Below are 121,896 nucleotides of genomic sequence, written 5' to 3' on the forward strand. Positions count from 1 at the left end.
GATTTCTGTGGGACCTCCGTGTTCAAATATTCAGGGAAAGGGAAGAACAGACTTTCCTGAGAAACAGGAGAAGGCCTCACAGGGAAGGTAAGCTTTCATGAGTGCCCTAATCTCTCTCTTCCTCCTCTACCCTTCCAGTGCCAATGCGTCCTCACCTTTGAAGGCCTCAAGACTCTGGAAATTACCTCCCTCCCCTTTCAATATCAGTGAGGGGCCAAAGCTACAGGCTGGGAAAATCCAGGCAGAACCCAACTAAGTGTTTATTTGGTTTCATTTTGCTGGTTTGTTTTTGAAACTCTAGAAGTCTGGGTTGCCCTTGCCAATATTTCCACCTTCCACGCCCGGACGTTGCTGATGGATTATGGGACCCTTTCCCATTGATCCCAGATGTAAGTTCAGAATTTTTTTCCCCATTTTTTTTTTATTGTGGTAAAACACACATACCATAGAATTTTTTAAAGTATACAGTTTAATGGTATTAAGTACATCCATACTGTTAGGCAGCCGTCACCTCCAAGCACCTCCAGAATGCTTCATCTTGCAAAATGGAAACTCTATACTCATTAAACAATAACTCCCCATTTCTCCCTCCCAAGAATCCTTCTTAAGACAACTTTTTATAAGCACTGCCAATCTGTTCAAGTTGGCCCAAGAAATGAAGGCTGGCTGCTAGATCCAGCATCAAATGATGATGAAAGGAGCAGGAAACCAACAGGGAGAGGGCTGGCAGGGAGAGTGGTGTGTAGGGGGGTAATTCCCTGCTGTTTGCTTGGAAGCTGGGCTAAATGTCCTGTATGGAGCTGTGGTGTGGGTGTGTCACCTCTCTGCCTCTCTTCCAGGCTGAGGCACCAGGTTGGGTGACTCAGATCACAGCACTGATCCATTTTCCCCAGCCTCCTAGGCCTGAGGGCAAGTAGAGTTTAAGTGGAAATAGATTCTGTGTGAAAGCTGCCTGCAGATTCTGGAGCTACAGCTGGTGTGTGGTTGAGAGTATTTGGCCTTATCTGATTTTACATGAATGTTTTTAGGTATTGTAGGCTTTGCAAATGACCATGGGAGGTCACTACTCTTTTCTGGACTCTGAATTTCTGGAATTTCACCTCTGAGATCACTGTTGCGCAATGTGGAAAGAAGAATGTATTAGGAGGAGATTATTCTTAGAAAAGGGCAGTACTTTGGTTGGAAGAGAACCTAGTCCACACTATTCATAGCTCTGTGAGCTTGTGGAGTGGTTGGTGGAGGCCTCAGCTAAGTCTCAGTGTCAGATTTGCTGGCCTCATCATGGTGACTGAGCGATATTTTGTGATGGTTGTTCAGGAGGGTGAAAGGACTAAGAAATGGTGATCCGTTTAAAAGTAGAAATTGGTAGCTGTGTTTTCTCTTTTGTAATTTTGAGTGTTTTTCACACCTGTTGCCCCAGATGCTCTTCAAAACCAAAGAAGAAGAATATTGTAGGGTGTTTTGGGCGAAGGAATTTGGCTGTTACTTCCTCTGTTACACCTACAGTTCCCAGAATTATGTGAAATTAAGCCTGACCTTAAGAAACAAGCAGCTGCAAAGCCTTAGTCGTGTGATCCAAACTCCTATAACAGCACGGTTTTCTAGTCAGTGAAGCTTTCTGCTTAAGTTCCACAGATTTATAACAAGGTTTCTACCAGTTTTTTACAACTATCAAATAAATATATTCCTTATTTAAACAGTTGAGCGCTGCTACTTATAAAGCAAATGATTCTCTCAGGGCAAAGTTTTAAGAGAAAAATCTGTGCCTAAGGTGTGATTTCAGGACCTAGCATAGGCGGAAGGAACTAGAAGGCGCCTGAGAAGGTGAGAAAATAGAGGCACGAGGAGGTGAAGAGGTTTGCCTGAGGCCACCAGCCTGATTCATGGCAGAGCTGTGACTGTCTCTGTCTTCTATAGATACCCTGGCTGCCAGGATGGTCTTTCCTTACTCCTTTCTGCTGTCAGCAGTTTCTTCACGCATCGCTAACATGTTTCTTTACCAGTTGATTCCAACTCCAACTCTTCTGCGGACCCTTCAGTGACAATGGCATCCGTATTGGGACTCGCTCTTTGCCTTAGGCGAGCTTGGTACCAAAAGCCCTTGCACTTGACCGTGTAGCTGCTTGCTCTGTAAACCTCGGCTCTGGAAATCGTTCCTCCCTCAACTTTCTTTCCAGTGAACCAAAGAGAAGGTTTCTCTTTCTCCTCACCTCAGCTTTCCAGCCTCTCCATTCCATTATTTCATTTGACAAGAAAGCCAAGTAAAGCTACAGAGCCCCAACACAACAGCATTTGGAAGGTTATTTTTATAGTTTTATACATTTCTACTAAAAGAAGGTAAATTTCACTCTTTGATGCTTATGTCTCATACTTCGGGTTCATGAAGTATTGTACATATAGCTTTCAACAGTTATGTTGTTTAATACATGTTTATTAATAAACACGACATTTTTGCAAATCATTTCTCCATCCCAGAGGAGACTTACCGCCACTGGTTAACGTTTGGTCTTTCCTTCTGACCGTCCTCCATGTTTCTCTCACCAGAGGAACCTGCGATCCCACCAAGAGCAGGTAATTTTGGCGCCGTCCCTGGCTAGGGTTGACATGGAGATGACTCAGCTCACCTAGGAGAACGCAGACTTCGCCACCCGGGATCGCTATCACCACTCCTCCCTCGTGAGCCGGGAACAGCTGATGATGCCTCTGTACTAGAGTTCTGAGTCGTCAGTACTAGGCAGCCTGGGACCCTCCCCTCGTGTAGCTGTCCAGGGTACAGTGGACCCAAATCCCAGAACCTTTGTGAAGCTGGTTCTCCTTGGTAAGAAACTCAAAGACCTGTCCTCCCCCTGTCATTTTGGATGATGGAAATGTGCATTCTGGTCTGGAGCACCACGGCTAACCAGGGGACCCACTGCAATGGCGGTGGCCCCTGAAACACGCCTCCAGTCTGAAGGGCTCCATGTGGACCCCAAGACTTGCAGGTGTCCAGACCAGATTGCTTGTTCTGAGTGCCACAATAAATGGTTATTTTAAATTTTATTTTATTATTTATTCCTTGAATAAATAATATGCTTACATGGTTCCAAACCCCAAAGTAGAATCGTATATGTAGTGAAAAGTCTCCCTCCCATCCTGGTTTGTCATCTGCTCAGTTCCTACCCCCTACCCCAGAGATAACCACTCTTCTTAGATAACGCTCCCCACATTTCGTTACGAATGTACAAGCAAATAGGAATGTGGATTTTTATTACTCCCATTTCATCCACAAAAGGTAGCATATCATACATGTGTTCTGTACCTTGCCTTTCCTCTTAACAATCTATCTTGGAGACATTTCCATATCAATACATATGCCGTTTCCTCCTTCTTTTTCATTATATGAATGTGCTATAATTTATTTCATCAGTTCCACAATGATGGCGTTTGGATTGTTTCCAGTCTTTTACTATTATAGTCAGTTCTGCAGTGAATAATCGTGTTCATATGTACAAGCATGACGAATATCTCTAGGATAAACTCCCGAAAGTGGAATTGCAAGATCAAAAGGTACATGCATTTGTAAGCTATTATTGTTTAGTGAAGGTCTTTTTAATTAAAAAGTTAAGTTACCATGAATTACTTAATGGTGACTCAACATTCTCAAAAGCACGTGTGGTGCCCCGCGCTCTGGACACCTTTGCAGCTGTTTTGCAGTATGAACACATGAGGGGACAGGACAATTTTGGTTCCTCTATGAGCTCAGTGTGGCATTCATCACAGGCATCCAGTCTGGGGGCCAGGGCCCTGGCTGTGCCTACATGAGTTCAGCCCTGGCCCAGAGTTGGTGGTTTCACCACTGAACCATGGAGGGATCAGTTCTGACCTCTTTCTTCTGTAATAGAGCTTCTCAAAGTCAGTGTGCTAAGAAACCTGGGAGGCTTGTTAAAAGTGCACATTTCTGCAGCTCAATACTGGAGGTGAAGCTTGGGGGTGAGTCATGGACTTTACTTTTTTCTTTTCTTTTTTTTTTTTTTTGCGGTACGCAGGCCTCTCACTGTTGTGGCCTCTCCCGTTGCGGAGCACAGGCTCCGGACGCGCAGGCTCAGCGGCCATGGCTCACGGGCCCAGCCGCTCCGCGGCATGTGGGATCTTCCCGGACCGGGGCACGAACCCGTGTCCCCTGCATCGGCAGGCGGACTCTCAACCACTGCGCCACCAGGGAAGCCCCATGGACTTTACATTTTTAATGAGTGCCTCAGGTGACTCAACATAGGTGACCCTTGGACACCGTTTTGAAAAATGTTGACCTGTTGGATGAAACGGGCTTAAAGTAAGTTGGGGGTGGGAGTGTCATGATTAGGGGCCAGTTAGGTCTCAACCTTCTCTCTTAGAAAGTGAGATCTGTTGATAGTTTACGCTTACTGTTCACAGTGAGATCTAGTTTATAATTACTGTTCATGCACCTTTGGGGTTAAATACCAGACTTCCAAACATCATTAGAAACAATGTAAAGAAAGCAAACCCTGAGTTAACTATAGGCATGTGGGAAATCATTAAAGACAATATTCATGAAGGGCTGAGTTAGTGTTCTCTGAAGGCCCTTTTTAAGAAGAAGCCACACTAGTTTCCTGTAGCTGCTGTAACAAATTACACAAACTGAGTAGCTTAAATCAACAGAAACTTATTCTCTCACAGTTCTGGAGACCAGATGTCCAAAATCGGTATCACTGAGCTGAAATCAAGGTGTTAGCAGGACTCTGCTCCCTCCAGAGGCTCTAGGGGAGAATTTGATCCTTGCGTGTTCCAGCTTCTGGTGGCTGCTGGCATTCTGTGACTCATGGCCACATCACGCCCATCTTTAAGACCAGCACCTTCAAATCTCTCTCAGTGTGACCACACTGCCTTCTCCTGTGTGCACCTGACGTGGGCCTCTGCCTCCCTCTTATAAGGATACATGTGATTGCATTTAGGGTCCACCCAGATAATCCAGGATGATCTCCTCCTCTCAAGGGTCTTAACTTCATCACACCTGCAAAGGACTTGGCAAATGAGGAAACATCCCCAGGTAACAGAGACTGGGCGGTGGCTATATTGGGGGGAGTCATTTTTCAGCCAGCCACAGAAGGCTTTACTGATTCAGCTTTTTGCTCTTCTGAATCCTGGATAACAAGCTAAAAAAGTATCCCCTCTGAAAAAGATGGTCCTGGGTTTGAAAACCATATACAGCAGAAGATTCAAGTATCCAAGATGAGAACTTTCCCAATGTGATTAACTTTATGGAAAAGAGTAAGAGAAGAATGGGTATGAGAGAGAATTCCAGCATTTGACTCGGTGTTGGGGGTACCGAAATGGCAGAGGCTAAACACTCGAACCTCTACTTAGGTCCAAATATCTTGTATTTAAACAAAACTATATTGTATAAATAGTAATAGTAATCAGTAAAGCAGTAACGGAGTCTTAGCCTGGGCTCCCCAGAAAGCAGAAGTTTATGTGCTATTGCTTTACTGGGGGGTACATTCAGGGAAGGAGTGAGAGAAAAGAGTGGAACAGGTGAGGAGGCATGACATTGGGTTAGTGGCCCTTTAGTATCATGTGCAACGGAACACTTGGTCTCAGAGGACCCTTCTGAGAGATGATAGGAATACCCGTGTCTCATGACCCCTTTGCAGAGGGAGGAAGGGATGAGAATTCATCCACTGGTTCCTGTTTCCCATAGTCAAAGGCTAACCTTGAGGGGCATTAACACGCGCCCCGCCCCCGCCACCCCACGCTTGTGATTTGAACTTGTGTGAGTACCTAGCGAGTTCTGCTGCAAGCAGCTACCCTGTGGACATGAGGCACTGTTGGGTTTGTGTGCGTTAAATTGACTGGAGCCTGGCAGAACTGGTTGCTATGGTGGTAGCTGAGATGCACCAGCCTCAGCTCCAGAATCAGGTGGGGCGGAGAGGATCTGAGGTGGCATATAAGAGGTATCGTGTACTGTCCGTGTATGCCGGAGGTCAGCAGTAAGTTCAGGTTGTCAGAGAAGTGAGACAGATGACACTGGATCATTCAGAGAGAGTTCGGTTATCTAAAGAATGCTAAAAGGGCCAGCACAGTCAGGATATTTGGCAGTGACACTAGCATCATTTCCTTAAAAAGACAAAGGGAGGGATCCCTAGACTAAAGGTCTAACCAAGGAGTGCACAGTTGTAGGGAAACGTCGGAAGGAGTGAGGGTCACATCAGATCTTCTGGGACCACGAATGTCTCCCTTCAGGCCACACTGTTTACGAATTTATCCGTCTCATGATCCATCTATCCACCAGGCCATCTAACCATCTACCCACTCACCCATTGATCCATCCATTCACTCAGCCATCCACCCACCCTCTGACCAGCCATCGGTCTACCCATCCACGCACCCATCCATGGCTGGGGCAATTGTACACGTGCCTCCGACCACCTCACCTGAGCCGAGTACACCTCACCAATCTCAGAGCTTTGTAATGTAAAAATACAGTTGCAGGCCATTCAGACAGAAATGAACTAACTCCTCAGTCACCACCCTCAAACTTTCAAGGTGAGCACCGCCCAGTTCTAGAGCATTCTTGAACTCAGGACTAGGAACCAGAACAGGGGTCATTTTCTCAGATGTCTCTGGGAGTCAAGCTAACGAGTCCTCTGACCTACACAATAGGGTGCATCCTGCACAAACGATTATAAGTCAGTGTGGAAGTTTGAGGTTCTGGCTTTCATCGTCCTACCTTCCGTCCAGGTTTCTGATTGAGGAAGTATGTTTAAGGATGGGAAACACTGTGCCAGTTTACGTATTGATACCTGGACGGGGGTATAAGGGTGGTAGCAGAGAATGCAGCTGAGGTCAGAAGGTTGAAGCAAAGCCTGTCATGTCTAACTTTCTTCCTCTTGAATCTAAGAATCCACTTCTCTCAGACCCTTGGTTGAGGAGCTGGAATCAAGAGAGAGAATGACCAGCTGGGCTCATCACCCAATAACACGTGGGCAGAGATCATAAAGTGATCACCTTTCAGCTCCAGGCTCTACCTACCAATGAACTGTGGCCCCAGACCTGACCATTCAGACTGGCCTCCCCCCTCCCATGGGGAGGAGCTAATACTGACTGGTAGACTGGTGGTGGGGGCAGAGATGTTCCCTCTGCCTCTGGTAAAGCAGGAGGGAGCTTGGGTGGTAGCTCCATCCTCTCCATGGAGGAGGAAAGTGAGGAGAGCTAAAGGAACCCCAGTAGCAGTGAGAGTACTGACAGAGGCAGACACAGGGTCTGTGGGTGGACAGAGGAGCTCTAAGCCATTCTGACAGTAGTCAGGGAGGGCTCCCTGGAGGAGGACATATCTGACCTCATTCAAGCACTTCATGGGCAGAGAGGAGGGGCAGGCCGTTCTCAATAGAGAGATCAGCACGATCAGAGGTGTCTGGGGGCTGAAGGGTAATTGAGGGTTTCAAGAGTGTCCGGGTGGGGCAGTGCAAGGCAGGGGAAGTACTGGAAAGGCAGGCAAGGGTCAGGTCTGGAAGGGGTTTGCTACCTCTCTGTGTGTGCTACGGGAATGAGGAGGTAAAGCTGAAGAATGATCATAAAAATCCATCCTCAGCCTTTTCTAGGGCTTTACCAGAAGACCCTTGTATGAATTCAGTGAGCGTGATCCAGGCTCAGAAACAATCCACCTTTGATCTGCTCTTTCGCTGACATTGTGTTGCCGTTCCTGCTCTCCTTACTGGGGAGGGGAGAGAGGGCCAGTGGGGGGCGTCCCTCCTGAGGTCAGAGCACATGGGAGGAGGGGAAGAGGAACCAGCCCTGAACTTTGCAGGGGCAGGGACTGGTCATTGGAGGTTCCCAGAGGCCCCTCCCCCCCACTCCCTGTATGCTGAGTACCAGCCGTCCCAGTGCCTGGTGGGTGTGGGTTATTGATGGGAGGAGTGGGGTGGAGATAGGAGCAAAACAATTAGAACACGGCAGTCCTGATGTACTACTTTCCTATTGCTGCTGTAACAGATTGCCACAAACTTAGTAGCTTAAAACAACACAGAAGTACTCTGCTACAGCTCTGGAGGTCAGAAGTCCGAAATGGGTCTCACGGGGCCGAAATCAAGGCATCAGCAGAGCTGGGTTCTTCCTGCAGGGTCTAGGGGAGAATCTCTTTCCTCGCTTTTTCCGGCATCTGGAGGCTGCCTGCATTCCTTGGTGGTTGCCCCTTCCATCTTCAAAGCCAGCAGTCCGCAGTCCCGTTGTCTCCCTCCTCTGCTTCTGTCATCACATCTTCTCTAACTCTCCTGCCTCCCTCTTCTGCTCTTAAGGACCCATGCGATTAGATGGGCCCACCTGGATAATCTAGCATAATCTCCCCATCTCAAGAGCCTTAATTTAATCACATCTGCAGAGTTCCTTTGGCCATATAAGTAACTGTTACATAGGATCTGGGGATTGGCGCCACCATTTACTAGCTCTGTGACCTTGGGTAGGCTTCTTAACCTCTCTGTGCCTTGATTTCCTTCTCTGTAAAATAGGAATTACAATTCCTGCCTGCCTCCAAGTGAATTTGTGAGTACTTAGTAAAGTGAGACTCACATTTTTTTGGAGGAAGTCAAGGTGGAGGCGGTGTCATAAGTGTTCTCCCACCACCCCTACTAATTCCATGTCACTTAATGTGGGCAACACAGAAAGAAAAAAATCAGTGGGAACTGCAGTGGTTCTTGGCATCTGCTAGCCTGAAGTTTCAGAGCAGGGTGGAGTTCTCCTGCTTCAGCAGGCCACGCTATATCTTGGCAGCGGCAGGCAAAGTGGGACCTCTCCTCCAGCTATCAGCGGGGACTCTGCGGCATGCGTAGCCAGGGTGCGGGGAGCTGGTAGTCACCACTTGTTGACCACCGTTTCAGCTCTGCCTCCCTCTCCACTCCCTTGGCTAATCAGACCCATTTGGCCACGTCCCTATACCACTGCTCTCAGCCTTCTCCATTCCCTTCCCAGAGCCTTGGGGAATTTTCTTAAACATCAGGAAACCTATCCCACTCTCCAGTTCTTTTGAACCAAGGCTTACTCGAGAGCAGATAACCCGCTTTCTGCTGTGTCTTATCCCCTCCGTGTCTACATGGATGCCCTGGAGGAGAGGATCAGAAGTGGTGGTTGCATGGTCTGTGTTAGTCCATACTGTTTGCACTTCTCTGCAGACAGCGAAATGCAGACGTCTGTACTCGCCACACACCGCTCAGCATCCCTGCATCTGGGAGGTGTTCCTGGGCTCCTTTGAAGGGGCTCACAAGGGAAAATGGATGCCAGTTTGTTAGTTTGAGGAAGGAAGTAGAGGTGTAAGCCCCTGACTCTTGACAAGGTACTCTTCTTGGAGGGGAAGGTCACATTCAAGTAAAGGGTGAAGCAGACGGCAAGAAAGGCCCACCAGCATCGAGGGGTCCGCAGTTGGCTGTGCTGGCGCGCAGCCTGTCTCGCAGCACCAAGGCTGGTGCCCTTACCTCTTCCCTAGGCTGCTGGGCTAGGTGAGTGGACGGCAGATAGTGGTTGACGACTCACCACCATTCATAGAGGTGAGGGTGGCCACAGCCTCCTTCTGAAAGAGGCAGAGCGGTTCTCTAAATGGGAGTCTCTAAAATAATGGAGAGCCTGTTTTTTTTCTCCCTTTTTAAATTGTGTTTCTTTTCTTCCAAGTTTTACGCCAGAAAAAAAAAGAAAAAACCAGAAAAAAGGGGAAAATTGTGTTTCTTTGAAAACACACACACGTGTGTGTGTGTGTGTGTGTGCACTTCCCTGACTGTTTGTGTTTGTTAGAGACGCCTCTCTATAAAAAGAAGCTGGACTTACCACATGTGAAGACTGGCTTAAATTACGGGCCATGTGGTCTACATCAGATTCACTTTGGGCAGCCCTGAGGGTGAGTAGCATTTCAAAGGATTAGCAGTCATCCCCCAGCAGCCAGCAAGAGGGCTCGATGAATGGTGATCTGTGCAATGTGACATAGACCATATGTGTTAAGAGGCTGAGGTTCAAATATGAACCCCAAACTGAAAGTCACAAGGACAGACACTGGCAACGGCAGTGTCAAGTTTTAAGTGAACTGCTTGGCAGACGGGCAGCTCTGTGTAACTTTGTGTGTCTGTATTGGTCCGGGTGGGCTTGCTGCTGCAACAAACAGCCCTCAAATCTCAGTGACTTGACACTTCATAAATTTATTTCTGGCTTCTGTTCCAGTCTGATACAAGTCCGAAGCGGGAGGGGAGCTCTGCCCCACACTGTCGTTCAGGGACCACTGTCATTCTGTTTTGTAGTTGAACATCTTCTAGGCCCTCAGAATCTTCCCCTGAATTCTCAGCACCCCGTTGGCAGGTGAGAGAAGAAAGGAAGGATGCTAAGCGGGCTCATATCACTTCCTTCCACTTTCCATTAAGAGGCTGGCTGGGAAACGTGGGCCAGCTCTGTGCTCACGGAGATGAGGAACCAGGTTTGGTGGGCATCTGGCCAGTCTGTGCCACTTGCTCAGGATGAGAACAGCTGGATTGGGTTCTTCACTGAGGGCAGTTGAGTGAGTCTCCTGATCTGCCCTGAGTAGGTTTGCCCCTTCAGGGCTCTGTCTTTTGTGAGAATTTACACATTTGATCCAATGATTCTGCCATTCCTTAGATCATGCTTTGGAATTCCATTTTCAATATTCTCTTCTGAGCCTTTGAATAATCTCATGGATGACAGGTTTTTGTCCTCTGAGGGTTCATTTGATTTCTGGAAGCATCAAAAATCATTTGGAACCAAATCTGGGAATGAGGGGACTGACCATGCTAAATCATCTCTTTGGGTCAAAAATGAGGTGTGACCATAAAGCAAACTGACTCTTGAAGCAATTTCTAAAGATGAGATGCCAACACAACACGTTCTGAGGACTGACAGTGTCACTGGAATAATTTCATAAGGCCTCTCAAGGTGCTGATTTGAAGGAACAACATTTATTTAGATCAACTGTACGTGCGTGTGTGTGTAGCGAGTGACTCTGTAGTTTGGGTTCTGCTCACCTTTTATTAATGATCTGTGTTGGTCTTCTTCCGCCCAACCAGATTGAAAGACCTTCAGTAGTAGAGGTGTATCTTCAGTTATAAGTCATCCCAATTCATGGCTTTAAGTATGTTTTATGTGCCCTGTCAACCCGTCCAACTCATCACAGATTCATTCAGTCACTCACTTAGCAAGTATTTATTGAATGTCTATGTGTGCAAAGCCACGTGTTTTGTTTTGTGTTTTTATCCAGAAACTGTGAAAACAGATGACAGCCGTTGCTCCCCCAGTAGCCTGCAGCTCAGTTTTTAGGAGTATTCTAGGATTAAGAAGCAGGAAATGGGCATGGACTTCTTGGCTGGCTAGGAGGAAAGGAAATGGGACTTGGAATAGACTGCACTCGGATGGTTCAACCAAAATGCTCTGAGAAGAGTAACTATTCACATTTTCTTATGGACTGACGACAATGCATCACCTCTTCTCTGGGTGATGGTAAAGAATTCCTGGGTAAATGCAGTGCCCTGGAAAATCTTCACGTCTGTTTTAGAATTAGTCATGTTACCCCAAGACATCCAACCTGAGTTTCTCTTTTCCTCAGGAGCAGTAGGAGGAAGTATAATAGATAGGGGTGGACCCTGTTCTATGGCTGCAGTTCTAGGGACAAAGTTGGGGATCCCATTGTTTCATCACGCAGCTGCGTTCAGAGATGACAAAGTCTTATTTCTGAAAGTGTGGTTCTCAGCTCACTGGTATAAAAAAATGACCTGGGATGCTTGCTAAAATGCAGTTTCCAAGGCCCTTCTCAGTTTACTAAACCAGAATTTCTTGGGTGAGGCCTAGGACATACTTTGTTTACTATTAATTTTTATTGGAGCATAGTTGCTTTACAACTAGGACATACATTTTAAAGTAACCCCTCCCCCAGGTGACTTTCTAAAGTTTGAGAAACACAGGTGGAAAGTCTTTGAGCTGACCTGAGTCTGAAGCCTCTTGTCTCCATGAGCTCCAGGCTCTGTGATGGGCAGCACTGGTCCCAGACCAGAGCTCCGTATGCTATGTGCTAGCGAGGCATGCTGGTCCATGCTGGGGCCTGATAAACCAAACTGCGGGCGGCACGTCCATGGGCCACACACTTAGCCAGAGACAAAGCACTGCAGAACCTCGTTCCACTAAGAACAGTGGAGTTGGGCTACATGCCCTTGGTGTGCCTGTGTGTGCACAGGTGTGTGTGTTTGCAGCTGTGGGTCTGTTTGTAGCCCTGGCCATACCAATTTTGTTCTCTCTGCCACCAGGTGGTAAAGCCCCTCTCCTTACCTCTCAGCCCAGACCCCAACTCCTTCCTTCCTTCCTTCCAGTCCCACCTGCAGCTGGCGTCCTGCAATTCATGGTCAATCTTTATAAATAAAAAAATATTCACTGAGCCAGGTGTTATGCTAGATACCCATATTCATTGTTTCATTTGATCCTCAGAACAACTTAGTGAGGTAGGACTGTTATTTCCTCCATTTTACAGATGAAGAAACTGAGGCTCAGGAAAGTTAAGTTATTAGCTAGTAAGTGGTAATACTGGATTTGAACTCACATCATTCACTGTTCACGGTCCTGTGGACGCCAGTCCAAACCCTAAGTCTCCAATGGCTCCTCCTTCACCTCTAGAGCAGGTGCTGGCAAACGCTAGACCCGTGGGCCAAATCAAGCCCAGAGCCTACTTTTTAAAAATTTATTTATTTATTTTTTTGCGGTACACGGGCCTCTCACTGTTGTGGCCTCTCCCGTTGCAGAGCACAGGCTCCGGACGCGCAGGCTCAGCGGCCATGGCTCACGGGCCCAGCCGCTCCGCGGCATGTGGGATCTTCCCGGACCGGGGCACGAACCCGTGTCCCCTGCATCGGCAGGCGGACTCTCAACTGCTGCACCACCAGGGAAGCCCGAGCCTGCTATTTTTTAAATTGAGGTGAAATTCATATAAAATAAAATGAACCCTTATAACCACTGCCTGTTTTTGAAAATAGTCTTATTGGCACACAGCCAGGCCCATTCATTCACGTATTGTCTGTGGCTGCCTTAGACAGTCTATGGCAGAGTTGAATAGCAAAGCCTAAAATATTGACTGTCTGGCCCCTTATGGAAAACGTTTCCTGGCACCTGTTTTAGAGGGTTTGATCTGGATCCAGGCCCCTGGGAGTGAGTTTCCTCACTATCTTCATCTCTATCTCCGCTAAGGAATGCCTCTCCTTCCTGAAGATAAACTCTCCTCCTGTGTTGGATGCACCTCCTGGGTGCATCGGCTGCTCGGCTACCCGATTCCTCTTTCTTCCTCCTGTCTCCACCCACACGCAGGTCAGTCCTGGCAAACACACACCTTGTGCCTGATCTTCCGGGTGCCGTCCCATTTTTCTTTCTTCCCCTGATAAATCCCTGATGTAGATCATTTATACCTGGACATCCCACTTTCTCTCCTTATAGTTTCCTTCCTTACCTCTACAACCCAACTTGTGCCCTTCAGCCAGCCTTTTGCGTACATCTCCACATGGATGCCTTGGAGTTACATGAAATTCAAGTAATCTACCTGGCATCCCATCTTTGCTAAGGTCATGTTATCCTGTTATCTTGCTGTCTCAAATCAGTTACTAGGAGGCCACCTTTGCCCTTCTCTTTCCTTACATCTGTTCTCTTCCCAAATTCTGTTGCCTTTTGGGCAATATCTCTTGGGTTGCTCTCTGCCTCATTCCCACCGTCAGTTCCTCGGTCCAGGTCTTCATCACTTCGTGTTGGGATCTCTACAGTGGCTACTGACTGTTCTCCCTACCTCTCTCGCTCTCTTTCTAATCTGCTCTCTCTAGCTCAGTTTTCAAATACTGAGAGCTCAAGTAGTATCAGGCCCTTGGTGCTTCCGTTTGTCCTTCTTTCCAGCCTCTTCTCCCCACACTCCCCATGTTACGCTGAACACAGGGAGTCTTCATAGGACTCGGCACCTGTATAACACGTTTTCTTCCACTTAGAATGTTCTCCTCTGTTTCCTTTGCTTGGTAAACTCCTAAGCATCCTTCAGGAAAGAATTCTAGTGTCACCTCCCTAAGAAAGCTTTCTCTAGCAAATCCTCAGTGTTCTTAGAGCACTTGGTTCATACTTCTGTAAAACAACTTCCTTTATATTATACTTATTTATGGATCTGTCTCTTCTCCTAATTTGCTGGCTAGTCAAGGGCAGGGACGATATACATCTTCCACATCTCTGTGTACCCAGAGCCTAGCACAGTGCCTGCTGGTATACAGAGGTGCTCAGTAAATGCTTCTTGAGCAGCCACTTTGATCATGTCCCTCTACTGCTGAAAGCTTACAGTGAGTTTTTCCACTGCAGTTAGGTTAAGGCAGTGGTTCTCAACCCTGGCTGTACATAAGATCACCTGGGGAGCTTTTAAAAAATACTGATGCCCCACACCAGAGATTCTAACTAGGTAGGTGGGTTCCAGGCACCGACAGTTTGTAAAAATTCCCTTGGCAATTCTCATATGCAGCCAGGGTTGAGAATCACTAGTCTAACGCCTAGTTTTCAAGGCTCTCATTCATTCCTCCATCTCCTTAGGAGTTCCTGCTCAGAACCCCTCTTGAACAAGTGGCTTCCTTCCCAGATCCCTCTCTCTCAATTGGGTCACACTTCCCTCCCCACCCAGACGAGGGCAGGGACCCTGTAGGTTTGCATGCCTGGACCCAAAGCACAGGGCTGCCAGTGTTGTGAGAGCTCGCTGCAGGGCGGGAGCTTCGAGCACAGGGTTTGTTTGGGGTGGGCGGGGAGGAGGCACTGCGTGGGAGCTGGTGGCGGTGCCTAGCCTGCGTCCACGCCAGCGTGGGGACGGCCCCTGCTGCCATACACCAACAAATGACCCCACACTGGCAGAGAGCTCAGACCCTCAGATATGCTCTGCTGGCCAGCAGACATGCAGCCCTGTTTCCTTTTCCGCACGTTTGTCTGATTCTCTCCTCACGAGGGGACTGTGCAGGGGATGGGACGGGGCACCGGTTGGTATCTGAAGACAAGGCTAGCCCTGGCCTTCTGTGTGTACTCTGCGGGCACATCCCTCCTCCTGCAGGTCCTGAGTCTATCCCCAGGTCCCTACAGCTCAGTCAGTGAGGCTTTTTTGTGGTTTGTCTAGACCAGGGGCCCCCTTCTGCTCTGAGCCAAGGCCACTTGGAAGGGACAAAAGATGTCACAGACCACCTGTTCCCAGTCACTCATGTGAAACAAAGACTTTTGGAGATGGGGCATTTTGAGACATGTATTATCTTTTATTTGTTATTTCTTACCTTTGAGACATGTATTTATCTTTTATTGCCCACTGTGGGTCAGGGGTTGGGGAGATCTTTTGTCTAAGGCCCCAGGTTCAAATTTGTTTTCTCAAATTTTAAAAACAGGTAAATCAAGAGCCCCATAATGTATCTGTTATTTTTTTCTTTAATATGAGAAATAATAATGCATTTTATTTTTCCATGACACTCTTTCCCTCATATCCATCATCTTACTTGATTGTCATAGTTTCCCTGTGAGGTGGCCATGCCTCCCAATGGCAGATACTACTGTCCATCTTTTGCGGATGAGAAAACTGAGACTCGCTGAGGTTAATTGATTGGCTCAAAGTTGTAGAAATAGAGATGAGAGAAGCCAGAACAAGGGCTCATGTGTTCTGCTTCCTACTCCGGAGCCCTTTTCTAAAACATCCCACTTGGCCACCTCCATCTCTTAAAACGAAGCAAGGAGAATAGAATAAAGGGTTTATAAGTACATGTATGGTGTGAGTGAATCTACCGTCAGATTCCGAGCAAGAAAAGCCAGACACGAAAGGGAACATCCTACAGCACTCCACTGATAGAAAATATAAAACCGGGTGTTTTGTGTTTTATCAGAAACGACTAGTCTCTGCTGGAAGAAGTCAGGCTGGTGTGACTGTGTGGGAGGATGAGTGGAGGGGACGTGGCATCTCTCCACGTAAGCGCTGCCTCTCCCCACGCTCTGGTAGCGATGAGTTCTGCATGGTGCTTACCGCTGCTACACGTGCACTGTCGTCTATGCACATCGTACTTTAATAAAAAGTTGTAAATAGTTACTCATGCTCTCGTGAGAAATGCAGATGACTCAGAGAAGGACACATATTCTTCAACCAGTTTGAAGAATAAAACACAGAGAATGTAAAAGTTTATTCGACAAATATTTGTTTTTAATGTATTTAGTTCTGTGCAACAGTTTGTTGGAGAGAAGAAACAGAAAAGGGATGAAGGGAAAAAAGGGGATGAGCTGATTAGAGGAAAGGCAGGAAAAGAGAGTCTGATGGAGACGCAGAGAAAGGGACGGGCTGGGAGGCACTCTGATACAAAGTGAGACGTGAAGAAAAGTGGAGATTGTGATGCCCAGAAACAGCCCATGGAGGAGACCCCTGCAAGCGGAAAGCGACATAAAGGTCAAAAGAATGGAGGGCCCAATGGGATATAGAAGAAAATGGAGGCTCCAGCCTCACAGGGTGAGGCAGAGAGGGTGGGCAGAGGGAGTAGGGGGGAGGTCGGTATGGAGGTGAAGCCACGGACTGGCCCCTGATTGCTAACCTGGGCTGTGTGAGGGCAGCAAGTTATCACTGCTCTTTGAAAGACAGGGACGCTTAGCAGTTGCCTTCCCAGTGACTCCAGATCAGGGCCCAGCACTTGGAAAGTCTTGTCAAATATGTGTTGACGGATTGAATGAGATGATGCCTGCAAACCCAGGTCCCTCTGCCCACAGTGGGAACATCACTCTGGGTTTTCTGCTCCTTCCTTAGGGCCCTGACCACTTTGCCTGGTGTCCTGGCATCCCAGGAATTTCCCTGCCTGCTCTGGGGAGGATTTTTTACACTAGAAGGTTTTGCAAAATCAGACCACTTTATCAGAATCCTGTTGCAATGGAGAATGTTCCTGGCTCCCTGATGTTTACAGTGTGTAACTGATTTTATCGGAGGAATGTTGTTTGGAAAGGAATGGTCTTCTCAGATGAGCAGACAAGAAACGGAAGGTCATTTGAGGACCCACCCCAAGCTGTTGAAGTTGGAACTCAGGGCTGCCATATATGATGCTCGGGAGCTTGGCCAAGCTGTGAGCAAGCCTTCCTCCCTGAAGGAGGTCCCAGCCCGTTTGCAGCGGGCTTGCCTTGCTGTGTTTACATTCTCACCTTGGCCCTCCAAAGCAAAGGCCTCTGGAACCCTGCACCAGCGGGCGGAGAAGCAGCAAGAGCTCCCTAGGCTTGGGGTCCAGCAAGCAGCCCAGCTGGACAAAACAAAACCACTCGTGACATACCAGAAAGGGACAGTAAAGCTTCTCCCGGGAGGTCAGAAATAGGGAGATGGGTTTATTCCTTCAGTTCTTTTGTCAAAATCCCAAGGCGCTCTGCTTCCTGGAACTCTGGACAAAACAGTGCAGGTGTAGCAAGTGTTCCCTGGGGGGCCTGCACCCTCTCTCTTCTGTTATAACCCTGGTGCTGTCCGGGCTGGCTCAGCAGCTTCTGTCTGCAGGGGGGCTCTTGATGTATCATCGGGCAGAGAAAAGGATGGCGTGGGATGCAGAGACGAGACTGAGATGCTAAGAGAGGCGGGGTCAAGAGAGGGCAGAATAGGAGGGAATCTATCCTGAAATGGGAGAGAGCCGACGTGCCCCAGCTCAGGCCAAGGATGCTGGGCGCCGGTCAGCAGACAGGAGCACACTGGAAAGAGCTGGAGCTGCTGGACACTGTCCACGAATCTCTGGGAGCCCTGAACAGGGTGGGTGTGCTAGCACATTGGTCTCACTCTCTACAGCTTTCTAAACTTCTTCATTGTGATGGGTAGAATTGTGTCCCCAGAAAGATACGTTCAACCCCTAACCTCTGGTGCCTGTGAATGTGACTTTATTTGAGAAGATCTTTGTAGATGTAATCAAGTCAAAATGAGATCAGACTGAATTAAGCTGGGCTCTAAATCCAATGACTGTGTCCTTATAGGAAGGCCAGGTGAAGACACAGACACACACGGAAGAAAGAAGGCCACATGGCAATGGAGGCAGAGACCGGAGTGTTATGTCTACAAGCCAAGGAACACCGAGGATTGCTGGCAGCCACCAGGACTTAGAAAAAGACAAGGGAGAATTCTCTCTCCGAACCTTCAGAGGGAACATGGCCCTGCTGACACCTTGACTTTGGACTTCTGGCCTCCAGACCTGTAAGAGGATAAACTCCTGTTGTTTTAAGTCACCAAGTTTGTAGGTACTTTGTTTACAGTAGGCCTAGGAAATGAATATATTCATGTCCCTCCAAATTCCAAATCCTGAGTTCCCACCCCTTCAGTCCCCCACTCTTAACAAATAGCTTTGTATTTGCTATCTTACAAAAAAAAAAAAAATTCAAGTCCTCAGGCAGAAATCCAAATCCCCTCACCCCGCTCCTCTTTCCCTCCTCCCAAGGCCGGTCCCTCCACCTGTGCTATGGATTCCATCTTCTCCTGCTTCTCAGAAGCCCTTTCCTGTCAGTCGTCTTTTCTCTTTCTTAGACCTTTGATATTTCTCTCTCCCAAGTAGACCCCTTCTATCTTCAAATTCTCCCACTAAAAGCGAGAAAAACTCCCTTACTCCTAATTCCCCTGTAGTTCCTGTCCTAACGCAGTCTTCCTCTTCAAAGCCAAGCTCTCTTGAAGTTATCTGGACCAGCTTGGTTTCTTCACTTCCCATTCTTCCCAGCTCGCTCCATTGTCCCTTCTGCTCCACTGACACCTTTCTTAGTATGGTCACCGGTGACTTCCATGGGGCTAAAACCAGTGGATTTTCGGGTCTTCACCTTGCTGGACCTTTGGGCCGCGTTACATGCTGTTAACCACCATCTCCCTCCCTTTGCTCCAGTGACGCAACTTTCTCCTGGACTTCCTCCCCCATCTCCATGGCTCCTGCCCATTCTTCCTTCTGGCAGAGTCCCCCCTCCCCAGCCATTTCATGGCGTGTCCTCAGGGCTCGTTCTTAGGCTCCCTTCACTGCCTACAGTCCTCTCTAGATGATCTCACTCCCAGGTAGGCAGATCTAGACCTCGAACTTGGACCTCTCCTCTCAGCTCCAAGTCTGCAGATCTAAACGCACACTTGACGTGGCCACGTGCACAGCTCAAAGACATCCCAAGTCCAAGACAAAGTTAATGATCTTGACCTCAAAGACCTAATTCTCATTCACTGTTCCCGCTTCCTTGTGAATGGTACCAGCATCCATCCAATCATGAAGGCCAGAAACTCAGGAAACCTTTGACCTCTTTTCCTCACCCTCCATATCTGTCTGCTTATCTTGTGGATTTTACCTCGCACAGTCTCAAGTCCATACTCGTCTCTGAACTCATTTCTATCATCCTCATCCAAGAATTATCATTTCTTATGTGGACTCCAAGAGTTCAGGCATCAGTGCTTGTTTCTTTCTAAATCATTCCCCTTATCATAGCCAGCATGGTGCTTTCCATTCCCACCTCACTAAGCTAAAACCTTGAAATGACTTCTCTAAATTCTTAAGATAAAGCAAAAATCTTAAAAATGGGCTGTTAGGGTCTGCCTGATCTGGTCACTCTGAAAGTCTCCGGCCTCACTTCCCTCCATACTCTTTGTGCTCCAGCCACGTTGGCTTTCTTTGGTCCTTTCCATTTATCCCAATCCTTCCTGCCTCAGGGTCTTTGCACATACGCTCCCCACTCTCCTTTGCTTGATTAACAGCCTACATGTTAATGGCCTACAGAGCTTTCAGATAGTAGCTCAATCTCATGTTTACAGGGAAACCCAACCCTCTCTCCCTCCTTCAGGGCACTTTCTACACTGACAAGTTTACATTTACATTTTTTGATAACTATCCGTGTCGTCCAAACCTTTAAGCTCTGTGAGGTCTGAGACTCACCCAACACCCAGCACAGTGCCAGGTACAGAGTAGTCACTTAGTAAACATTTGTTGAATGACTAAATAAAAGAAAGAAGGCGCTATGTTGGGTTCTGGAGATACAAAGAACAAGGCCCAGGACTTCCCAGAAAGCAGCTCATTGTCGATGAGGGGTGGGAAGGGACAAGCAGATGAGAGGATGAGTAAACAGACCCAGGGTGTAGAAATGTGATGAGCACATAGCAGAGGAGCAGGCCAGAGGAGGCAGTGATGGCCCGTCCCGGTGTCCCACCTCCAGATGAAGCTCAATCAAGGAGTCTGTGGACTGGTTTCTCAGCCCTCAGGGACCCTAGTCCCGTGATGTTACTGATATGCACTCACCACTGTGTCCACGGCCACACACCCTGCAGGGGCACTGTCCTCAGGAACGGGCACACTTTGGGCCTGTTTCAAAGGCAGCGTTATTAAAGGCTCTGGTTACAGTAAGAGCGTCATGTGCAGCATTTGAGTCCGATGGGCTTCTGATGCCTTCCAGACAGTGATTTCACCGTATCCTCAGATCAGCCCTGGGAGGCAGCAAAGGGTAATGATTTTTCTCCCCACTGTACAGCTGGGGAGACTGAGGTCAGTAGAGATCACTTTTCTTGGCCAAGGAGTGAGAAGAGCTCAGGAAGAGAACTTGGAGAGAACCCAAGGCCCTCTCTGCGGGGTCCGCCCCCCAGACCAACTGGTAGAGGAGGACACCCCAGACCGAGCGCACATTGTAGCAGGAGCCTGCAGGCTTGTTTACTTTGGTGCAGAAGGACATTTCATCATCTCTTGGAACCACAGAATGTTAAAACAGATGGGCCCTAAGAGATCATCTGATTCGACACCCTTGTTTAATGAGGGAGGAAACTGAGGCCAGAGATATGAATCTCCCTTCCCCTCCCTTTCCTTTCCCTGCCCAACTGATGCTGAGCAGTAGGGCAGAGACTGCTAGCTGTTTACCCAAATCTCTTCTCCCCTTCTAGCCTATATGGCTAGACTATATTTCCCAGACTCCTTTGCGGCTTGGTGAGGCATGTGACCATGTTCTCTCTAGTGAGATATAAGAGAAAGTGAAGCCTGGCCCATCAAAACCTCACATCCACACATCTCCATATTCTTTTTCACCTCTGGCTAATTGGGATGTCAATTCCAAGGACAACTTTGGAAGCTGTGCATTAGAGAATGGCAGAGCTGCCACAATGCCGAAGCCCTGAAAGGCTATATGAGAGAAAGCCACCCCCTGACCTGAACATCAGTGCCTAAGGCTGTTAAGTGAACAGGGAGAATAAAATATCTACCACATAAAGTTGCTGCATTTGGGGAGCCTATCTGTTACTGCAGGGGCTTTCCTCTCTCATACAAGTAGAGACAGGAAAGCCCCTGCAAAAGCTCTGACTACATACAGCATTGGGTAATGGACATAGCGGCTCACTGATGATTTCACTGTCAACCACTTTGGAGTGGCCCCTCTGGAAAGGCTAGGGACCTGGCTCCTAACTCACTCAATCCAGGAATTTGGTGTGATCTGGCTTCCTACCTGTTTAATTCTAGATCAATAGACTCCCAGGGCTGGAATGGACCTGGGAATGTCATCTGATTTATCCCCTTGGCTCCTGACAGGGCCTCTTCTAAGCCATCTGAGATGACCAAAAATCTTGTCTGGATTTTTATATCCCTAGGAAGGAAACACTCCAAATTCCTTAGACACTTGTTTTATTCTTCCTTGCTACTGTGTCAGAAGGTTCTTTACTGAACCCCTAAAACAGCAGAGCTGGAGCATTCCTTAGGCAATCATCTAGGACAATCTTTGTTTACAGATGAGGACACTGAGGCCTAGATCACACAAATAGTGGTAAAGTCAGGACAGGAAGCAAGGGCCCTAAGATCAATCTGACTACTCTTTCCAGGGTTCTATCTGCCTCTAACTCTCTCTTGCTGTTTTCTCATGTTCTGCCTGGGAGGAGGTGAAAATATGCTGGGGTCCATCTTCACTGTGATCAATCTTTTCAGGTTCTCCTGTGTTTCTCCCCTCACCCCTCCCGTCACCTACCCAGCTAACCTGAAATAGGTCCTTCTCCTAGGAGGCAGAGAGAAGATCAGAGAGGTGAATCTGTGCCTAAAGGGGAGGCATGTGTGACAGGTGCATGTTTGCTCCTTGGGCCTCGGTAGTAAAGACATCTCTGAATCTACACCAGAAGCCTGTAAGGGTCATTAAATCCTTAAATATTACTGGTTGCCCAGGAGGGCAAACTGGGCTATGTGAAATGCTGTCTGAGGAAGGAAGGGAGCAGCATTGACCAGAACCACTGAACACAGTGTCTTGGCTTATTGGGGGTTTTCTGGCTGCATTTGGGCAGCTGGGGGCAGTCCTGCCTTGTTAAAATGAGAGCAGGATCCCAAGAAGTTGAACTGGGGCCACGAGCACAAACCGAGTTTCTTACAGGGGTGTTATCGTATATGGTACTTTCTTGGAAAGACCTGGAAATTCCATGTGAGAGCACTGGAAAGTTGGGTTTGTTTTGTGGCTCTTTAAAAACAAAACAAAATAAAACCAAATCGTTACTCCTCACTCCACAATTTAAGGTGAGCTTGTACATAGAGAGCATCCTTTATGTTTTCTGCCAAGTGACTCACTTGGACTGAATCACCAGAGAGTGGGCCTGGGTCCATCTGCAGCTGCCCTGGACACCACAATCTGCTCATTAACCTGAAGGGGAAGTCATGGGGCTCAGAGACAGCAACTGAGCGGAGCAGAGAAATGGGGTGGAGACAGGCCTGAAAGGGAAGTCCACACTCATAGTTTCCCGAGCATCTGGTGGTCAGACACGGTCCCTAGTGGAACTGACGAGATCCCCAAGGAGCTCCAGTATTCATTTCAGTTGAGACATTATCTGGATTATTGCAAATTCATAATTGTGGGACCAGGATTAATGATGCCACATGGTCGTTCACAGATAAATCCCTTAATCTTTGGGTCTAGCTTCAGAACCTTGAGCAAGTTATCCTTTCATTTTGACCCCTTCTTTCTTCACCTAGAAATGCAGAGGCTTACAGTCTAAAAATTTAGACATTTTATCCTTTATTTACCAAGAAAGTCTGTTTACACAAAATCTTTGAATCTCTCCTCCGAAAGTGTCCATTTAAAATTCAGGGATCTCTGTGCATCCTTCTGTTTAATTTGCGATCTGCAGCCCTTTTCCGGATATGAGTTTGCCCTAGCCCTGCCTGAATTCACAGTTTTCTTTTCCCTGCAGCCTGTTTGGGTGTCCTGGCGGTGACATTTCTGCAGAACTCTGGTGTGAGCCAAAGGCAGTGGTGGGATGGGGATGCGGATGGAATCCGGGCTTGAGAGGGTTCAGAGAGGGGCATAGGATGACTCCCGAGTTGGCTGCGGGGTAAGGTGTTAGGCTTGGCCACCGCCAGCTCAGCCCCACCCTGGGGACTGGAGGAGAGGTGGTGGGAGAGGTGCAGGGAGTGTCAGATTAGTAAGGGTGGGGAACAGGGCCCCAGGTTCCACTTCTCTCGCATAGCAAAGCGCTTTGTATGATCTAGCTGGTGCTAATTATGTTCCCCAGCACCTGCTTTTCACCCATGGACTGTGCATTTAAGGAGTTGGGAAATTCTGGTTCCAGATTCGGAAGACTCCGGTTTTCTAAATTTTCTGCACATGGCAGGGCAATACTAATTGGGGGCGGGGGGTGTGAGGGGGCGGCGTGTGTGTGTGTGTCTGTGTCTGTGTGTGTGTGTGTGTGCCCGAGGTTGCCGGCTCCGAGGACCTCCCCCCGCGGTCCCAGACCGGCGCTCGCGGGCCCGGCCCCCGCCCCCTTCCTGCCCTCTCCCCGCCCCCGGCCCGGCCGCGCTCGGCCGGTGATGTCAACCCGAGGAGGAGCCGCCCGCCCCGCGACCCGCCCGGGCTAATCAGCATGTAGCGGCGCCGGGGCCGCCTCCGCCGCGCCCGCCCGGCCCCCGGCCTCCCTCCTGCGGCTCCCCACAACTTTTGAGGCGGGGACCGCGCTCTCAGCCTCACTTCGCTCACTTCCCCGGCCCCGGGCAGCACCCGCCGCTCGCTTCCCTCGCACCCGCGCCCGCCCCGCGCGCCGGGCATGTGAGCGCGGGCGGGCGCCGCCACCATGGCCTCGCCGCCGCCTCCGCTCCTGCTGCTGCTGCTGCCGCTGCTGCTGCTGCTGCTGCCGCCGGCCGCTCCCGGGACGCGGGGCCAGCCGCCCTCTCCGGGAGGCGCGGGGCCGGCGGGGTCGCCCGAGCCCGGCCCCGAGCGCGAGCTGCCGCCGCCCCCGGAGCGCCACGGGCCCGCGCCCCCCGGCCACCGCCAGACGACCCCTGCGCCGGGCGCCGCGACGCGGCTGGGACCCTCGGGCCGGGCCCCCGGAGGCAGGAGCGCGGGTGAGTGAGAGCCGGGGACTGGCGCCGCGCGAGCCTCGGGCTGGGGGCGTGGGCGCGCCCGGGGCCGCATCCCCCGCCCTAGGCCCCGGCGCCGCTCGACCCCGGAGGGGGCTCCGCTTCCCCGGGGCGCGCTGGGACCCAGCGCGGGGGGGGCGGGCGGGAGGGCAGCGAGCTGGGAGAGTGGTTTCCTAGCCGCTTTCGCGGGTGGCTGGACTTGGGGGTGTGACCATCCTGTTCTCCCCCCCATCCCCTGGGAAGAAAACTTATCTCTCATGGTGTACCCCGGACCCCGTATACACCTACCTTAAAAGAAATAAATTTTTAAAAAATCCACACCTTTAGAAAGCACCTCTCCCACTTCGGAGGTGATAACGTCCGACGGGTCCATTCCCCAATCCCATTCTTCTCCTATAGATACAGAAATAGGCCTCTTCTGGTACAGAGCCTGACTTTCAAATTTAAATAACTGATTTTTTTTTAAAGGGTTCTAGCCCTGAGGATATTTGTAAAGGACAAAGGATGTAGTTGGAAACCAAACACTCTGCTGGCTCTCTCTAAAGCGGAGAGACTCCAGGAACTGTGTGGAGATGGGGCTCCAAGGTGAAGCCCAGCAAGGCAGACGCTGCCACAGGGCTGTCCCCGAGCCTTTCCTCCCCTTTCCTTTCCCCATGAGCTGGTGCTCCATGCACAGCCCCCGCCTGTCGACTCAGAGGGACCTGCCCTCTCTCCTCCGGACCTTTTTATTCAATTCCTTCTTTGGGTCTGCAAGAAATGCTAAGGACTGAGTGGAATTCCAACTGTAATACCATTGTGACCTTGGGGATGTCACCTGTTTTGATCTCAGTCTGTCCATCTGTGAAATGGAAGTAATGATCCCTGCTCTTCCCAGCCTCCTGGTGATGATGTGACAAAATGAAAGTAAAAATAAGTGGAAAGTGCTTTGAACAAAGCCAGCAATGCGGTGGTGTAAGCCACTGCCTTCCTGTGAGTGACACAAGGCATACGTTCTCACGGGTTGTCCGGAGAAGCCAGGTCACTTGAAACAGTAGGTATTGTCTTGGAGTTTAGGTGAAGGCTGAGAAGATTTCATCTTTCTAATGGATACTTCATTTAAGTCTCTCACATCACACAAACTTTCTGGGATAGGAATTAGCTTGCTTCGTTGCACCTAGGGGTGCTTCCTCTAATTAAGTAAGACAAAAGCTTAAAAAAAAAAAAACCATCAGCTCCTCCAGTAAAAACTCAATTCCACATTCACTAGTAATCCCGTCATTGCAAATGCCTTGTCCTCGTGAACTTCTCCCTCACTGGCACAAGATTGAGACACTGAGGAGCTGTAAGGGAAGAGAGAGGGGAAAGAAGCTTCCAGACCTACGAGAGAAACAGTCACCATGACTGCAACTCTAGGTGACTTACAACATCCATCATTTTAAGTTCCACAGGAAGGAACCAAAAACATAAAAGACAGTATTTCCTGGCTTTCTCATACTACAAGAGTAACCAAAGGATACTGTACAGACACTTGTGCATCTTCTAGATGGGAAGTGGAGTGCAGGGGACTGAGGCCATCTCAGGAGCTAAAAGCAGTTTCTCTGGCTAGAAGTCAGGCTTCCTTAGCTGTAGGGCCTGATCTTGTTAGTGGAGGGGTGGGAGTGCTGCTGACTTGCGGGGGGCCTGGCTGGATGAGGCTGGTACAGGAGTCTCCCTCCTTCTCTTGTGGCTGAGAATCCCCACACATCACAGCTAGGTGTCACAGGGAGAGAGACAGTGGAGGCAGTTGGCTTAGGGACTCAGCAGGTAAGAGTTGGGGCTGATCTCCCTTGCTGGTCACAGACACCCCTCTCCCCACCAACGCCATATGTGAGCCACACTTCCTCACAGGTGTGGCAGGTAACTGCTAATCTTGGCTTTGCAACCTTCCCGGTTACAAAGATTCATTAGGGGAGGTGAGAGCAATGGAGGTTTCAGGTGCGTGAGGCTCTGGAGGAATGCACTTGAGAGTCCCAGAGAGCAGGTAGGCAGGAGCTGGGGTTGTCCAGAACTTCTCTTACCTTAGAGGATCTCCCCTGGGACCGCCACCCCCTCCCCCGCACTGTGCACAGACACCACCCAAGGAGTGTCTGCACTTCACCTGAGCTAAGGCGAGATCTCAGGTAGGATGTTAGGAAGGTGAGATGAGAAAAGAGGAAATTGATTACCTGTTGAAAACTTCTGGAAGCTACCAACATGGCTTAGGATTCAGGCAGGACCTGTGCTGCTTTTCTGGTGGTGGCCCACATAACGTCACTTAGAGGGAAAAAGAAACAATGAACAAGAAAGTCAGCATCAAGTGATTTCAGGGAGTCCATGTTTCCTCATAACCTCTGAAATTTTCTCTGGACCCTTTTTGATCGGCCACCCTGTATCACAAGGTGCAATCAGTTATTTCCCAAGGCAGCCAAGTCTCAACACTGCAGGGGCCTCCGGAAGCCCTCTGGTCCACACAGCGTCCCATGTGGTTATCTGCCCTCTCAGCACCCCTGACAGATGGCCACCCAGGCTCTGCACCAATCTTTTAATGTTTGGGGAGGTGCTTGCTGCTGCTGGTTATGAGCCCTGAGTCTTAACAAATAAGGTGCTTCGTTTGATCGTTGGGGAAACTGCCTGTAGCCCCTTGTGTTGCAGAGATGCTGGTGGTCAGTGCTTGGTCCTCGTGGCCTGGGCTTCCAAATATGATGTCAACAGCAGGGACCAGAGAATGTCCTTTTCTTCCCTGGGGCCATTTCTAGCCCCTTAAGCTCCTGGCAGGGTTCAAGGTTCTCACTGTTGAGTAACCGTGCTTGCGTTCTGTCTGTGGGTTGTTTGCCTGCCTTAGACCTCAAGTCCCTGGATGGCAGCACTGCCCCCCCTTGTTTGGCCTTTGTTAAGCTTTTGCACCCACCTGTCACCCGCGGGCCGTTAAGCTAACTTGTTGCTGGTGTTTCAGCCAGTGGCGGTAGATAGAGAGGATGCCAAGTCCTTCCGAGGGTTCCTTTTTTCTTGCTGTTTTTGTTTTTTAACACCTCAGGGTTTGTGAAGCCAACCGTTCTGCGTGCTTAAGTGGATTACGGCTTTGACTTTCGTACTTCACAGGTCCACGCTTTCGCTCGTGAGATCCGCAGATGAGCGCGGGGGTGGGGAAGAGGAGGCCTAAGTCATAATGAAAATCAGTGCAGAAGGATAAGCATTTCCCACCCAAAGGGGAAATGACGCTAACGAGCTGAGCAGCCAGACCAAGGAATAATAATCTGAGAAAAATGCCGCTCCCTGGAGTAAGGAAGTGCCGTCAGCCCAGCCCCTTCTGGGCTGTTACATAGCTGTCCCCTGAGTTGCTGTAACTTTGTGGGCCAACTTGTCATTAGCTTTAGCTGAGGGGGAATCCTTACACAGTGCAGTGAAGACCTGGGCCGAACAGGAGGCAGCCCCCTGGCACGAGAGGGAGCTTTCCTCTGGGCATGTCCTGGCCGAGGCTGGCGGCGGTGGTGGTGGCGATTTCTGAGAAGCCCTCTTGCTTTGATGGAGGGTGCCCCAAATAGAAGGAGGGATGTGGGGAAAGGGACTCATCCTGGCCCGTGTGTGTATAAAAGCCACGTCCTTTTAACTTCATGCTTGCAAATGCTGAACAGCTGTTTCCTGCCGGAGAGCTTGAATGGTGTGGGTAGGGTAAAAATGAAAGGTGTTTGCTGCCCAGCTAGCCAGTTACTGCACCCCTAGTCCTGGACAGCTGGGGAAGGAGCCTCTGCCCTCCCAGTGATCCCCTCTGCCTTCCAGCAGCCCTGCCCAGCTGGCTGAAAACGGTGTGCTCAGAATTGGCCTGTTGTCTCAGGGCTGCTCAGAAAGAAAGCAAAGCACAGATGGCAGTTGAAGTCTCTGAGCCCTTATTGCCTCCTTCAGTGGCTGCCCTCTGTCCCCACCCCCTTTTGTGTGAACGGGAGGTTTCAGCTGCAATAAATGTGCCCCCCTTCAAGAATCCTAAGGAAGGAAGCAACAGGGGAGGAGATCAGTTTTGCTCCCTCTTTGACTTCTAGCCTTTGAGCACCTGTGTGGTTGAAACTTATTCCTCGTCCCATTTAACCCTCAAAACAACCCTGTGAGGGATATCACTGCCCTTTTACAGTCGTGGGAACTGAAGCCTGGTTGATGTTAGATCAGATGGTAAACAGAGGAGGAGGAATTTAAATCGATTTGACCAAATCCGTTTGCTCGTTCCACAGTATCATGCAGCCTCAGTTTTCTCATGGGTTAAATGGGGTGAGAGTTGCCTAGATCTCTAAGATCCTCTCCAGTGCATCGTTCTTCTTCCTCTCTTCCTCAGATCCTTGCTCTTGCCCTTTTTTCAAGAGTAAGGACTGTAGGATTGGGATGAGAGACAGAATGAGGGGGTGGCAGTAGTAGTGGGGACAACCTGCAGAGGAGAGATCTTATAAACGAAGATGGGACTGCAAGTCTTTCTACATGTGTAAGATGGTATTTTATTTGGAGATTGTGAATTACGCCCTGTTTCTATGCCAATCCATATGGTTATTGATGCCAGAGGTAGCTACATTCATTAGCAACCAAACTGAAATGAATTGGTGATGTTCTCAATGGGCTCTCCTGGGAACAGGGCTGGTATTCTGAGGAAGTGTTATGAGTACTTATTCAGTAGGAGGAGACGTCAAATGGTTCCCTATTCAGAGGCTGTAAAATTGTTTCCTTTTTATCTTCTGTGCCCTCTTCTACCCACTCATCGTGCATCTCGAGCAGATAGAAACGAAGATGTTTCTGTCCTGTCTTCTCTCTTTTCTTTTGTTGGAGTGTGGTACATGACTCAGTCTGCATCACGTTTGACTGATCTGTAAATCAGAAAATATGTACAGAGCTCTTTCTCTGTGTGAGGAGCTGTGCCAGGTGACAGGGAGGGTGAGGTGCAAGTCTGCCGTGCCCCCAGGGAACATGCAGTCTTGTTGGAGCACGAGATCCAAATGTCTAAAAAGTGAAATGATGATGCACGAGTGATTCATCGATGAACAAGTGTCACGAGATCATACTGACCCATGACCCAAGGAATGGTGTGGATGGAGGGGCTGCAGTCACGCAAAGATGGAGAGACGGATGGGGCCGGCAGCCCAGGGAGACACGTTGGGGAGAAGGAAAGAGTTGCTTGGCTGTGGATAGACAGAGAGGCGGGTATGGACATCAGCAAAATCCCAAATGTTGAAACGCTCGAGATGTTTTAAATGCAGGTTAACAGCCAGGAAGTTGGGGGGAGAGGACTTGGGGAGACCAGTTAGGCTCCAGCGTAACTGGAGTCATTAGACGGGACTAGAAAGGAGGATTGGGTCAGATTGGGAAGGCGTCTGTGTTTGTCTCATGCGCGTTGAGGAGCCCCTGAGGGCTCGTGAGAAAGGAGCAGTATCGTTTTCTTGTTCAGTGTTCATTGTGCTTGGTGCTGGAGCCTCATGGATGAATCACATAGAGATCTGCCCTTACTACAGCCCAGCAGTAATTTCAGAGATATCAGAGTGCTGGTGGGCAGTATATCGACACCCTGGGAGGAAAAGGGTGAAAACAGGGCAGGACGAGAATGTAGGGGAGTGGAAATTGAAAGGGAGCGATGCAAGGGCCCAGGCAGGAGGACCCAGTGACCGCCTGGCTGCAGGCGTAATGGGGGCGCAGTGGATGGAGAGGAGCTGATTTGCGCCAGTTGAGGTGCCTTCACCATAAACACTGCAGCCTGTCCCAGTGAAGCCTTCCTTGGCCAGTTGAGAATGCAGAACTGAACTCGGACAAGGTCAGGGCTGATTCAGCCTGGAGGGTGAGCCCCAGCAGCAGGGAACATCACGGGAGAAGAGGCAGCCAGCTCTGACTGGGTGGAGAACATCCAGCATAGATGGTGAGGAAGAAGCAGTGCCGGGCAAGGGGTCAGGCCGGCCTGAGGGGCCCGTGAGGGCCTGGCAGCTTGGGGGCAGGCTGTGGGCGGGCAGGTGATTAGAGTTAGTGCACAGTGTATGCATAAGAGGCAACGGTCCTAGGGGCAGGACAGGAATAAAGACGCCGAAGTAGAGAATGGACTTGAGGACACGGGGAGGGGGAGGGGTAAGCTGGGACGTAGTGAGAGAGCGGCACGGACATATATACACTACCAAATGTCAAATAGATAGCTAGTGGGAAGCAGCCGCATAGCACAGGGAGATCAGCTCCATGCTTTGTGACGGCCTAGAGGGGTGGGATAGGGAGGGTGGGAGGGAGGCTCAAGAGGGAGGAGAATGGGGATGGATGTATATGTATAGATGATTCACTTTGTTATACAGCAGCAACTAACACACCATTGTAAAGCAATTATACTCCAATAAAGATGTTGAAAAAAAGGCGATGGCCTGTGAAGGAACGGGTAAGCTAAGGTGTATGTGCTGGGTCTTGTCTCATCTGCGTACTGTCCCAGTTGAAAGGAAGAGGGGGATGGGGAGAATGAGGCTGAGGGCAGGCCCCTGGCTTTCATTCTGAGAACTTGTGGGAGCCTTTAGGAGAGCAGGAAGAAGCCTGTTTACTGTGTGGGAGATGGCAGACGTTGGTCTCCCTGGGCAAAGTTTAACAGTGACGTGAAAGAGGAAAAAAGTCAGAGACCTAGAACCCTTGATTCCCACCCCCAAACCCATTGTTGACTCCCGGATCCTCCCATGTCAGGAATTGGCAACACCATCCACCTAGTTACTTAAAGGAGAAGCCTAAAAGCCACCCTCCATGCTTTTTGTCCTCACCCTCTACATCTTTGTGTGCGCATGTGTGCGTGTGTGTGTGTGTGTGTGTGTGTGTGTGTGTGGTTACTCCAGTTGCTTCTGTTTCCAGAATATATCCCGAATCTGCCCTCTTCATCTCCGCTGCTTTTTTCTGTTCTCTCTGCATCCACTCATGCTCTCCCTCTACTTCATGGTCACAGGAGCCAGAGTGTGCTTCTTAAAATGTAATTCAGGTCACCTCACTCTTGGGCTGAACACCCTCCGACGGCTTTGCCGTTGTGCTGAGATAAAATCACACAAGGTCAGCAGGTCTGAGCCTGCTAGCTCTCTGGCCTCTTCTCACTCCACTCCCGTCCTAACCCACCAGAATGTTGTTTCTACATGCCCAGCTCCTTCCTGTCCTGGAGACGAGGCACAGGGTGTCCCTGGGCTCTAGTGGAACCAGCCTTGCCGGCAGAGGGAGCAGCCAGCGCAAATGCCCCAAGGCTGGAAGGAGCTTGCATGTTTCAGGATGGAGAGAAGGAAGGCTGCGGTGACTGGGTCATGTGGGACCAGGAGAAGGCGGTGAGGAGGGCAGACCGTCTTCTAGGCCCCAGGAGGGGTGTTAAGCAGAGGAGTGATGTGGAGAATAGAGGGAAGCCAGGGCTAGTTGAGGGCCTGACACGTTGTAAATACTCATGGGATTTGTGGAATAAACGATTGCTTCACGTGTGAGAGTGGGAGGTGGGAAGAGGGACGACATGCTTGCAGTACTGTCTCTGTGACAGAGCTGTCCACACATTCCTGGATCAGCAAAACACAGGGTCGGCAAGCCAACACCTCCCTCCTGCTTTACCCCCCAGTGCAGTAGGACAGTGGACCTTCTCCAGGGAGGGAGAGGGCAGAGGGCTGCTGTTGGAGCCCTGCATCCTTGCTGTGGGGTGTGGTGTGGTCGGGTCTGTGGCTGGGGAGCTGCTGTGGCGGGGTCTCTGGAGACAGGGGTTTTGATGCATGTTTCGGGAGTGTTCGCCTCTTGCTTCTTGTGTTCCCGCTTCCCTTGTTCGCCCAGGAGCTGTCAGAGGGTGAGGATGCTTCTCCCTCATCAGCAGGGGCCCCTCCTCCCTGACGTTTGTTTCCCCTGCCAGAGCAGGGACCCTCAGGCCAGAGATGCCTGCTTGCCGTCAGTCAACAGTGAGGCCGTGAGGTGACATTTTTAACTTAGGCTCAGGATAAAGTGCTAGCATTCGGTACTTCCAAGCTGCATGGTTGTCTTTCCTTTTTAAATGTTTTTCTTTTTTCCTGATTATAAGAGTTAATATATGTTTATTATATAACATTTGGAAGTTATAGAGAAGTAAAAGCAACAAATAAATTATCTCCCATATTCCAACTACTAGAAGTGTATTAAAATATTAGCAATTGTTATTATTTCTCATTTACATGGAATATAAATTTATCTAACTATATCTATCCATTTATCTCTCTACCTATCAATCCATGTGTATAGCCGTATGAATTTCCAGAATAGATATTATTCCAGTCTATGGTCGCTTTTTCTAGCTATTTCTTTATTGGATATGTAGACTGTTTTCAGTTTTTCATTGTCATAAATATGCTGTGACTAAGTATCTTTGTGCAAAGATTTTTGTATTTATATCTGATTATTTGCTGAATGTTAATTCCTGGGTGTGGACAATTTTAAGATCCTTGGCAGTACTACCAAATGGCCCCTTTGAATCGTACCAGATTATACTTTCACCAGCAAGTTGAGGAGAAGATGTTTCTGTGGGTGACTGACTGTGCAGGGCATCTGACAAGCAGGAAGTTTGGTGGACGCTGCTGAGGGAAGCGGGTCCCTCCAGAACAGGCTGGCAAGCTGTCCACCACGCTGTGTCCAGGGAGCCTGCATCTGGGAAGGGAGGTAGCCTAGCACAGTGCTTGGCTAAGTGACCAGGCGGAAGGGAAATACAGTATTTTAGAAGGAACTAGGATACAGAATTGGGGATGGGGCAAGAGAATGCCACAGGGACTTTGCATCTTTCTAAATTAGAGTCATTTCACTGGCAATAATTGATCCCTTAAATTGTGGAGTACTGGGCAAAATTAGTGTTTTGTTTGGGGTCTATAAGAACGCTTTGAGAATTCTCTTTACGTTCAGAAAATCCTACATCCTCAGGATTAGAAAGGACCTTAGAAGATCCATCTTTATTCATTAAATGATAGGCTTATGTCCAAAATCAGGAGGAAAAAGAAGACTCTCCATTTCGTTTTAGGGCTCTCACTCTTTTGCCCCATCTACCCTGGTTGATTCCCAGCCGAAGTCAGTAATTTCACTTTGTGCTCAGAAACTTTTGATTCTTTGTTCAGGGTGCGATGCAAGATGTGAGGTCCCCTTAGATTGGGAGATTATCTGACAAATCCAGATGCATCCAACGAATGATGTGATGGCTGCAGCTCATAGACATAGGTATTCTGGAAAGGTTCTAGAAACCGGTGAAGCAGTTTCACAACCATCACAGTGACAGAGCTGTAGTTGGGGGTAGAAATGGTGCTCCAGCAACTGGAGTGGCTAGAGGTGAAAACTGGTCCAAAAGGTCCGGGGTCAAGTTTTAGCTCTGCCATTTAGTCACCATGTGACTTTGGGCCTATCACTTCCCTCCGGGCCTCCATTTCTTTATGAAATGATGGTCCATCCCATGCTAAAAGCTCCCTTTCTGAGAGGGCCCATCTTTATCCTGTGAACACCTCTCGACTTCCCTGATGCTGGTATAAAATGTGAGGAGGTTCAACACCAGGCTCCCCAGCTTGAGGTCCAGGAGCTTTCGGAGCCTGTGTGAGGGACAGGGAAGGGCCGCGCAGTGGCTCTGAACGTGCACTTGTGAGCCCACTGGACCTGCAGCTCCTTGGGAGGAAGCAGTAGATCTTATCCCACTCTGTGCCCTAGCGCCCAGCACAGGCCCTGTCCAGCCTGTGGCCACCACTGCCCGAGTACTACTGCAGAAGCACCTGCACCACCGCGTGGTCGAGGGCTCCTGGTACAAAGATCTCTTAAGGAGCCGGCAAGGCTATACAAAATGCACACGTTGTTTTTGAGCTATATTTTGGTTTGGGGTACGTGAACTTCATGCCATGTGAGTGTGAGGAAAGCTGGGAGGTCGGATGGTGTAGGAAGCAGGCAAGGCTCTGTGTTCCCAGTTCCTGGAGTTGCTGGGAGCGCTGGAGGGGAGGCTCTCAACTCAATGGAGACCCTGAATAACAGCAGGCCCCGCCTCTCTGGGCTGGGAGGGAGCTGGGCTGCTGGAGGCAAGGAGATGGATTTGACAAGTTTGTGCTCGATGTCTTTGATAAGTTGGGAGACGAAGACCAGGGAGGAAGACGGGTGATGAGAAGAGGGCAGAGGCCAAGGTCAAGCTCTCCAGCTGGCCCTGCGCCATCCTGGGCGTCTGAACTGAGGCGGTCGCATTGGAGGAAGGAGTTGCAAGGATACGGAAGAGGGACACCCGGTTGTAATCTGGTGGGATTTTTGTTCTTTGGGCAAAGGTCGTGACTAGTGATTACCATATGTTAGGCTAGTATTGATAACCACTCCATTTTCCTTCCCCGGGTGGTAGGAGGAGATGGAAGCAGCTTCAACGTGGGGATGAGTGTCACTCCTGTAGCCTCTGGGGCCACCAGGACGTTTGTTGATGCCATGAGTGAGCCTTTCTGGGATCATCTTTTGCCAGGTGTGGATGAGAGGCCTCCTGGCTTTGCAGTCACAGACGTGGGGAGGTCCTGGCTGGGGGGTCAGATAGCCTCAGTCCAAATCCTAACAGTGCCACTGGCCAGCTGTGGGACCCTGGTAGGTTATTCAGCCTCTCTGCACCTTCAGGTTTCTCATCTGTCAAATGGGCTATTAATATGCCCCTGCTCAGGGAATATAGTGTCGTAATCCCCTGTGGAGCAGATTGCGAGGTGCCTGGGCAGGAGAGCTCTATAAATACTGGCCACAACGACTCTGCTGAAACCAGTGTCTATTAATACTGATCATTGTATTGGTGACAACGCACCCTTCACCTCCAGGCTCGTTGGCCAGGGGACAAGTTCTGAATGCAAAGAGCTCAAGGCCACCTTCCAAGGACCTCTGTTACCTAGTCTGCTCTCACCCTGGACCCCTGCCAACTTCACCTGTGGTCTTCTAGAACTCTCTCTCTCCTTAGCTTCAGAGAAAAGAGCAAGATTTGAAGTCAGAAAAACTCAGTGCCACAGCCCTTGCCTATAATCATCTGAGGAGACCCAGTTAACACACATGAAGCAATTAGTATTCAACGAAAACAGAATATGAGGTATATGTGACTCCAAAATAATAAGCCTTTGAAAATCAGTCATAGTTAGACCTCTATGGCCAATGAGTGTTCCCCTCCAGGTCAGAACCTTTGGAGGTTATTGACACGCCTCCAAAGTGTTTGAAGGGGTTGGGAGCTACCTTTAGAACCAGTGTGTGGGGCACAAGTGACTCACTGCTGAAGTTTTGCAGTTAAATCTCCTCCTGGATCCAAAATGGGTTCACTCATCTTGATCGCCTTCATCAGTCACTAGATTGGGCTTTGAATTTGTGTCTGTGTCCGAAATAATCTAAACGCCTTATCAAGGGATGAAAACATTGTCGTTATCCAGGAGAGTCAAGAGAAGAATACTCTGCAGGCTCCATTGAAAATCAGAGATATTTAGAAAACAGCTCGAGCAATGACAGCATTGTTGGAATAAGTGTGGTCTTGATGGGACCTCCTTGAAGGGGAGCAGACTCACTGGGTAGGTGAATTCTTGTGACTTGCTAGGAAATTATTTATAGTATAGTTGTGCCTTGTGGTAACGGAATGCCGCTGGCAGAGCTGGGAAGACAGATGCCAGTGGTGGCTCAGGGCTCTGACGGGGTCAGAGACTTCTGCTCTGAACTCCTTTGCTTTCTAGGTATGTAGCACTGGGCAGCTGCCTACCATCCTAGGTCTTCCTTTCCTTATGTTAAAAATGAAGATGATAATGTCTATTCTGCTTCCTTAACAAGGCTTTTGAGGAGAAGCAGATATAATTATGACTGTGAAAACACGTTTAAATGTAGACATAGCAAGTAATGAGTTATAATACAATGAACTGACTGTGACCTTGGGCAAGCTGTTTCATCTCTGATCCAACTTCCATATCTGTAAAATGGAGAGGATAATACCAGTTGTGTCCACCTCACGGTGTTGTTGTAGGGGTGAAGTGAATCAATCCACATGGACGAACTTTGTAAACATGCATGTGCTGTGTATGGGTTTAGTCATTAATGCTCCCTGGAACACATCGGGCAGTATCATTACTCTAAGTGAGGTGGGGCTGTATGGAGAAGGTAGATGCAGGAGGTGAGAAGAAAGTGGGAGAACATTCTAGGAAATCTCAGCGGCCTTTTTCAAGCCTCCTTCTCTTTGTCCTCTCAGCTGGCACTGGCTAAATAGCTCCTTCCCAGCTCTGCCCCTCCCACCAAATGGGATGTTCCTCACAGCTCTGCCCTTGGCCTTCTCCCTCCAACTCAGTGAAGTGAACATTTATTGAGCATCTCCTGTGAGCCACAGTCTCTCATAAGGGACAGAGAAATGGGATCGTGTAAGTTATAATTGTATAACAAGGTAAAACAGTAGTGTTGAGGGAGAGAGCTGTCTCTGGGAAGGCTTCCTGGAGGTGGTGGCCTCTGAGCTGGGTGTGAGAAATGAGTCAGATTTCGCCAGAAGGCCAAGGGGAAGGAAGCAGGGCACTCTAGGTGGGAGGACTGCAGGAAGGAAGGCATGGAGGGAAGACAGCAGGGCTTCACCTGTTTTCTCTGAGGGGGAGATCCTCCTCTTTCTTCTCTGCAGAAACCCAGTTCCAAGCCTTCAGCCACCAGTCAGACACTGACACATTCGTTTATCCTGCTTCACTTTCAACAGCACAGATAGCGGTTATAAACGCAGACATGTCTCCCTTTCCTCCCCTAGACCCGACCACCCTTTGCCTGATAATGGTCCTGTTAATCTCTCCACTGCACATTCAAAACCTCCATCATCTTCGTCTCATTGCCTTTTCTCACTCACAGGTAATAAGTGTGGACTCTTCCCTCCCTTCTTTGCTCCCATCCTCACTTCCTCCCTTTCTTCCTTCCTCCTCCTAAATCCCATCACTTGTTAATCAGATGGAATTAAGTACACATAATTCCATTTGGACAGTGGGTGACCTAGGCTGTCAAGGTGTGTCACCCCATCTGGGTTGTGAAGCCGCAGTGTGGACCCCGGAGTCCCTTGGAGGTCATCCTGGAAGCACACCAGGAGGTCCTCCTCAGCCCTTTCCTGTTTCCCTTTCTGAAGCTGTCTTTGTTTTGCTCCTTCCTTTCCTATCCTTCATTCTTTATTTCTGTCTTTTTAAATTGATCTTTGGAGTCAGACAGACCTGGGTTGATACCAAGTGCTACTGTTTGCTGTGCAGCCTTGGCCAATTTACTTATCTCACTATACCTCAGTGTCCTTACCAGAAAATAGGGATAATAGTGGTGCCTACCTCCCAGGATTGCCAAGAGGATTAACGGGGACGGTGAAATGCTGAGCACATGCCTGCAGGGAGCAAGTGCTCCCCTCATTTGGGCTGCCATAATAATAGCCAATCATTATCCTACTCTGGTGGGCATCTTTTTAAAAAACATTCTCCCTAGCTTTATTTCTCCTTCCCTCTGTAAGTTTCCCCCTTTTGTTTTATTTCTCTTTTCAGCCCCCTTCCTTTCTTCTCCCTCTATTTTATCTTTTTTCTTCACTGGCTATGGCATACAACTTGATTTTTTAAATATTGGTTATGTTTGGATCGAGTGTCATGTTTCCCAATCTTAATTTTAAAAAGGCTATCAGTAACCTTTAATGTATCTTCTGAAATGGATTTTACTTAAACCCCTGCGGGCTCCTGGCGTTCCCACGCTGAGCCCCCCCCCCGCCCCCCCGTCCTCCGTCCCCCGTCCCTTGAGAGGCAGTGACCTTGGCGACCACCTTCCTCCGCTTCCCAGTCCAGGCCTCAACATCGGTCCAATGTGTACATTTTCTAATGCTGTAAACTTTCCAGACAAATGATGCTTCTCTGGTTTCCTTAAAGTCCTGGGCCACTTCTCACAAGTCAGTGGAGTAAATGGACCCCAGAACGTGTAAAGGCACCGGCGTCTGGCTCAGTTCGCCCGCCGCCCCGGTAGCGGCGCTTCCTGCCCCCTTCCCACGCCTTTCCCCCTTCCTCCTCGGAACCAGGATTGTTTCCTTGCCTCTTTATTGTTTCACTAACCTGGCAGGCCTCCTTTGGTGGAGCCCTGCCACCAGGCTTCCTCTTTGGGTGTGAGCGAATGTCAGGGTGACCTTGCGGGAGGCAGGGAGGCTGGCTCCCCGGGCTCCCACCCCCAACCCCGACCTTCACCTCTGGCGCTGCTTGCTTCGGCCTCTTTCTCAAAACTGCCTCTTTGCTAAGGAGCCTCTTCTTCAGCCCCTCCATGGGTGTTTATTTTTCAGAGGGTAAGAGGGGCAAAGAAAACCGAGGCACAAGGTATAGGCCCCCCACAGAAAGCCTTTTTGTTTACTTATTTAATTGAATGGGAATCTTCTGACCTTTGACCCTAGGTCTGTTTCTCAAGGTCTTTTTTTTTCCCTTAAACCTATAGAATTATTTTTAAAGCAAGGAGCATGAGGTCATACCAAGGTCCTTCATCTTTCATTCCTGCCTGGATAGGCAGCCTCTTTCCTTAGTGCCCCTGAGGCCCCCTCAGGGGTGATTCCCTTTCTGGAAGCCTGACCCCAGACCCAGGGGCTCCAGGTCAGCCGACTCCGGGTCACGGCTCAGCCTTTTGTCCTGGAGGATGGGCATCCAGACAAAAGCTGACGCTCTCACGGGGAGGGGAGGATAATGTGCCTTGTAAACTTCATGCTTTGCATTACGAGGGGCTGTTCCAGGGGAATCTTTTTAAAAATCACATCATCGGAGTTTAAGTCCAAACACTTCTCCATGTGTATGTTTTTTCTTGGGGCCGCTCCTTTCAGGGTAAGAACAAGGAAGGAAACGAAACTCCCCGAGAGCCCTGGACAGTCCAGATCGAGAGCTGAGTCTTTTGTTCACACAAACTCATTTGGCTCCTAAATGTCCTCCACCCAGAATCATTACATCCGCAGCAGCGTTTCAAAACACTGCCCAGAGTGGCCGAACTGAGTAGGCGGCTGCCTTTCTGGTGAGATTGCAGCCACCCTCCCCCCAAGCGCCCAAGGTTCCTGCCTGCCCCAAAATATCCTGCCGCTGGCCATCTGGCCTGAAATCCCCCTTATTTGGAGGATTCCTGGGGTGCAGACAGTGAGGCCATGCGGGCTCTGCTATGGAAGGCTGGGGGTGTTTGGAGGAGGGGGCGGCAGCTGGGGGAGGGAGCATGGGATTCTGGTCTTAGACCTGCGCCTTCCAGACTCCCCGGGCGCCCCCTCTGCCTTGCTGGGCCACTTCCTACACTCCAGCAGCACCACAGGGATTTATTTCCGTGGTTCAGCTCTCTTGGAAGCAGGAAGCTCCTTGGAGCAGATTCTACCATGTCTTGTGTGTGGTTGATGCTCAGTAAATATATGCATTTTTTATTGTGGTAAAATATATGTAACGTAACATTTACCATTTTTACCACTTTAAGTGTACAGTTCACTGGCATTGATTACGTTCACAATGTTATACAAGCATCACCACCACCCATTTCCAGAAAGTTTTCATTTTCCAAATAGAAACTCATTGAGTAATAATTCCCCATTCCTCCCTCCCTCCAGCCCCTGCTAACCTCTATTCTGCTTTCTGTCTCTATGACTTTACCTATTCTAGGTACCTCAGATAAGTGGACTTACGTAATATTTTTCCTTTTGCGTTTGGCTCATTTCACCTACCATAATGTTTTCAAGGTTCACCCATGTTGTAACATGTGTCGGAATTTCCTTCCCTTGTAAGGCTGAATAATATTCCATTGTATGCATATACCACATTTTGTTTATCCATCTACCCGTTGACGGGCACTTGGGTTGCTTCCACCTTTTGGCTATTGTGAATAATGCTGCTATGAACGTGGGTATACAAGTATCTGATTCCCTGCTGTCAGTTCTTTTGTATATATGCCTAGCAGTGGAATTGCCGGAACATCTGGTAATTCTATGTCTTAGTTTTTGAGGAACCACCAAAATGTTTTCCACAGTAACTGCATCATTTTATATTCCCACCAGCAAAGCACTAAGGTTCCAATTTCTCCACATCCTTGCTAACACTTCTTATTTTTCACTTTTGTGATAATAGCTGTCCTAATGAGTGTGAAAGTGAACATTTAAAAAAATTTGTAAATGCCACTCACTGACCACATTGTGGATTCGGAACTGTTACTACCCCCTTTGGGCCCCAGTCCTGTCATGTGAGGGTCAGAGTAGTTGGTTGCTGGGGTCCCTAAGGACAGAGGTCGCCTCTGGAGAGGGATGGGGGCACCACAGACAACCCAGCCGATTTCTCAATTCTGCCCAGAATGAATGATGCAAAGCCCTGTGGGCGCTAGCTAGCGAAGCAGGCCACACACACCATACATTAGTTTGGGAAGAGCTGGCTGAGCTTCCCTCTTGGTCCATACTGGTGTCCGTGTGGGTGTGTTAATTAGGAAAGATACTGGAATGAAAGAGCTGGCCTCTAGTCTCTGCTCTGCCACTTATTTTCCGGGTTATTCTGGGCAAGTGACCTCAGTACTGAGCCTCAGTCAGTTTTTTCTTCTATAAAATGGTGCAAGAATTCCTATCCTACCTGCCACTCAGAATGTCAGGCTCTAACAGGATAACTTAGCCCCCCCAGAAATTATCCTGTAAAAAGTGCCTTGCAGATTGTGAACGTGTGGGATTTCTTAAGTTCATCTCTGAGAATAGGAGCCTAATTTCCTTCTCCCTTAAAGTTCCTGTGAACGGTATCCTCCTCCTCTTGTGGTTTCCACATCCATCACACCAAAGGGATTAAAAAGAAAGGGGCGGGGGGGGGGTTACAGTCTCTATCTTTTAAAGTCTCTTTTCTTCCCTCCCTGTGTGAGCCGTTGAATTTCAGCAAAATCTTTTAAAATTACAAAGAAACCTGCTATCATAGTTCTAAGATACAACCATGCAGATTCAAGGCACCCAGCTCCACAGCACTCTGAAGAGTGTTTCCCAAGTTGAGGATCCCAGGAAAGCTCCAAGGGGTGGGGGGGACAGGAATGGGGAATTCCACAGCTAGGGGTCAGTGTCTTACCTTCCAGAACCTCTCCCTTGTGAACCTCAATCCCTAGCCATCTGACCATCTTTCATCTTCCAAGCGACACTCGGGAAAGTCCTGGGGACTTTGGTTGACTCATCTCTGGACTTTTTGCAGGCCTGGTGTCCATGGCCTCTCTCTGCTGTATCTCTGCATGCACAGCCTTCCTGACTCCTCCTTTTAATGTCATCCTGTCCTTCCCTTGTCATCCGTGTGTCTTTCACTGGCTCTTGTCCTCCCGCCAAATTTAAGTTTTCCCCTCAATTCAGTCCTTGACCCCTCCCTACTTTCCCCTTCATCTGCCACCTCTTTGTCCTTCCTCCTGATCAATAGCCCACATCTTAACTGCCCGTCACACATTTCCACCTGCAAGTTATAACATCAGCCCAAACTTCATATTTTGAAAACAGGCTTTTCTTCTCCCATAAATTCATTCTCCAGCCAGGCACTACTTCTTTGTTATCATTCTTTTCATTACCCGTGAAATTCATCTCTGAGTTAGAAGCTAATTTAGAAGTCCTCTTGCTCCGTCTTCCAGCTAATAACATGCAGCTGCCGTCAAGCCAAGTCTGTCCGATTCCAAAGCCCACGTGATAGGCACCATCTCGTTCCTTTAGAAACAGGGAGTGCAGTGGGGTTTAAGGCTGAAGTTTGGAGGCTGGTGAGACTTTCTTTGGCCCTGCTCATTGGTTAGTGCCTTGGAGGCCCCGTGTCACCGAATAAGTGGGGGTGTGATGGAAGGGGACCTGGGTTCAGATTCTTTTCTCTCTGCTGTTGAGCCTGTGACCTTGAACAATCCATCTTTCTGCCCCTCAGTCTCTCCATGTGCCATGACACCTACTTGACCAGCTGTCACGTGCATCAAATGAGATAACACAGGTGAAAACACTTAGCACTGGGTAGGGAGATCGGAATCTAAATGGAGGGAAACGAAAATAAAGCGCTTGTGCTTCAACACTGTGCCCCAGAAGCCAGAGTGTAGCTGGCGGCATTTGACATGGGGCCTCACAGCGGTAGATGGTGCTGCATGGGGGCGGCCGGGCCACCGGGAAGAAATTGCCTCTTTGGATGACGGCACACTCCCCGCAAACACCCACTACGCTGCTCAGGAAAAATGCAAGCTGAAAAACCCCAAATCATGGGGTGGGTGGCGAGGAGTTGACTCTGTAGCAGCTGCTAATTAGGAAATCCTACTCCTGGGCCGTGCTAGCATCCCTGATGTTGGTTCACAAACAGATGTTTTGGAACATTAAGACATTACAGAAGTGGAAGTTGTCAACTTGGGAAAAAAAAAAAAAAAAACAGGCAGAGCAGTAAAACTCTCTTGTTAATTTAATCTCCATTCATGGTACAAGGGAAAGTGATGGCCTGACACAGGGGGCTGAGTGCAGAGGGAAGGATGGTATTTCCAGCTCAAAAGACACCTGGGAAATTGGGACATCTAAACTCCAGTATGAGGCTGGTCGGTGTGGCTCAGTTGCCACAGGATGTGAGTGGGGCTTGAGCCATCGCCTCTGACCCCCTGGGGAGAGGGATGGATGAGGTGAGGAGTGCCAGCCTCTCCTGAGCCTCGGGACACCCCTTCCTAACTCCCAAGGCTGCCCCTGAGTGTCTGGTGGCACACAGCCTCTTCTCTTCACTGCCCAGCTGGCCCAGGCTCCGCAGCCTGAGGCATACCTTCTCCTTTCTCGAGGGCCAATTTCTCTTCTCCACAAAGAGGAAGAGCAGGTTCCCTGATACCTTCCCCTGCATGTGGTAGGTCCCTGTCCAGTCCTGTGCACTTTACTCTGAATTGCTCTCCCACTCAGGGTTTACACCTGTGCTGAATAGGGAGCCACACCACAAACAAAAATTCAACCACAGGAGCCCTAAACAACTCAGGGCTTCTGCAAGGACTCGTCCTTGGACTAAAGTAAATATTTTAGCGTTTGACTCATTGTCCTTCCTGAGATACAGCCTGGAATGGTGTAAAGCACTTGATGTTCACAATCAAACAAGACCTTGAACGGCAGAGAGTGTGGCCTGGGGTACTGCCTGCCCCATCCTGCGTGGTTTGTTAATCCCTTTTCTGAGGAACAGTTCATACGCAATCAAAGGAGTAGAGGCACATCCAGAGCTAAACAGGGGGCGGTGGGATACTGTTCTTTTGGAATCCCAGGCCAGTGACATCAGGGGCTTGTCTTGTAAAATTTTAATTTTTATTTTTATCAAACTTATGCATGCTTTAAAGATCAAATATGTTTTATAAGGCTATTATAAAAACCCTGACCACTCCTACCATTGTCATTTTCTGCTTCCCACTTTCAGCCCTTTCAACTGATTCTTTTAGGAATTATGTCCATATCTCTAAATAACATGCTTATGTTACTGTTTGATTTTTTTTTGGTTTTGGTTTTAGGCATGTTCATTGATTTCTCTCAGTGGAAATTTTATATCATTCCAAGCTCTACCACTTTTATTCTTTAGGGTCAGCTTGAGGAACTTTAAAGTGCATTTTGGACACAGCTTAAAGTTACCTTCTCCAATACAACATGATTCTGATCATCCCCTTCCAACTTATGTGCTGTTGTTATCCAGGATTTGCTGTCTTGTTTTCTTTTTTTTTTAAATTTAATTTTATTTATTTTTGGGTGTGTTGGGTCTTCATTGCTGCGTGTGGACTTTAGTTGTGGCGAGCAGGGGGGCTACTCTTCATTGCTGTGCTCGGGCTTCCCATTGTGGTGGCTTCTCTTGTTGCGGAGCACAGGCTCTAGGCACGTGGGCTTCAGTAGTTGTGGTAAGCAGGCTCAGTAGTTGTGGCTTGCAGGCTTCAGTAGTTGTGGCTCGTGGGGTCTAGAGCACAGGCTCAGTAGTTGTGGCGCACGGGCTTAGCTGCTCTGTGGCATGTGGGATCTTCCTGGACCAGGGCTTGAACCCGTGTGCCCTGCATTGGCAGGCGGATTCTTAGCCACTGCACCACCAGGGAAGTCCGCCATTACCTTTCTGAATATAGCCGTTTCTCCTTTTTCTCACTTCCCCTCCTAGAACTCCAATTAGATATATGTTGGACTTTCTCACTCTATCTTCCTTGTCTCTTCACCTCTTTTTCATAGTTTCTGTATTTTCATATCATCTCAGCATTCTCTTGTCATCTGTCTTGTAATTCTTAATTCTCTTTTCAGCCGTATCTAATCTGTTAAGTTTCCTAATTTTAATTATTATTATTTTTTCAATTCTAGAATTTCCATTCAGATTTCTTTCATATATTTTGGCCATTATGTATAGTCTCTTTTTCTCTCATTTTCAATTTCTTCTTATTTCTTTTCATGGAGTTTTATTTACTTACATTCTTTGATAATTCTAGTAGTTGAAGTCTTTGCTTGTCTAGTTTTCTGACTTTTGCCTACAGATGCCTTTTTCTTGTTTATTTTGTGATTTTTTTTTTTTACTGTGATCTCTTATTCCCTAGGATTTTATCAGTAAATAATAAAAATGGATTAAAGGTATGTTTATCTAGAGAGAATTCACATTTGTTTCTGCCAAGTACCCAGAGGCACTGTATATCAGGACCACTTTTCCTCCCCAGTAACAGAATATGCGTGTGTGTGTGTGTGTGTGTGTGTGTGTGTGTGTGTGTGTGTGTGTGTTTTGAGATATAATTTATATACCATAAAATTCAGCCTTTTAAAGTACAGGCATACCTCAGAGATATTGTGGGTTCAATTCCAGACCACTGCAATAAAGCGAATATCACAATAAAGCAAGTCACACGAAATTTTTGGTTTCCTAGTGCATATAGAAGTTATGTTTAGGGCTTCCCTGGTGGCGCGGTGGTTGAGAGTCCACCTGCTGATGCAGGGGACGCGGGTTCGTGCCCCGGTCTGGGAGGATCCCACGTGCCGCGGAGCGGCTGGGCCCGTGGGCCATGGCTGCTAAGCCTGCTCGTCCGGAGCCTGTGCTCCGCGGCGGGAGGGGCCCCGGCGGTGAGAGGCCCGCGTACCGCAAAAAAAAAAAAAAAGTTATGTTTAAACCATACTGTAGTATGTTAAGTATGCAATAGCATTATGTCTAAAAGATACAGTGTACGTATCTCAGTTAAAAACAATGCTGTTGGTACCAATAGACTTGCTTGATACAGGGTTACCAGAAACTTCGAATTTGTAAAAGATGCAGTATCTGTGAGGCACAATAAAATGAGGTATGCCTGTATATAATTCACTCGTTTTTAGTGTATTCACAAGGTTCAGGACTACTTTTTAAAAAATTTTAATTTTATTGGGGTATACTTGATTTACAGTGTTGTTAATTTCAGGTGTACAGCAAAGCGATTCAGTTATACATATATATATATTCATTCTTTTTTAGATTCTTTTCTCTTATAGGTTATCACAGAATATTGGGTTGAGTTCCCTGTGCTATACAGTTGTCCTTGTTGGTTACCTATCTTATACATAGTAGTGTGTGTATGTTCATCCCAAGCTCCTGATTTATCCCTCCCCCATACGTTTCCCCTTTGACAACCATAAGTTTGTTTTCGATATCTGTAAGACTGTTTGTTTTGTAAATAAGTACATTTGTATTATTTTTTAAAAATTAGATTCTAGGACTTCCCTGGTGATCCAGTGGTTAAGACTCTGCACTTCCAATGCAACGGAGGCAGGTTCAATCCCTGGTCAGCGAACTAAGATCCCACATGCTGTGAGGCGTGACAAAAAAAAAAAGATCAGATGCCACATATGAGTGATATCATATGATATTTGTCTTTCTCTGTCTGACTGACTTCACTTAGTATGGTAATCTCTATAGGACCACTTTTAAACACACCCTTGGCTTGAGGTTTAGACCACACAGGTATTGTGACTATGTGCTTTACCCTCACGTGAGGGCTAGCTTTATGGTTATAAATTCTTGAGTGAGAGTTATTTTTCCAGATTCCCTTGCTGTCCTCTTCTGCAGGGCAGGTTTGTTTCTATTTGCCTTACATCCAAGGTATAGCCCTGGTCCTAACTTCATATAGGAGTTTCCTCGCAGACTCCCTCCTTAAGAATTTTGTCTCTCATCTCCTGCATCCCTGTGGCCATCAGAACAGAAGTTCAAGGTCACAAATATTGAGCAGGTGCCCCAGGGCAGCTGCCAGCTTCAGAGTTAGCTCAAGTCTCTGAATTCGAACCCTCAGTTCATTTTTGACCTCGCAAGATTTGTGTGCCAACTCAGCAATGCATTTAGAAGTATTTTTTTTAAAAAAAAAAAAACATTTTTTTCAGCATTTTTAGTTGTTGTTAGTGCAGGGTTATTCAGGATACTGCAGGACTATTGTCTACCTTTTAGTTTTGTTTATAGACTGCATTTTTCCTGCCTTCCATTTTTAGTCAACCCTCCAGGGAGACAGCATGGTTCAGTGCTAACCATGTCCTGTCTTCATGTGGCCACTCTTTTCCTTTTGAAGACTGGAATTCCTTGAGCTGACTGGATCTTGGGATATCCATCCTTTGTTCCCTGAAGAAGGGGACGTGGCTGCTTCCAGAGGCCCAGCCACGCTCACCATTGGCCAAGTCTCACACTCATCTTGAGGCTGTAATAGAGCTAAATACAGTTTCTTCCCTTTGCTCATGGCTTACCAGTTTTGGAGCATGGGTTTTAAGTCCCTTCTGCCTCCCCACAATCACGTTTTTTTCTGGCTTCTTTTGAGAATAACTTCTCTCATTGTGCCAAGTTGACCAAGAGGGTAGGGAAGGCATCCTCAAGTCCTTTCCCTTCCTCTTTGGAGGCCAGCTTGCCTTTGCAGCTCAGAGAGGAAGAACAAAGGTTACATGTGTCCATAACCCCAGAGTCCCAAGTTGAACTTGTGGACTTGGTGGCTGCCCCAGAAACACCCCTCCACATCCCATTTCTAGCTGATTGTGGACCTTGCCTGTCTGGGCCTGGGCCCCAGAGGAGCCCAGATGCCTAGGAAGCTCCCTCCTCCTTAGGAAGCTTCTGTTAATTATCACTTACAGGAAAAAGAATAGGAAGCATGAAAACAGTAATTCTCAAGGGGCTTGGGGAGGAAATGATTCCCTTAGGAAAGTGTGTCAGAATCTCTTTACGGAAGAATTTATAATCACCACCCCTCCAACTCCAGTAAGTGAGCCACTGCTTCAGGTTGGAGTGGACCAGCGTGGGGACAGTGCTGAGAACCATTGCTCTAGAATTGCACTGTCCATATAGCAGCCACTAGCCACATGTGGCTAGCCTGCTCTTGAAGTGTGGCCAGCAAAATACTCTCTGGATTTTAAAGATTTAATACTAAAAAAAGAATGCAAAATATCTCAGTAATTTTTATATCAATTACATATTGAAGTACCATTTTGAATATGTTGGAGTAAATAAAATATTTATTAAAGTTAATTTCACCCGTTTCTTTTTACTTTTAAAAATGTGGCTATTACAGAATTTAAAGTTACCTATGTGGCTTGCATTTGTGGCTTACTTTATACATCTCTTGGACAGGGCTGATCTAGAAGATAACTTGCTCCTTTGGGATTGTGTGTGTGTGTGTGTGTGTGTGTGTGTGTGTGTGTGTGCAACCATGTGCATATGATATTTTGAGTTGAACTGTAGGTTCTGCCTGCAGGCTTTACTGGTCCGATGGTTGGACATTTTTGCCTGACTCGTATAGATAGAAGTGACTTCATTCATCCCTGCAGAGCTTTCTCAACAGCCCCCGATCCTAAGCAGAAAGAAAAATATCTTTCCCAAATGGGAAAATAAAAATGGGTTTTTTCAAGGACCCATGTGATCAGCAATAACTTCAAATTGGTCTCTTTCTATCAATTTTCATCACTTATGCCACTTGCTATAAAATTTAACCCTATATAGTATTATTGCTTCATAATTTCTTCCCCTGGATTGCAAGAATAATTACTGTTGGAAAAAAGAAAGGTGAGATCATTCTCCTTGAATCCACTTCTCCTGATATATCTGCTCATATACCTTTTCTGAAGGTTTGCTTCTCTTTTCAGAAGCCAACAAGTCCTCACTGCTCCATTTTCCTATTGTTTCAGCTGCTGTAAAAAAGCACTGGCTAGAAAGCAACACTGAACAACCCCACACAGAAAATATTACCTTTGATCAGAATCAAGTGGACTTTTCAACAGTGGTCTCCAAAGAGGATGTGATGGTTCAGACCCCCAGGAAGAGCCACGCTTCTTCAGATGCTCCAGGAAACTTCACTCCACAAACTGAGACAGCAGCGACGGGAAGAAGTGACTCTTCAAGGAGGACAGATGTCACCATTTCCCCTGTTGGGCCTGAGAGAGCAGCCGCTCTGACTTCCCAGAGCAGCACCTTAGGTGAGTTTCGGCTGATGACACTCATGTCATGCATGTATGTCGAGTCCTGGAAAAGCTAATGTCTGCTGGTCTCTGCCTTCCCCCATCCTGAGCCGCAGTGCTCAGCCAAGGGTCCTGGGCCAGGGTGAACCAGACCTGCGCCTTAGGCTCCATCTGTGGCTCACTGTGGTTAACTGAGTTGTAAGCCTAGACCAGGTGAGGGTGCAGTTTTGCTGAGTGGCCTGACCAGGGCCATGGAATCTACATTCCATGGCCAGACTGAATCCACACAACAGCAGCAGTCCTGCCACACGCTGCAGTCTCCTAGGTCCCGGGTCTGGTGGGCTGCTTGGCTGTGTGTTTGTGTTAACGTAGCTCAGATGGCTGTTCTCGCTGCGGTCCGCACAGCTCAGTGGTTTGCCATTTTTAGCAAAGGATTTCAAGAAGGGGCTGGGGCTGGATGAGCAGGATTTGATTGAGGAAGGGAAGACAAAGAAAGCACCAGCTAGGACCTACGCTGTACCAACATGTCTCTCAATTCTCACAGCCAGTGGTGACTCTCATTTTAGGAATTCGGAAACTGAAGCTAGAGAAATTAATCAATCCAACGTGTGCAGGTCAAACAGTTAACAGGTTTCAGAGCTGAGATTTGTGCCTAAGCCTGTATTGGTGGGAAGGGTGGCTGAGAAGTGGGATGCCTGGACCATATGAGCAAAGATACAGAGGAAGGAAGAGAAGTGTGGCCTCTTCGTGGGTGGCAAGGCCAGCAGCCTCCCTCGGGGTGGGCATAAGTCACACACAGAGGAGAGGAGCTGCGGGTAGGACAGTCATGTGGGTGGGGTTAAGCACAATTACTGAGGACTTTGAAAACCAAGCAGTTTTGATTTGGTGTGGTGGGAAAAGTCACTGGAGGTTTTCGAACAGGCAGTGACATGATTAAAGTGAATTTGGGCAGGGTTCACTTGGCACGTGGGTATAAGATGTCTGGGGTGAGAGATGGAGCAGAAGGAACCTGGAGTCCAGGGGACCACCCCGGCAGACACAGAAATCCAGATACCAGGTGCTAACATGTGGCCTGCTGGCCTCAGGGATGGAGAGGAAGGGATTGGTGAAGACTTGATAAAATCGATACAGCTTGGTGATGTGATGGCCTAAAAGTAGAGGCTGAAGCCATCAAAGAGGACCCCATGGTTTCACACCCTAGTGATGGGAGGTCTGGTTGGGGGACTCAATTCTGTAAAGAGTACATAGGACAGTGTTTAAAGTTCCATTCGTGAATGATGGATACAGAGCTTAGGAACTGCACGTGATGCAGCCTGGGTTTGTTGGTCATCCAGACAGTGGAAATTGTGTTTATGTTAAATTCAAGTGAATTGTGGGACCAACTTTGTGGAATGTGAGTGGTGAGTCACGATGATCAGAAGCCCACCTCTGGTGCCTTATCGTCTGATACTTAGCTTCATTGTGCCCCTTTGCTGATCATCTTACCACAAAATGCAGAATCTTTGTGAGATCTGAAAACAGTCTTTGTCTTGGTTTGTGGTCTCTCCTTCAGGAGGTGATTTTTCATAGAATGAACAATGGCTCCTAATTTCTTCTCGTGTCTATTTTATAGAGGTCAGAGGTGAGCCCACTCAAAGATTGTTCAGACATTTGGAAGTCTGCTGGTGAAATTTTAATTGTTGCTGTCTGCTTTCAGCCCTGGGAAGGCATCGCACGCCGTCCACCAGTTCAGGGTCAGAAGGAAGAACCGCCCCTCCTCACACGGAAAGCGGAACATCCTGGGGTTCCCCGGCAAGGGGGCAAGGGCTCCCTGAAGAAGTGACTGTGCACACCCAGGTGGCTTCCACTTCAGTTTTGACCCAGTCTTCTCTTCCTGCTGTGGAGGGGGGAGAAGAGACCACACTCCCCAGGCAGAGAAATTCCTCAGGACCAGAGCTCTCCTGGCTGCCTCTTTCCAGGACACTGGCTCACTTCCCTCCCTCACACCAGTCCGCAGGTGAGTACTGCTATCCCAGCTGCACCCTCTGAAGTCATTCAGAATAGAAATAAATAGCCCCAGATAGCCAGCTAGTTACATGCTCATCACAGGGGCTAAGGGGCAAGGACTTTAAGCACCAATGCCAAGTATTGGTTCAAAGTACAACCTGCCCAATTTATCTCAGTGTTGAAGTTCATGTCTAAAATGTATTTTCTTTAACTGTATAAGGAGGAAAATAATAGTTGGTCTGGTGGCTGCTCTAGGCCTTTCCGTCCACCAACCCCTGCTTTTCCCGTCTCCCCACATATACACACATAACAAAGACTGAGTGCGGCTGGTGTGTGGTGTTGCACAAGGGGCCACGTTCTGGGGTGAATGAAATGGTGAACATTGTTTCATTTGATGAGGAGTTATATTTGTATTTCTTCATTATCGCAAAAATGTTTCTTTCAATGGCAAAGATAATATAGATAGACATTTTTCTGGGCATCATTTCAAAAAAACTATATAGTAGGCAGGTGTTTGCAAGACTGTAGCAGTGGAGCGCTGGCCTCTCTGCATTCCAGCCCCTAGTCATCAGTTATGTCTCTGTGCAGGCCTTCCATCTCCACTGAGCCTTTTGTCAACCCTCTGAGCCTCTGTGCCATGTACCTTGTCACACCAGCTTATCTGATGCCTTCTACCCAGATAGACTGGAACCCGCTTGAAGACACAGATTGTGTTTATTACTTCTCTTAGTTAGGTTCCCCTGCCCCACAGTGAGGTACAGTTGATGAGTAAGGGGATGAGCATGGACCCAAATATCACAGGGTTCATCCAGCCACAGGCCAATGTTGGAAACTCTGCCCACTGTTTCTCTTTTCCAAGGTTTTATACCGAGCCTGTGCGTGCTTCTTGTGTTTTCATCTCCATGCCATAGGGAGCAGGACAGGGAGGGTTGGAAATATTCTTGGGAAATAGGTGGCTTCAGAAATTGCCATTTCAAAATTTTCATAGGTCAGAGGTTTTTAGAAGTACTTTCCAAGACTAGGGGTTCAGGTTTACGTCATCAAAGCAAAAACAGAACCCAGAGGTCCTTTCTGGAATGCCTATTTAAAGCAGCCCATTCCCCTTCCGTATACTCTGTATACAGTTTCCTGCTGACTGGGTATATATGTAACTTATGATTCATATTTTTAGGAGATTGGTTTTTAAGGTTATTCTTAAACATTGGTTAGATAGGATAAAAGCTACAATCCTTTCCAGCTTCAAAGTTCTGTGGTCCAGTGTTTTACAACCAGCTTTATGAAATGGTGGAAAGGAAGCATTTTCTAGGAAGCTAAACTTGATTCTGGTCAGGGTCATTTAATATTTATACTTTAAATTCAGCCCACTACTGTGGTATATATACTGTGGTATATTTGAAAATCAGCCTATGTTTCCAACTACTGGCCTTGACTCTGTAGTCACCTGTACTTTTTAACATTAAAAAAATAATTAGCCCTCCAATTCCTTGAGCATTCATTCTTTTAGAACCTTATACTTTTAATTTTTGAAGAGTTCTACCATATCGTTCCTCTTCCTTGAGTTTCACTGAGCATTTCTATTTCTTCTTAGCGAACTGGATGTTCTGTGCTAGGTAGGGTCCCACCTCCCTCTTAGATACTGGAGGGGGCTTTGTGTGCTGTTAAATGAAGGAATACCCAGGCATCCAGGACTGTCTGGATCTAGCCTGACAGCCCCTGCTCTCCTCCCCGCAGGGATGCAGAGGGGACATGAACGAGGATCTGAAGCCACATGGGAAACGAAGCTCTGCTTTATTTTTAATGCTGGGCTGGTCCCTGCTCTCCTGCTAACCAGAGCTCCGGTGTACCTCCTACCTCCTCTAAAATCCAAATCTTGAGATTTAGATTTTCTGAGCACAGGATCTAGGAGCCCTAGGCATGCAGGCAGCAGTGCTGAGAAAGCCAGCAGGACTTGCCCGAGGCAGACCGGGAGTCACCCAGCCCAACTGGCCTCTCTGTAGGGAATCGAAGCCAAGAGGGAATGGGGTAGGGGCGTGCGCTTTGTGACACTTGGCTGCTCTGTCCACTAGTAAACGTGACCCAGTGAAAGTCGTGGCACTTGGACCAGTCAGATGAGTGATGCTTCTCACTAGGTGAGCGCTAGGATTCCAGCCAGGAGCCTGGCCTGGGGAGGATGGGAGTCCTTATTTGAAACATGAAGGGATTAGATCAGTTGATCCTAAAGATCCTTTCTAGTTCCAGCATCTGTTTTTCCAGACACATCAGCCTTTGTATTCGGTGACTCCTTTCACTTCTCGTTCTGCTACATAGAAACATACACACAGCACAGCCTCTTCTGAGGCTCAGGTAGTCAGGGGTTACCTGCGTCCAAAAATAAATTACATGCTAATAAATGTATGTGTTAAAGCAGGTAAAAGCCCAGACAGCTAACTCATATTTTAAAAAAGAGATTGGGAGCTGTTTGAAATCATTTTGCTTGCTGCTTTAGATCTTTCGTTGTTTTTCCTTCTGTACTTTTTATATTTTCTATAATGACCATGTACTGTTTGATAATTAGGGGGAAAAGTAAGCAAAGCAACTAATAGGGGAAAAGTTCTCTTTTAAAGGCAAAAAGAGATATGTGTATGTTGAATTATGTGAAAATGGCTACAGTTGAGCACTGAATTTAGTACTGAGCTTCCTGGAAGCCAGGGCACAAAGGGAAACCAGGTGAGGCATGATATTATTGTCAGATAAAGTGAGTATACAATTCCACCCATAGGCTTCAGTGTTTGGGGGGCAGTACATTCTAAGAGGAATATTTATGTAAGGAATGTTGAGGCTCATAACAGAAAATGCCTTCAATTGCTGTTTTGTGGAAACTGTGCTGATGTTCTTTAAAAGTTGATATTTTCTGTCGATTCTCAATAGGAGCTGAGGGTGTATTAATGGATCTCAACTCATGGAAGTGTTTCTGTGGGTAGCTGAGCTAATGTGGTCCAGGTAAATTGCTTCGTGGTGATTTCACTTTGTAAAGGAAGAGGGTATAAATAACTCAGAAGGTTGTAGATTTAGCCTATCTTTCCCAAATATCAGCCGCTCCTGCCAGATTTTTGGCAAGTTCTGGATAGCAGCCAAGCCAAGGGTGAGCACTGTGATGCATGCCTGAGGCTCCAGTACGCTGTGTTGTGATGGGAAAGTGACCCATATAGTTTTCTCAGAGGAGCAGGCGTTCCTTTCACCTCCTATTATAAAGATCAGGGAATTTAGGTTTTTTCTGCTCCCAAATGGATGGGCTTCCCATTTTTGAATGGCTGCTTCAAGGGTAGAAAATGAGCAAGGAAAGGCAATTATTAAATAATCGATAGTGCTGGTCTGCTGATTAGAAACATGGTACGTTTCACCCTAGATGTATTTAGCGGGCACCCATTTAACATAAGTGGTGACTGTAGGTTAGTTTGACCTAGCATTTTCTCCTCTTATTAAGAAGCACCAGCTCTACAGAAGTATGCACACTGCTTCATAGCTTTACTGTGAGGATGGAACAAGATTATAGATATAAAGTACTTACTTAGCACAATATATGGAGGTGTACATGAAGTAGTGGCACATCGTAATTGGTTAGTAAAAGGCAGAGCTTTTAATACTGATGATAATGAGATGGTGAAGCAGTGTTCCACAGAGCCCTCAGGGTCAGGGAAACCCTAGCCATTTTCCTTTTGTGACTTCCAGCAGTTGTAACTTTTACAGTTGTATTTCTGAGGCCATTGCTTTGCTGGATAGGTATTTATGCTGAGTCCAATAAAACCTCACTGTGCATTGAATTCATGAAATAATGCAATTTACTGGGAATAAAAGTGTTTTGAAAGAGCACTCAGCAATCTGATGAGGCTGTAATTGGTGGATATAGATGGTGGCTCTAATGAAGTTAGGCCTGAGAAGCTAAGTGGGCGAGTGAGGATTTGGGGCATGTCTGTGTTGTGCTTTCCTTTTTTTATACTGAACATTTTTTGTTTGTTTGTTTGTTTGTTTGGAGCAGAGAAAGGTTTATTGCAGGGTCAGGCAAGGAGAATGGGTGGCTTGTGCTCAAAAACCCCAGGTCCATTTGTTCTTTTTGCGGTACGTGGGCCTGTCACTGTTGTAGCCTCTCCCGTTGCAGAGCACAGGCTCCGGGCGCGCAGGCTCAGCGGCCATGGCTCACGGGCCGAGCCGCTCCACGGCATGTGGGATCTTCCCGGACCGGGGCACGAACCCGCGTCCCCTGCATCGGCAGGTGGACTCTCAACCACTGCGCCACCAGGGAAGCCCCTCTCATGTTTTAATTACTAGTTTTATGGATTGCCTGCATCTTCCTTGTCTCCACGAAGGTCCAGTGACCAGTCCTGTGGCCTATGTTCTAGGTATACCTGGTTTTATGGTTTTGTACAAAAGTGAAAGGAACCTTTCTGTTTCCTGTGCTCTCCCTATATGTATATATTTGATATTTATTTGTGCTTTGGTCATGACTGCACATTGGACTCATCTTCAGGGACCCGTTTATAATGAGAACTTCCTTTTTTCCTTTACTGAGTCATAATTAACAATTTGAAGCCTTTCATTATATAGGTATAGAGAGTACTTTTTTAAAATTTTGGCTTAAAAAGAAAAAAAGCACTCTTCCTTCTTACCTTTGGATCTTGCCCACTCAGCAAGCTTTCCTTCAGTTTATTCCTGTTTGGAATGAAGATTTCAATGTGCCCTTCTGGAGGTCACTTCTCAGGGTGTCCTTTGGAAAGTTCTTTGTGGAAGGGAGCCACCAGCAAGCCACAGTACTTCTGCAGAGCACACTGCGCATTTTGACCAGTGGTGTATAATTCAGTTCTTGAGGTTCTTGACGATTGATCCAGTGTCTGCCATCCATTTCATCAGAAAAGCTGTTCTCAACCTGAAGTCCTTGACCTCCTGGAGTAGTATGTGAGCTCGAGAGCTGGTCTCCCAAGCCTAATGACCTAACTATAGTAATGGAGCCTGTTGCTTTTGGATGGAATTAAATCAAATCGGTGGGGTAACAATCAGTATCTCCTGCTGATTAGAAGCTCTGGTACTTAATAAATGCAGCTCGGTTAATAGTCTTTCAAAACATAAGGTTTACTATGGCCATGAGGTGGGGAATAATAAAGAACACTTGATGGTGGCAAGGCTGGGAATTACTATTCTAGGCCAGCATTGTTCTGACTGTGGTCTGCAGAGCCCTAGGCCTCCTAAGTGGTGACTGGGCCCCCTGCAAGGCACCCACTTTGATTCATTTTTATGTATGGGTTTGTTTTTTTATTTATTTTATTTATTTATGTTTGGCTGCATTGGGTCTTCTTGCTGTGGGCTTTCTCTAGTTGCAACGAGTGGGGGCTACTCTTTGTTGCAGTGCGCAGGCTTCTCATTGCGGTGGCTTCTCTTGTTGCGGAGCACGGGCTCTAGGCATGCAGGCTTCAGTAGTCATGGCATGCGGGCTCAGTAGTTGTGGCTCGCAGGCTCTAGAGCGCAGGCTCAGTAGTTGTGGCACATGGGCTTAGTTGCTCTGCAGCATGTGGGATCTTCCTGGACCAGGGCTCGAACCCGTGTCCCCTGCACTGGCAGGCGGATTCTCAACCACTGTGCCACCAGGGGAGCCCATATGTGTGGGTTTTAATCTATAATAGCATTTGAACAAAAGGGTTACACTGCTGAAACAAAAGAAAACAAATCCTGCACCTTGTTACAATGGTCTGTCCTGTGTAAGTAATAAAGTGGGATTCAAGAGCAGAAGTTTTTAGCTTCCTCTATAAAGACAAATGAAAATCATGTCTAGAGGCTTTCTCCTGTCTTCCTCTTAGCTTGATCTGAAGCTTTTATTGTGCTCGGTGAAGGACCTCATGCTTCTCCACTCAGCTCTGTGAGGAGAGGGCAGATGAGTGTGTTATGTGTGTTTATCTATTAGATCCACCTTATCTACAGTCATCTACCGAAATGTAATTAAAATCATTTGTATCCAGATACACCCCAACTAATCCTGAAGCATATTTTCTTCCATTTTAGCTTCTGCAAGTACGGAGGATTTAAACAACTCTACTGCTGTCCACAGCCCCTCGGTCAGTGGGACAAAGAGTGTCCATGTTGCTACCGTGTTCCCCGACGGTGTCCTAAAGATGCTCCAGTCTTTAGCCATCAGTCCAGGACCTCTAAATGAGACAGAGCGTTTCCCTGAGGACTCTGAAATGACCACAACTTCAGGATCAGTCCATTCTTCACACTCTGAGGCAGGGTGGAGAAGAAACAGTGGAGTAATCAGGAGCCCAGGGGATGGGGAACTCACTAAGCCATCCACAGAAAATGGAGTTGGCCTTACGTCCTCCAAGGTCTCATGGGAATTTTGGCAAAATGATTCCCCAAGTAAGTCTTTGATCTTTATTTAATTTATTGTGGACATTTTAAAATTGTTGCATTTTCTCAAGGAATCACTTTAAGACCATTTGCAACCTTTAAGAAAAAACAAACCACTGTGTTCTTGGATAACATCATCTCCTTTATCTGGTATACCACATTATCTCATTTTGATTTTCATCCTCATGACAATGTTGTGAAATTAGTCAAATAGGCGTCATTCCTCCTGCGTTCTTGTAGATGAGGAAACTGAGGCTCAGAGGGTTTAAGTAGTGAGTGCGTGGTCTTTAGCTCACTCGCCACAGAGTTGAGACCCCCGCCTTGAGGTCTCACTGCTGGTGCATCTTGTCACTCTGCGGCATCATCTTCAAACTGAGAGCTGGCCCGCTCTTTAAAGCTAGCTTCAGTTATCTTCTGTACAGATCATCTTTACAAAGAAAATGTGCAGATATAAACATACTCCCTAAATTCATGGCTTTAGTGTACCCCCTATAGTTGATTTTTTGTTTGCTATACTTCAAAATTAGAATAATCTTTTTAAAAAAAATAAATCTATTTAGTTATTTGGCTGCACTGGGTCTTAGTTGCAGCATGCGAGATCTTCGTTGTGGTGTGCGGGATCTTTTTAGTTGCGGCATGCGGGATCTAGTTCCCTGACCAGGGATGGAACCCAGGCCCCCTGCACTGGGAGCACGGAGTCTTAACTGCTGGACCACCAGGGAAGTCCCCAAAATTAGTTTTATTAATAATAGAACTGTCTTAGAGAAATGCTCTAAGCACAGTATTTGGGCACATTGTATTTGATGGACATAACAGCATACTCACTGGCTCATAACACCCCATGTTTTGGGGGAAAGAGAATAAAACACTCAGGCCTATAAGCTACTCTGCTTTGCACATACTGTTTAAAAGCTCCCGTCTTCACCAATTTTTATTTTTAGTATTGATCTCTTACTGACACTGAAGAGTTTTGAAATAATTATTTAGAACCTGAAAATACACGTCAGGTTACACATATAGTAAATACTATACAAGGTCCTTGCAAAGGGCACCTTCTCCTAGGGAAGACTCGCGTCTCGGCTGTGGAGGGATCTCTCTTGCATCCGTGTGATGGCCTTTTCTCTCTGACACCTTTCAGCCTCCAGAGGACACCAACTTGCCAGCAGCTCTGGTGCGGAGAGTGGCAGCTCCGTGTCTCAGACAGCGACTGTGTCTCGGTCAGTCCCGCCGGCGAGAGGTGGAGAGAGCACTGCTCGCTGGTTCTTGACCGACAGCGAGCCATTCGCAGATGCGACCGGAAGCTCCACTTCCCATCCTCAGGTTGTGAACGCTTCGGTTTTGACCCGGTTTTCAGCCTCTGCCCCACAGTCTCGAGGAAGTGACCCAGCGCCTGGTGAGAGGAGCTATTCCGAACCGGCCACCGAGTCCTTGTCTTCATCCTCCTCAGAAAGCCTGGGCTCCTCGGCACCACGCGGGGAGCGCTCCAGTGAGTCTCCGTTCACGGAACCGCACCCCGTGGACGGTGGAGGGGTGCCTGGGCTGCGATCTTCTGCCGCATTAATGAAATAGCTCCGTGGGCCCCTCATTATTCCCAGGCCATCCTTCTAGCTGATTGATACCGATATCCCTGTATATCCCCCAGTTTTTACGTTCCATCTCCAAGATGTTGCTGTTGCCACGTGCCCCTCCCACGCACAGCTCGGGGACTTCTCTGCCGTGTCCTTCCACCCCATATAGCGCCCCCTGCCCCCGCCGCCGCCATACCCCCGTGCCTGCCGCAATCACACAGCTTCTGGAAGGTGAAAGTATCAGCTTCTCGTGAGTGGTTGTTCACTCCAGGTCTGGGCTTTCATGGAGAGAAATTCTTTCACCGCCTTTTAAACAGCTTTATTGAGATATAATTCACATTCTATACAATTCACCCACTTAAAGTGTACAGTTCAGTGGGTTTCAGTATATTCACTAAGTTGGGCAACCATCACAACTACGTAATGCCAGAACATTTTCATCACCCCAGAAAAGCTCTGAGCTCACCAGCAGTCTCTCCCCGTTCTCTGCTATTCCCGGCCTCTGACATCCACTAATTTACTTTTTGTCTCTATGGACTTGCCTCTTCTAGACATTTCTTATACGTGGAATCGTACAGTATGTGGCCTTTTGTATTTTTCACTTAGCATCACGTTTTCAAGGTTCATCCACATTGCAGCATGTCAGTGCTTCGTTCCTTTGTATAGCCAAATACTATTCCATCACATGGATGCACCACATTTTGATTATGCTTTTATCCATTATTGGATGGGTGGGTTATTCCCACCCTCTGGCTATTAGGAATAGTACTGTTGTGAACATTCAGGCACAAGTTTTTGTGTGCTCTTGGAATTGCCAGGTTATACGGTGGCTCTATTTCTGACCTTTGAGGAGCTGCCAACTGCTTTCCAGAGTGACTGCACCGTTTTAAATTCCCACCAGCAAGGTTACGAGGGTTCCAGTTTCTTAACACCTTTACCACCACTTGTTATTGTCCAGCTTTTTTGATTTTAGCCATCTTAGTGGGTGTGAAGTGGTGTCTCAAGTGGTGTTGGTTTGCAGTTTTCCCAGCTGACTAATGATGGTGAACATCTTTTCATGGGCTCATTGACCATTTGTATATCTTCTTTGGAAAAGTCTATTCAGATCTTTGGACGGCTTTCAAATTGGGTTATTTGTCTTTCTTTAATTGCACTGTAAGAGTTCTTTGTACATTCTGGATACTCGTTCTTTATCAGAGATATGATTTGCAGACATTTGCTCCCATTCCGTGGGTTGTCTTTTCACTTCCTTGATGTTGGCGTCTGCAGCACAAATTTTTTAATTTTGATGAAGTCCAATCTATCGATTGAGAAAACTTTTCCTTTTTTTTTTTTTTGCGGTACGCGGGCCTCTCACTGCCGTAGCCTCTCCCGTCGCGGAGCACAGGCTCCGGACGCACAGGCCCAGCGGCCATGGCTCACGGGCCCAGCCGCTCCGCGGCACGTGGGATCCTCCCGGACTAGGGCACGAACCCGCGCGTCCCCTGCATCAGCAAGCGGACTCTCAACCACTGCGCCACCAGGGAAGCCCGAAAACTTTTCCTTTGATGATCCTTTTTAATAATGTTTTTGGAAAATATTTTAAAACAATTCTCAACAGCCTTATCAATGTAAATTGTATGCTGACTAAAGCAAAAATGCAGTAACTTATCATTTAAGCTTATAATAGATTTAAATTCTTACCTCTCCACCACTCATAATAGCAGCTCTTTTGCCCCCTATGAGTACCCTAATTGATGAGGAAAATTAACATTTATCACTACTGATGTGACGTGGAAAAGCATAGGCTGTATCGTAAAGAATACCACATGTATGGGTGGAAGCTCTTTGTGCTCTTTTATGTCTGTGAATGGAAAACACACACTGTGTCTCCTAAACACAAGGAATCCTTTCCGCCCTACCCCTGTGGCGCTCCGAATTTTTGCCATCCCAGACCAGGAGCTCATGTCCCATAGCCTTTCCCTCTTCTGTCTCTTCACTACCCTGCACTCTGCAGTGAGGGCGCAGTTGATTGGTGTGGAAAATGTGATCTCAGTGTGAGTGGACCTTGGGGTTCAGTTCTAAAGCACCAGATAAGGAAAAGCCTCATTCCTGAAGCCACCTCACTCAGGGTTAACAATGCTTTCTCCCTTTTCCTCTGAAGAGCCCACAGCTGACCGATTCTGCCATCCAGCTTTCAGAGTTCTTGGTTCGTTCCTTTTTCTGGGTTCAGATGCAGCCCCTCTGTTTCAGGGCATGACTTTCCCCTGTGTTAAGTCTGTCCGCCTGACAGGGTTGTTGGCCTAAGTCTTGTGTAACGGAGCCTCGACCATCATTGTCCGTCCCAGCCCTGTCCTCTTTGCCAGGGAGATTTTTCTCGGGTACACTCAACTCTCCAGCCTCTCCTGGTGGACTTTCTGTGGGTCTCTTAAGTCCTGCTGCCTCGGTCAGATCACATCTGTGACTGGGTCCTGGCTTTCTCAGTGCTGCCCCAGGTCACTGTGTGTCCCTGTCCCCATTCCTGTCTGTCAGTTAATGCAAACCTATCATGAAGAGAACCTACACTCAGCTTTGTATCCATTTTCCACCAAGGTTGGTCCATGGGGTGTCAAGGGCTAGACTGGTCTGGGAATAAGAATAAGAATCAGAACAGAGCCTGTTTGTCTCATTAGATCCAGATATGTACGCCAAGAAGAATTGGACCTCATTTCCATCATTTCTGAAAAGAAGGATTTATTTGATAATATAATCTAAGGTTCTTTAAGTTTATAGCATAAAACATATACCCAAGAAAGGAGGAAAAGGATACTTATTCATGTGTCACCTGTCCCTGTTCCATCCCTACCAAGAAAATAAAACATATACATTAAAAAAAACAAACAAACAAAAAAAACCCACCCGTAACCTCTGACCACAATGCCATTTCTCACTGATGTGCTAGGGTGAAGAGCTACACTATAGAATGACGGACAGTATAGAACAACAGGCCCTGTGTCGGTCGTGTATCGCTGGTCCTACCAGGAGGTAAAAACCTTCCAGGTGATACTGGCCTCCCTCCCAGACCTTGTCGGGTCTGAAGCCCCAGCAGGGTTGTTAGTCTTTTGCCCACTGTTCACCTCTCCCGCTGCCACCACCGATTTCCCTGACATAAACACTATTTATTATGTATCACTGAGCAGAAATACCGTATCAATCCTGTTCACTAACTGATAAACGTTCCCATAAATCCAAGCCACCTGAACAGCAACGCTGACCCCCCGCACTGCTTCCTGAGGTTTCAGTCACCGGTGCCTTTGCAGGAACAGCACACAGTTTGGGTTTTCACCGTGTCAGTTTCAAATAAAAACACTGAGAAAGCCTAGGGAAGCGTCTGGCTGGCACAGCCCAGCTCTACCCCACGGAGTGACCGGCCCTCCCCTTTTTGGCCCTCTCGCAGCCACCGAAGACAGTCCTGAGCTGGCCGTCAGTTCCGAAGTGGAGGAGGGGGCGCCCGGAGCCCGCGCTCACAGCCCGCACACCTGGGCTACTTTCACTGGAGTCGGAGAGCGCACGCTGCGATCTCTCAGCAACGGCAGCACGACTCCTGGGGATGTGGAGCGCTCAGCGGCGACGCCCAGAGACGCGGAGCGCCCCACTCAGCGGGGGAACGTGACGGCGACCTGGGATGCCCGCTCCGTCTCGGGTTCACTGGCAGCCTCGCGAGTGCTCGGAGGTGATGGGCAGGATCTCTTGCCGCGTTCCCTCAGCTCAGGTGTCAATTTGCTCGTGATCCTAGAGTGATCGAGTTCGCTGTCAACCCAGAAAGTGCCTTACCGGCTCCCTGTGAAGAGCACTTTCCGGGTTCCCCCACCTCCCCAACACTTGCCCCGGGCATTTGCGGTGCTGTCTGCCAGGATGCTTGCAATAAAGAAACCTGGCCATGTTGTGGCTTAGGCCAGTCTCCTGGGAAAGAAATATCTCATTGTACAGAATGGAAAGTTGGGAGGGTTTTCCTTTTTCCACTTAGGCATAACAATTGTTCTATTTGGGGTCTTAAGAGCTTTTCAGATACTAATTTGCTTTCATCAAAAAAGGCCTGTGGAAGGAATTTGGACCTGTTCCCTATTCTTCGGCCCCTGGCCCCGCTTCTCTTTCATGACCATTTCCCCTGCTGCCGCTGTGCTCCTCACAGGAGGGCAGGTCCGCTCACTGCAGACTCAGACCCTGCCTGCCTCCCCGTACTGCCTCTATCCAGAGAAAGCGTGTCAGCCCCCAGGCGTTCATGGGTGGGACACTGAAGGTCTGTCTCATAGTGCAGGTTCACAGATGTCTGTTTAGTTGACCTCACTTTGGTTTTTCCCTTTGCAGTCACTGGAATGAGCTACGATGCAGTGAGTGGCACATACCCTGAACACGGGACGTCCAGTGACTACACAGACCACACCTACGTTTCAGCTCCTTTCACCAAAGGGGAGCGGGCACTGCTGTCCATTGCAGACCACAGTTCATCCTTGGATGTAAGGGAGAGTTCCACCTCTTCCGTTAAGATCTCAAGCTCTTTGCATTCAGACTCTTCTTCCTCCTCTCAGGCTCAGGCAGAGAGAAGCAACGTCTCCTCCCACGATGGGGAATACGCTCAGTCTTCCACTGAGGCACTAGTTCTGCGCACGGCCAGCCCTCCATCCCGCACACCCGCCGTTAGTATGCTGACCACTCTGGTTCTTCTCGACACCGATGCTGAATCCGTTGGCGATACATCATCGTCTTCTTCATCAGGGCCCCCCTTGCCCCAGCCCTCAGTGTCACAGTCCTACCGGTTGTTCTCGTCAACCTTGCCATCGACCAGGGCCTCCACTCACCCACTGCGGTCCGCCCCTGATGTGCCCACACCTTTGTCTTCCTCGCCACCACCCTCACTAGTATCCCTGACAGCATCTGCCCCTGTCTCGCCGTCTGTCTCACAGACAATCCTCCCACCTTCATCCTCTACCCTGGTCCTGCCCAAGGCAAGGGGCGCTCCTGTAACTTCAGCCTGGACGTCGATAATGGCATCATCCGTGGCAATGCTCCCCAGCAGTCAAACGGCAGGTCCTAAGAACCAGAGCAGCCCACACCTTGGGAAGCTCGTTACGGAATCAAAGCCACAGAGCCTGGAGACTCTGCCTGTGGAGGCCACGGAAACTGTAACAGTGAGGTCTCCTCTGGGGATCCCTTCGCCCCTGGCCTTAACGGAATCCTCCACTGAGCAAACCCTTCCAGCCACGAGCATCAGCTTAGCCCAGACGTCTCCAGCTTTGGTAGCTACCACTCTCCAGACCTCTCATCCCCATGTGCCCAGCCCCCAACCCCCGTCAAGCACAGCATCTCTGACGGGTGGTCCTACAACAGTACAGACAGTGGCCGGAAAACAGCTCCCACCAACCAGTCCTGAAATTCTAGTGGTACGCATCTCAACAGAAGGTGCTGTCACCACAGAAAGGAACCCAGTGAATAGAGATGCTGCCACCGGATCGATCGCCCTGACCAGTGTGCCCACATCAGCAAAAGAATGGACCACGGGGCTTACCCCTACAGAAGAGCACAGCCTGGCTTCACATTTCCTCAGAACATCTCCTTCCCCCCAAAGCACACCTGTTTCTACAGCTAAGGTGTTGACATCTACATCGACCACCCTCACTGCGCAGAGCAGCACGCAGTCGTCCACAGCACCGTCATCTCCAGCCTCAGGTAGGACACAGTCGCACAAGCACGCTGAGGCTGCACGGGGCTCGGGGTGGCTGGTATCCGCCATAGGACAGTGTCTGCTTTGTGATCTCAGATGCTTTCTGTTGGAGCACTTAAATCAGAAAGGAATGTCACGGTGACAGTCTTCTCACCCCTGAGTTTCAGAATTCTTCCCGGAGAAAGAGGAGCGGTTGCCGTTGGCCATGTGTGACATCAGTAGTGCCATTGTAACTTGTAATGCCCCGTAATTGGAAGAGCTTTTCAAGCATGGCTTTAACTCTAGCAAAGCCAGAGTGGGGTCGTGAAGCAGGATTGAAGGGTGGAAAACTGGAGTCAAGAAGCTTTAGGTGGCCTGAGACACAGAGCGAGCAGGTGCCTGCTCCCAGATCAGAGCCACGAGCCTCTGAGCTAGTCAGCCAGCCCCCCAGTCACCGGGGAGACTTCTCTTCATCCAGGGGAGCCCAGGCTCCTTTTTCTCCCTAAGATTATGATGTCAGTGGATAAACGTGGGTGGAGAGATGTGTTCAGTGAGAGGATGATGAGCTAACCTTTCCCATAGTGACTGTGTGACATTGCACCTGAGGTTATATATCTTTATATCCATGTAGAAGTTGCTGGGACAAGGGAAATAAAGCCATCCACATGATTCTTTATCACTTAAGGAAAGGTAGAAGGAAGTAGGATGATACCTCCTTTGATGTCAGGGTCAAAATTTGCTGGATATTTAGCTTGTCCAGACTCAGGAAAGGAAACCTGCTGTTGGTGAAGGGGTGAAATGGTAACTGAAGGGAGGAGGGAAGAAGGGAAGGGAGTTAGAAGCAGAGTTCCAACCAGGCAGCCATCATCCGGCTCGTGGCTGGAGGGCCGTGGACCCCACGCAGGCCCCGCAGAGCCCTGATGCATCAGTGCCCCCTTCGTGCCAGTGGTCTGAGCCTTGCTGGGAAATGGAAACTGGCTCCTTCTTCTGGCAAGTTTGGGATCCCTGCTTCAGGGCTCACAGGCTTCATTTCCAGATGCCAAATATATTCCAATACCAGGTAGAACATAATTCACAAGTGTCCCTTAAAGCCAATTATAGCCATTGCAGTGATAACTGTAGGTGAGTATTAGGACCATTGTTACTGGCTGTTGCTATGTCTTTTGTGACAGAGTCCATGGGTGCAGTGTTTGTACATACGGGTGCTATGCTCATGCAGGTGGTCTTGGGTAGATATGAAGTAGCAACGAGGAGCCGGGACGCCATCTTCAGGTTTAGCCCATTTGTCTCCAGGGTTATTCTGGAGTAAGCACTCTTGACTTCTGCCTTCTCTTTCTCATTCTACCACTGACTTTTCTCCTCGGAGATGATTTTTCTCCTTCTGTTATGAGTTTTGGCTTTTCTAAATGTGCGTCAGAAACCTTTACTAGGCAGCTATTGTATAACCACGACAAGGCCAGTTATACAGACGCAAGCAGAGAGTGTGGTCACTGCACCCGGGAGCTTGTGCATCGCCAGGGCCCGGATGAATGAGACGGGCTCACGGTCACACCGCGTGAAGAGAGGGTGCCGTAGTGCTCACCTGCAGGCATTGCGCTGAAGGATGGCACGTTGTGTGGAGGCCCGGTTACAGTGCGAGACCTTTAGGAAAGAGAACGCTTGGAGCAGGGAGGATGGTTGATCAGGCGTCATTTTCTCCTTAACGTGTGTTTTAAATTGGCATTGATTCAAGTAGAATTTGTTAAGTATCCCAAGGCAATGTAATCATCATTCCTGAGCCGAGGGACCTGTAAGCAGTATTTGGATTTGAACCAGCTCCTGCATTTAGGGATCCAACTGTCTAACACGTGTGTATGTACACAGCTAGTGCCAGCATCCGGTCCCAATACATCTCCTCTGCACCTCTGGGAACCCATTCTAGTGCACAGTGTGGCCTTTCAGGGCAAGTACACAGAAATAAGCAAGAATCAAATATTAGCTGGGAGAATTAAATATTTACCTAGCACTGCCCTCACCTTTCCTGTGTGATTAACTGCATTATATCTGAAATGTGTTTGCAGTTAACAGCTGTGCCGCTAACCCTTGTCTTCATGATGGGAAATGCGTCGTGGACCCCACCCGCCGTGGGTACCAGTGTGTGTGCTCACCTTCCTGGCAAGGAGATGACTGCAACGTGGGTAAGAGGAAAAGTCACCTGCAGTGGTCTACAATACAGTATCACACTGAGATAGGCAGTAAACTCCCTTTTCCTCCAAAACATAGGGGAGTAAGATTTTAAAATTCATACCCCGCTTACTTGAGAATTAGCATGCTTATGTCTTGTCTGCAGAGCAATGTCGGACAATAACACCGACGAGCCTCCGCGACCTGGCTCCCTTATGCGGGCTCCCTACATCCCTGCCCCGCTGGACCACCCACCACTCCCTGAAAACCCCTACACTTTCCTGCTCCTGACCTTCGCTGTGCTGGTGCCCCAGCCTAGAATCCCCCTACCCACATCTGCTGATTAAAATTCTTCCAGTCTTAGGCCAGATGTTATTTGAAATAGTCCTTAATTCTCCCTTCCATCAAAATCATTACTTTCTCTTTACTTTCAAATCCTGCCTTATATTTATAGTTAGTTGTACTCAAGGCTGCCCCCACCCTCAGTAGACTGGTAGCGCCTTGAGAACCGGGGTAGTGCCTACTCGCTTCCAGGCCCCATCATACCCAGTGCCACTTGGCCCTTAGAAGTGCCCCTTGTACTGGATTATGATGGTGCTGCCTGCTGCAGTTTCACTGTGACCTTGTGTTCCCTTCTCCGCAGATGTGAATGAGTGCCTCTCAAACCCCTGCCCACCCCTGGCCATGTGCAACAATACTCGGGGATCCTTCACCTGCAGATGCCCAGTGGGGTACCAGCTGGAAAAAGGGATATGCAATTTGGGTAAGAGAGTTTGTCTGTCTTGGAATTTTCTCTGCACCACGGTGTATTTTGCAAAATAACATTTATTGTTTTTCTCCCTAATCAAAATCAGTCTTTGCCCAAGGAATAACTTTAAGGCATATAGAAGGGAGTGGAAGACACTGCCTATTATTCCACCACTCAGAGATGTAGCACCTTATTTGCAGTCTTTTTTAGTGTGTATTATATTTTGATATAGTTGAAGTCATATGGTATTTGTACAAACTTTATACCTTAAACATTTTTCCATGTTATTAAAACTATTATACAAACTTTGTAATGACTGCATAAATATGCCATCATTTGTGCATAACACTATTTGCTTAACCATTCCACCCTATGGTTAGGGGGAAAAAGAATCAAAAGAATATTCTAACCAAAGAGTTAAAAAAAAAAATTTAGGGAGAGAAAAAAGAGAATAAAACCCTGATTATCCTACCACATTCACACATTCTTTTCATTTTTAAAAACGATCTTCGTGGGCTTCCCTGGTGGCGCAGTGGTTAGGAATCCACCTGCCAGTGCAGGGGACAGGGGTTCGAGCCCTGGGCCAGGAAGATCCCACAGGCCACGGAGCAACTAAGCCCGTGCGCCACAACTACTTAGCCCGCGCTCTAGAGCCCATGAGCCACAACTACTGAAGCCCGCGTGCCTAGAGCCCGTGCTCCGCAACAAGAGAAGCCACCGCAATGAGAAGCCTGCGCACGGCAACGAAGAGCCAACTCAGCCAAAAATAAATAAATTTTTAAAAAAAGATCTTCATGTTCTTGTCCACAGACAAGATACAGTTTTTACAAAGCTACTGCCATAATTGTACCATACAGTTTGTCACATTTTGATCCCGAATTTAATATTTTATGAAGCTGGTTGGTTTTAGATATAATCTCCATTTTACAGGTTAAAAAGCAAACAACCCAAATGAAAACTAAGGCCCTGACAAAGTACCAAATGGCCCGGCTTATACAACCGCTTGATGAGACGCCAGGTTTGCAGCCCACAGTCCTTCCATCACACAGTGCTGTGTTCATTCTGGGAGCTTTCTTGCACACAGGCTGTGTAATCTGAGTTAGAGCACCGAGGTCAATGAAGAACTTGAAGAAATTACAAGTGAGGAAGATAGAGTTATCTAAGCTGGAGAGGGAGCTGGTGGGTACAGTGACTCAACTTGGAATCAACTTATATTGCCCAGTGTCATACTCAACACAGAGAAAGTGCTCAGTAACTGTGTTTTTGAGAGAGCAAATGTCTGTGTCCTTTGAAAGTGTTGTTTGCATGACTTGCATTGCCCATAGGCTGAGGGGGATAATCAGAGTTTTTAAGAAGGTGGTGTCAAATGACAAAACTATAACAATTTGATAATGAGTTTGATGTCCTTTACTCAAGGGAAAGCAGTCCATGGACTGGGGAAGTACAGGGTCTCTCTCACAAGCAGTGGAAGGAACACTCTTCCTGAGCCACTTTGGGCAAGAGTGAGTTTTATAGCGCGTAGAAGCAGCAATGCGGACACAGGGCATGATTGGCTGGGGTTGCATATCTGACCTTTTTTAGAAATATCAAGGAACAAGGAAATAAGTATAGAGCCCAGAGTTGTCTTCGCTCTTGGCGATTGGCTGACTGATATGCTGCATTACTGGCCAAGGGGAGCGTTTACAGGAACTCTAAAGTTTGACTTGCTGACGTGGCACCCCTGGCAGGTGCAGCTCCATCTTGGGGCTAGAAATGTATTTCAGTAGTTGGTACCCTATTAAAATAATGGTAGAATTTAGAAAATTGTTTAAAATACAAGGATCAAGTCAAAGCGTTATTTTTAAGGAAGAAAAATCTGGGAATATAGACATCAGTCAAAGTCAAGAAGTCCTCGTATTCTAATAGATTATTTGCAGTTGGGTCACCTATTCCATTTAGCTACACCCTGTAAGAAATCAGCAAGTTTTCAGTTTAAGAATGGAGATGACGGAAATGATTTTATCTTGAAACAGTATGGAAAGTACACTTGCCAAGGACTCAAATGCCAGGCTTCCAGCTCCATGTCCAGCACCTACAGCACACTGACCCCTGAGCATCAATTTCCTCATCTGTAAAATCAGATTACCACCTGCTCTGCTTCCCACTCAGGGTTATTATGAAGATCAAATAAATAATATATTTGAGCTAGCTTGGAAAATGGTAGGGGTCTCCAGATGGGAGGTATCCTTTGACATTAGTCTTCTAATCTCTTGGACCAGAGCTGAAAGCAATGAAAATGATAAACTACTTTGAATATAAAGCAATAATTTTGGATCTTTAAAAAATCATTTAGATAACCTGTGTAGATCAACAGTTAAAAATCACCCTAAAGCCAGATGATGTAACTGCAGCGTGAAGATGGGAATGTGTCTGGGAGAGGGCGGGGCTGGGGGGACACTGCGGTGCCTTACTCGTATTCACACAGATGCAGAGGCCACATTTACTGTCCTGGTTCAGAAGAGATCTGTGTACCTGATGCTTACCATATGTATGTTTCTGCACAGAGACTGGGCACAGACCTAGACCTGTGAGATGGGAGGACGAAGGGGTGGGGTGACTGTTCTGGAAGCCTGTGTGTGGAGGGTCCCATAGGCACCATGCATCAGGAGGAGAGCCACTTATTGTGTTAACAATCATCTTTCCCTTTTCAAGTCATTTAGCTTCATTGTTCATAAACACCAGTGGAATATGCAAATTAGAGCACGCTGAAGCTCTTTCATTTAGCCAGGAATGTTTTCAAAGAGCTCCCTGCTTCTCAGAAAGAGGCCTAAGCAGCTGGCTTCACTGAACTGTAGAACAAGCAAAAAGATGTTAAATAAGGATTAAGGGCTTTAGACAGTAAGTATAAAATGTTAAATGTTTTCCCTGGCTCATCTGTGGGCCTTTCTCTTAATTCAACAGGCAAGCTTTCTATGAAAGAGCAGCTTCATGTGTTTCTGTGTTTGGGTTTATTTATATTTTTTTCTTGTCCAGAGGGAAAGATAAGAATTTAATCTAAAGGAAGATAAGAGCCAGATATAAAGCAGGCTGTCTGTCCTAATTTTTTTTTTTTGCGGTACGCTGCCCTCTCACTGTTGTGGCCTCTCCCGCTGCGGAGCGCAGGCTCCGGACGCGCAGGCTCAGCGGCCATGGCGCACGGGCCCAGCCGCTCCGCGGCACGTGGGATCTTCCCGGACCGGGGCACGGACCCGCGTCCCCTGCATCGGCAGGCGGACTCTCAACCACTGCGCCACCAGGGAAGCCCTGTCCTAATTTTTGATTGCCTGCCCATTTGTAAGTTCTGTCACCCTCAGGCCCAATCAGCACAAATTGATGTTAACTAGAATTTTATTTTATGAGTGAAATGGGCCTTGAAAATGGGGCTATTTTCTTTCATGTCTGAACCCAACAGTATCTTGAACATGGGTTGTTTTCATTGTATGGCTTGTAGTCATGGAGTCTGGCAGCCCCCTGAGTGGAGTCCTGCTACAGATGTTTGATACCTTTCTCTGTAGCCACTTGGTTGTCCTTAGACTATGAGATTCCTCACGGGGCAGGGGGTTTAGGGGGGAAAGAAGAACTTGGAAGACGGACACACGTGACGTTAAATGTTAATTTTGGCCCTTGGGAGCTGGGTGATCTTGGGAAGTAACCTGGCTTCTGGAAGCCTCTTTTATCAATGATAGAGCAGGCATTTCCTCTGAGCAAGAGGCATGGGGAATGGATGGAGGTGACTCTCATGAGAAGAGGAAACCAGAGCACGCCCTTGAAGTGGAGGGCTAACTTGGTAAAAGACCTAGAGAGAAAGAGCTTTCCTCCATCCAAAGCTTTATAGGGCCCCACGAGCATTTGTCTTTCCAACCTCACGTCTCCCTCCCCTCTTCCTGGAAGTGTGTTCTTTAGACCAGCTCATCTCTCTTCTCTCTTGCAGCTTCACTGAGCATCTAAGATGTGGGAGGCCACTGGAGAGACGAGGGAAGCTCACTCTCTCAGAGCCCTCACACATATGCAAAAGGCTCTTTGGAGCCTCTCACCCAAAGGTCTGCTCAGACTGAGTCTTCAGCTCAGCTCAGTAGGTGCTCCCATTGCTAGAGGAGCCCCGAAGAGGGAGGAGTGGTCTCCACCCTCCAGGAGAAAGAAATGCACAGAGAGCATCCTGGGAGGTGGAGGAAAGTTGGGTGCCTTGAGATTTACAGACACTCAGCCATGCGTAGGTGGACCTTGTGAAGTCTAACAGGTTATGTTTTCATTTTCAGTTAGAACCTTCGTGACAGAGTTTAAATTGAAGAAAATATTTCTTAATACCACCGTGGAAAAACATTCAGACCTCCGTGAAGTTGAAAATGAGATCACCAAAACGGTAGGTTTCCCAAAAGGCATCTTCCTGCTAGTCCTTTGTTTCTAGAACAGATTTTATTCAGAATCGGGAACATCCTGGGGATCAGCTGTATCTCCTGGGCTGTTCATTTCTGTTATATTTGGAAGGTGAACTTTAGGGTAAAATTAAAGGCCTTTCAGAAGTAGAAGGGAGGTGTTGAGAACCAGTGATGCCTGTAGAAGCATTTCTTCTAATGTGTCTTCCCATGCAGCCTTTATCGGTGCCTTGGCATTTCTTTTCCATGTTCAGACTCATAGTTACAGACATTTAGGTGACATGCACCAATAAGAGCTGTTGGTGAAGTGGAAAGACCCAGAAAATCCTACTGTCCCATCTGCTGTTGACATGCTGTGTGATTTTTCTGTCTGTGTTTTGGAACCTGGAGAGAATGATGCTTTTTTCTCAAGGGAATGCCAAAGGTGGAACAGTTAATCCTATTACCCAGGGTTGAGAATTCACTGAGTAGATTATCTAGGGGCCTTTGATTCTTCTTCTTTCCCTCCTTGCCTGTTTTTTGTCAGGAAAAAGACAAGAAAGAAAAAAAAGAAAAATGGAGAGGAAAGAAGAAGAGATAGAAATGAAGCTCAGATAGTAAATTTTGCCTCTCAGCTGCTACCGTAGTCTAAGATTCGGTGTTCAGAAAATTGAAATTTGCCATTAAAATAAGTTTTAGAGATTGATTTCTGATTTTAATTTTACTTGTTCTTTATGGGTAAGAGTATATTAGCCAAAACCTATAGGATTTTATGGGACCATGGGTTTTATTTGTGTAAAATGTAGATTCCAATTCCATTTCTGTATCTACTGAGCATCTACTCTGTGACGGGCACTTTACCAGGTGCGTCACTCCTATAAGAGGTATTGCCAACACTTTTACAGAGGGAAAAGTGGCAGGTTCTGGGAGTTAGTGACATTGCCTGAGTTTACACAGAGCAGGTGCAAAGTTAGAGACCACTCTCACTTCGGACAGCAATTGCGAGTTTGGGGGTCCCCAAGAAACACTCAGTTTTGATAGTGCACTAGAAGGACTCACAGATCTCACTGAAAGCTATTATACTTGTGGTTACGGTTTATTACAGTGAAAAGATCCAGGTTACAGTCAGCTAAGGGAAGAGATGCATGGGGCAGAGTCCAGGAGGGATTCAAATTCAGTGCTTCCAGTCGTCGTCTCCCCATGGGGTCATGGACAGGGTTAACTCCTCTCAGCAATGATGTGTACAGTATTCATAGAGTATCGCCAACCAGGGAGACTCACCTGAGCCTTGGTGTCTAGAGCCAAAACACAGATAGTCAACTGCCCATATGGCTGACCTCAGTCTCCAGCCCCTCTGGAGAGGTAACCCTTTGGGTTACCCTTTGTAACCCCAATCCCCACCATAAATCACACTGTTAGATTATCTGGAGCAGCGCAGGGTCTCCAGGTAAACAAAGGCAGGACATTCCAAAGGCTTAGAAACTACCTCCCAGGAGTCAAGGGCCAGACCTCTCTTTGAGTAAGGTCAAATTCTTTACTATATGACGGGGTTTTACGTCTACTAACCCTATACCTGGTGTTCTTGGCACTGCACCACAGCTGCCTCTTAGTTCGGTTGTAGGTCAATATTTCCTTCTAAGATAGTACAGAGGCTGAGAAACTTGTGCAGAGGTACAGTCCTTCCCATTACACGGTGCTCAGTGACTTATCTGATTTGCTAATTTTTACCCAGTATCAACATATAATTTATTAGTGATGTGACATCCCCACCCCCAAGATATAGTGAAGATTTGGCTATGACTAGAGAAGATTTAGGCTATGACTCAAGTAGTCTTTCCCAAGGTGCCGTTCTGTTCTGAAATGTGCTATTTCTGTTCTTTCCTGGGAAAAAAAATTTTAAGTAATAATAAATCATTACCTTGTGAATATAAAGTAATGTCATACAAAGCCAAAAAAAGGTTTGATAGCATCCTGTGTTTGAATCCATCTTGTGAAGGGTGAGATGTGTCTGACACACAGGCTTTGAAGACAGGTGGGTTGCATTGGTCAAGGTATTGAGACCCTCTGCTGCATAAAAGGAATCCCCAGCCCCTACTGTCGGTGGCGGGGGTGGGGGGGGCGGGGAGTGGAGAAGCAGGCATGGTACTTCATGCCCCACAGGGATTTTCTGCTCTTTCCGAGAGCACAAGGCAAACACAGGGAGAGTCGCTCTTAATTTGCTCTCAACAAAAGGGCTCTTGACCCATGTAATGTAATTTCCTATGGAGAGCCTTATTGAAGAGGACCTATCTGTGAGTTAGGTCAACTCATTGTAGATTATGAGGGGTCTGTGTCAGGCCTGCCAGACCTGGGGTAGCTGAAAGGAACCCAGCCTTTTCAGTGAGGCTTGTTCACTATGCAAAGTCCAAATAAACAGTTGCCTCTGAGGTTTTTGAAACCCTGGGTCTTAGAAGAGATCTGCTCCTTTGAAGATGTTTTGCATCCAAGGGTGCTGTTCTGAACATCATTTCCTGCCAAGATTTTCCCCACTGATTTACTATCTGCCTCTCTCCCTTTGTACTCATGGAACAACAGAATAAGAGCAGAAAGGCATTTAAGAAAGGAACAAAAAAGACACCACTCCTGCGTAAGGCTGCCTGCTGACAACTTGATGGCTGGAAAACGCCTATTTGATCCTGAAAATAGGAAATTCATTCTAGGTTTAAGGCTTTTGTCTGACTCACAGTTAACGATAAACCTGTTCTTCCTTTCAGTTAAATGTGTGTTTTTCAACATTACCTGGTTATACCCGATCCACAGCTCATGCTTCTAGGTAAGTAACAGGATTATATTCGTTTGTGAACCAGTCTATAGAAAGGGGAGGATGTTCTAACATGGGTGATGGCCGCAAAACTGGGCCTTGTTTTGATTGGGCCATAGGGTGATCCAGGGCCAAGGTCACTGGCACTTCATGCTCTCCCAGGCCATCACTGGAGAATGGGGAGGACACTCATTTTCCAAAAGCCCTGGGGCGCACATGTCATTTTAGGACAATTAAAACCTACATATTTTGCCTGTAGGGAGCCCAGTGCGGTGGTGATGTCACTGCAAACCACCTTTTCCCTGGCCTCCAACGTGACACTGTTCGACCTGGCCGATGGGATGCAGAAATGTGTCAACTCCTGCAGGGCCTCTGCTGAGATCTGCCAGCTCTTGGGTTCTCAGAGGCGGATCTTTAGAGGTAAGAGGCCCTCTGGGAGGACCCCACCCATTCAGTTAGGCACGGACCGAGGGTAGACGTGTAAGGCATTCAGGGCTCAGGTCCAAGAAACTTGTCACAGAACCAGCCTGAAATGGGCGTTAAGCACAAGGCCTTTGTGCATCTTTGTGTACACATGCACAGACACACACACATACATACGCGTGCACACACACACACAGAGTCCTGTACACCCAGCCTTGAAGGCCCCCAGTCCTTGGCATACTGTTTCTATTTCTTCTATCCAGCATTAGTATTGGAAGGGATGTAGGAGCTGATGTAATGGAGCAAAAACCACTCTTCTTTCCCTTGAAAGGTTCCTCCTCTCTCTGGGGAGATAGAAATTCACACACAGAATGTACATGCTTGTCAATGACTCCAGACCTTCACCTTGACATACCATTAGGTTAAAAAAAAAAGCATGTACAGAATCACCCGTCTTTCTGTGTATTTGTTTGCAAATTCTATTTGCACAGAAACAAGACTAGAAGATTAGAGGGCAGACTGCTCACCGTCCATGATTTCTCTTTTCTTGTTCTTTATCTGTTTTTGTTGAAAGCTTCTACAGTGCATCTGATGTGAGGCAGCTGAAGAAAGGGATTAGAAACAAGTTTGGAAGGCAGATTTGGGTCTTGGAGGGGAGGTTTCGCCTCTGGGATGGGAAAACTCTGCTGGAATCAAAAGTGCTTCCTCATGCAGGGGGGCTTGCCCCTGCTGTGTCTCATAAGTGGTCAGAGCTGGCTCTGGTTCGCTCATTTTACTACACAGAGTCGGAGGGAAGCTCCCCATCTGGTGCCCAGATGCTAGACTAAGTTGTAGGTAGCAGGTTTGGTGCTCTGCCTGCTGGAGATCCAGGACGTTCCCGATGAGCCAGAGCTTTGTAAGAGCAGGTCTGGAGAGCCCTCCTTATGGACTGTGCATTACAGACCTGGCAGTTAACCTTTTGCTCAGGGATAAATGCTAGAGCTTTGCCCATTTAAGGGCTATTCACTTGAAAAAAAAAGAGAGAGAGAGAGAGAGAGAGAGAGAGAGAGAGAGAGCTAAGCATTCTGGAGTTGAAGTTGCTATCATTCAGCTTCATTGGGGAATTGGTTAAAAAGTTCCTGCCCCATCACACGGTACTCTGCTTTGATTTTAGTTTCTTTCTCTTGCCAGTGATTTAAAGGTTCCAGTTTTTCCTCCCCAGAAAGTAGGAAGGGGACCTTGCAGTTCACTAAACACGTGTGGAATACATGCTACGTGGTCAGCATTATATTAGGTTACTTTTTTTGTCCTTAGTAAATGTATTTCATGTTTTGCAAATCAAGTGGCAAGATATTTGGATTTGTAAGGGCCCTGCCCACTCTCTGGCCCCCATTCTTCCAACTGCTCAGATGTAGCTTACAGGAAAGCTCCTTCCTGTCTTCCTTGCCAAGGTCCCTTTTTTTTTTTTTTGAAGACTTTTTTCTAGAGCAGAGTTAGGTTCACAGCAAAATTAAGAGGCAGGTACAGAGATTTCCCACAGACTTCCTGCCTCTACATGTACTGGTGCCCATTCTTTGCCTCTGCTTTCCAAGCCCCTGAGAACAAAGACGGCCATGCCTCTTGGCTGAAAACAGCCTCACCTCTCTGTTTTCCCTCCCAGGGCTTCTCCAGGTTTTGCCAGCACACTGCTTGGTCCCTCACTCACCTCTCTGAGTGCTAGAGAGGCGGGCTGGACAAGGGGGAGCTGTCAGCTTCTGACATCGGGCGTTCCCGACACGTGGGAGGCACCGGGCCACTCTGGCCGCTGCCCTTGCAAGCGCAGTTTCTTCCCCTTCAATTCACAAAACATCTACTTCCTCGCCTTTCAAAGAACTGTAGCTCTCATCTCTCCAGAGGTTTAGAGCCCTTGGAAATCCCCCAGGGAGCGTCCCAGCCTTAGATTCACATAAATTCTCATTGTCTGTTTGGCGGATGTTATGCGCAGGAAGGAGCATGGGAATTGTAGATGCAGAAAAATCACATCGGCAGGCTGAAAACGAAAACGGCATGATACGTGGTTCCGTTGGATGGACTGATAAAGGAATGTTCTTTAAGAATTTTGAGGATAGCAACCCCTCCATCGCAAAGGCGGGGCCAGCTTTCCCTGTCTTCAAGTGAATCTGCTTCTGTGCCGGGAAGAGTTGCTTCAGCAGGGCGAGCGGTATTTCCCAACAGGCGGGATTCGTGGGCAGAGTGGAGGGAAAACGTGACATTGGCTTCCAGAAAATATCTAATCAGGCCAGGCAACTCAGGCTGGCTGCTGCGCCAACTAGTACCAGCCTGGACGGCCTTCTGTGCTGGAGATATTTCTTTATATTAAGGCTTTAGATGAGAGATTGTGGCCGTTTAGTGCTCCTCTGTGCCAGCTTCACCGTGTTTGCCTGGTGAGATTTTCCATTTTTCATTTTTCTCCCTTAAATACAGACCTTTCACAATAAACAAAGGAAATTGTATCACACACACCAATAGGTTCTGATTTAGCATGCCAGCTTCCACTGATAAAGGCAGGAAATTCAGCTCTGAGAGCTGAAGTTGTGTCCTAAACTAACCTCCTGTGACCAAGCCACCCACTGGCCCCGAGCTCTCGAGACTCAGACAAGGAGGCAGATGCCGGGGTCCCCGTCACCAGAACCTGCCTGGGGTGGGGTGGGGGTATAGCTGTGCTGTGTTAAGAGCTGGCAGCTGGTTTCCTTAAGGTGGGAGAAGGGAGCCCACACCTCACTGCCCAGTGTACACGTGGCCCTTCCTCGGCTGTCTCCTCACGCTGGACTTGCTCACGCCCACCAAAAACAGCGGCGTAGGTCAGTCTCACCCTGTACATAGTGTAAATAAGTTACTGTCCACTATCCAAGTGATTTCATGTTTTTGTTCTATTGTCTGTATACCCCAATTACGTATGTTTTTTTGTTAGACCTACCTTAGATGGTAAAAAGCACCCTCGTTGTGTCCACTGTATACAACCTCAGAGAGGGCCTACTGTATACAACCCGAGAGAGGGTTCACTGTGTACAACCTCAGGGCCACATGCCCAACAATGAATGCTTTTGGATAACAATGAAAGAGTTCTTTGTCATCCATGAAATGAGCCTGGCCCACATGGCCAGGTGCTGACGACCCAGATCCAAGCAAGCCCCAGGCGGGCATCCGTATGGTGGGCAGGCGGACAGTGACAGAACACATACAGCCCGGCTTACCTTCCACACCTCTCCTCGGAATCAGTGTGCTAGGCAGCAGGCTACCCGCCACAGCAGGCGCTGCATCCCTTTAGGCCAGACAGACACAGAGCCGGGACACACCTCAGCCGAGACAGGCCTTCTTCCTAAGAGAGCGGGTCACACTTTCTGGGTTTGTGCCGATTCTCCCCTGCAGCCCTAGAGCGTGAAGGTGCAGAGGATCCCACCCGTCGAGGGTTGTGTTCGCAGGGGACGCTGGCGCTGGCGACGGCACCCCGCACCCCGTTTCTTCTGGGTTTGTTTTCTGCCCCGCGAACTTTTACTAACAGACCTGGGGGCCGACTCGGGGGAGGAGCGGCAGAAGGCAGTGCAGAAGTGCCCTCTGAGAGGAGCGGCGCACCACGCAGGCTCTTTTGGAAACTGTTCTCTGAGCCTCTTGAAACAGGAAGTTCACGCATCTTAATGTTCGACGTGGAGGAGGTTTTGTTCTGTCTCACTGTCTTGTTTTTCCATTCTAGCGGGCAGCTTGTGCAAGCGGAAGACTCCAGAATGTGACAAAGAGACCTCCATCTGCACCGATCTGGACGGGGTCGCGCTGTGCCAGTGCAAGTCTGGCTACTTCCAGTTCAACAAGATGGACCACTCCTGCCGAGGTACCGGCCGGTCTGGGGTTCTGTGGCCCAGGGGGTGGGGGAGGTGCTCTTCTCTGCCTGGGGCAGTGTCTCTGCTCTAGGGGGTGACTGTTCTAATCTGGGGGTAACCGGTTCTAGTTATTTGGCTCCCAGCAGAGTTGAATACGTTATCTCCCTGGAATAATAGCGTTATCTCTGACTGGTGCACACTGGTCTGGCCAACCAGATTCAAAGGAAAAGAAAAGAGAATGGAATGCCTGGGGGTGGCCAGGCCTTTTTTTTTTTTCCTCCTAATTAGAGGAAATTAGAAGAATTACTGTTTTAATTCCCAAAGCTTTATTCTATTGTCTGCTAATCTTTTAAAATGAAAATACCAGCACGGAAGCAGGGCTGTACCTTTTAGTGGGAGCTGGCAGCCCGGGAGACCTGAGTCAGAGTCCCACTCTGCCTGCCCGTCCTGTATCATTTCGGGCAAGTCACTTTGCTTCCCTGAGCTTGAGTTTCCTCTTCTGTGAAATGGGTGCAGTGATACTTCATTGGATATTCTAAGAATTAAAGAGGGCAGTGGTTATGGAGGTACTTTGTAAGCCATCAGCCTTTGCCCTTGTATTTTACCCAGGTCGTTGTTGAACCAATGAGTTCTGGTTTTAAGGGTTTCAAGGCAGAAACCTAATTCTGCTAATCTCTTAGGTGAGGATCAACTTCATCCAGTTTGAGACGAAGGCTGGTCAGCGCGTGCAGTGCAAGAATACTGCTTTAAAATAAAATGAATTCAAGTCCAGAGCACTGGGTACCCTGACTTACGAAACCCTGCTGCAATTCGTGATCACAGGAAAACTAGCAGCATAAAGGCATCACATAGCCTTAGGCCTTGCATCACATGAGAACGTGTATGGCCCAGTTTTCCTGCTCAGTCAGTGCCTGCTGGTGACAGATGTACTGGAATCTGAGTAAAAATGGCCTCCTGGGGAAAGGTGACATGCCACTTATTTCTGTCAGTACTTCCCGTTAGAGGAGAGGATAAAAATACATTTCAGGGCAGTGCTCTCATCCTGCACTTCAGACCCTCTGACTTCGGTGCTTTGAAAGTGCACCTCCTCAGCTCTGCACACAGGCGCTGGGGTGGGGTTTGAAGAGGGGGCCCAACTCTGTGGGGCAACAGGCCTGATTCTGAAGCTCACAGCGCTTCTCAGTGCCCTGTCAGTCTGCTGCTTTGATACAGAGGTGATGCTTCTTAGTTCCCTCTTATCTGGTTTCATGCAAAGTGCTCCTGGCCCGTCTTAGAAACTGGGCCACTGAGCCCACTTCGTGTGTGAAGGTAACATCCTTCACACATGAAGTGCGCTGACGTCCCTGTGTGCTGGAGGCCGTGTAGCTACGTGGGGCAGTCGTTTCTGTACGCAGTGCCTCTGCAATTTCAGGTGGCCTCAAGAGCAGCCCTGCCACCTTTGCTTCTGACTGGCATGAGTCATTTCCCTCTCTTTCCAAGTCACTAGTTCTATAATTGTGTCGCTTACAGACTAGCATCAGCAATAGCAGAGCTGTCAGGGATTTACCAGATGCAGTGTCACAGGCACCGGAAACCTTATGTCTATCAAGTAATGACCGGAGAATCGGCATAAGAAAACCGTGGTTAGCTTTTGGGCTTGTGGCCGAGGCCCTATGCAGCCTGGTTTCTGCAGTATCCTGTTGGTTAGATTTTCACCCATGGCCATCAGAGCTCCATGAATGGATCCCGGAGCTCCTTGGACCACAGCCCGGTCAGCTGGGTTCTGAGGGGTTACAGTGACATCTTCTGGCCGTTGGTGCTGGAGCACGGGGGTAGTTAAAAGAAGTACCCTCTCGGACACCTCAAATCCGGGGTCAGTCCCTGGTGTAGATCGAGGCTAAAGGCACGTGGGTGTGTGTTTTCTAAATCTCTGCAATGAACAGTTGTACGTTAGCAACTGCATATTGTTCTTTATTATTGTTGGCACACACACACCTTCTCAGTGTCTCACATAAAACGTCTTTACCAGACTTTCAAAGCCTCACGTAAAATTAAAGTAGGTGTCCTTCCCGTAGATGTCTTAGCTTCCGTCCATCATGCAGATATCCTGATGCATTCCAGCCACCTGTTTGCAGGTCTCTTTCTCTGACTAGGCTGCAGATACCTTGGGTGCCCGTCTCTAGAATATGCTTGCACATTACGGGGTTCCATAAACGTCTGTTGAATGAACAGTTGGAGGGTAGGGCAGCGTATATGACAGGACAAGATTGGCAGGTCTTGATTTGGCTTCCTGCAAGGGAACAAAAGAGCCCTGAAGGCTCCACCATGTACTTCTGGCCTTTTATTTAAAAGTCCAGAGGGTAAAATTTGCTTGTGTTCCATATCAATAGGGGAAGCCCACTTGGGGTGTATATGCTGGCTGTTGACACATTCATTTCATCTTCAGTGTTCTGCGGGTCAGGGTCCCTCTAGGGCATGGAGGTGCGGAGCTGGATCCTAAGGCGCACTGGAGTGCCTTATGACAAGGTTTCCCTCCAAGAGCCCCTAGAGCAGCACCAGGCCCACGGTAGCACTCAGTCTTTGATGAATGACTGAACGAGCCCATCTGAAATAAGGAAATATCGTTATACCGGGGAGCCAGGCCACTTCTGAAGCTAAGTGAAAACAGCCCAGCCCATCAGCTCATAGACAGGACAACAGATGGACCTTACATCTGGCTGGATGACAGCCACGGGGTGGAAAGCTCCCACCCAGCAGATGAGGGTTGGGTGGGTAGATTTGCTGTAAAAATATTTCCAGGAAGAAGTGTTCAGAATAGAACAGACTAGTGTGACATCAGCCTGCCTCAGTGCTGAGACGGGCGGGGAAGAGTCACTGGGATGCCAGCAGTCTCTGTGTAGCTGCCCTGCAGACAGAGCCATGGGTCATCCAGGGGCGGCTTCCCCTGCTCCCACGACCCGGCCATAGCACAAGGACTGCCAGGGCATGGTGCTTTCCACGCCGGGGAGACAGGAGGTCTCAGCTTGTTCCTTAGAGAAGGCCCCAGCTGAGTAAGGCCAGCTCAGAGAACTCAAAGGTATCAAAGATTTGGGAGAGGGGCCTCATTTCTCTTCCCTGAAGTGGGATATGATTATGCTGTACCTTGCTGCAAAAAAGATTTGAAGTGCCTAATGAAAATTCATTGTAACAAGATGAGATTTAATTTGAAAGGTAAATCAGGTTGAAGGAGAAATAAAATGACTACTTTGTTGAGGCTAGAAGGAGAATGAATAGCAAAAAGATATACCTTAAGTTCCCGCATGTTTCCTAAAGATAGGCCGCTCACTCAAGTTCTGAGCTTCCTGGACACTGAGGCAGAGAGAAACATGATTTTGAAAGAAGTGGCGGCCATCAAATAAAGTACAGTTCTTTAGGCCCATCCCCATTTTTCTAGGCCCCAGGGTCCAAAAGAAGTTTCTCTGGAGCATCCACGTCACCGGGTTACTGAGTGGTATTGTGGCAATGTGGTCCATGACAGCCTGTGATAGATACCCTAGGGGCTTGCCTGGGGCTGCTGCTAGTAATAGATTGCCCTTAATGAAGAGAGCGTAGCTCAGGAAGAGTGATTCCAGGGGGCCAAACAGTGCAGTACAGGCTCACAGCTCTCATGGTCTGCTGGGAGAGAATTTAGATTATTTAGAACAGCATTTTCCAAACCATTCCACAAACCTCTAGTGACATATCAATAGTCTATGACAACAAAATAGATGCTAGGAACATTCAGTGTCTAACACTAAAAAATAGAAGGAAGAAAAAAGTTAAGCACATCTACGTAGGTAATATTAGTATGCACTGATCCTTAAAGGAGGATGCAGGAGGTCTGCGAGAGATCTCCCATCCCAGCCTGCAGGGCGTGCAGCCTCTGAGCCACGTGTGCTGCTGGCACTCACATCTCACCGTCAGCGTGTGTGCTGTCTGTCCAGAGATCGCTGCTCTACGCTTTGTGCCTTTTCTTACCTGTGATTCTTGTATGCGGCGCATGGCACACATTAATCATGAATCAAATTTCTGTCATTCCTTGCAGCAGTGAATTTGTCCGAGAGGAGATTTCATATTGTCTGCTTTCATCCAGGCATGCATTACAGCTCATGGCGTTCTGTCGGCTTATTGTAATGCGGAAAATGTTCCGTGATCAGATCAGTTCAGGAACTGCTGATCCAGGGGAATGGCTGGCCCACAGGCTTTCAGTGAAGCAGTGGTCCATGAGCTGTACTGCCAGAGGGTTCAAAGCTATGGTCTTGGGTGATGTGCCGATTAGGGCTCATCTAGGTGTGTCTAGAATCCACTACACAGACCACGGGGTGAGCGTTCTCTTATGGAAACTGAGGCACCCACCAGGACCATGGCTCTGAAAGGTGTCACAGCTCTCACTTCCTCATGGAAGGGGGTTGATGGAGCCAACAGCTGGTTAAAGGTTTGACTTACGTTAAAGAAAGTGAAGCACTTGTCTTTGTGTTTACAGAAGGATGTTACACAGGGGCCACGGAGAGCTTGCAAAAATAATTGCATATGTTGGATAATAATTACAGCTACAAACAGTTAGTGGTTACTATGCGCTAGGTGCTGCGCTAAGTCATTTGCATGCCTTAGTTTACTTAATCTCCTCCAAGAAACTATAAAACAGATATTATTATTATCCTCTTTTTTATAGCTGGGAAACTGAGAATCACTAAGAGGTTAAGAATTTTTTTGGTAGAATTGAGTTGAGCTGGCAACAGTATTTAGGCCAGGTTTTAGGTAATTCTAAAGCTGTTTGTAGCCTGCTGGATCTAGAATATTGTTGTGGCCTTTAGGGTGGCTGGTTTTATTAACTGTCAGTTTGGACCGAGGGAAGTCAATAGACACGTTCCTGGATTTTCCTTTTTTTCTCTTTCAGCCTGTGAAGATGGATATAGGCTTGAAAATGAAACCTGCATGAGGTAGGCTCCGTGTTCATTTATTCTGATGAATTTGTTCCAAACCTTATTTAGAAGTTACTTTGGTAAATTGCCTCAGTTATTTCTTTTGATATTTGAAACTAATTCTTATTCTTTTTCTTTGTTGACTTGCAGTTGCCCATTCGGCCTTGGTGGTCTCAACTGTGGAAACCGTAAGTATGCAGAAGTCCCGAGTTCTGCGTGGGCAGGGCTGGCACGGCTGTTGGCACGCAGGGTGTCTGTCCCCTCCTCTTGTCCTCAGTTCACATCTGCTGTCTTCCCAGCTCCTGTGCTGGGAGGAAAACAGAGCGCTCTCCAGGGCCTGGAGGTTTGTAGGGGAGATAAACGCTTTCCTAAATAGCCTGACTGTGGAGTGTTTATCAGTACATTAGGCATGAGGTTTGAGGCAGAGAGGGAGGGACCACACCCAGCGAGAACAGAAGAGCCTCCTGAGTAGTTTCTTGGAGGGGGTGGAATTGGAGGTTTGGGAAGACTTTGACGGGCAGGTATGGAGGGAGAAGGAATCCAGGGAGAGGGAACAACCTAAACAAAGGTCTTGGGGCAGCTTGGGCCCATGTTTTTCAGGGACAGTGTGTAAGTGGGTGTGGCTGAGGACAGAAAGAGAGGAAGGCGGAGAATGGGGGATTAGGTTGGCAGAGTATGTGGGGACCAAACTGTTGGGACTTTCGATGGAGTCTGAGAGTTTAGGTTTTAATCGGTAGCAACTGTGGCACTAGCAAGAGTCTTAGAGCAGGAAAGCAGTTTGATCAAGAAAATCAAGTCGGGCTGCCGTGAGGAGGACAGAGGACAGAGGAGAACGTGGGGCCGTTTAGACCAGTATCGTCGGGGCGGGGGTCAGGGCTGGACGCAGAGTGGGGGGTCCCCTGCTGCTGGCTGACGTCCGTGCTCCCGGGTACAAGAGGGTTGAGTGGCGGTGACTGTGCACGTGGCAAGTTTCACAGTTAATTCACTTCTTTGAGAGAAGTGGTTGGGATTCATTCCAGATCACTTTCACTGACATTTTCTTATACTGAGACCTGAGAAATTACAGTCACCCTCAAAATTACTGAAAGAAATTCTGGGATATAGAATGTAGCAGGAATAGTAACACTCAGTATTTTAGGACAGCTTTGTCCCTCATTCCATAGAATCTGCCAACAGTCCATATTCGAAGTTTACTAGACCACAAGTAGACATGACTTTATTTAACAAGAGATGCTCCTCTCACCCCATCAGTCAGAAATTCCAAGTGTTTTAAAAGCTCTTACGCCAGAAATGGGGCGGGGGGTGAAGACTAGATAGAGATTTCTTTTTATTATTATTATTGATTTTACTTATTTATTTAAATTAATTTATTTATTTGGCTGCGTTGGGTCTTTGTTGCTGTGTGCGGATTTTCTCTAGTTGCGGCGAGTGGGGGCTACTCTTCGTTGCGGTGCGTGGGCTTCTCATCGCGGTGGCTTCTCTTGTTGCGGAACACAGGCTCTAGGAGCGGGCTTCAGTAGTTGTGGCACGTGGGCTCAGCAGTTGTGGCTCACAGGCTCTAGAGCGCAGCCTCAGTAGTTGTGGTGCACGGGCTTAGTTGCTCCGTGGCATGTGGGATCTTCTTGGACCAGGGCTCGAACCCGCGTCCCCTGCATTGGTAAGCGGATTCTTAACCACTGCGCCACCGCGGAAGCCCTAGGTATTTCTTACTATGGCACAATATCACAGGTGTACTTGGTTTTATAAGAGCATGAGTGAGACTAGGTGACGCGCGTGGAGATGTGACCATCTCGGGGTAGGGAGCAGGGGGTGAGAGAGCCCACCTGCCAGTCCTCCCGGGGCCCCTTGGCCCTGACAGGCCTCTCATAGGATGAGCCAGTACTTCTAACCTGCTTGTAGTCAAACAGCTCCCTAAATAGGTTTTACTAGAAAATGCTTCATATTTCTCAGGAAATGGAAGAGTGAAAATGGATACAGGGAAAAGCCCTAGAAAGGGTTGAAGGAAAGGGGAGTGAGCTGCAGGGCATCGTTCTAAGTGGCAGTGAGTGATTTGCTTTTCAGAGATCATTAACTACTGTATATGTGGAGGGGATTTACCACTACATCCACTGACTGTTCTGTGAGTTCCTGTGTCTCCGCGTTATGGGCGTCGGGGTCTTGGAAGTAGCAGAATTTCTCTCTGTTCCCGAGACTTCTTTTTACTCCCTTTTATCCAAGTCATCACGATGATGTCCAGCAGAGGGCAGACTCCAGCCTGGAGGGCTAGCTCCCGGCCGCCTTTTGTGGGTGACTCTGGTTAACTCTGAGGGTGTGAATACCACTTTATAACTTTGATATCAGTCTTAATGTCAGTGTTGCAAAGCAATTACTAGTCACTGATAATAAATAGCACCTGCCAACGGCCCCTTTCTCTGCGGTCTCAGATCAGCCCTAGTGTGGGTTAAGGAATCTGGAGCACCTGAATTTCATCCCTACCTATGGTGATAACACCGTGTGAATTCTGTGGCTTGTCACTCAGTGTTTTGTGCCAAATAGCAGAGCTCTCACCACCCACCCCTGTCCCTTCTGCTGTCACCACCAAAGACAGTAAGGGCCTTCTTGGAGGTCTGGCTCAGGCTGGACCTTTTATAGAAAAGAAACACTGCTCTCTGCAGGCTTCTGGGGACACGCACTCTGCTGCCCAAGCCCCGTGAGACGGGGAGCCCAGCTCTGTCCAGCCACGCACGTGGCCCTGCAAATCCCTCACGCCTACATTCCTGGGAGTCACCCAGCTCTAATACATTCTGGCTGCAGGCATAACCTCTGACCTGCCTTTCTAAAAGTCCCTATTAGCTTTCTAGCGGTGCCCAGATTTCACCCGTCGCTCCTCATAGAGAATATCCTTCAAACTGGAGCCGGCAGGACAAGCTCTCCTCTCAAGTTCCTGAATCCCTGAGGCGGTGCGGGCCCAACTGGACCCCTCTGTGCACCTGGCAAGGCTGCCCACACCAGGCAGTGCAGGGCTGCACCTGTCTTATCACTGCTCGTTTTAATTTTCTTTCCATGTAAAATATGCCTCTTTATGCCGCAGATTCCAACAATCCTGTCCTCTGATACCACTCGTCCGATGGCCCCAGAATTCTTACAGACTTGTTCTCGCAATGTCCCTCACTTCCCCTTGCCCCTCCAGCCTTTTTTAGGTGTGCGTGTTTCCTCCTTCGCTTGAATTTTATAGAGGCTCCTCCTCACAGTTTTATTATATCTCTCATGACCTTGTGGTTTGCTTCACCTTTTTTCTCTTTTTAAAGTAAGTGAATTTTGTCTTTTCATGACGTAAAAACAACACATGCCCATTAATTTTCCTTCTTTAACCCAAATTAATTAGAAAATAGATACAAGGGAAGAAGAAAACTAAAATAAAGCCTTATCACCCATGAAACACCACTCTTAATACCCTGGTGTATATCCTTGCTACTAATGCTGGTCGATGGGACCAGCAGAAGCCACAGCATCTAGGACCTTGTTAGAGATGCAGCATTTCAGGCCTCTCCACTCCAGACCTACTGAATCAGAATCTGAATTTTAACCAGACCCCTAGATTTGTATACATATCAAAGTTTAGGAAGCAGTATACCAGAGGTATGTATGTGTGTCTCTTTTTAACAGAAATTGGGTCTCACAGAATAAACTGTTTTGTAACCTGCCTTTAAGGCTAGTCAACTGTGCAGTGTTTTCATTTACATAATTTTATAAGGCCGCTTTTTTTTTTTTTTTTTTTTTTTTTTTTGCGGTATGCAGGCCTCTCACTGTTGTGGCCTCTCCCTTTGCGGAGCACAGGCTCCGGACGTGCAGGCTCAGCGGCCATGGCTCACGGGCCCAGCCGCTCCGCGGAAGGTGGGATCTTCCCGGACTGGGGCACGAACCCGTGTCCCCTGCATCGGCAGGCGGACTCTCAACCACTGCGCCACCAGGGAATCCCTATAAGGCCACTTTTGATAGTTCTGTGGAATTCTACTCTCTGGATATATCATAGTTTACTTAATCACTCCCCTCTTACCATCAATTTTAAACCTTTCTTTATTGTCCCATCCTCTAAGCCGTTCTTCTGTTTGTGGTTATTGTCACTTTGTGATGATAGAACACACATAATTTTCCTAGATTACCTTTTTCTGGCTGCAGACATTTTTATCCATCCCTCCTTCTTATCTGCACCACGTCCTTCTGCAGGTCATCCTTTCCATTCGGATGTCCTGCGTCTCTCCAGTGGAGACTCACACAGCCAGCGGGGACGTGGGGTCTGTTTCCCCGTGTCTGGGCCTCTTCATCCTCTTCCGGTGAAACCAGACATTCACCTTAAAGATCCTCCTGCCATGTCTTTCCACCCCACAGTCTGGTGGCAGGTGTAGAAAGTGTCCTTTAATGGTCTTCACCTTGTTGTTACATTGGGCTTAGAACTCAAACCAGTGGAAATGCTATGTGCTGGCAAGAGTCACTCGTAACAAACTGCTTAGGAGGACGAAGAGATCATTAATTATCCAGAAGTCAGCTGGAAGTCTCCTGCAGCTAAAAGCAAACAACTCACTTTGTGTCGGAACTGAAAGGAAGCAGCCTTGGGAGAGGGGAATGCTGCCCTGTACCTACTCTTGCGTGTTATGACCACACTACAGCCTGTAGATGTGCGAAAGGTAAATTTCAAGAGGTACAGAGGAAAAAAAAAAAAAAGAATGCTGTGAACAGGGTGCTAAAGGAAAGATGATGCAAGAGGAGTGGAAAGATTTAAAAGGCAGAATTCTAACCAACATCACTAATGAGCACAGTGAGGGGGAAAGGGAAAGAACTAAATGAATTTTAAAATAAAACGAATGTGGCCACCTAGAAAGGTCTGTAATGAGTTCAAGGGTTTTAAAGGAAGGCCTACGGGTTGGTACGATTCTGACACTAATTCCAATGTGTCTTTTTCCACATCACTAAGCCAGTTATCTCAATTCTGACACTATTTCCAGGTAGATCCCACAGCTTAAGGGCTCGGTCCACAAGACCTCCCCACCCCAGTCTCCCAGCGGACACCAATCCCACGTCCAGGTTGTCACCTGTGCTCCTGACCAACCGGCTTGTAGATGGAGGTTCCAGTGACCCCACCTCCCTGCGTTCCATTAATTTGCTGTACTGGCTCGCAGAACTCGGGAAACATTTTAGCAGATTACCAGTTTATTATGAAAGGATAGAACTCAGGAACATCCGGATGGAAGAGATACTCAGGGCCAGGTTGGGGGAAGGGCCCGGAATGTCCATGCCCTCTCCCAGCGTGGCACCTTCCACTCATCTCCCGGCGTTCACCAACCTGGAGCTCTCTGAACCCCGTCCTTCTGGCTTTTCATGGCAGCTTCATGACACAGGCACGGTTGACTAAATCATTGGCGGTTGGTGACTGAAGTCTGTCTCCAGCCCCTCTCCCCTCCCAGGAGGTTAGGGGGGTGGGACCGACAGTTCTAACCAGCTAATCACAAGCTTGGTTTCCCTGGCAACCAACCTCCATCCAGGAGTTTCCTAAGGGCTTTCCAAAAGTCACCTCATTAACATAGCAAAAGACACCTTTGCTCTCCAGGCTTAGGAAATTCCCAGGGTTTTAGGAGCTGTGCTTGGAACTAGGACCGGGAACAGATACGTATTTCTTATAAATCAGTATCACAGCTGACTAAGGTTATTCTGGAGTAAATAAACCTAGCTGGCTTGAACAAAAAAGATGGTTTATTGGAAGGCTTCTGGGGTAAGTCATGGAATTCCAGCATCAGGAATGGCAAGAATCAGGGAGTTGTGGAGAGTCACAGCAACAGGAGGTTGGCGCCTTCTTTTCAGAGCACACGTTAACATGGATCCGTCTTCATCCCTGTCTCTACTCGTGCTGTGGGTCTGTGCACAGGCTTTCTGCCTCACGATGGAAAATAGGCTCACCAAAGAGCTTCGAGTGTGTGTCACTGGCTTAGTCATTTTGAAATAGAAGGTTCTGTCTCTCTCCCAGAATGAGATTCCTGGGAAGGAACTAATTGATCCAGTTTGGACCTTGTGCTTACTCCCAGACCAAACCCCTATGGCTGGGTATGGTGTTACATGTATAAGCATGACCACCCCCACTGTACCCTGCATGTGGAGGGGGGTGGACAGTTTCCACAAGGGGGTTGACTAAGCAGACAGTCCTGTAGATTCCATCCAAATAAGCATGTAAGCAAGGACAAATATAGCCTCCGGGAAAGACTAAGGCCCAGAATGGGTTGGTTTAATGAAAAATGGCAACAGCGTTGACAGCAACACCAACCTATGCTCAAACCACAAGGAGAATAACGTAAAGATAGAGCCATTGCTTGGGAAAGACTGTGAAATGTCAGCAAATGTCCAAGACAAAGTAAGTGAAGAATTCCAGGTTATCATTCTGCAGGATCTCTTCAAAGTAGGAAGGATAGGACAGACGAACCTAAGACAGCACACATGGCCTTCGTTCTCACCTTAACAAACAAACATTCAGGGAACCTCCGGGACTAGTGAACGTTACAGTAGGGGTTGATTTACAGTCCCATGCACTGTACGTCATCATATGGCCTCATAGTAAATCTAAAGTCAGTCCTCAAGTGTGAAAGATCAGTTGTAGTTCATGAGCTGACTTGACCATAGGTATGAGAAAAAAGATCTGTGGGTTATATTGTCCACAAGCTTATTACAAGTTTCCAGTGACATGGCTGCCAAAGAACAACAAACAGCTCTTTAAGAAATGTATGTGTATAAAGTAAATTATATAGGTACATATATACACATACAATTTCTAGATTTAGAGGAGGTTGTGTGTATCTGTGTGTTTATATAAACACATGAATAAAATTTGGGAAATAGAGAAAAACATGAAGAAGAAAGTACCAGTGCATTATTACCCGAGGCAGTGCTAAAGTCTGTGAACGTTTTTGTGAGTTCCCTCCCAGGCGCTTTCTCTGTGCTTATGTGCACAGAGGTCTTCGGATTTCAGTCCCAGCATTCTTTCCTCTCCTACGTAATTTAAGCCAGTGCCACCCAAGGTGTGGCCTTCCAGTTGGCAGTGTCTCCATCCCTCAGAAGCTTACTGGAGATACAATTTCTTGGCCTAGCCCAGACCTGCTGAATCAAATCTCTTGGGGTGGGGAGCAGGCATCTGAGTTTTAAGAAGTCCTCTGGGTGAGTCACATGTGCAGGAAAAGTTTGAGAAGCACTTGTCTATATCAGTGTGTTTTGTTTCAAGGGGGCAAATTATGCTCAGAAACCAAGAGGTGGTCTTTGCCAACATTTTATTTAACACAGGTTGACTGTGGGAATTATAATTTCACAAGGCAGTAGCACACAGGATGTCTCTTTTTTTTTTTTTTTTTTTTTTTTTTGCGGTACGCGGGCCTCTCACTGCTGTGGCCTCTCCCGTCGCGGAGCACAGGCTCCGGACGCGCAGGCTCAGCGGCCATGGCTCACGGGCCCAGCCGCTCCGCGGCATGTGGGATCTTCCCGGACCGGGGCACAAACCCTCGTACCCTGCATCGGCAGGTGGACTCTCAACCACTGCGCCACCAGGGAAGCCCAAGGATGTCTCTTAATAAGTCAATAAAGAAATAACAGTCCAAACTAATCACATATTTATCACACTGTTGTTCCAGGAAAGGGGAGGTGAAAGGAATAAAGTCCAAACTTAACTGAGGTGTACCTTTCAACAAGTTGGTTCTCAGGAGAGACGGTTCAGCAGATTTCCAACTGTCAGTGCAAAAACCACAATCCTTGTTTCCAGTGCATGTTGCTAGGGAATCAAGACACTCGTGTTGACAGGCAAGATGATCTTTGTGAGGCCACTGCACTGCCCGGCCTCTACCACTACTGGTAGAAGAGTCCCCTTTACCATGGGAGGAGCTGGTGCCCCAAGGTCTTCGGAGAGCTATTTACATCAGCAAAGGATAGCCTTGTCCAGACCGAACACTCACAAGAGTCCCCACAAACTCTGAGTATTTAGAGTCTAAATGTCCCCTCGTTCATGTTGCTTCTTCATAGGTTCTTATTAAGCCCCCAGCAGCACTAGTAAGTGCTGTCGGCGGCCACAGATGTGGATGCTGACATCCTGAAATACATTTTCACTTTTATATCAAAACAATAACTTCATTCATTTTTTTTTTTTTTGGCCATGCCCAGTGGCTTGCGGGATCTTAGTTCCCCAACCAGGGATTGAACCCTGGCCCTGGCAGTGAAAGTGCCAAGTTCTAACGACTGGACCACCAGGGAGTTCCCCAATAAATTCATTCTTAAAAACAATTTCATTCTTGTCACAAACAACGGGACCTGAAATCATATCAAACCACCTCATAACACGGCACCCCTCAAAGTGTGGGAACTATGAACTGGGACAGGATGGCGACAAGATGATAAAGAAACGGAGAGTAAGCACTTAGAGTCGTTTACGCTGACATGGCTGTGACACCCAAGCATGGGATCCTTTGTAAAATAAATAGCTTTGTTGTATTTTACGGAAGTATTGGTCTGCAGTAGATGCCTTAAAAAAAGGAGAGAAGGAAATTCATGATAGTTGGTGCCTGGGGGGAAAGACAAGAGGAACAAATGAGATTGTATTTTCTTCATTTAAAAATAATATCCAAAAGCACAGGCCAAGAAGAACTGGTCCTTGACCACAGATAGTTTGGAAAAGCACTGGTCTACACTGCCTTTTTCTCGTTTTAGACACAACACAGGTGTTTGTTTCAAAGGGGAACCTGCCACAGCTGCAGCAACTTGCAAGGGTCACTTCTAAAATGACTGCTCACTTGTTTTGTCGGAAGTGAGAAAACATGAACTTGGTGTGGAGGGATAAGCAAGAACTAGACTTTGGTTTCTGGTTAGGAACAATGGGAGCTTCTGTAGGTTTTTTTTTTTTTTTTTTTTCTGTAGGTTTTTTGAAGCAGGGAAATGGCACGGTCAGATTTGGTTTTTGGAGTGAGTGGGCAAGACTGAGCACAGGAGCATGAGTTAGGAGGTGATGACAGTTGTCTGGTCAGCAGTCGATGGTGGCTTAGGGTAGTGTTGGTGGAGATAAAGGGAAGTCGACAAATTCTAGAGATTTGTCTTTTGTCCTCACTTTTTAAAAAATGAAGCTTGAGTGGATGTGTCAGGAGGTGAGGGAGAGAACTCATTCCTTGGTTTGGCTTTGTTTCCTGGATATCTTAATACTGATGGTTTTTCATAGTGATCAGGCTTCTGTGCTATTTATTTCAAGAAAGGACAGGTAAATGGTTGCATGACTTGTATTTGCTCTTCTCTCACAGTCTGCTCATTGTCAGCTCTGTGCATTATCCTTTGACTTTACCCGAATACCTAGAGAGTATGGTTCCATCCTAATTTACTATAGAAAACCTGGTCATTGGCTCTTTTTTTTTCATCCTGGACCTTACAACCTGAGAGCACAATTATAATCATATTTCCACAGCAAAAAACAATCTGAATATTTAATTGATTTTATTGAAAATATGTTTTCCAGAAATACATAGGTATAAAACCAATTAATTAAAATTTTAATATTGTTTATATTATATATGATCTGTGCTTGCTTATATGACTGCTAATTTCTGGTAATTAATTCAATGTGTATGTGTTGAGACTACCCAGTTTCTAGCATGGTTTATGCAGTGATTCCCAGACTCTGGGTAGTATTTCTTATAAAATTGTGGAATCTAACCTAGGGTTACCTTCTTTTTATTTTATCAAGTAAGAACCTAAAACCAAATTTTAAAAATTATACATCAATTCAAAAATTTTAAAAAACAATTAACCACCAAGGGTGGGAAGTAGCCAAGAAAATATTCTTTTTTTCCAATTACTTTTTTAAAAGCAGCTTTACTGGAGGCATAATTTACACAAGATAAAATGCATCTGTGTTAAGTGAGAAAAAAAGTCGGAAGGACCAAATTTTGGAAGGTATTAAAACTAGGGAAAAAACAACCCAAAAGAGTTTAGTTTTTGAAAAATGTATGCATCTCTTTTATTTTTCTCTTCTGATCGTGGATTGGTAACAATGTCATCGGGCTGGTCTGCAGGTAGAATTTGGGAGCCCCCATTCTAGGAGCGGCTGAGAAAGAGAAACTCTGCTCCAAATAGTATAGAGGAGGGATAATCATTTTCCCTCTACCCTTCTAGATTCTTGGCTGACACGCCCTCCCCACTCCCATTAAAAGCCAGAGTAACAGGAGAAAAAAACAATTTTAATTATGCACATATACACGGGAGCCCCACGAAGATATGAGACTCAAAAGGCAGCCAGATGATTGAGGCTCATACACCCTCCTGAGCTGAGGAAAGGGCCAGGGGTCTAGGGCTTCAAAGGGGAAAATGCAATTTACAGGAAAGTGAGAAGAGGAAATGTTTGGGACACGTGTGCCAAGCAGATAAGTCTCTCAGGTGAAAAAGTTATCTGTGGTATTAGCTCTCTTCCTGGTACAAGCCTCTTTCTAATGTAAATTTCCCTTACAAATGGGTAATTAATACTCAGTTTTCAGAGTTTCTCATGTGTCTGCAGTTTCTCAAAAATATCAGCTCAAAATAATAAATATACCAAAGAGGCATATTTGGAGATGGCACAATCTGCTCCCCTTCAACTGAGAAAATGCAGAGCTAGTCCCAAGCAGCCTTTGCTGGGGGCCCAGAAAATGAAAAGTGGTCACCAGCTGAGGCATGGGGTAGCCGTGGGGCGGGGGAAGGGGACCATTTTTTGGTATTCCTTTATTCATTTATTACCCTCTTACCAATCCACTTTTTTCCTTTTAAACCTGTTTAGCCTATCAGCTCATCACTGTGGTGATCGCAGCAGCGGGAGGTGGGCTTCTACTCATCCTGGGCATCGCACTGATTGTTACCTGTTGCAGGTGAGTGCCAAGAGTCCACATTTTAATTCTCCTTCTTTGCCTGTGCTAAGCAAGGGTCATTTTTACCCCCTTTTAAAGAACGTCTGGGGTGCTTTACAGTATTACATCGTAATGAATGACTGAACCATTTAAAAAAAGGAAAAGGGAAATTCATGATAGGTAGTACCATCTGGGAAAGAAAAGGACAGCAAATGGGATTTTTACTAAAAGAGCACAAAAGCACAAGCAACAAAGAAAAAGATAGATTGGACTTCATCAAAATTAAAACTTCTCTGCTTCAAAGAACACTATCAAGAAAGTGAAAAAGACAACCCACAGAAGGGGAGAAAGTATTTGCAACTCATCATCTAAACATCATATGAAATATATGCCCATATATAAAATATACAACTCAGTAGTAAAAAGGTGAAACCGCAGAACGCGTTTTGGGACTAGTAGAGCGTAGGTTCTTATGTCTTGGTGCAAAAGAATTCAGCAAAGTGATAGATAAGAAGTGATTTATCAGAGTAGGACGCTTGTGAGGTTTACAAGCCTGTGGGCAAGAGGGTGCCACACTAAGAACTTAGTGGGCTCCAGTTTTATAATCAAAGGAAGAATGGGGAGGGGGAGAGGACCACTGTTGAGTGGACGTCACGCTTCCATCATCAGCTCCTCCACAGCAGGCGGGGGAGTTTTCTTGTCCCTACATGGTGAAGCCGGGACTGTCATGGCACTATTTAAATAAGCAGAAGGGTGGTAACATATGCTAAAAGTGGTAAATCATCTCAGGTTGTAGTATAATGTCATGTTTTCCCCGTATGTTTGTTTGTAGTGCATGCAAAGGAGCGTGTCCTAGGAATTATTAACTTACTGACCTTACTGGGCAGGATGTGGGTCTCATTTTACCGTTGTTTTACTGTTTGGGGGCATGTCTCAAGCTTCTGTGGCATGGTTTGTTGCTAAGCAAGCCAGCTTGGTTTTGTGGTTAAGTAAACCTGCTTTCTTGAGTGATCGTTAACTTACAGGGGTCTCCCATGCTTTTTTCTTTACTTATCCTTTAGTGGGATTAACTATTTAATCACCGATTTTGTCCCTTTACTCTGTCCCTATCAAAGGCAACCCAATTAAAAGTGGGCAAGGAACCTGAATAGTCGTTTCTCCAAGAAGACACACAAATGCCCAATAAATATATGAAAAGATGCTCAATGTCATTATCCATCAGGGAAATGCTGTCCAAACTAACATCAGATACCACTTCACACCCACTAAGATGGCTACTAAAACAAACCAACAAAACCCAGAAAATAGCAAGTGTTGGTGAGAATGTGGGGAAAGTAGAACGCTCAGACACTGCTGGTGGAAAACATAAAAATGGTGTAGTCACTTCGAAAAAGCCTGGTAGTTCCTCAGAACGTTAAGCAGAACTGCCATCTGACCCAGCATTTCCACTCTTATACCAAGAGAAATGAAAACGGGTGTTCGCACAGAACCACGTACACAAGTATTCATAGCAGCATTGTTCGTAATAGCCAAAGGTGAAAATAACCCCCAATGTCCATCAACTGATGGATAGATAAACAAAATGTGATATATCCATACAATGGAATATTACTTGACGTAACAAGGAATGAAATACTGAAACACGCTATAACATGCATGAACCTTGAAAATAGTATGCTATGTGAATTAAGCCAGTCACAAAAGGCCACATGTGTATGGTTCCATTTATTTGAATGTCCAAAATAGGCAAATCAAATAGAGACAGAAAGTAGATTGTCGGTTGCCTAGGCCTGGACGGGCAGGGGGAGAACTGGGGAGTAACTGGCTAAGGCGTGTGGCGTTTCTTTCTGGGGTGATGAAATTGTTCCAAAGTTGCACAACTGATGGTTGCACAACCTCTGAATATACTAAAAACCATTGACTTCTACTCTTTTTAAATAAAATTTTTTGGCTGCCTTGAGTCTTCATTGCCGCACGCAGGCTTTTCTCTAGTTGTGGCGAGCGTGGGCCACTCTTCGTTGCAGTGCGCGGGCTTCTCGTTGCAGTGGCCTTTCCTGTTGCGGAGCGTGGCCTCTAGGGCGTGTGGGCTTCAGTAGTTGCGGCATGCGGGGCTTCAGTAGCTATGGCTCGCGGGCTCCAGAGCACAGGTTCAGTAGTCGTGGTGTATGGGCTTAGTTGCTCCGCGGGCACGTGGGACCTTCCAGGACCAGGGCTCTAACCCATGTCCCTGCATTGGTAGGCAGATCCTAACCGCTGCGCCACCAGGGAAGCCCGACTTTTACACTTTAAATGGGAAAATTAAGAAGCAAACAAAGACGAAAGGGATTGCCTGGAATATTTAGCGGTGGAGAGGGGGCAGGCATATGGATGAGCAGACAGTAGTAAACTTGGCTCTAGGCTTCCTGGACAGCAGTGGGGCTGGGTTTCGATTGGAAAAGGAAGAAAAAGAAAGGAATTGGTTCCCTTCTCTGTGGTTATTCAGATAAGGGAAAACTCAGACTTTTGATTTAGATGATAATAAATGGCAGGAATTATCCTGACATAGCAGTTGGAGGGGACCTACAAAATAGCAAGTTATCTTTTCAACCATTGACCCGAAGCACATTTTAAGATATCCTCTAAGATATCCTCCATCTCCAGGAATGCTGCAGAGAGCTAGCTGCTCCAACTGCCCATCTAGGGACGCAGGCCTCATGGTTCAGCCCATGCTTGTCATTCACAACGTTGCAATCAAAGCATCAGAGACAAACTGTGTGAGTGGAAATAAAAATCTGGGTAGGAGACTAGGAGCTAGAGAGATAGACTTTGAGTGCTCCAGGAGACAGAAGCCTCCTATCCGCTCAGTGTCCTGTACCAGGTAGTGTAGCCATTTGGGGAAAGAGAGCCTGTGACTATTGGTCCCTGGGAGGTCACTGTAAATCAGTAAGTCATTGTTTGAGACAAGATGCTCCAGCCCCCAGGGGGCAACACAATGGCAGGTCTGTTCTCAACTTGAAAGAAGGGACAACGCCTAAGCCCCATGCTGGACATTTGGTTTTAAGATCCTGAATGATTTGGTGCCTTCCCTAGAACATTTATTTACAGGAAAGCGAGGTATAGAGGGAGGAAACTCCAGATTATCTTACCCAGGACAAATACCACTAAAAATGTCTGATTCGAGGCCCATTACAGAAGGTGAATAACACATCCTCCGACAGTTTCCAGTCAGAGAACTCTCACCACTAGGGAACTTGTCCTAGGGTTTCCCTGCCCCGCTGACATGAGAGGTCTGTATGGGTATGTACGCAAGGTGGGCCTTTCTGCAAACAAAACATACTGTTTTCATGGTTCGTGAAGTAGCTTCATGCAGTGGAACAGCAGTGGCCGGGGAGTGGGAGGCCTGAATTCCAGCCCCAGCTTTACTAGTAGCCAACTGTGACCCCAGGACAAGTCCACATCCTTCACAAAGCCAGAGTTGCCCCATCCCCAGAGCTCCTCAAGCAGGTTGGGAAACTGCTGGACTAAAGAATCCTAAAGGCCCTTCCCACTGCAACATCTTCTGAATTTATGACTCTCGTTTCCCTTGGCTGACCCCACGGTGCAGCGATGTCTGTCCCCCAGAACAGTCTAAATCTGCTCCACTGCAGCTGTCTTTGTCCTCTCTACCCACGATAACCTGCCCCTTTGGGTTGGGAAGATTTTTTTGCATCTTTTTTTGCACCTAATCGCATTTTTATAGGCAAATATTAAAATAATAACAACAATAGTAACATTCCTCAGTGGGCAGCTACAAAAATGTATAGTGGTATCTTTAGGTCTAATTTTCCTTGGCAAAAACTAGATGGTGCTTTCACAGTTAGCATTTCTTCACAGAACTTATTTCAATTTTCACAATTTTTTTACCTTGCAGAAAGAATAAAAACGACATAAGCAAGCTCATCTTCAAAAAGGGGGATTTCCAAATGTCCCCATATGCTGAGTACCCCAAGAACCCTCGCTCACAAGAATGGGGCCGAGAAGCTATTGAAATGCATGAGAATGGAAGTACCAAAAACCTCCTCCAGATGACGGATGTGTATTACTCGGTGTGTATTCCCATGCCCAGGTGACCTCCCGGCTCCAATTTCCTCGGAGGATTAAAGGGATTCTGTTTTTTCTGTTTGTTTTGGGGTTTTTTTGTTTTGTTTTGTTTTCCTGGTCTCAACACGTGGCTTGCGGGATCTCAGTTCCCTGACCTGGGATTCAACCCGGGCCACGGCAGTGAAAGCCCGGAAATCCTAACCACTAGGCAACCAGAGAAACTCCCAACGGATTCTGTTTTGTTGTAGTAAAAGCACTCCAGCTCATTAAAGGTTAAAAAGAATGGTGACCTATGCCTCGTATTCACATAGTTTAATTTACTTACTGTCTATTTGCATGGGATTTATTAGTTTCAACATTGAGCTATGAAGAGTATTCCACAGAGCACGGTATGTACTTTATGAGGTTGAAGCAATAACCTTCTTGTCACTGAACTTGCTTTTAAGTTACAGGATTGGAAGGTAAAAGATAGAGAAAGAATTTAATGATATTTAGCCTTTGGCCCTTTCATTCTTATCTCTTGTCTGCCATGCTTTACATCACATGGTTGGGTAGTTGAAACCGAGGGATTGGGAAAAGGTATAAAGAGAACAATTCAGTGTCATCCTGAATTGTCAGAGGTTTGGAAGATTCAGTAGGTCTTTAATAATTTGCTGTGTCCAGCCCTGGAGTGCATCATTTGGAAAGATGAGAGACCACCTGGAACCCTTGTTCTTCTGTCCCCACACTGAATACCCATGTCATATTCCCACGCCTGCTCAGTTCTTTCATGTTACACTGCATCGGCCGTAAAGCAAACACAGGCGGTGATACCTGAGCTGAAAAACAAACAGCTGGCAAGTGACTTCTCCTGCCTTGCGGAGCTTAGAAGTATAGCAGTAAACGTGAAACCTTGCCCTAAGTCTTCAAGGGACTTAATAGCTTTAGGCAATCCTGTTAACAGACTGAACAACCACTCTGGTTGCTATGGAGATTAACCTGCGCGTTCAGACTTTGGATGGGAGGGGCATTCGTGCTAAGGAAGCTGTAGTTTCAATGGACTCTGAAAAATTTGAACCTGGCCTGGAGGAAGAACAAAAAGAAATAAGGGGAAAGATAAATGTAGATACAAAGATAGATCTAGTTTGAATGTTTCCGTTGATATTTACGCATAGGAGCTTTGCTTTACCCTCTGTTTGTCAGGAAAGTCTTTTTCCTCTGATAACTGCAGCCGTAACTAAGCAGGTGTCTCTCCCAGGGGTACCCACACACTTACAACCTTCACTAGGGGCTCCTCAGCCCCCAGGCAGCACCAGGACAGAGCAACTGACAGGCCTACAGCATCACAGGACCCACGTTTGCTGCGCGTTCCCAGGCCATTAGCTGAAGAGTCGTCTTAAGTAGATACACTCACAAACTTACATGAACCCCATTTTCATTTCAGACAGTAGGCTGAGCAGTCTGTAGAAGCAGAGCCTAAGCTGTCACCTGAGGGAGTGGGCTGTCCCTCACAGTGGCCTCAGGTGTACACTGGGCTCTCCTGGGATCCACATTATAATAAGCAGAAACTAGTGTTTTGTTTCTATAAGCCGACGTTTCTCCCTGAAGGAGGGCCTCCCCAAAGTAGCCAGGGCCTTCCCCAGGGGCTCCTTTTGCGTTAGGTAGGTAGTCACAACCCACTAAGCTGGGATCTGGTCAGAGACACCTGAGAATCAGCTGGCCTCCTGCTTTGGGGTCCTAACTCCACCTCTGACAGGTGGCCTTGTGAAGGTCAGTTCCCCATTCTCAGCAGGGACAATAGCTTTCTGCTAAATACCAGAGAGGATTTAAAGCCATTGTGCTTCGCAGAGAAACGCTTTTTTAAAAGTCAAAATGATAATCCGATAATAATTACTCTTGATAATAATCAAGATAATAGTTAACCCAAGTCTTTTCCTACGTTGGTATAAAACCACTGGGCTGCTCTTCGGACTTCCCTGGTGGCACAGCGGTTAAGAATCCACCTGCCAATGCAGGGGACACGGGTTCGAGCCCTGGTCCGGGAAGATCCCACATGCCGCAGAGCGACTAAGCCCGTGCACCACAACTACTGAGCCTGCGCTCTAGAGCCTGTAAGCCACAACTACGGAGCCCACGTGCCACAGCTACTGAAGCCCGCGCGCCTAGAGCCTGTGCTCCGCAACAAGAGAAGCCACCGCAATGAGAAGCCCGCGCACAGCAACGAAGACCCAACACAGCCAAAAATAAATAAATAAATAAAATTTAATAAAATAAAATAAAAATGACTGGGCTGCTCTTGATTATGTAATGTTTCTAAAAACCCACTTTTAAAATATGGGCAAAGGGATCCCAGGTTCCATAAAGAGATGACCTGGGAGGTCCTGACTTCTAGGTCAGACCTTGCTCTGCTGTGTATAGCTGCCTCCATCTTAAATTCGTCAAAATATAGCATTCATTGTTTCTTTTTTCTTAACTATTAAATTTAAACCCAAGAATAATAAACTGACTTTCCTTCTTTTCTCTTTGGCCACCAGCCTACAAGTGTAAGGAATCCTGAACTTGAACGAAATGGACTCTACCCGGCCTACACTGGATTGCCAGGATCACGGCATTCTTGCATTTTCCCCGGACAGTATAACCCATCTTTCATCAGCGATGAGAGTAGGAGAAGAGACTACTTCTAAGTGCAGCAGAGAGAGGGGCCCCTTGCTGCGACTGCACCAGCGGAGCACCTCCCGCCGGCCGCTCCCAGGACTTGTGCAGCCACACCTGAGCGGCCAGTGGAGAGGGGATGGGCGTGGGGGGTGTGACCACAGTGGAAGGGGACAGCTGGAGCCCGTGGACGTGGAGCTGCAGGCTGCTCATCTGGCACCTTCATTGCTGCTGTGAATGTGAACACGGGCCAGTACGGTAGAGTCCCCGCATGACTGCAGCTTGGCCGTGGCTTCGGGGTGACTGTTAATTAGGGCTGATCATCAGGTATCAGTGCAAGGACCCAGGTTTTCCTTAGTTTGCACTTTAGTAAATGCAAAAGTAGGGAGGGAGGTCTCCTTTTGGATGTTTCTCAAGACTGCTCCGGAAAGAAGGCCTCTTCTACTCGGGCACTTCCATAGGCCTCAATTTGGTGATTCATTTACAGCAAAATACTGGCTCTTCTGTTGTTTTCCTGCCCAGTAGCTACGTGCTGAACAACAGATGCCGATGGACATACCACTAGTGTTTGGAGATGCTGGAGGTTAACACACCCTCCTAAGTCGTCTCGTGCTACGTTCTCCAAACAAACCCCCAAATGAAGAACTGAAATTTGTGAGGTACAGCACACAATTCCAGTTTGTTTTCTTTAGTCAAGGTGACACATTTATCGAGGATTTTTTTTTTTTCCCTTTGCAGTTACATCTGGATCAGGGCAAAACAACTTACATTTGGTTCTAGTTAGAGGCCCAGCAAGCACTGGATGAAGGCCCTGGTGGAAGGGTGCCATCCCTGAGGGCACTGCATGGTGCATGGGCTCTGACCTGCATCCTTGAGGCCGAGGCTGCTACATGTGGAGTAGAAGTGGAGAGCTCAGCGCAGGTTGGGTCTGAGCTGGTACTTCACCACTAATGGAGAAGCAGCTTTTGTTGTTGCCGCAGCTGAACATGGTTAGGGAAATGGGCTGAACAGGCGTATTCAATTTTCTGAAACACCAGTGCTTTGGGAAGCCGGGCATGCGGTTCCTGAGAAAGAATACGGAGCTGGGCTGGAGCCACACGTGAGCCTGCTTACCCACCAGTGCGGCATCTTTGCTAGTAGCCCCGATCTCGTCCTCAAACTCAGTGTCGGTTGAGTGGTTCAGCCAACGGCTCAAAGCTATTTATTCATTGAAGAAATAACTTATTTTCTCTCAAACAGTAATTTGTAACTCTTTGTACTACTACGGAGTTCCCTCCAGAAACATGGGTATAATTCAAGTCAGCATTGGAGAACTAAAGACTTCTGGCCAGTTAGGGAGTTGAGCGTTGGCCTTGGGGAAGGAAATTCCACGAGTCTTACTTACGGTGGCTGAAACGTGGGTCCTGCGAGGGGGGCATATCCTGTGCTGTGCCTTTAACTGCTTCTTGTGGAACTGTGATCATTCTCATCTGCTTTTGAACATCCTGGTTCAGGATGAAGTGAAGAGAACACAAAGGTAAAAGAATTGTTCCCACCCTGAAGCTCGGAGCTCAGTGGCACCCACACTTCTGGAAATGGTGCAGCCTTTGGAGATGGTTCTGTCCCGGTCACGGTTGTTTCTTCAAGGTTCTCTAAGCTCTTCAGAATGAATCTAATCATTAGTCTTATGTAATTCTCGTCCAAACAGTTTTAAGTGCGAAATCCCGAGTCCCCTGGTCTCCACGAGTCACCATTTCCCTGCTGCAGCAGGAGTACTAGTCAGCTGTTGATACCACTTAGTAGTTTAAATTGCATTCATCTCATGAGATAGATACAAAAAGAATTCTGTTTTGTTAGTGGGTGCCAACTTAAAATTTCAGAGCATCCCCTTTTAGAAATCTCGAGTCTGGCCTCTTTCCGTGCAACCGAACGGCCGTCTGTGCCTCGTGGTCTTCCATCTAACTGGAGAGCTCAGGCTTCTTCACTCAGCACACCTGAGCCAGCAGGCTGGGGCCCGAGGGAGGCGGCTGCTTCCGGGCTTTGGCCGCAGAGCCTCGCTTGCCCCCGGGACCCGGAGCCACAATGGAGGCTATCCCCAGGCATACACGCCCGCCGCCTCCAGCTGACCTGACAGCTGACAGATCATCGCCTGTGCCAGGGCCAGAAGCTATATGCTTCACGACATGAAGCATTCTGTCCCCAAAGCGTCCTGGAGCAGAATCTCAACATCCAGAAAAGAGTGTGCTGTAAGTTCCAAGAATGCTTTCCTGGGAGTGGCTTTTGTGCATGTGAAGTGGATTAAGAGTGCTGTTTTTCCTTTTACTGTGAGAAAGGGAGGCCCCCTGCAAGGTTGAGTTCACATCGTATCTGCAGTTTCTAGAGGCTTGCGGGGTTGGGGGCGGGTGTCAGTGCCAGTGCCGGCTGCTCTCCTGGGTAAGGAAGGGAGAGGCTGGCTTTGTTCCTGCTTGGGGTTAAACACCTCTAGAGGGTCCTCCCTGAGCCAAGACACAGCTGGTGGGGCAGCAGCCCCTGGGATGGGGGACAGGCTGGATGCACCCCTGGTGAGCAGAAGCCCTCCCCTCCAGCACAGGCGCTGTGTCAGCGCCTGTACCCGGAGTGTGAGAGCCCTGTGCACAGAAATGCCTGGGTCCTGCGTGGGAGCCCCACAGCGGGGGGCGCTGGAGGAAGCTGCCCATGAGACATTCAGATGTCTGTAGGGAAGAGTGAGGCCACGTGGAGCCCCATGTCCCGCAGCAGGCCGGAGCACGGTGACTCGCAAGGCAGGGAGGTGCTCACCGGGGCCTCCCAGCATCTGCAGGTTTTGTCGAAGCTCCAGAGGGTCTTATTTCTGGTGTCTTTTCCTCTTGCCCCGTGAGCCAGCCCAGGGCACTAGAGACAATTTAGAAAGCCTAAATAGTCTCAACAGACATCTCATGTGTTCCCACCACACCCAGGCTCTGTGCAGGGTACGTGGCCTCACTGCACCCTGGTGAGGTGGGTGCGAGAGAGCCCATTTCTCGGCTATGGGACCCTTCAGAGGGGATAAGCACCTTGCCTTGGAGGGCCAGGACTCAAACCCTTCTGCCTGGCTTGTTCGTCTCGCTATACCTCTTACCTCACCTCCCTGGCAGATGCCTCACCATCCAGTGTCAAAGAGAGCTGGAGAGAGTGGGCTTAAAATAAAAGTTGTTTATTTTAAGAACTTTCATATTATTAAACAGTAACTAAACTAATGCCATGAAGTACAAAAGCAAAATGTTGAAACAGTCCTTTCAGGTCTGTTGTTACATGTATTTCTTGGATGCTTGAGGCCATCATCAAGATAACAGTGGCTGGCTCATGCCTGTTAGCAAGAAGCATATTGGTACGTGGCTTCGGTTGAAGGAGGTGTATGGTGATGACCTGGGTGTTTAACAGACACGGCCAGACTTAGACATCTGTCTGAGGGCTGCCTCGCCCTGCTCCCGTGGTGAGGCCACGTTTCCCACATATTGGAAGCATGTTTTTGTGAACATGATCCGAGTCTGGAACATATTCAGTTGAAATGTCTTAAATGCTGACAAATCTTCCTCCTTTGACAAAAGTTTGTTTTCAGAAGCAGCTAAGTCATTTAGAGCCAAAATTGCTGAGTGGATAGTGTAATCAAGCTGGCTGATAGCATTTGAGGTCCAAAACTAAGACGTAACTGTTAAGTTCTTAAAGAGGTAGTTCTTAACGTTAGCCCAAATGGGAGGGCAACATCTTTGCAAGATGAGGCTGGATGGCTGCCCACGAAAATGTCGTTGAAGGGTGATATTCACTCAGATGTGAAAGTTCCCAGAGCAGACACGTCAGGGTCACTCCTCACGTGTGGCTTCTGGGGCCTCCATTAAGCCATCTTGCCCACTGGTGGTGCACCCAGGTGGGTGCCTGTAACTCCATGGATGCTGCCTGCAGAAGCAAGAATGTTCAGGCCAGCTGCTTCTGGCTCAGTTTAGCCTAACACACCCCAAACTAGGGTTTTGACCCATGGTTCTGAGATACACTGATTTCAAAACTAGAGCGCTTCTTTGGAGAGAGGAAAAAAGCAAAGTTCAGTATCTCAGTATTTTGTATCTTACTGAAAACCACCTTTAGTATCAGAGATATTTTTTCTGTGTGAAAACTTTTGTGGGGATTAGAAGGGACATTTCATTTCCTTCTTCTTGACAAAGCGGCATTCTGAGGTTCTCATGTGCATTTTTGGAAATACATACCGTTTTGTAGAGTTGGCTGTCAAGTATATGCTCTTTTTCTTTTTCTTTTCTTGGCTCCCCGGAGAAGGAAGCTGGTTAAACTACTAGAAAGATTAAAGTTTTAAATGTCAGTTAATTTGTTGTGCTAAAGTATCTTTTCAAGAGTGTTATAATCCATCCTGTTTGGTGTGAAGTGCTCACAGAAAACCCTGTGAAACCAAAGGGGACAACTGAGGTCTAAAAAAAAGACATATCTTAGACTGGCTCTGTTCTCGTGGCATTTTAAAGAGGATATTTAAAAGGACTGGCATATTAGATTCTAACTTTTTTTTTCTTGGATACATAATAATGCACTTCAGGTGCAGAGTTCTTGGATAGGAAGGATGGGACTAGACAGGGATGGGATGGAACCTGTCTAGCTGGGAAACTAACCCAGGCTTCTGTATTACTTCGCCTGGTTTTTAAAAGATCTCTCATCATGGGGTGCTATGAGTTTTGTTAATGTTTGTGTTGCTGGATTTATGGTTAAATGAAGCATGTAGCTGGAAGATGAGCTTTTGAGTTTTCACATTGTCCCCGATTTCTCTTTGCAGACCTTTAAACCTTAGCCCCTGGTTGATTGTGTTAAATCCATTATGAGAATGTTATTTAAAGTTGTATTATAATTGCAACCTCCACGAATTCTTCAGTACTGTAGCAGCAAAGTATTTGTAAGAATTTGATTATTTTTATACTTATATCCACTATAAGTCTGGCGTTCTAGTCAGTAAAATGATGCAATAAAATCAATATCATTTTCACTGTTTTTCTCGTGATAACAAACAAACCACAGCAGAGTGCAACAAGTTCATTTTTACGAGGGCATCATTTAAACAACGGAGCTGCACTGTGAAATCTTACATGGCACAAGTGAGGAAATACGCTTTTGATGATGGATGGATGGGCAGACGGATCAGGCATAGAACCTGCTTTTGTTTACTTTTCTTTCTGCTGGTTGGAAAGAGCCAGTAACCAGTTTTCAGACACGGAAGATTTCCTCCTCAGTGCCTCCCACCATCACTGTTCATATCTTGCAGGAGAAAGGAGAGTAAGCATATCCGTGCTCTATGGTGGAGAGAATCTAGAACTTTAAGGTGGTAGGCCGTGGGCCTTAGACTTACGTGGCCAGTGAATGGGGCCACGTGGCTGACATTTGTTCATTAATTAATTGCTTATTTGAGATTTGAGTGCCTTTTGTGGGAGGGATGGATGAGCCTTTCAGATGCTTTATGACAGTAACCTTGGCACTAGGAGAGGCCAATAATGACAGCTCAGGACATGACGGTGACCTTTTGGTGGATTAGATCAGGGTTGCAGCCCATCAAACATCTCTCAATGGAAATAAACAGAAGCACTTTCCTCTCCTGACCCGGCTCCCCCTACGCTGCTTTCTGTCCCACCATTTAATCCCCACCTAAGACCTTAGCAGAACCCAGTACTGAACCTTGTTCATTTTCCTGCCCAGCTCAGCCAGACATTGTAAACATCACAGCATTTCCATACCCACTCTCCCCTGGGAACTGTTTAGGACTGAAAATGGGAGGACCTTCTGCTGTCCACCCGCAAGCTGGCCCTAGTACTTGTCCTACCTGTGCATCTCACCTGGCAATGTGCAGCCTCCACCTCAGGAGGGGATTTGCCAGTAAATAAAAATCTAAAAACTATTTTGAGACCCTTGGACTTAAAGAACTCCAGCAGTGCACAGTCATTTTCCAATTGTTTGAGAAGTAATGAAAGGTAAGGGGCACAATATATAGATTACATAGGGAAGAGTCCTCCTGTCTTGGATATTGATCAGCCAGGACAACTTTAAACCCCCAGAACTGGATGGTATCGTCATGAAGCCACCTGACGCAGCAAACGTGAACTTCAGATAAGAAAGATACAAGGGAGAGGCCAGGGAAAAGAAATGCAGGTGGATTTTTATTGACCTCATGAAAACTTACAGCATCATCAGAAGGCCTGGGCTCTAACAGCTGGTACGAGACACTCCCTAACAGATTCCTGGCTCTTTTTCCCAGATCACGATGTGAGGCCCGAGTCCGCTCAGCTCTCTGAGCCTCAGTGTCCTGATCAGGGAAGTGGGGATAATAAGTGTTGCCTCCCAGAGTTGTTGTGAGGATGAAAAGGGAGAATTCACATGGAAACACTCTGTAAATTACAAAGAAACATAAAACAGATGGGTTCTCTTCAATAGGGCCATCCTGTCACCAAAAGAAAGACAGACAAGTACAGGATTAATGTGTCATTTCACTAGTAACTGGTCCTGAAGACCTCGGACTTGCCATCCAAGCTTTCTTGTCATTTCCCCTTCCCTCCTTCTCCAACCTGCTCCCCATATCTTGAAGGGATTAATGGGTTAAAAATGGTAAGCTCTGTCCAGGTAGGAACCAAGTCTGTCCTGCTCAACGTGATATGCTCAGTACCTGGCACCTAGCAGGCATTCACTAAAACAAAGAATAGGTGGGTGGGTGGATAAATCGTCCAACAGGAGAAGTAAATTGAAGTTAAAGTTCCTGGAGATCTACCCCCTCCAGTAGCTGCAGGCTGACGACTAGCTGATGGTGGATGAATATGTAGCTATGACATGTAACTGAACAGGAACCCTTAGCAAAGATCTCTTGTAGCAAAGTTCAAGCAGGCATTTGCAGACCAAACACTAAAGATACACTAGAAAGCCCTTCAGCTGATGAATTATGGAACACCTGTATGATGAAATACCACTCAGGAAGAAATAGAAGGAACAAACTACCTCAACAGGCAGCAAAATGGATGGGTCTCAAAAACATTGTGCTGGGGGCTTCCCTGGTGGCGCAATGGTTGAGAGTCCGCCTGCCGATGCAGGGGACACGGGTTCGTGCCCCGGTCCGGGAGGATCCCCCGTGCCGCGGAGCGGCTGGGCCCGTGAGCCATGGCCGCTGAGCCTGCGCGTCCGGAGCCTGTGCTCCGCAGCGGGAGAGGCCACAACAGTGAGAGGCCCGCGTACCGCAAAAAAAAGAAAAAACAAAAACAAAAGCAAAAACATTGTGCTGAGTGACAAGAGCCAGCCATCAAAGGCTACACACTGTATGATTCCATTTATATTTCATTCTGGAAAAGACAAGATCATTGGGGCAGAAAACAGGTGAGTGGTTCCCTGGAGGTCGGGAAGGGGCTTTCTGCCATTCACCAAATATTTCCAGCTTTCCTCCTGTCAGGCACCTGGTAGCCAAACTTCCCCACCCGCTTTGAAATATGGCCGTGTGTCTTGCTTTGGCCAAAGAAATGTGAAGGGAAGTGAAATGTGTCGCTTCTGGGAAGGCACTTTAAGAGCTGTGTGGTGGTCATTTCTCTTGCCTCAGCAGTCATGGAAATATCTACTGAGATGGAGCCACTATTGGCCTGGGACCCTGTGACTAAGAGCAACATAGCCTCGTTGCTGACTGGGCTTAGACACGAACAAGAAAAGACGTTAACACTGGTTATTACCCTTGAGTGAATTGCTTGATTCCTAGTTCAACACCATGGGACATTTATATCATTAAAATTCTTCAACTAAGTTGTTTTAGGTTTGTTTTATAATAATTCAAATCAGAAACACTTATTCAGTAGCTAATATTTTCCAAGCCTGTTGTGTGAGAATTTGTGGTATGAATGAGCTTTTGAACCAGAGTAACCTAGATTTGAAACTCATTTCTACGGCTTATTAGCTGTGTGCCCTTGATAGATTTCTTAACCAAACTGATCCTGAGTTTACTCCTCTGTAAGATAGCAATAATGAGGGCTTCCCTGGTGGCACAGTGGTTGAGAGTCCGCCTGCCGATGCAGGGGACGCGGGTTCGTGCCCCGGTCCGGGAAGATCCCACATGCCGCGGAGCGGCTGGGCCCGTGAGCCATGGCCGCTGAGCCTGCATTTCCGGAGCCTGTGCTCCGCAACGGGAGAGGCCACAGCAGTGAGAGGCCTGCGTACCGCAAAAAAAAAAAAAAAGTCCCTTATTTTATGAAAAAATGATAATAGCAGATGGCAGCTTATTTTTTAGTACCCATGCTTCTTCAGCAAGCACCTCTGTCAGTCCCCTCCACATCACTAGTTTTTTAAAACCTTTAAATCTAGGACCCACTGACCTGGTCCAGCCCTGGATTTTACAAAAGAGCAAACTGAGGCCCAGGGAAGCTGAAGACTGTTACTTTTCCCAACGTTTCCCAGTGTCACTGGTTGTACTTTGCCAGACAGAAGCATCATCATGCAGTGGGAGAGAATAACGCAGGTTCTAGAGACAGATCTGGATACAAGTCCTGGGCTCCAGTGAACTGCTCACGAGGATAATGCCTTGAGAAAGCTATGTCATTCCTACATCTTAGTAGTTGGTGGGGTTTTTTTTTCCATTTTTAAGACCAGGTTAGTGTCATGTATATAAAGGAAGTCCCCTTCGAGAGGGTTGAATCTGGCTGGTCTCACACTTCTTCACAGCAACATGCAAAGCTTGAAGGCATGAAGCAATATCTGTAAGGTTTTCCACTTAGTCAAAGCAATAGGCAGAGGTCGTCCAAAAGAAAAGATCTCAGGGAACCCAGCACCCAAGAAAAACCACTCCATAGTGAAGTCCTGCCAACCAAGAGAGGAACAAAAACACTGAATTGGGGAATGGAGAAGCTACGAGGGATATGTGTTGGATCTGTCTAGATAGAGAATTAAGACACGGAATTAAGAAAATGAAAGAATTAAGATTTGGAAACAGAATATAAATGTTACAAAACCCTGACAAAGTAAAAATAATACAAGTAACCAAAACAGAAGGTATAGGAGAATAAGATGCTCTTTCCCTTGTTTTTCATAGCTGGTACATCAATCCATACTGTTTAAAGTTAAATAATAAGCTTTTTAAAATAACATATCTATTATGGATTTTCACAGTATTTTTTTCTTGATCTTGGAGGAGTGTCCTTGGAATTAATATCTCTTAAAGACATCTTTTGAAGTTTAGCAATCATTTCATTTTCACTTCGACTGATTTTTCTTCTGTTAATTCAAATTAAAAACGAAATGTCTTGTTGCAATTGAAAAATAGTTTCTATGTTGTGATCTCATGCTTAAAAAATTATACCTACTCACCTATCTATCTCCGCCTATTCTCTCTCTCCCCCACTATCCGTCTACAAGCACGGAGAGAGCTGTCTCACCTGGCGTCCTCTAAATGTTAACGCTGGTTACTGGATCGTGGGTACTTTTCCTTTCTTCTTTATGCTTTTCCATGTTGCTTGAATTTATCTTAACAAACATGAGTTATTTTAGTAAGAGCAATAAAATTATTCATTTAAAAAATGAAATGAGGACAATAATATGTAACTTTCAGAACTGTCAAAAGAACATATATGTGTGTATGTATATGTGTATATATATGTATGTATATGTGTGGATATAGACATACAGATATAGATATCCTAACAGAGTTCTTGGCATACTGTAGGCACTCAGTAGGTGCAAGGCACTATTATTATTACTTTCTTGGAGAGAGAAAAGTGTTAGATCCTGACTGAAGTAATCTCCTGTGTTAGTTGGGGTTCTTGGTTGCAGAGATGAGCATCCACTCTGTCTTATTAAAGGACATCAGATGTCTCACAGAATCTCCAGGAGGGACTTGGAAGATCCCCAGAGGAGAACAATGGCCAGATCACCTTGCGGGAATGAGCCCTCCAGCAAAGACAACCCCTCTGCCACCACTGCTCCACCCAGACCCCACAGCTTACACCACTGCCCCCAGGCATGATACTGGCACCTTAGGTTTCTGTGTCTGAAAGACAGAAAAGTAGACACCATCTGGTGCTGCTACCTTTTATTTCCTCTTCCAAATACAAGTCATGTGCAGGTGCCTCTGGTTTATGGTGCTAAGTCATAGGCCTGCACCCCACAGACAAGAGAGGCTGTGAAAGCAAGGTCTTGGCTTCTATCTTGGTGTGGCAGGTCTTGTGATGGGGGAGATCCCCAAGTACAGGAAGGGTCGTCCAAGGTGCTGAGTGGTCTCAAACAGGGCAAACACTCCGAAGTATCGACCATACCTCCAAGTATCCCTTACAAAGCTTGGTGAGACAAAGACTAAAAGGATTCCAAGAGCACTTGAAAATTATGGTATATTGTTTCTTCACTCACTCAAAGGTTCTGCTAATTCATTGAAATATATTTATGTACAGTAGGCCCTTCATATCCAGGAGTTCCACCAACCATGGACTGAAAAAAAATTTTTTTAATTCCATAGAGTTCCAAAGAGCAAAACTTGAATTTGCTGCTCACTGACAACTATTTATATAAATACTATATATATAGTATTTACAGCTATTTTCATAGCATTTACATTGTATTAGGTATTATATGTAATCTAGAGATGATTTGAAGTACATGAGGGGGGGAAACTCCCTGGCAGTCCAGTGGTTAGGACTCGGCGCTTTCACTGCCATGGGCCTGGGTTCAGTCCCTGGTTGGGGACTAAGATCCTGTAAGCTGTGCAGCATGGCCAAAAAATAAAATAAAAAAAATTTAAAACGTATGTAGGAGGATGCTTATAGGTTACGTGAAAATATTACGTTATTTTATATAAGGAACTTGAGCATTCTCAGGTTTTGGTACCTATGGGGGGTGGGGTCCTCAAACCAACCCCACACAGATACCAAAGGACCACTATAAAATTCTAAAACCTCAGCGAAGGGGCTCATTATCCAATGTAAACAGTGTTATCAGAGACCTCTCAATTCTTAGCTGAAGAAAGGTAGAGAGGTTTTTTGTTTTGTTTTTTTTCATTCTTTTTAACATCTTTATTGGAATATAATTGCTTTACATTGTTGTGTTAGTTGCTGCTGTATAACAAAGTGAATCAGCTATATATATACATATATCCCCATATCCCCTCCCTCTTGCATCTCCCTGCCACCCTCCCTATCCCACCCCTAGGGATAGAGTTTTTATAGAAAATATAAACTGTGTATAAAGAAAAATATTAAAAATCAAAGAATAAGGATTTACAGCAAATATGACAGAATGAGGGTTAATATATCTTGATGTTCTTAAACCCATACAAATTAATTTTAAAAAGAAAGGAAACCACTAAGAACCCAAGAGATACATGGGCAAAGGACATGCACAGATGATTGACTAAGGAGAAAGTGCAAGAAGACACATGGTCTGAGAAATGTTAACACTTGTAGCTGGAAAGGAAGGGAGACTACCCGTGCCTGGGCACCAAGCATCTTGCATACAGTTTTATTTCATCCTCACAACCATAGTCATGTTAGATGCCATAATCTAAGTTATAAATGAGGAAACTTGAGGTTCAGAAGGGTCGGGTAGCTTATTGACCAATATCAACTGGCAAAGCTGAAACTGACCCCATGACGACTGTCAGGCTCCAAAGACTAGGGACTTTCCACTCACCAAGCTGCCTCTCTAGTGATTGTTGTGAATCAAAGCAAACTCTTTTCACCTATTAAATTATCAAAATCTAATGCTGATGAGAGTATGATGGAAGAGTCATTCTCATAAGAGATTATGGGTGGGTGAGTAAATTAACAAAACCCTTTGAACTCTGTCAAGACTTATTAAGAGTCATAAAAATGTTGATTTCCATTGACCCAGTCATTCACTTTGGGGGAATCTTCTCTCAGGGAATAATTCAATATGTGGAAAGAGTTGTGGGCAAAAAGATGTTCATCATGGATTTATAAGAGTGAACAATCGGAAATAACCTAAATGTCGAGAATTGTCTAACTAAACTGGTAAATGTTTACTTTCCGCTTAATAGAATATTATATAGCTATTATAAACATTTGTTATATTATGAAGTGAAAAGGAAAGCAATTATTTCAAATAGTTTTAAAAATAAACCCTTTGATATCAGGATTAAGAAGTGAAGAAATGAAGGAGCTTCTACTTTTTATATTTATATATTCCTGGAATTTTTAAATTTTATTTTATTTACTTGTTTTATTGGCTGCGTTGTGTCTTTGTTGCTGTGCACAGGCTTTTCTCTAGTTGCGGTGAGTGGGGGCTACTCTTCGTTGTGGTGCATAGGCTTCTCATTATGGTGGCTTCTCTTGTTGCGGAGCACAGAGAAGTGTGCTCTAGACACACAGGCTTCAGTAGTTTTGGTGCACGGGCTTAGTTGCTCCACGGCATGTGGGATCTTCCTGGACCAGGGATTGAACCTGTGTCCCCAGCATTGGCAGGCAGATTCTTAACCACTGTGCCACCAGAGAAGTCCCTGGAATTCTTTTTCTCCCCTTGGAATTTTTTAATTAAATATTTTATAATTAAAAAAAATAAGGGGTACAAGATGGCGGAGTAGAAGGACGTGCTCTCACTCCCTCTTGCAAGAACACTGGAATCACAACTAACTGCTGAACAATCATTGACAGGAAGACACTGGAACTCATCAAAAAAGATACCCCACATCCAAACACAAAGGAGAAGCCACAATGAGACGGTAGGAGGGGCGCAATCACAATAAAATCAAATCCCATAACTGCTGGGTGGGTGACCACAAACTGGAGAACACTTATACCACAGAAGTCCACCCACTGGAGTGAAGGTTCTGAGCCCCACGTCAGGCTTCTGAACCTGGGGGATCTGGCATCAGGAGGAGGAATTCCTAGAGAATCAGACTTTGAAGGGTAGTAGGATTTGATTGCAAGACTTCAACAGGAGTGGGGAAAAGAGAGACTCCACTCTTGGAGGGCACACACAGAGTAGTATGCACATCAGGACCCAGGGGAAGAAGCAGTGACCCCATAGAGACTGAACCAGACCTACCTGCTAGTGTTGGGGGTCTCCTGCAGAGAGAGGCAGTGGCTCTGTCTCACTGTGAGGACAAGGACACTGTCAGCAGAAGTTCTGGGAAGTACTCCTTGGCATGAGCCCTCCCAGAGTCTGCCATTAGCCCCACCAAAGACCCTGGGTAGGCTCCAGTGTTGGGTCGCCTCAGGCCAAACGATCAACAGGGAGGGGACCCAGCCCCACCCATCAGCAGACAAGATTAAAGTTTTACTCAGCTCTGCCTACCAGAGCAACAGCCAGCTACCCACCACCAGTCCCTCCCATCAGGAAACTTGCACAAGCCTTTTAGATAGCCTCATCCACCAGAGGGCAGACAGCAAAAGCAAGAAGAGCTACAATCCTGCAACCTGTGGAATAAAAACCACATCCATAGAAAGATAGACAAGATGAAAAGGCAGAGGGCTATTTACCAGATGAAGGAACAAGATAAAACCCCAGAAAAACAACTAAATGAAGTGGAGATAGGCAACCTTCCAGAAAAAGAATTCAGAATAATAATAGTGAAGGTGATCCAGGACCTCAGAAAAAGAATAGAGGCAAAGATCGAGAAGATGCAAGAAACGTTTAACAAAGACGTAGAAGAAGTAAAGAACAAACAAACAGAGATGAACAATACAATAATTGAAATGAAGAATACACTAGAAGGCATCAAAAGCAGAATAACTGAGGCAGAAGAACAGATAAGTGACCTGGAAGACAGAATGGTGGAATTCACTGCTGCAGAACAGAATAAAGAAAAAGGAATGACAAGAAATGAAGACAGCTTAAGAGAGCTCTGGGACAACATTAAACGCAACAACATTCACATTATTGGGGTCCCAGAAGGAGAAGAGAGAGAGAAAGGGCCCGAGAAAATATCTGAGGAGATTATAGTCAAAAACTTCCCTAACATGGGAAAGGAAATAGCCACCCAAGGTCAGGAAGCACAGAGAGTCCCATACAGGATAAACCCAAGGAGAAACACACCAAGACACATAGTAATCAAATTGGCAAAAATTAAAAGACAAAGAAAAATTATTGAAAGCAGCAAGGGAAAAATGACAAATAACATACAAGGGAACTCCCATATAAGGTTAACAGCTGATTTCTCAGCAGAAACTCTACAAGCCAGAAGGGAGTGGCATGATATATTTAAAGTGATGAAAGGGAAGAACCTACAACCAAGATTACTCTACCTGGCAAGGATCTCATTCAGATTCAATGGAGAAATCAAAAGCTTTACAGACAAGCAAAACCTAAGAGAACTCAGCACCACCAAACCAGCTCTACAACAAATGCTAAAGGAACTTCTCTAACTGGGAAACACAAGAGAAGAAAAGGACCTACAAAAACAAACCCAAAACCATTAAGAAAATGGTAATAGGAACATACATAATTACCTTAAACATGAATGGATTAAATGCTTCAACCAAAAGACACAGGCTTGCTGGATGGATACAAAAACAAGACCCATATATATGCTGTCTACAAGAGACCCACTTCAGACCTACGGACACGTACAGACTGAAAGTGAGGGGATGGAAAAAGATATTTGATGCAAATGGAAATCAAAAGAAAACTGGAGTAGCAAAACTCATATCAGATAAAATAGACTTTAAAATAAAGAATGTTACAAGAGACAAGGAAGGACACTACATAATGGTCAAGGTATCAATCCAAGAAGAAGATATAACAATTATAAATATATATGCACCCAACATAGGAGCACCTCAATACATAAGGCAACTGCTAACAGCTCTAAAAGAGGAACTCGACAGTGACATAATAATAGTGGGGGACTTTAACACCTCACTAACACCAATGGACAGATCCTCCAAACAGAAAATTAATAAGGAAACACAAGCTTTAAGTGACACTATAGACCAGATAGATTTAATTGATATTTATAGGACATTCCATCCAAAAACAGCAGATTACACTTTCTTCTCAAGTGGGCACAGAACATTCTCCAGGATAGATCATGTCTTGGGTCACAAATCAAGCCTCAGTAAATTTAAGAAAACTGAAATCATATGAAGCATCTCTTCTGACCACAGAGCTATGAGATTAGAAATCAATTACAGGGAAAAAAAAGGTAAAAAACACAGACACATGGAGGCTAAACAATACGTTACTAAATAACCAAGTGATCACTGAAGAAATCCAAGAGGAAATCAAAAAATACCTAGAGACAAATGACAATGAAAACACAACGATCCAAAACCTGTGGGATGCAGCAAAAGCAGTTGTAAGAGGGAAGTTTATAGGTATACAAGCCTACCTCAAGAAACAAGAATCATCTCAAATAAACAATCTAACCTTAAACCTAAAGGAACTAGAGAAAGAAGAACAAACAAAACCCAAAGTTAGCAGAAGGAAATAAATCCTAAAGATCAGAGCAGAAATAAATGAAATAGAAACAAAGAAAACAATAGCCAACATCAATAAAACTAAAAGCTGGTTCTTTGAGAAGATAAACAGAATTGATAAACCTTTAGCCAGACTCATCAAGAGAAAGAGGGAGAGGACTCAAATCAATAAAATTAGAAAGGAAAAAGGAGAAGTTACAACAGACACCACAGAAATACAAAGCATCCTAAGAAACTACTACAAGCAGCTCTATGCCAATAAAATGGACAACCTGGAAGAAATGGACAAAATTCTTAGAAAGGTATAACCTCCCAGGACTGAACCAGGAAGAAATAGAAAATATGAACAGACCAATCACAAGTTATGAAATTGAAACTGTGATTAAAAAGCTTCCAACAAACAAAAGTCCAGGACCAGATGGCTTCACAGGTGAATTCTATCAAACAATTAGAGAAGATCTAACACCCATCCTTTTCAAACTCTTCCAAAAAATTGCAGAGGAAGGACCACTCCCAAACTCATTCTAGGAGGCCACCATCACCCTGATACCAAAACCAGACAAAGATACTACAAAAAAAGAAAGTGACAGACCAATATCACTGATGAATATAGATGCAAAAATCCTGAACGAAATACTAGCAAACAGAATCCAACAACACATTAAAAGGATCATACACCATGATCAAGTCGGATTTATCCCAGGGATGCAAGGATTCTTCAATATATGCAAATCAGTCAATGTGATACACCATATTAACAAATTGAAGAATAAAAACCATATGATCATCTCAGTAGATGCAGAAAAAAGCTTTTCACAAAATTCAACACCCATTTATGATAAACACTCTCCAGAAAGTGGGCATAGAGGGAACCTACCTCAACATAATAAAGGCCATATATGACAAACCCACAGCAAACATCATTCTCAATGGTGAAAAATTGAAAGCATTTCCTCTAAGATCAGGAACAAGACAAGGATGTCCACTGTCACTGCTATTATTCAGCATAGCTTTGGAAGCCCTAGCCTCAGCAATCAGAGAAGAAAACGAAATAAAAGGAATACAAATTGGAAAAGAAGAAGTAAAATTGTCACTGTTTGCAGATGACATGGTACTATACATAGAGAATCCTAAAGATGCCACCAGAAAACTACTAGAGCTAATCAATGAATTTGGTAAAGTTTCAGGATACAAAATTAAGGCACAGAAATCTCTTGCATTCCTATACACTAATGATGAAAAATCTGAAAGAGAAATTAAGGAAACACTCCCATTTACCATTTCAACAAAAAGAATAAAATGCCTAGGAATAAACCTACCTAGGGAGACAAAAGAACTATAGACAGAAAACTATAAGACACTGATGAAAGAAATTAAAGATGTTACCAACAGAAGGAGAGATATACCAAGTTCTTGGACTGGAAGAATATTGTGAAAATGACTATACTACCCAAAGCAACCTACAGGTTCAATGCAACCCCTATCAAATTACCAATGGCATTTTTTACAGAACTAGAACAAAAAATCTTAAAATTTGTATGGAGACACAAAAGACCCCGAACAGCAAAAGCAGTCTTGAAGGAAAAAAATGGAGCTGGAGTAATCAGACTTCCTGACTTCAGACTATACCAGAAAGCTACAGTAATCAAGCAACATGGTACTGGCACAAAAAGAGAAACATAGATCAATGGAACAAGATAGAAAGCCCAGATATAAACCCACACACCTATGGTCAACTAATCTATGACAAAGGAGGTAGGGATATACAATGGAGAAAAGACAGTCTCTTCAATAAGTGGTGCTGGGAAAACTAGACAGCTACATATAAAAGCATGAAATTAGAACACTCCGTAACACCATACACAAAAATAAACTCAAAATGGATTTGTGACCTAAATGTAAGACCAGACACTATAAAACTCTTAGAGGAAAACATAGGAAGAACACTTCTTGACATAAATCACAGCAAGATCTTTTTTTTTTTTTTTTTTTTTTTTTTTTTTTTTGCGGTACGCGGGCCTCTCACCACTGTGGCCTCTCCCGTCGCGGAGCACAGGCTCCGGACGCGCAGGCTCAGCGGCCATGGCTCACGGGCCCAGCCACTCCGCGGCATGTGGGATCTTCCCGGACCGGGGCACGAACCCTTGTCCCCTGCATCGGCAGGCCGACTCCCAACCAGTGCGCCACCAGGGAAGCCCGCAAGATCTTTTTTGATCCACCTCCTAGAGTAATGGAAATAAAAATAAACAAATGGGACCTAATGAAACGTCAAAGCTTTTGCACAGCAAAGGAAACCATAGAGAAGACAAAAAGACAGCCCTCAAAATGGGAGAAAATATTTTCAAACGAATCAAAGGACAAAGGATTATTCTCCAAAATATATAAACAGCTCATGCAACTCAATATTAAAGAAACATACAAGCCAATCTAAAATGGTCAGAATACCTAAATAGACATTTCTCCAAAGAAGACATACATATGGCCAAGAAACACATGAAAAGCTGCTCAACATCACTAATTATTAGAGAAATGCAAATCAAAACTGCAATGAGGTATCACCTCACACAAGTTAGAATGGGCATCATCAGAAAAGCTACAAACAACAAATGCTGGAGAGGGTGTGGAGAAAAGGGAACCCTCCTGCGCTGTTGGTGGGAATGTAAATTGATACAGCCACTATGGAGAACAGTATGGAGGTTCCTTAAAAAACTAAAAATAGAATTACCATATGACCCAGCAATCCCACTACTGGGCATATACCCAGAGAAAACCATAATTCAAAAAGACACATGCACCCCAATGTTCATTGCAGCACTATTTACAGTAGACAGGTCATGGAAGCAACCTCAATGTCCATTGACAGACGAATGTATAAAGAAGATGTGGTACATATATATAATGTAATATTACTCAGCCATAAAAAGGAACGAAATTGGGTCATTTGTAGAGACGTGGATGGATCTAGAGTCTGTCATACAGAGTGAAGTAAGTCAGAAAGAGAAAAACAAATATTGTATATTAATGCATATATATGGAATCTAGAAAAATGGTACATATGAACCGGTTTGCAGGGCAGAAATAGAGACACAGATGTAGAGAACAAAGGTATGGACACCAAGGGGGGCAAGCTGCCGGGGCTGGGGGGTGGTGGTGTGATGAATTGGGAGATTGGGATTGACATGTATACACTGATGTGTATAAGATGGATGACTAATAAGAACTTTCTGTATAAAAAAATAAAAATTAAATTCCAAAAAAAAAAATAAGGAAAATATGTAGGATAAAAGCTTGAAAATAACCATACCAAAACATCAACAATATTAGAGTAGAAGGACTATGGGTTTTTCCCCTCATTTTATTTTTAAATTTTCTTTGTAATGTATTACTAAAGATGTAGTTTTATAATAGAAAAACATGTCATTCTAAAATGAAAGTATGGGGCTTCCCTGGTGGTGCAGTGGTTGAGAGTCTGCCTGCCGATGCAGGGGACACGGGTTCGTGCCCCGGTCTGGGAGGATCCCGCATGCCGCGGAGCGGCTGGGCCGGTGAGCCATGGCAGCTGGGCCTGCGCGTCCGGAGCCTGTGCTCCGCGGCGGAAGAGGCCACAGAAGTGAGAGGCCCGCATACCAAAAAAAAAAAAAAAAGTTCTCATTGCAAGGAAAAAAATTATTTTGTAACTGTGTGTGGTGATGGATGTGAACTAAATTTATAGTAGCAGTCATTTCACAGTATAAACGCATGTCAAATCATTATGTTGTATACCTAAAACTAATACAAAGTTATATGTCAGTTATATATCAGTTGGAAAAAAAAAGCAAGGTCTTCTCCTGAAAGAGAAAGAAAGTGTGTGGTGGTGTTGAAAGGCAGGGAGGAGAGAAAGCATCTGAAGTAGCTGTTTGGGAAATGAGAGGAAGCTGATGCAAGACATGGAGTAGCATTGGACAGACAGGGAGAACGGTGGGCTTGTGGTAGCAGCAACCGTCACATGAAATAATTTTACTCTAGCAGAACCCAGCAGTAGGTACTAGAGCAGAGAAGGGAGCCAACGGGTTGACCCAGAATTGAGTTTTTGGCAGGTGGCACCAGGTGGGAGGATACTGGCTAGAGGACTTTACTGTGAGTGATGCCTGTGGGTCTGGACTTAGAAGAAGGAAAGGCTTGATGAAAATGAAGGGCTGGGACTTCCCTGGTGGAGCAGTGGTTAAGAATCCACCTGCCAGTGCAGGGGACACAGGTTCGTGCCCTGGTCCAGGAAGATCCCACATGCCGCGGAGCGACTAAGCCCATGCGCCACAACTACCGAGCCTGCGCTCTAGAGCCCGCAAGCCACAACTACTGAGCCCACAAGCCACAACTACTGAGCCTGCATGCCACAACAACTGAGCCCGTGTGCCGTAACTACTGAAGCCACTGCGCCTAGAGCCCGTGCTCCGCAACAAGAGAAGCCATTGCAATGAGAAGCCTGCACACCACAGCGAAGAGTAACCCCCACTCGCCACAACTAGAGAAAGCCCGCGTGCAGCAACGAAGACCCAGCGCAGCCAAAAATTAATTAGTTTTTAAATAAACAGAAAATTAAGGGCCAACAAAGGTTAATATCTTTAATCTGTAAAATATGTTAAAAGCTCATACACTTTCTCAGGCTTCCCTGGTGGCGCAGTGGTTGGGAGTCCGTCTGCCGGTGCAGGGGACGCGGGTTCGTGCCCCGGTCCGGGAGAATCCCGTATGCCGTGGAGCGGCTGGGCCCGTGAGCCATGGCCGCTGGGCCTGCGCATCCAGAGCCTGTGCTCCGCGGCGGGGGAGGCCGCGACAGTGAGGGGCGCGCGTACTGGAAAACAAACAAACAAACAAACAAAACAAAACAAAAAAGCTCATACACTTTCTTTAGAACATTATGAATAACCCTCCCCATGAAACAATAGACAAAAATCATGAACAGCAGCTACAAATAACCTAGCAAATATATGGAGAATGTTCAATCTCATTAGTGGTCAAAGAAATGAGAATTTAAATACTGAGGTATCATTTTTCACCTACCATCGTAGGGAAGAAGCCTACTTTTTAAAAGTGAAAATACATTATGCTGATGGATGTAAAGAAAGCTGCAGAGGAGTAAATTAATATAAATCATTAAGAAGATAATCTGGCAAAAATTTCTAGAAGCCTCAAAATTTTTATTCTTGAATTAGTAGTTTTACTCCCTGGAATGTACACTAAGGAAACAATACAAAATGAAAAGAAAAAAAGAGAAAGGCACATCCTTCTCGCTCCCTTGCCCCCCAGCACTAGGCTCGTATCCAAAGAACTAGTCATTAACCTTCAGGAATAATGGAACTTTGAGGCCATTAATGCCCCCTGAAGCTCTCTGTCCTCCGATTAATAGGTATCACAGTAAAGCAAGTTTTCTCAGCCTACTTCTCTACAGAGGCAGGTAGGTCAAAGGCCCCCTAACGTCATTGCCATTGATTTCTACATTTCTATTATCCTAAGTTTCTATTATTAGCACCTTGGTTATCACCCACTAGACTG

At 46.8% G+C, this 121,896-nt stretch overlaps 2 protein-coding genes across 5 annotated transcripts in view; both read left to right on the forward strand.

Annotated features, from left to right (window-relative positions):
* The window catches only part of SLC12A8 (solute carrier family 12 member 8), a 114,152-nt gene extending 111,189 nt beyond the window's left edge, over positions 1-2,963 (forward strand). The window contains 1 exon segment of the mRNA XM_032629409.1: positions 2,547-2,963. Within this exon segment, the coding sequence (XP_032485300.1) occupies positions 2,547-2,712 (166 nt within the window). The 3' untranslated portion in view covers positions 2,713-2,963.
* Positions 2,964-23,856: 20,893 nt separating this feature from the next.
* Positions 23,857-105,980, forward strand: HEG1 (heart development protein with EGF like domains 1). Of its 4 annotated transcripts, none has more exons than XM_032630124.1 (18): positions 23,857-24,299; positions 48,325-48,612; positions 50,291-50,590; positions 56,608-56,961; positions 58,091-58,438; positions 61,936-62,250; positions 62,847-64,205; positions 66,240-66,356; positions 66,986-67,105; positions 71,365-71,468; positions 74,214-74,272; positions 74,520-74,680; positions 78,393-78,527; positions 83,411-83,453; positions 83,586-83,623; positions 94,231-94,318; positions 98,187-98,361; positions 100,870-105,980. In XM_032630124.1, the coding sequence occupies exons 1-18, from the start codon at positions 24,029-24,031 to the stop codon at positions 101,017-101,019; spliced, it is 4,425 nt and encodes a 1,474-aa protein (XP_032486015.1). In that variant the 5' UTR covers positions 23,857-24,028; the 3' UTR covers positions 101,020-105,980. The 4 variants fall into 4 exon arrangements, with proteins under 4 accessions (XP_032486015.1, XP_032486016.1, XP_032486018.1 ...); XM_032630125.1 differs by having other exon boundaries at positions 23,858-24,299; positions 61,936-62,211; XM_032630127.1 differs by lacking the exon at positions 61,936-62,250 and having other exon boundaries at positions 23,858-24,299.
* The last annotated feature ends 15,916 nt before the right edge of the window (positions 105,981-121,896 follow it).

Source organism: Phocoena sinus, chromosome 4 (genome assembly GCF_008692025.1).
Source record: "Phocoena sinus isolate mPhoSin1 chromosome 4, mPhoSin1.pri, whole genome shotgun sequence".
NCBI lineage: Eukaryota > Metazoa > Chordata > Mammalia > Artiodactyla > Phocoenidae > Phocoena > Phocoena sinus.

What these genes read in the sequence shown, in the direction of transcription:
- HEG1 (XM_032630124.1), top strand. Translation starts at nt 24,029, where the DNA reads ATGGCCTCGCCGCCGCCTCCGCTCCTGCTGCTGCTGCTGCCGCTGCTG. An exon ending in ACCACGCGGGGAGCGCTCCA is followed by an intron (nt 58,439 to 61,935) that starts GTGAGTCTCCGT and finishes GCCCTCTCGCAG; the next exon opens with CCACCGAAGACAGTCCTGAG. An exon ending in AGGAGATGACTGCAACGTGG is followed by an intron (nt 66,357 to 66,985) that starts GTAAGAGGAAAA and finishes CCTTCTCCGCAG; the next exon opens with ATGTGAATGAGTGCCTCTCA.